At 39.4% G+C, this 121896-nt stretch overlaps 2 protein-coding genes across 3 annotated transcripts; both read left to right on the forward strand.

Moving 5' to 3' along the window:
* The first annotated feature begins 20896 nt into the window (after positions 1-20896).
* Positions 20897-61725, forward strand: pskh1 (protein serine kinase H1). 2 transcript variants are annotated; one of them, XM_063004120.1, is made up of 4 exons: positions 20897-20971; positions 26638-27743; positions 30071-30395; positions 61643-61725. In XM_063004120.1, the coding sequence occupies exons 2-3, from the start codon at positions 26796-26798 to the stop codon at positions 30386-30388; spliced, it is 1266 nt and encodes a 421-aa protein (XP_062860190.1). In that variant the 5' UTR covers positions 20897-20971; positions 26638-26795; the 3' UTR covers positions 30389-30395; positions 61643-61725. The 2 variants fall into 2 exon arrangements, with proteins under 2 accessions (XP_062860190.1, XP_062860189.1); XM_063004119.1 differs by lacking the exon at positions 61643-61725 and having other exon boundaries at positions 30071-30658.
* A 211-nt stretch (positions 61726-61936) lies between these two features.
* Positions 61937-121396, forward strand: mbtps1 (membrane-bound transcription factor peptidase, site 1). Its single transcript, XM_063004118.1, has 22 exons — positions 61937-62142; positions 78781-79038; positions 88458-88676; positions 91937-92047; positions 92179-92288; positions 94590-94706; positions 98931-98998; positions 99204-99306; positions 100894-101045; positions 105473-105634; positions 105821-105965; positions 107024-107212; positions 107334-107506; positions 107598-107713; positions 107827-107983; positions 109831-109955; positions 110225-110302; positions 110470-110610; positions 115378-115509; positions 115636-115762; positions 115849-115979; positions 120752-121396. Exons 1-22 carry the CDS (start codon positions 61959-61961, stop codon positions 120958-120960), a joined length of 3207 nt encoding a protein of 1068 aa, XP_062860188.1. The 5' UTR covers positions 61937-61958; the 3' UTR covers positions 120961-121396.
* Positions 121397-121896: the final 500 nt, after the last annotated feature.

Consider the following 121896-nt stretch of genomic DNA (forward strand, 5'->3'; position numbering starts at 1 on the left):
CAGCCATAACATTAAAACCACCTCCTTGTTTCTACACTCACTGTCCATTTTATCAGCTCTACTTACCATATAGAAGCACTTTGTAGTTCTACAATTACTGACTGTAGTCCATCTATTTCTCTACTTAACCTGCTTTCACCCTGTTCTTCACCCTGTTCTTCAATAGTCAGGACCACTACAGAGCAGGTATTATTTAGGTGGTGGATCATTCTCATCACTGCAGTGACAATGACATGGTGGTGGTGTGTTAGTGTGTGTCGTGCTGGTATGAGTGGATCAGACACAGCAGTGCTCTTGGAGTTTTTAAATACCGTGTCCACTCACTGTCCACTCTATCATACACTCCTACCTAGTTGGTTCACCTTATAGATGTAAAGTCAGAGACGATCGCTCATCTATTGCTGCTGTTTGAGTTGGTCATCTTCTAGACCTTCATCAGTGGTCACAGGACGCTGCCCACGGGGTGCTGTTGGCTGGATATTTTTGGTTGGTGGACTATTCTCAGTCCAGCAGTGACAGTGAGGTGTTTAAAAACTCCATCAGCGCTGCTGTGTCTGATCCACTCATACCAGCACAACACACACTAACACACCACCACCATGTCAGTGTCACTGCAGTGCTGAGAATGATCCACCACCCAAATAATACCTGCTCTGTGGTGGTCCTGGGAGAGTCCTGACCATAGACGAACAGCATGAAAGGGGAAGAAACTGCAGAGAAACTGATGGACTACAGTGAGTAATTGAGAAGAGAGAACTTTTCCCTATTTATAGGGTGCCAGCTCAAATCACAGACAACCTTCCATAAATAGCACATTGAAACTTTTTTCGCTAACTTACAGGGTCCAGAAATTTTGACCCTTATGAAGTGTGCCAACTATGCCCACTGAAAAGTTTCTGTTCTTATATAATGTGATGACCCACAGAACCCATGATGTTTTTCCCTTATGTCATGTTCTGTCTCTGCCAACAAGCACTCTTCTTTTAAATTCTTGAGCAGGAGTACATAATAAGTGACAAAGTCCACATCCACTAAACAGTTATTACAACACCAAATCAGAAAAAGTTGGGACAGTATAGAAAATGCAAATAAAATAAAAATGCAGTGTTCCTTACATTTACTTTGACTTTTATTTGTTTGCAGACAGTTTGAACCCAAGATATTTCATGTTTTGTCTGTTCATCTTCATTTCATTTGTTAATATACCTCCATACCTGAATTTCAGGCCTGCAACACATTCCAAAAAAAGTGGGGACAGGGGCAATTTAGGGCTAGTAATGAGGTGAAAAAACTAAATATTGATGTTACTCCAAACAAGTGATGTTAACAGGTGTAATTATGGTTTGGTACAAAAGCAGCATCCAGGAAAGGCTGAGTCTTTGATGAGTAAAGATGACCAGAGGATCTCCAGTTTGTCAACAAATGTGTGATAAAATTATTGAAATGTTTAAAAAACAATGTACCTCAAAGAAAGATTGGAAGGGATTTGCATATTTCTCCCTCTACAGTGCATAATATCATTAAACCATTCAAGGAATCGGAAGGAATTTCAGTGCGTAAAGGCCAAGGTTGCAAGCTTAAGCTGAATGCATGTGATCTTCAATCCGTCAGACAACACTGCATCAAGAACCGCCACTCAACAATAGCTGATATAATTACATGGGCAAGGGATTACTTTGGCAAACCTTTGTTAAGCACTACAATACAGAGTTACATGCACAAATGATAGACCATCACACAGTGGAAACGTGTATTGTGGTCAGATGAATCAGCATTCCAGTTCTTTTTTGGAAAAAATGGACGCCGTGTGCTCCGGACCAAAGACCATCCACCATCCAGACTGTTATCAGCAACAAGTCCAAAAGCCAGGGTCTGTCATGGTATGAAGCTGTCTAAGTGCCCTTGGCAAAGGTCATTTACACTTCTGTGATGGCAGCATTAATGCAGAAAAATACAATGAGATCTTAGAGCAACATATGCTGCCTTCAAGACGTCATCTTTTTCAGGGACGTCCATGCATTTTTCAACAAGACAATGCAAAACCACACGCTGCACACATTCCAAAGGCATGGCTGCGGAAAAAGAGGGTACGGGTACTGGACTGGTCTGCCTGCAGTCCTGACCTGTCCCCAATAGAGAATGTGTGGAGAATTTTGTAAAATGCGACAACAACAACCCTGTACTGTTGCACATCTTAAGACGTGTTTGCAGGAAGAATGAGACAAAATAAAAGCTGAAACACTAAATCACTTGGTATCCTCGGTGCCAAACTGTCTTTTAAGTATGGCAACTTTACAAAGTGGTAAATGCTGACAAGACAAAACCAGACAAAACATGAAATATCTCAGGTTCATCCTGTCTGCCATGAAATAAAAGTCAAAGTAAATGTAAGAAACTCTGTGTTTTTTTTTATTATTTGCATTTTCCATGCTGTCCTAACTTTTTCTGATGTGTTTGAGGAGGGGATATGTCAAACTGTGTATCCCTGTTCTAAAGCTTCTAAAATTGATTACATAAAAATTCTAAATGATAACATTTATATTCTACAAAACTAAACTACATTTGACTTATTATTACTAATACATTTTATTAGAAAATAAACATCACACATATATTATTACTGTAAACTTTAATGAACCAAACAAAAAACCCTGTGGAAAATGTAGATTTGTAAAAGCAGTCTTGTGGAATTCTAAATAAAGTAAGTTTTTCAATGGCAGACTTAAATGAAAACATGTTCTGAATCCATTTTGCTATGTAGTTACATCAAACACTTTTATGTTCACATACCCTAAATATTGATTTTTAACTCTCCTGCTGCCTTAGCAATAAGTAAAGCAACAGAGGAGAGATTTCAGTTCAGTTAAATTCATGTGGAGTGGATGAAGCAGAGCAGACCAGCAATCTTTTCCCACAGCGTTAACAATTTTCTAAGAGAAATGGGCAAATGCAGCTTAAGATACGTGCATCTTCAATTTCCAATAGACTTACTGCAGGAGTTCAGCTACAATATCCAAAGCATTAATGTGTTTTTCTGTAAATCCTGGCTGAGTACTTTTTCATTTACTGTATTGTTATAGAAATCAAGAGTTTATAATCCTTCAACCGAGTTTATGCTATGATGATCTACAGTGCCTCTCTGTTTTTGGAAAATAGCAATCTCCATGCATGGTTTGTGAATAATATATTTATATATCAATGGTGATACACAGTTTATGGTTGTAAGTTGTAAGTACAAGTTAGATTTTATGTAAGACATGCAATTCAACTACATTACCGACACATAGCTCTAGACCAATAAATTACCATGTGAATGTCTGGCAACATTTACTGGTTAAGCTTTGAAATTGCATCCAATTGCAGAGTATTACCTTGATTCACTGGCACCCAGGGTAAAGCCAGGCTGGCACAGAGAGGACATGCCAATCTCCACACAAATCATACCAAATGGCTAGAATCAAGCCATGGCTTCTGCTTTAGCTAGCACATTAGTACAATGGCACCTATTCATATTTCCAGTCAATTTATGAATACTGCAATCTAAATCAAACATAAACATTTCAAGAGAATACTGGTAGGCAGCTTTCTGAAAGAATGTAGGTGCCAGATGGGAATGATATGCTAGCCTTTTTGTTGATACATTTTTATCTTTAATAATAGACTATAGAGGATAGTCCATAATTTATAATCAAGTCTCTTCTGTGGATGGCATGGTGGTGCAGCAGGTCGTGTGTTTGGTGCATAGCTACAGAGTACTGAAAACATGTGTTTGCCTCCTGTTTGAATGGTTTCCTCTGAGTAATCCAGTTTCCTCTCACCTCCCAAAACATGCAGAAGGTAAAGCTCCTCTAAATTGACTCTAGATGTATATGAGTGCATGTAGTGTCCAGTAATGGATTGGTGCCCTGTCCAGGGTGTATTTTTGCCTTGGGCCCAGTAACTCAATAATCATTTTTAGGATAAAACATTTATTAAAAATATATAAACAAATACAAAGTTTCTCTTGCTTGTATAATAATCATAATATTATAATGTTTAGTTTACCTCATTGTCCAGAAAATGCATCTGAACATTTTCAAAATAAGTTGCACAAGTACATTTTTGCAAAATAAGTACTGCACATGCTTAAAGTAGTCTGAGCAGGTGCTACAATAGGATAAGAGTGTTAAAACTCTCTGTAGAAATCTGGCATTATGTCCTGTATGCAGTGAAGGTTGTGAGTGCAATGGGGAATTGCCTACAGTCTACCACTGTACTAAACGGAATAACAACTAAGTACACTATCAAACTATTAGTGATGCTGTTAATATTTTGAATTAACATGTAGTATGCTGTCTGGTCTGGATCAAACACATGTTTTGGTCACATGTGCAAGTTCAGTATCAGAGTCATTACATGAATAAAATTTTGTAAAATTATTGAAAGTGGGCATGGCCTGTAAGGCTGGGTAGGCAGATGTCCTCTAGCTTCTGAGCACTGGTGTTCCACAGTGCTGTGTGTTAAGTCCGTTGCTCTTTTCGCTGTTCATTGACGACTGTGTGCTGCACAATTATATACCATTAAGACCCAATGTATAGTTATTTTACATATCTATAATATTATTATAATTACTGTATTATTACACGTATCTAGCTATTCCCATTCTTAAGCTTATTATTATTATTGTGGTGAAAAAACCCTTAATGAAATACCTATGTGAGGATTATGAGTAAAAGAGTTTTATTTTTGTCTTCAGAGAAGGATCGCATGGTGGCTCGGTGGGTAGCACCACTGCCAAACAGCAACAAGGTCCTGGGTTTGATTCCCAGATGGAGTGGTCTGGGTCCTTTCTGTGTGTAGTTTGCATGTTCCCCCTGTGTCTGTGTGGGTTTTCGGGAGCTCCAGTTCCCTCCCACAGTCCAAAGACATGAAGTCAGGGATACAATCAGAGATACAAATTTGCCCTTAGTGTAAATGAGTGTGTTTGCTCTGTGATGGGGTGTTTCCTAACTTTCACCCAGAGTATTGTACCTGAATAGGATAAAGCAGTGGTAATAAATTAATTAATAAATTATTAATAAATGAATTAATAAATAAATTATTTAAAAGTATCCAAACATTTAAAAAAATTTACAATTTCTATAAATGTTACGCAGGTAAGATTAGCAGAGCGGGCATAATTAATATAAATTATTGTTTATATTAATTATGGTTGAAATGTAATGGCTTTATACATTTAACATTAACACACATATAGCAGGCTAGTTAGCTTACCAACCAGCTAGTTCACAGGTATAAATGTGACATTTCATTGGAATGGACATTGAAGTTTTTTCATCATTTGTATGTCACCTAACACCCTTATGTCACCTAACACATGGTATGGGTCACCTGCATATGTGTGAAGATACCATTTTCAAAACCTTTGGTATTAAAGGTCAATGCAGAAAGATTCACTAGTTGGTGTAAGAAGCACAAAAGCTGGACCACTGAACAATACAAAAAAGCACTGTGCACAGGTTTTTGTTCGAAGATAGCTTAAAGATGCTTTAAGCCCACAATCTCTACTACTGAGTGTTGACAATGGTTAAGTAACTGGTATATTACAGTCAACAAATAAGAAACACTTTACATGTGAAATGAGTGAAATGAAGTAAAGAGCCTTCTATGACCTCATCAGTTACCAAATTTAATTGAACCTTTATGAAAGATTCTGCAGACAGACTTTAAAGTTTCTTTTAATAGAGTCAATTCAATATCACTACCCATGCTAATATTAGAAAAAGAGCACAACAGTCAGTAAATTTGAATATAACAGATAACATTTTTGGGTAGATATGAGAAAGACAAGGCATGGGAGTGGGGAAAGACAAACAGGCAGTGACATATATGGTGTTGAGGCATCAGGGAAAAGTGCCTTCAAGACTAACCTATTTATTGTCCTGATACAGTTGATTTGATTTGATTTGCAGCTTGCAATGCAGCAGCTGTGCAACACCTACCAACCAACAGGCAGAATGAGAAATAATAAAAATCTAGGAATCTTAAATTAAGCCACATAAACCCACTGCATTGTATCTTCACCTTCAGCATCACCTAGTAAAAAAGATCAGATGATAGCTGTCCATTAAGTCTTTGTCCTCTAGCCATTTTTCTATTGTTCCCTCCTCTTGTCTCACTTATCATTTTACACCAACATGCTTTATGTAATCTACTTTATTCCCATCAGAGAGTTAGTGTCCTTTACAGGCTTGTCACTGAGTCTATAACTTAACATTTTATCTGGCATTTCCACTTTGCATTCAGAGCAGTGCTACATCATTCCACTGCCCTATTCAATTTTGAAGAGGTTGCTTTTTTCAGCAGTGTCGCCACTGATATATTCAGAGCTCCATTTGGGATGAAGCCATTGTTCAGCAGAGGGGAAAAGAACATTTGCAGTGCTGATTATAAAACCTGCAACACCACAAGGGACAACTGAAAAAGACAAATGTGTCTGCCAAATGTGTTCAGATGTCTGAAAGAATATATACACTAGATGTAAATGTCTTTCAATTATGTATAGCAAAAAAGAAGTTGTTCTTAGTGAATATTAGCATCTGTTTTTTTCTGTTTCACCTGGGAAAACCTTACCCAATACAGTGGTACCTTCTAACTCAATGTCCCCTAAACTCAAAATCTTTGAAACTCAACACCCTTCGTCGAGACATTTGTACCATTAAACTCAACGTTTCCCTTAAACTCAGCGTGTTCAGTTTCTTTAAAGAAAAATATTATTTAATGTGCGTATATGACACGAATCTGCATTTGTGTGGAGTAACAGTCAAATCCACTCTGAAAGCATCTACATGTATCTGTGTTTAGCTGTATTTTTCTCCTGTTTCACTTTTAAACTTGTGTTACAGCTCATGGTTCTGAGAAATGGTAAGAATCAGCTTTTTTCGAGAGAGAGTCTAAAACGCTTATCCTTTAAAAGCAGCGCAAAAGCTAATGTGCCGTTTCTCATGTTATTGCGCCTTTACTGAATGGAATACGATATTCCAAGATCAAGCATCTCCACGATTAAGATGAATAAGGAAACAATTAAGAAATAAAGGTAAAGTACAGGTTTTTATGCCGATCCCTGCTCTGACCGAGGAGATCGAAGCTAACCCACTCCCCCTCCGACATGTGGGCAGCAAGCCGTATGCATCTTATCACCCACACATTGACAAGTGTTGTGCCACCTAGCGTTGTGTACGGAGAGACACACCCTAAGAGCACTCTTTCCTCATCTCTGTGTAGGCACCTCTAATCAGACAGCAGAGGTCGTAATTGCACCAGTCTGACAGAGAGAGACCCATATCCACCTTAGTCCCACCCATCTGAACAACAGGCCAATCGTTGTTCATGTGGCCGCTCCGCCTCAGCTGGCAAGGCAGAGCTGAGATTCGATACGATTCGAACCAGTTGCAGCGTGTGTTTTTACCGCTGCGCCACCTGAGCGGCAATAGTGGTCAATTGTCATTGCTAGCTCAATATTTGAAGTTTGCCAGAGAGCATATGGATGATCCAGAAGAGGACTGGGAGAATATCATGTGGTCAGATGAAACCAAAATGGAACTTTTTGGTAAAAACTCAACTCGTCGTGTTTGGAGGAAGAAGAAGAACCCAAGAACACCATACCTACTGTGAAGCATGGGGGTGGAAACATCATGCTTTGGGGCTGTTTTTCTGCAAAGGGGACAGAACGACTGATCCGTGTTAAGGGAAGAATGAACGGGGCAATGTATCGTGAGATTTTAAGCCAAAACCTCCTTCCATCAGTGAGAGCATTGAAGATGAAACGTGGCTGGGTCTTCCAACATGACAATGATCCCAAACACACCGCTCGGGCAATTGACCAAATACTTATTTTCCACCATAATTTACAAATAAATTCTTTAAAAATCCTACAATGTGATTTTCTGGATTTTTTTTTCTCATTTTGTCTCTCATAGTTGAAGTGTACCTATGATAAAAATTACAGACCTCTCTCATCTTTCTAAGTAGAAGAACCTGCACAATCAGTGGCTGACTAAATACTTTTTGTATATACAGTGTATCACAAAAGTGAGTACACCCCTCACATTTCTGCAGATATTTAAGTATATCTTTTCATGGGACAACACTGACAAAATGACACTTTGACACAATGAAAAGTAGTCTGTGTGCAGCTTATATAACAGTGTAAATTTATTCTTCCCTCAAAATAACTCAATATACAGCCATTAATGTCTAAACCACCGGCAACAAAAGTGAGTACACCCCTAAGAGACTACACCCCTAAATGTCCAAATTGAGCACTGCTTGTCATTTTCCCTCCAAAATGTCATGTGACTCGTTAGTGTTACTAGGTCTCAGGTGTGCATAGGGAGCAGGTGTGTTCAATTTAGTAGTACAGCTCTCACACTCTCTCATACTGGTCACTGAAAGTTCCAACATGGCACCTCATGGCAAAGAACTCTCTGAGGATCTTGCGCTACATGAAGATGGCCAAGACTACAAGAAGATTGCCAACACCCTGAAACTGAGCTGCAGCACAGTGGCCAAGATCATCCAGCGTTTTAAAAGAGCAGGGTCCACTCAGAACAGACCTCGCGTTGGTCGTCCAAAGAAGCTGAGTGCACGTGCTCAGCGTCACATCCAACTGCTGTCTTTGAAAGATAGGCGCAGGAGTGCTGTCAGCATTGCTGCAGAGATTGAAAAGGTGGGGGGTCAGCCTGTCAGTGCTCAGACCATACGCCGCACACTACATCAAATTGGTCTGCATGGCAAGGAAGCCTCTTCTGAGGTCTCTACACAAGAAAGCCCGCAAACAGTTTGCTGAAGACATGTCAACAAAGGACATGGATTACTGGAACCATGTCCTATGGTCTGATGAGACCAAGATTAATTTGTTTGGTTCAGATGGTCTCAAGCATGTGTGGCGGCAATCAGGTGAGGAGTACAAAGATAAGTGTGTCATGCCTACAGTCAAGCATGGTGGTGGGAATGCCATGGTCTGGGGCTGCATGAGTGCAGCAGGTGTTGGGGAGTTACATTTCATTGAGGGACACATGAACTCCAATATGTACTGTGAAATACTGAAGCAGAGCATGATCCCCTCCCTCCGGAAACTGGGTCGCAGGGCAGTGTTCCAGCATGATAATGACCCCAAACACACCTCTAAGATGACCACTGCTTTATTGAAGAGGCTGAGGGTAAAGGTGATGGACTGGCCAAGCATGTCTTCAGACCTAAACCCAACAGAACATCTTTGGGGCATCTTCAAGCGGAAGGTGGAGGAGCGCAAAGTCTCGAATATCCGCCAGCTCCGTGATGTCGTCATGGAGGAGTGGAAAAGCATTCCAGTGGCAACCTGTGAAGCTCTGGTAAACTCCATGCCCAGGAGAGTTAAGGCAGTTCTGGGAAATAATGGTGGCCACACAAAATATTGACACTTCAGGAACTTTCACTAAGGGGTGTACTCACTTTTGTTGCCGGTGGTTTAGACATTAATGGCTGTATATTGAGTTATTTTGAGGGAAGAATAAATTTACACTGTTATATAAGCTGCACACAGACTACTTTTCATTGTGTCAAAGTGTCTTTTTGTCAGTGTTGTCCCATGAAAAGATATACTTAAATATCTGCAGAAATGTGAGGGGTGTACTCACTTTTGTGATACACTGTATATATATACACTCCTGATCAAAATCTTAAGACCAGTTAAAAAATTGCAAGAATTTGCATTTTGCACTATTGGATCTTAAGAAGGTTCCAAGTAGAGCTTCACAATGCTAAAAGAAGAAATGGGTGCAAGAGACAAAAACTTTTAAGCAGCCAATTTATTGAAAACTGCATTTACACTCAAACATGCTTTTTTCAGCTGATCAAAAGTTTAAGACCACAGCCTTTAAAAGCCAAAATGTGCACGGAAATTTGGATTCCATGTCATTTTCTGTCAAGTATTTACACTGTCAAGACCTCCTGATGGCAAAAGCAAAAAAGCTCACTGACTTTGAACGTGGTAGGATTGTTGAGCTTCATAAGCAAGGCCTCTCACAACGTGCCATCGCTGCTGAGATTGGATGCAGTAAGACAGTCATTTTGCATTTATTAAAAGACCCTTTGGGTTATGGAACAAAAAAGTCAAGTGGTAGACCCAAAAACATTTCACCAGCGCTGAGCCGCAGGATCCGATTGGCTGTCCGTCAAGACACGGGACAATCCTCGACCCAAATTAAGGCCATTACTGGTGCTGACTGCAGCTCAATAATCATCAGACGGCATCTGCGAGGGAAGGGCTTCAGAAACAAAAAACGTCTTCAAAGGCCACGTCTTCTTCAACGCCACAAAATTGCCCGTTTGGACTTTGCAAGGGAGCACCAAAGATGGGACATTGAAAGGTGGAAGAAAGTTTTATTCTCTGATGAGAAAAATGTTTACCTTGACGGTCCTGATGGCTTCCAACATTACTGGCATGACAAGGAGATCCCACCTGAGATGTTTTCTACGCGGCACAGTGGGGGGGGGGCGCCATCATGATTTGGGGTGCTTTTTCCTTCAATGGAACAATGGAGCTGCAGGTTGTGCAGGGGCATCAAACAGCAGCTGGCTTTGTGGAGATGTTGCAGCGGGCATCCCTCATGACTGAGGGCCCTCGTCTGTGTGGTAACGACTGGGTTTTTCAACAGGACAATGCTGTAGTTCACAATGCCCGCCTGACAAAGGACTTCTTCCAAGAGAATAACGTCACTCTTTTGGACCATCCTGCATGTTCCCCTGATCTAAATCTGAATGAGAACATTTGGGGATGGATGGCAAGGGAAGTTTACAAAAATGGACATCAGTTCCAGACAGTGGATGCCCTTTGTGAAGCAACGTTCCCACTAGCCTCCTGAAAACACTTGCATCAAGCATGCCTAAACGATTGTTTGAAGTGATCAACAAGAATGGTGGACCTACTCATTACTGAGTCCTTTTTTTGACACTTTGATTTCTGTTTTGAGGGGGTTTTCGGGTTTTTTTGAGCTATGGTCTTAAACTTTTGATCAGCTGATGAACAGCCTATTTCAGTTAAATTGTTGTTTTCAATAAATTGCCTGCTCAAAAGTTTTTGTCTCTTGCGCCCATTTCTTCTTTTAGCATTGTGAAGCTCTACTTAGAACCTTCTTAAGATCCAGTAGTGCAAAATGCAAATTCTTGCAATTTTTTAACTGGTCTTAAGATTTTGATCAGGAGTGTATATATATATATATATATATATATATATATATATATATATATATATATATATATATAATAATCAACCTATCATGTAATGTACACACAAGATTTAACTGTTAGCTGCAGCTATGCATAACTGTTTGGCTACAAAGTAATTGCTATTATGGTAGCAAAACATTAGCTGTCAATTTTAGCCTTTTAATGAGTGTTTTCAAACACAAATGTAGCAAAATAATGTGTTGATTGTAGATTTGTAAACCGGTGCTGCTATTAAATTAACAGTACAAATTGTAAATTTTTATTAAGTCAAGTCAATTTTATTTGTATAGCGCTTTTACGTTTACATGTTCGGCATTTAGCAGACGCTCTTATCCAGAGCGATGTACAGAAGTGCTTCCATAGTGAACATTACCTTACTCTAGTTTAAGTTTTTACAGTGGACATTGTCTCAAAACAACTTTAAAAAATCCAGAACCAAACTATAGGGGCAGTTTTAGCCTAGTGGTTAAAGTACTGGACTAGTAAGCATAAGGTTCAAACCCCACCACTACCAGGTTGCCACTGTTAGGCCCTTGAGCAAGGCCCTTAACCCTTAGTTGCTTAGACTGTATACTGTAAGTCGCTTTGGATAAAAAACAGCTGCTAAATGCCAAAAATGTAAATGTAAAATGTAGTTGATGAAAAGTTAGGCCATGTTGGAAAAAGAGTTTACAGATATCCCAAGTCTCCCGGAAGTTCCTGGAGTCTCCCGCATATACAGTGTATCACAAAAGTGAGTACACCCCTCACATTTCTGCAGATATTTAAGTATATCTTTTCATGGGACAACACTGACAAAAAGACACTTTGACACAATGAAAAGTAGTCTGTGTGCAGCTTATATAACAGTGTAAATTTATTCTTCCCTCAAAATAACTCAATATACAGCCATTAATGTCTAAACCACCGGCAACAAAAGTGAGTACACCCCTTAGTGAAAGTTCCTGAAGTGTCAATATTTTGTGTGGCCACCATTATTTCCCAGAACTGCCTTAACTCTCCTGGGCATGGAGTTTACCAGAGCTTCACAGGTTGCCACTGGAATGCTTTTCCACTCCTCCATGACGACATCACGGAGCTGGCGGATATTCGAGACTTTGCGCTCCTCCACCTTCCGCTTGAGGATGCCCCAAAGATGTTCTATTGGGTTTAGGTCTGGAGACATGCTTGGCCAGTCCATCACCTTTACCCTCAGCCTCTTCAATAAAGCAGTGGTCGTCTTAGAGGTGTGTTTGGGGTCATTATCATGCTGGAACACTGCCCTGCGACCCAGTTTCCGGAGGGAGGGGATCATGCTCTGCTTCAGTATTTCACAGTACATATTGGAGTTCATGTGTCCCTCAATTAAATGTAACTCCCCAACACCTGCTGCACTCATGCAGCCCCAGACCATGGCATTTCCACCACCATGCTTGACTGTAGGCATGACACACTTATCTTTGTACTCCTCACCTGATTGCCGCCACACATGCTTGAGACCATCTGAACCAAACAAATTAATCTTGGTCTCATCAGACCATAGGACATGGTTCCAGTAATCCATGTCCTTTGTTGACATGTCTTCAGCAAACTGTTTGCGGGCTTTCTTGTGTAGAGACTTCAGAAGAGGCTTCCTTCTGGGGTGACAGCCATGCAGACCAATTTGATGTAGTGTGCGGCGTATGGTCTGAGCACTGACAGGCTGAACCCTCACCTTTTCAATCTCTGCAGCAATGCTGACAGCACTCCTGCGCCTATCTTTCAAAGACAGCAGTTGGATGTGACGCTGAGCACGTGCACTCAGCTTCTTTGGACGACCAACGCGAGGTCTGTTCTGAGTGGACCCTGCTCTTTTAAAACGCTGGATGATCTTGGCCACTGTGCTGCAGCTCAGTTTCAGGGTGTTGGCAATCTTCTTGTAGCCTTGGCCATCTTCATGTAGCGCAACAATTCGTCTTTTAAGATCCTCAGAGAGTTCTTTGCCATGAGGTGCCATGTTGGAACTTTCAGTGACCAGTATGAGAGAGTGGGAGAGCTGTACTACTAAATTGAACACACCTGCTCCCTATGCACACCTGAGACCTAGTAACACTAACGAGTCACATGACATTTTGGAGGGAAAATGACAAGCAGTGCTCAATTTGGACATTTAGGGGTGTAGTCTCTTAGGGGTGTACTCACTTTTGTTGCCGGTGGTTTAGACATTAATGGCTGTATATTGAGTTATTTTGAGGGAAGAATAAATTTACACTGTTATATAAGCTGCACACAGACTACTTTTCATTGTGTCAAAGTGTCATTTTGTCAGTGTTATTCCATGAAAAGATATACTTAAATATCTGCAGAAATGTGAGGGGTGTACTCACTTCTGTGATACACTGTACATAGCGGCTCCCTGATGCCCGCAAGTCAGATAAAATCTCCCGGAATCTAGAACGAGCGACCAAGAGCGACACAAACGCGCACGCAGGTGACACAGACTTTATTCCTAATCGCGTATTAAATCCGTTATCTGATATATAATCTAGTGCACTATGTAGGGAACATAAATCCGTTATCTGATATACAATTTAGTGCACTATGTAGGGAACATAATTAATTATGTAATACTCTATCTAGTGCACTACGTAAGGAACACAAATCATCATCTAGTTATACTTTCTAGTGCACTATGTAGTGAACATAAATCCGTGATCTAATATACAATCTAGTGCACTGTGTAGGGAACATAAACCAATTGTCTAATTCACTATCTAGTGCACTATGTAGCGAACATAAATCCGTTATCTGATATACAATTTAGTGCACTATGTAGGGAACCTAAATCTGTTAACTAATACGCTACCTAAAGCATTATAAGTAAGAAACATAAGTCTATTATCTAGTACACTATCTAGTGCACTAAGTAAGGAACATAAATTATTTTCTAATATACAGTCTAGTGCACTATGTAGGAAACATAAATCTATTATCTTTCACAATATCTAGTGCACTATGTAGTACACATGTAGTACAGTAATGTGTTTGTGACGCGAACAGTTAGCTTAGCATCTCCTAAAAGTTCTGTTATCACCCATATTCTTTGGTGTGTGCGAGAGGTTTTTTTTTTTTTTTTTTTGGGGGGGTTGGGGGATCGGGGTCGAGGTCGGGGGTACCTCCCTGAAATGAGTTTTTGCAACTTGGGATGTCTGAGTTTACGTCACAACTCGGCCAGTTCGTGTTGCATCGTTTAGCTTTGGACTTTAGAGGGTGTTCATGTGATGCCTCCTGGTGGGAAACTCCAGTCAGCTATTTGGATGTTATTGAAATGTGGAAAAAAATGAAGTACCTTGAGAAAATCCACATGGACAGAACACTTTAGGAACCCGGATCGTTATACACTTGTGAGCAAGTAATGCCTAGTTCACACTACACGATTTTTGCCCTCCCGAGTGCAGGAGATTCAGTCGTATAGTGTGAACTGTACAGCGACCTGACGACTTGGAAATTCGTGTAGTGTGAACTTGGCATTACAGAAAGTATTGTGAATGGTGAACTGCTTGAAATAGTCCAGCACAAAAATAATAATTTTTCACCGGTGGTCCTTTTGCGGTATTTAAAGCACTGGTTATGTGTATATGAAGTGAAAGTCTAAGTAACTGCATTTTAAGCTCCTTTCACTAATGTGTTTCTCTGTAAATACACGACGTGCGAGAGGCTGAATTGCTTTTGACAGACGAACGGCGCCATCTAGGGGGTTTTCTTCCATACATGTAGTGAACATAAAATTGAAAAAATATAAAACTGTTTTTGGCGCAGTTAAATATAGCAAGAGCACATTCCAGAGACAAGTCACGAGTCTACACAAAACATATATTGGAAATATAGCGTAGAAATAAACAAATAATATTTAAGTTCAGATAAAAAACAAGTCAAGTCAAGTCAACTTTATTTATATAGCGCTTTTTACAATATACATTGTCTCAAAGCAACTTTACAAAATCCAGGACCAACAGATACAAAAACCCCTGTTGAGCAAGCCGAGATTACAACAAACAACAGATTAGCGACTGTATTTCGCTGTTTTACTTAGTGTCTTTACTTTCCTAGGTACCGGTTAAAAGCTTAAACTGATGTTTTGTTTTCATTGCAAACAAACGGGCAAACAGACGGGCAAAAAGAAATTAATTGTTGGGTGGTAGGCCATACTTTTCATAAGTTTTCAAAAGTGGTTCCTTAGCAGAGACCATTGTAAGCTTTAAAAGGTCACATGCAACGTGATTGCACTGCTTTCTTCCAAACTCCATCAGCTAGGCCCTATGGCTACATATTCATGCAGAGGTGTCTCGTCTCTTAATGCAAGTGTTGCTTGTGCTAGGTTGAAGTAGAATCACTGTTGGGGGTGATGTGGAGCACTCTTTGTGTTTCCATTATTTTTTCCCCCAGATTGACATCCTGGGCGAAGGCCAGTATTTGTAGTGCATTCAATCTTTCTTCTTTTAAGGTGCTTGTAGCTCCTGCTGAGATGCATTCATTCCATTTATCCTGATGCACCTGCCTGAATCTTTTTGCAGACTCTGCTAGGTTTTGGTTTCCACCAATTATGGCATTTGATTCTACAATACTGCAATTTTTAAAGTAAATGACCCAGTTTGAGTGCCAGTGGTGGAATGTGGTATGAGTTTTTCTGTTCATTGTATGCACAAACAGCTTTTACAGCTGATAAAACATGTGGAAAGTTGGCAGGGACAACAAAGTTTTCCATCCCTATCAGTGGGGTCTTCTTTCTTGCTTTATGGAGAAGTCTGGCAACTTCCCTTATTTTGCCAGATATAGTTTACGCTGATCTAATTCTATTTGCCTAAATAAAGGTTCAACTTTTTGCAACATGCATCTGTCATTCTTCACAATAAGAGATACTTCATCACAGGTCATGCAAAAAAGGGTGTCCTTTAAGCCTTTATTCAAGTCATCATGACCTACCTTTGTTGAAAAAGCACAGAGGGAATGTACTTGCCTTCTACCCGCTCCAGGACCTTGGTCATCAGTTAGAATCATTCTTTGGAATTTCCAGAGTGCATACTTGCCTTTACAACATCAGCTTCCTGTTTTTAAATGGTGACTGAAGGTCTTGAAATTTATGTTTATATGTTTAGTTTGTTTTGTTCCACACTACTAAGTTACAATTTTGTATAGATTACAGTGTTTAAAATACATTTCAGTGGAGTTTGAAAGCAGAAGGGGGGCTTGACAATATTCTTATCTACAAAAGGGGGGTGCTGCACAAATGGTTTGGAAACCACTGGTTTAACAACTGCTTTGATGTAGGGCAAAGTGTCATCTATGGGTGGGTTTGTAGCCATCTGCAAGAACCAGGGCATCATCAAAACCCCTGCCTGTCCAGGTGAAGCCCACATGCACCACCACTTTCAGCCAAAGCAGGGGTCTTACATAAACATCAATCTGGTACAACAGAGCCTATCTGACCTGGGGCATCATCAAAACCCCCGTCTGACCAGGTGGAGCCCGCATACACTGCCACCACCAGCCGGACCATGTCAATCTGGGGCCGTGGAAACTCCCATCATCCCAGGTGGAGCCCACATGCACCACATCAGGCATCAGCCTGAGCTTCTCTGGCAGTTAATTAAGAACAGGTGGCATTTCAATTAGGCACAATTCAATACAACGATAGGAGGATTTTATTATTATGATAAAATTGGCATTTACGATTGGGGACATGAGTGTTAGTCCTATTTGGTTATTTATTTATTTTTTTTCCCCCTTTTTCTCCCACTTTAGCACATCCAATTTCTGCCCGTCAATCATCTTCTCACTAATGCTGGTCCCTGCTCCTGATTGGGGAGGACGAGGCTGCTCCACGCCCCCTCCGACACGTGCACAGCAATCGAACATCTTATCACCTACACTTGACGAGTGCAGTGCAGTACAGCGCTGTGTACAGAGAGCCACACCCTTTACCGCACTCCTTTCCCATCTCCGTGCAGGCGCCACCAACTAGCCAGCAGAGGTCATAATCGCACTAGTCTGAGAGAGAGTCCCCATCCGGCTTAATCCCGCCCCTATCTGAACAACAGGCCAATCGTTGTTCATGTGGCTGCTCACCCTCAGCAGGCAGGTAGAGCCAAGATTCGATACGATGTATTCGAGATCTCAGCTCTGGTGAACAGTGTGTGTTTTTACCGCTGTGCCACCTGAGCGGCGTTAGTCCTATTTGTAAAGAGGCATACACACATACACACACACAGGCACACACAACTGTGTTAAAAAAAAAAAGGTCAGAAATATGAAATATGTGTGGTCTGTATTTTTTATTTTAGATGACTGGACTATATTAAACATTGAACAATAAAAACTTGGAATAAATATAACAATGTTAAAAAAATATCAATTAAAAGTGCAAAAGCTGTACCTACCTCTCATTTTAAATAATTCACTGTTGCACTTACTACTACAGCATTTACAAAATAATAATAATAATTAAAAAAAGAGTCCTAACAAGACTCATTTGAACTAAAATAATCTAATGGAAAGTGTCTAAAGCATGCAGTTCTTTAACATGGCTGAAGGACTAAAACTAGTTCTAGCCCAGCTGGCCACTCACATAACTACAACATTAAGTCCACTTGTTTAACACATTCAAAATGCACATGCAGTTTGTTTCGGGGCAAACTGAATGTTTGCATAGGCTGTTGACTATAGAAAAAATTAGTGATTCTAAAAGTATTGCTTTAGAGAAGTTTTCTTTTCATTGCTAGCAAGCATGGGTGTTGAAGCCAGAAACTGAGATCTATTTAATATATTATACTCTTTACAAAATAAAAGTGTTCCATGAAAATCTGATAAAAAACAAAGGTTGGAAAAAATATTTTCATAAAAATAGTAGCTCACAAGTTGTACACTCCAAGCTAAACTCAGTATTAAATATTAATACAATGAGAAAAAAGACTTAACAGACTCAGTCTTATTATTCTGAAAACTATTTTTTGCTTTATCATATTAAACAATCTTTTAATCGTAATGCATATATAATGCATTTAACATTTTAATATAACTTAATAAATAAAACAACTTAAAAAGAGATTTGACTCTAAATATTTAACAACGCAAACTTGTTTCTGTGCCACCAAACACACACACACACAGCGAGAGAGAGAGAGAACATGAAACACTAGGATCTAAATATGATATTTCACCACTATAACAATTTAGAACTAACCATTACAAAACTCCCTCCTATTACAAAATGAAAATGTATATAGTCTTTTTTCTCTCCTGTCTCTCATTTAAAGTTCTAATACAACAGCTATGGGTGGCTTGCTGTTACTTATTCAACACTTTGTTTAATCATTCACAGTCTAGCCTGGAATGAATATGTAAACTTCTGGGCCAACAACTAAAAGTCAGGTATTCTAATGTATATGATGAGATGTGTGGAATGTAAACCCTATAAAAAAATCACCCGAAGATAAAAAATCTGCTGTGGACCACACCCAGATCTAAGTACATTTCAAAAGAGAAATTTTAATTATGGAAGCTGAAAAAGAAATCAAAAACATTTATGAACATCTGGATATTCATTAGTTTACAAGACAGACTTTTTAAAAAATGAAGAAAATTCAGCACTGTTGATACTCTCCCTAAGAATGCGCAGCCTGGAAAATTCACATCAAGAGCAATGTGTACAATGCTGAAGGAGGTGAAAATAAACACAAGTGTAAAAGCAAATATTTCTGGGAAAACTTGTGGTACACAGACAAGACAGAGTTTTGGATTTTTGGAAGATGAAAGACACCCCACACCAACACAAAAGCCCAACTGTAAACCATAAAGAAGGTCATCATAGCTACTTTGTTGCCTCAGAGCCTGCACTGCTTGCATTTAATGGGGGAACAATTAACTGAAAATTTTACTTGAAATCCTAGTTATTTTAAGGGGTTTACAAATTGTTTGCCCTGACTGTTATTTTCTGTCAGCCCATTGCCTATGTTGTGTTTTCAGTTCAGATGATAATTAGCAAATAGAAACTTTTAATCCAAAGTAGACCTACACCACAAGAAAATAAATTCAATTTTTAACTGTACTTTTTTTAACCACTGCTTTATTCTTCTCAGAGTCACGGTGGGTCAGGTTTTCCTAGAATCACTTGATGCAGTATGCAGTAACATATTCCGGACATGACGCCAATCCATCGCGGGGCCTCAGCTATACCCACCTTAGACATAGCCAATCATGTCTGTATGTTGATGCCCGACCACCTGATAGAACTGGTGGGGATACTGGTGAGGAACCTGATAATTCTAGTCATAAAGTTTACAAAAATAGAAACTATTAACTGTAGCTTTTATTTAAATTTGAAAGTATTATGGCCCATGTAGAAAAAAAGTAAAACATAAAAATGTTCTGGTTTTTTTTTCTGTTTGCGGAAGAAGAGGGTACAAATCCTGACCTGTCCCCAATAGAGAATGTGTGGAGAATTTTGAAACGAAAAATGCGACAACGATGACCCCGTACTGTTACACAGTGTTTGCGGGAAGAACGGAAAATAAGACCTGAAACACTAAATCACTTGGTATCCTCAGTGCCACAACGTATTTTAAGTGTGGAGAAAAGGAATGGCAACATTAAAAAGTGGTAAATGCTTTACTGTCCCAACTTGTTTTTGGAATGGGTTGCGGGCCTGAAATGCAGGAATGGATGTTTATTAATAAATGAAATGAAGTTGACCAGACAAAACATGAAATATCTCAGGTTCATCCTATCTGCAGTGAAATAAAAGTCAAACTAAATGTAAATGTAAGTAAATGTTTTTTATTACAGTATTTGCATTTTCCATGCTGTCCCAACGTTTTCTGATTTGGGGTTGTACATGTGTTACAATTAAACTTTTTATATGCATTTTACAGCATCATTTTTAATGCTTTTTTAAAATAATGTATGTACATTTTAATGCATTGAATACTTTTTTAAAAATGTTTCTATTTTATTGTATTTTTAAATGCACTTTATATTCATTTTTACACTTATATTTACGTTTTTACACATATTCTTTACAGTATATTGGTTGTATTGTATTGTAATATTAAATACATTATATTGTATTTTAACATGTACTTTTTTGTAAATAGCTATTTAAGAAGGCCTACATTTAAATCCATTATGTGCTATAATTATTTTAGATTTGAGATGTTCCACTAGATATTGAAGATTTAAATTTTTAAACGTTTATTCTAGTTTTTACTATTTATAAAGCTGAAAATGTCTCATTATAGCTAAAGACAATCTAAGTAATGTCTCCCTGGAAGAAGTTTGAGTAAAGTTGGACCGTCCAGTAGAAGCCATGTTGTTACTGATTCTGGCTTCACTGTACTTGCTGCAGGGGTCGAACGAGCCGAACTTCCAAAAGAAAAAAACTGTACAGGATAAAGTAGCCCCGTCCTAACGCCGTTTGGAAGCGAACGACCGGACTCTATAGTGCTCGCCTAAAACTTTTCTCATGTAGTTATCGGGTTAGTATGTGGGTAGTATGGATTATAGAATTGTTATTTGAGTGTAAGAGATTATGCGGATTGAGTAAAGTTGGAGCAAAACAGCCGCTGTTGCTGTTAGCGTTGTTGCCGTGTTAATATGGAGAGAAGAGCTAAAAGTGGAGTACTATTGCTGCTGCTGAGGAGAATCCAGCCACTAAACACCACTGCAGTCCTGCACCGTTACTCTTCACCAATACTCTAACAAAAAACACAAGGTAATGTCTAAACTTCAGGTAAAAGAGTTATAAACCACAGTACAACTTGTAGCCTAACTTTCGTCAACTTTAAAGGCGCAGCGATAGAAGACATAACGGATTTAGCGCGTTTTGTTTTGGTCCAGGCCTCGGTTTTACAGCTGCTATTTGCGGGTGGAAAATTGTAGTTTTAGACAGTTTAAATGTACGCTTTATTTTCGAGTTGTTTTAGTTTGGACACAATTAATGTTTGGTGACTTGTTGGATATATTGTTTATTTACACAGAAACGTTAACATAACCGAGAGAATGTGTTTCCCCGTCGCTCGCTTTCAAAGTTATTGAGCAATTTTAGTGTTTCGTGTGTTTGATTCATCGTTGCTGCGTCTCCTCAGTATTGTTGTTCCTTCGAGTTGCATTTATTTTAAATGGGTTTGCATACATAATATTTCTACAAATAACTATTAAAGTTGTATTGTTTACCACCGCTGAGGGTATTTCTGCATTACTGAATAGAACAACCATAAATCAATAACTACTATCGTAAACTTTGCCATTATTTGTATCCTAAAACACAGTATACACAGTGTCATTCTAACTGAGGTGTAAAACTTCAGCTTCATCAGGTAGGGAATATTGTGTTAAGTCAGATGTGTCAGTCTTGAACAGATTTGTGTTTTCAATCTTCTGCACACCAGGCCTGGGTAATCCCACTAAATGGTCATTTTAAATACAATAAGTTTTGGTTGTGTTTGGTTTACATGAACAGATTTTATCCAGAACAGCACAGTTTGGTTTTACAGACTTTATTAATCTGTTCTTGCTTAAAAAACTTAACAAAATACTATATACTGCAATGTACCTTTTATAAATTTTTATTGCTGATTCTGGTCATTTTGTACAGCCCAAATAGCCAATTAATGATTTTGTTGGCTAATTTGTATCCTTGTTTTGTGGTGAGTGAAACCAATACATTAAACCCCTTAGTACATTCCCATATCTTAAATAACATTATTTGTTTGTTAGCAGGCCTGATAGAACTAATTCTGATCTTGGTCAGTTCCAGTCTTGGTTGATTTTGACCATGCATCTTTAACATGTTCTTTGGATCTTCATAAGGTTCAATAAATTACAGGTTTATCCCATGATGGGTTTACACTGCCACCCAGTGACTGAAAATGAATTCTGGATTTCTTTAACTAAGGCAAAAGGCTTTACCTTGCTGTGCTCCGAGTTCTGCTTTAGACTTTTTAAAAAAAGGCATGATCTGATATTGCGTATGAGTACTAGACAATACTAGACAAAGATCATGCACATTATCACGGGACAGTAATTATTTTCCTGCTGAACAACTGTGAGATTTGCATAAATTGTGTTTTATTGAGCTGATATATTTGATATATTTTCTCTACCTGGACACTGTTACAATGATGGCAATTTTGAGAAATATTATTCGTTGACCAAATAACTAAATTAATCAATTAAATCGTGTCCTACCTGTGGTTGTAATATACCATTAGATTGTTGTAATGTGGTTGCAGACATCCACAAGCTAGGAGTTAGTAGTCATGTCCCTCTACTTTGACGGGCAGTTTGGGGCAAGAGGTGCTATGGGGTGCAGTAGCATGTTGATCTTTCAAACTTTCCCAGTTGATCACCTGTGCCTTGTATCTCTCTGCACTGCCTAGTTTGACCAGCAGGGGAAAGAGGCTCAGTCGCATTTGATTTGTCAATTTCTTTTGACGGATAGTCAACAGTGCCTCATACGCGTTAAGCTGCTTCAGGTGAAAGGTTTCCTATTTATCGCAGTGTCTCTCAGTCTTCTTTGCCAGGGTGGAACAATACTGTAATTAAAAAGCCACTAACAAAAAGGGGACAGTGACAAATTTGTTGGTGGCTAAATTAATAAAAACAAGTACAGTAAAAAACACACAAGAAAACATCCACAACCCACAACAGAGAAAGTAGATAGAAAAGGGATAGTGCAAAAATAAGCACTGGATGTCAACGATACGACATGCTGCTCTGGCCGGCCATGACAAGATCATTTCAGGGAAAAAAAAACACAGGGAACAATACACTGGTGGAACTATTGTCACAGCAATTCATGCTCCCCTGCACATAACAGTGGCTTTACAGGCGAATTCAGTTTCAGAAAAGGGATGTCACCTTGCCTCTTGGGCAATTAGCTTTCCCAGGGTGGTTCCAACACTGTTGGATGTTGCAACACTGTGTCGAGTACCCAGGAATCAATAGCATGCTGACAACTCTAATTAACGGAAGACCAGACTAGGCCGAGCAGTCAGGCACCACAGCCTTGGAGAAATCCAAGTGTGCCAATGAAGGAGCTGTAAGAAGACTGAGAGACGCTGTGAGATATAGCAGAGCTTTTACCTGGAGCAGCTTAACGCGTATGAGGCACTGTTGACTATCAGTCAAAAGAGATTGACAAATCAAATGCAACTGAGCCTAAACTAGGCTCTTAATGCCTAGTTTACACTACATGATTTTTGCCCTGATTTTTGCCTCGACTAGTTGCCACTAGATGTGCCGGCTGGAGGAAACTCAGCGTTCTCTCGGGGCTCAAAACTCGGCTTTCAGTCGCTATGTGTGCACTATTTAATGACTCGAACCGAGCGGCAGAAAAATATCTAGCTTGTTAAATATATGGACCGATCGGCGACTTAAAATCCTGTAGTGTGAAAGACATTGCGAGTGCTATGTCGAACTACATCCAATGAGAACACAAGATACAGGGTGAGGGGAAACTCTGGGGAGGAGTTTAAAAACGTGGGACAGAGGCATAAAATAGTTTCTATCAGAATTCATCAGCACACACACAAGCTTTACAGTATTTTGTGATCTTATCGTTCACGCCAAACCATAATACCCACGCTGCATTGCAAAATATTTATTTACCTCCAACTCACTACAGAACAGACAATCCCTGCTGGTGGCGTAGCCCAATCCACACGGATTCATTAATTTTTCATACTTGCTTTAATGCTGCACATCAGAGCACAAACAACTTTGTTTGCTCGCTTATTGTTGACGTGAATATTTGGACATGATATCATATGATATTAAACCCCCCATCCCTTCTTGCGTGTGTTTTTCGTGACAAAACAGAGTTTGGGAGACCAGATAGACTCATCTGCGATTCCTCCTGATGGTAGATTGTGTAGTGTGTAATCCCATATCGCCGATCAGTCGTGTAGTGTGAAATCCACAACGACTTAAAAGACTTCCAATTGCAAGAGATCCAGTTGTGTAGTGTTAACTGTACAGCGATCTTGGAAAGAAGTGTAATGTGAACTTGGCATAACATGAACCAACTTATGAGTGTCTGCCACCACATTACAGTTGTTCAATGACATCATTGGAAATCTGTTGTTTGTACTTTTTATTTGTATTTGTACTTCGTATTTTCAGTTAAATGACAGAGAATTAACAAGTTACAGATTCTTGTTGTTATTGCATTTTACAACATGCCCCAATTTTAACAAAAAATTGTTAAAGGTTAGAAGTTAGTAGAGGTTAGTTTAAGGTTTGTGGTTCATTATAAATGGACTCTGACCAGGCGGGTATAAAGAGTATATAATGAACCTTGGCAATAACAGACTATACTAATCCATCAATGGGCGATTTTCACGATTAATTCGGTTAATTCGCATGAACGTTTTCACCCGATGTTAGAATGTGACAATCGCGATTGTTTACATACTTTATATTTTAATTAAAATACCAACATGTCACGAGTCAGAAACTGAGCAGACGCTCGCGGATTATAAATCAGGGAAAGTTTAATATAAAAAGGGCGAAAACTGTACAAAATCAGGTAGAGTCCAAAACCAGTGAAAACCAAGACAGTAAACGGAAGACAACAAGGATTATACACGGTAACGGTTAGATTCAGTAATAAGGAGCGCAAACACGATCGGCAAAACGAGACACAAACAGAAGAGTTTAATTAAGATTCACTGAATCAAACACCGCTGAACTGAATCAAAACACGGAGCCGATGAGCGCGATCAGGATTGGCTGGAAAGTAACGAATTACGTTTACTCGCGTTACTGTAATTAAGTAATTTTTTTGCGTACTTGTACTTTTTAAAGTAGATTTTACAACCTGTATTTTTACTTTTACTTAAGTAAGTTTTGTACTAAGAATTGTAATTTGCTACATTTTAAATCACATCCGTTACTGAGTAAAAAAATCGCGTCTGGGAAACTGCTGCAGTGAATTCTGCGATAGGGAGTCGGATCTTTTGTTTCGGTTCCTTTTAAAGAGCCGTATGTATGTAACGACTCCCAAATGCGAATCGGTTCCCTCTATTTTGGCTTAAAGGGCCGTTCAATAGAATCGAATCATTCTACGACACATAATAGTGGTTAATACAGTTTGAAAGTTTGGGACTAAAATGAGACATTACACATCCTTAAATGTTTAAAATGTTGTATCCCAGCCCCAAATCACAAGAGGATCAAAGCTGAGCTGAGTGATCACTTGATGCCCCCCCAATGTAGATACTGATACAGACTCACTCAGTGGTGGAAACAGCACAGTACAGGCTCGTGTTCCTTTTAAGAAACCTGTAAAGAACTTTTTGTAGTTTTTTTTCCTAATGTAAGGAGGTTCTGCTGAACATTATTTAAAATAAAAGTTGTTTGTGAGCTATTCTTAGATATAGATAGATAAGGATATAGATAATTTAGATCTATTTTGTTTTAATTATTGTTAATTATTGTGATATCGTTATTGTTATAAAGTTTGAGTCCCTTAAAAGGATAATTATAGGTGGTGCTGTTACTATTTTTGCACTTCTGCAGCCTTTAATTACAATGCAAAAAAAGAAATTTGAGTCTTATTTTAATTTTAATCGAAATCGTAATCGACAATCGGGTATAATTTTAAAATAATCGAGATTTTTTTTTTTTTTTGCAAAATCGCCCAGCCCTAATAAAATTATATACTTATTTTACATTGCTTGGCCACCGTTTCCTGTATTTACTCTGTCACATAGTAGCCAATCACAGTAGTCCTGGTTATTTGCCTATTGATGCTTATTAATAATGTAATAGTTTATCATTCTGTACACCGATCAGCCATTACATTAAAACCACCTCCGTGTTTCTACACTCACTGTCCATTTTATCAGCTCCACTTACCATATAGAAGCACTTCTACAGTTATTGACTGTAGTCTATCTGTTTCTCTGCATGCTATCTTAGCCCCCTTTCATGCTGTTGTTCAATGGTCAGGACCCCCAGCAGTGACAGTGAGCAGCGCTGCTGTGTCTGATCCACTCAAACCAGCACAACACACACTAACACACCACCACCATGTCAGTGTCACTGCAGTGCTGAGACTCATCCACCACCCAAATAATACCTGCTCTGTGGTGCTCCTGACCATTAAAGAACAGGGTGAAAGCAGGCTAAAAAGTATGTAGAGAAACAGATGGACTACAGTCAGTAATTGTAGAACTACACAGTGCTTCTATATGGTAAGTGGAGCTGATAAAATGGACAGTGTAGAAACAAGGTGGTTTTAATGTTATGGCTGATCGGTGTATGTTGTGATATGTAGTCTGAAAAAGCCTATACTATAACGTAGTTGTAAGACTGGGCAATATGCATATCTAATTTATGATTTCTGACACCAATTCTAAATCTGATGTTTTTCAGGCTGAAAATTGCATAATACCAAAGGAAGATCTTATTCTTTGCTGGAACTTGGAGACTGTCCTTCTTGATTGTGCCACTGGAAGCTTCTCTTAGTACCTTTGCTTGGCACAGGGGATGAGGATGTGCTGCCCGCATAGGGTGAGAAAGATCCTGACGTGATGGGGTGCAGGACGAGCAAAGTCGTCCCTGAAACACCGACAAATGTCCAGCTTGACCTTGTGAAGAAAGTTGAGGTGCAGCAAACCAATGTCGATAAGAACTTTTGTGCAAATGGAAGTGCTGAGAAAACTGGATCTCCTTCCTCTCGTAGTCAGAGCCAGGCTAGGGGCACTGCCACAATTTCCCCTACAGCGGGAAAAGGTCAGTCAGTGCCTCCTGACTCACGGCGAAACAAAGTGGCCAAGTGCCGGGTCAAGTTTGACCCTCGGGTGACAGCTAAGTATGAGATCAAGGCACTAATTGGGCGTGGCAGCTTTAGCCGTGTGGTGCGTGTGGAGCACAAAGGTACACGGCAGCCATTTGCCATAAAGATGATCGAAACTCGTTGCCGCGAGGGCCGTGAGGTGTGCGAGTCAGAGCTGCGAGTGTTGCGGCGTGTGCGCCACACTAACATCATCCAGCTGATGGAGGTCTTTGAGACGGCTGAGCGTGTGTACATGGTAATGGAGTTGGCCACAGGTGGTGAGCTCTTTGACCGTATTATTGCACGTGGCTCCTTTACAGAGCGAGATGCCACACGTGTTCTCCGAATGGTGCTTGATGGCGTACGCTACCTGCACATGCTTGGCATCACCCACCGGGATCTCAAGCCTGAGAACTTGCTCTACTACCATCCGGGTGCAGACTCCAAGATTATGATTACTGACTTTGGCCTGGCAAGCACACGCAAAAAGGGTGACGAGTGCATGATGAAAACTACATGTGGCACACCTGAGTACATAGCACCTGAAATCCTGGTGCGAAAACCCTACACTAATGCTGTGGACATGTGGGCACTGGGTGTCATTTCCTATATTCTTTTAAGTGGCACCATGCCATTTGAGGATGACAACCGGATGCGCCTTTACCGTCAGATCCTCAAGGGCAAATACAGCTTTTCAGGAGAGGTAAGAATCTGTTTTTTAGTATAATGCTAATAATACTAATAAATTGTTAGTACATTTACATTTAATTTTTTAATCTTATACTAGTTCTTTTCATGCTTAAAACATAAGTGATTACTAGATTGCATTTACTGATATTTTATTACTGCCACATGCAGGCTGTACATGATCATTTATTTGGTGGCACCCTTTTGTACAGTGTTTCTTGCACTAACATGTTCTTCTTTGTCAGACATTAAAAGCAAATTCTAATTCATGACCTCCTCACAAAAGTCAACATCTGAAGTGTGCAAAATGACCAAGAGAGCAGCTAGAGGCATTTTGGAATCAATTGTTGAAGTGAAAATAATGCAGTAATAATATACATTTATTTTTTGGCCACAATCACCAAAGGTCTGTTCAGAGCAAATAATGCCAAGTTCACACTACACGACTTTCCAAGTCATCAGGTCGCTGTACAGTTCACACTACACAACTGGATCTTTTGTTCTAATATAAACTATATTAAGCCCCTGTCCCACCTTTTTACAACACCTCCCCTGTGTTTTCCTTCACCCCGTGTCTTGCTTTCTCATTGGCTGTTCGACATAGCACTTATTGCCAGTCGGGCAACTCAGATCCAGATATTTGACAAGCTAGAAATCTCTCTTTGGAACGCCGAGTTGCTCCCGAGCTGGCAAATCTAGTGCCGACCAGTCGCTGAGCAAAAATCAGGGCAAAAATCGTGTAGTGTGAACTAGGCATAAGGGAGCAGCAAGTAAAGTAATACTCCGTTACTCTTAACTGTAATAACACAACTTTGTGTCACTCGGCTGGTGCAGCAGTCTGTGTACAAATGAATCTCAGCTGGTACCAGGATGGCCAATGCTCTGTGTTGGATTGGCGGCATGGTCAGGGTGTTTCTGTCTTGCACTAAGTTTCCTGGTGGAACTGGACCTGCTGTGACCCTACCCATGATAAAGCAGTTAACAAAAATGAAATTAACAAAATTATAATGACTGTATGCTATATTACATTATTTGATAAGACTTTGATACCCACTGTTGGCCCTTTAGTATTGTATTAAATGTTGCTAAATATACTAATATTGTTCTTTTTTATTGTCAGGGGGTATATATTTCAAGCCACTGGATTTAAACTAAAAGCATACCATACGGATCATTATTGGATCATTACATTACAATTACTAATTACTAATTGCTTTACTAACTTAAGTTACTTGCAACCAATAAAAATGACTGACAATGTGCTAGTATATTTCTGGATTTTTTTTTACACAGAAAAGAAAAAAAATCGCCATTGCCCAGTTTGGCTGCAATAAAAGGAAAATGACTCCATAAAATGTCTTTATTTGTATCTGACAATACTTAAAACAGTCTAAGTTGCCCAGTAATGTTAAACACATTGGTTGGACAAATTTACAAAGTTCTTACATAACTGTTCAATCAAAATATTTCAAAAACTACATTCTCAATAGGTTTTTACAGCTGTTTGAGTTTGTAGTCTTTCTAACCAACAGAGATGAAGCTGCATTTTTGGATGAACATGCAATATCTGTGATTTATCAACCAGACCAGTCTAGTGTCATGTAGGCTGTGTTCGAAAAGCTAGGGAGCTCTCTACATAGACAGAATTTTACGTCATCCTACACGCGCTCCCGAGAATGAGGCTGTTCGAAATCCTAGATACCTTAATAAGCTCTCTAGTTAGGCATCTTAACATTTCAACATTATTTTGACTCAAGAACGAGTGAGCATCGGAAGCGTCCTTAGAGATCAAGGCAATCCCAGCATTCAGTGCGGCAGCTCTTCTCTCACCGAAAAATTAAAAAACATGGCTGACGGTGTAGAGAGTTATTTTCAAACGTAAATAAATTATTATTGATTTTTAACTTGTATAAACTTGCACAAGTGTTTTTATTTGCTAGTTCGGACTTGTCAGTGAATTTAACCATTTTTGGTACACGAAGGGAGATGTTAGTTGACATGCTAGCGCGCTGTGCCACCCCATCCCATTGGTTTGAATGGCAAGATGCTAACTATGTTAGTAAGCGAAACCCGATGGAATCGCTGTCTAAGTAGCGCGTTCGAATAACCTGCCTTATAAGTCATTGACTTAATAGAATCATCTCTACCGAGGCAGCTGCCTATGTAGGCAGTAAGACAGCAAGGCAGCTCACTAGGTTTTCGAACACACCCCTAGTGTTGGAATTTTCCTTTTCTAATACAGATGTAAATCAGAAATCTGTCTAGCTGTTCCATCTTATTGCTTCTGGTCATAGCACCTGCATAAGGGGTCATTTTATTTACGTTGTTCTTTTTTCCCTCTAGCCATGGCCAAGTGTGTCCAACTTGGCAAAGGACTTTATTGACCGAGTGCTGACAGTGGACCCGAGTGAAAGACTGACGGCAGGCCAGGCACTTAAGCACCCCTGGATTGTTAGTATGGCTGCTTCATCCCCCTTGAAGAACCTACAGCGCTGCATCTCTCAGAACCTACTAAAGAGGGCATCGTCACGCTGCCACAGCACCAAGTCAGCACAGTCCGTACGCTCCAATCGCTCAAGCAAGTCAGGACGAGCACGTCGTGCCAGAGAGAAGGAGCTGAGGGAACTCAACCGCCGCTACCAGCAACAGTACACTGGCTGAAAATCAGGCATTACACTACACACTCTGTTACTAAAAAGATTTACTAGGCGTGTGCCGACAATTAGTTTTAGAATATTACATATTGTAATATTCATCTTGCACAAAATTGTGATTGGAGACAGTTGATCATCAGACCTGATATTTGTTCAGAGGGGAACATATAAAAAGCTGTCATTTAATGCTGCATTGGTTAGAATTTTGGGTCTAGCAGTTTTACTTCATAAATCCACCTTCAAAGGCTAATATGCCCAATACATTAAAAGAAATCCTTACCCAACATAATAAAGAAATAATCCTTAAATTTCTCAATTAAACTGAATATATATATATATATATATATATACACACACACACAGGGAGAGTCAAAAGTCGCAGGACACTCTTTTATTTCAGAAACGAAAGGGAAAATCATATCTGACATATCTGAATACCCCAGCAATCAAGTAATGGGTGAGGGGGCCTATCTATGTCCGGAACATGGCCGCCATCTTGAAAGCCGCCATATTGGATCAAGGGCAAGTTTTTCCAGTGGGAAGGTGGTCATGTAGCATATCAAAGAAGACCAGAATTTTCTCAAAAATCCATTGCCGCAATCAGATTTGCAATATCTTGTGGTTCAAAAGTTATCAACACAGAAAGTTGCAACAACAACCGGGAATGTTCCCTGTGACGCACAGCTATTTGACATGTTCAATGTGTTGTCCCTGGTGCTGAACACAGAGCTGAAGGCGCTGGATCCAATCGTTATGAACCCGCATGAGAATCTCTGGAGAAATGCTGTCACAAGCCTCCACGATGCGGTGCTGAAAGTGGTGTTTGTTGTGGATTTTCTCAGCATACACAATTTGTTTGAGATGACCCCAGAGATAAAAGTCAAGTGGTGTGAGGTAGGGTGATCTGGACGGCCATTCCACAGGACCACGACGGCCAATCCAATGACCAGGGAATTGAATATCCAGCCACTGACGAACACCTGCGTAGTATGGTGGAGCCCCATCCTGTTGGAAATAACAGGGGAAACGGCCATCTTCGGTCAGAATGGATGGGAACACTGTTTCCTGTAGCATTGTCAGGTAGCGCTGAGCATTTAGGGTCTGGTCGATGAAAAGGGGTCCGATTACACGGGTGCCCCATATTCCACACCACACCATAACCTTCACATCACCTACGACTTTGGTGTCTGCCGTCCAGTAAGGGTTTTCGTCACTCCAGTACCTCACGTTCTGGCGGTTGACCTCACCACTGACATTACAATTGGCCTCGTCACTGAACAGAATGCCCTGTGCGAATGTGGGATCCTGTTGATGTTGGTCTAACGCTCAGGTGCAGAACTCAACATGTCTATCAGGGTCATTCTCTGATAGTTTCTGCTGCAGCTGGATCTTGAAGGGGTGCCACTTATTGGTATGAAGAATCCATACAAGGGATGACTGGCTGACACCACATTCTGCTGCGAGACGTCGCGTGCTGCGTCGTGGACTTTTCGCAAAGGCTGCCAAAACAATTGTTGAGGTTTCTTCGTCGGTAGCGGTCTTCGGATGACCACTACGTGGCTTGTTGTCCACAGTCCCGGTTTCTCGGAATTTGGCTATGAGGGATGCAACAGTGCTGTGTGAAATTGGTGGTCTTTCTGGGTGTTGGTTGTTGAAGTCTGCGGATACGATATGGCAGCTGCGTTCCCCGGACATCAGAATCACCTCAATCCTCTCTTCTGTCGTCAATTCCATCTTCAGTTACCTGTAACGAACAACAAAAGTTTTGAACTTTCTGTGTTGATAACTTTTGAACCACAGAAGTTTTTTCTGAGAAAATTTTCATGTTTATATATACATGGCCATATACAGTGTATCACAAAAGTGAGTACACCCCTCACATTTCTGCAGATATTTAAGTATATCTTTTCATGGGACAACACTGACAAAATGACACTTTGACACAATGAAAAGTAGTCTGTGTGCAGCTTATATAACAGTGTAAATTTATTCTTCCCTCAAAATAACTAAATTTACAGCCATTAATGTCTAAACCACCGGCAACAAAAGTGAGTACACCCCTTAGTGAAAGTTCCTGAAGTGTCAATATTTTGTGTGGCCACCATTATTTCCCAGAACTGCCTTAACTCTCCTGGGCATGGAGTTTACCAGAGCTTCACAGGTTGCCACTGGAATGCTTTTCCACTCCTCCATGATGACATCACGGAGCTGGCGGATATTCTAGACTTTGCGCTCCTCCACCTTCCGCTTGAGGATGCCCCAAAGATGTTCTATTGGGTTTAGGTCTGGAGACATGCTTGGCCAGTCCATCACCTTTACCCTCAGCCTCTTCAATAAAGCAGTGGTCGTCTTAGAGGTGTGTTTGGGGTCATTATCATGCTGGAACACTGCCCTGCGACCCAGTTTCCGGAGGGAGGGGATCATGCTCTGCTTCAGTATTTCACAGTACATATTGGAGTTCATGTGTCCCTCAATGAAATGTAACTCCCCAACACCTGCTGCACTCATGCAGCCCCAGACCATGGCATTCCCACCACCATGCTTGACTGTAGGCATGACACACTTATCTTTGTACTCCTCACCTGATTGCCGCCACACATGCTTGAGACCATCTGAACCAAACAAATTAATCTTGGTCTCATCAGACCATAGGACATGGTTCCAGTAATCCATGTCCTTTGTTGACATGTCTTCAGCAAACTGTTTGCGGGCTTTCTTGTGTAGAGACTTCAGAAGAGGCTTCCTTCTGGGGTGACAGCCATGCAGACCAATTTGATGTAGTGTGCGGCGTATGGTCTGAGCACTGACAGGCTGACCCCCCACCTTTTCAATCTCTGCAGCAATGCTGACAGCACTCCTGCGCCTATCTTTCAAAGACAGCAGTTGGATGTGACGCTGAGCACGTGCACTCAGCTTCTTTGGACGACCAACGCGAGGTCTGTTCTGAGTGGACCCTGCTCTTTTAAAACGCTGGATGATCTTGGCCACTGTGCTGCAGCTCAGTTTCAGGGTGCTGGCAATCTTCTTGTAGCCTTGGCCATCTTCATGTAGCACGACAATTCGTCTTTTAAGATCCTCAGAGAGTTCTTTGCCATGACGTGCCATGTTGGAACTTTCAGTGACCAGTATGAGAGAGTGTGAGAGCTGTACTACTAAATTGAACACACCTGCTCCCTATGCACACCTGAGACCTAGTAACACTAACGAGTCACATGACATTTTGGAGGGAAAATGACAAGCAGTGCTCAATTTGGACATTTAGGGGTGTAGTCTCTTAGGGGTGTACTCACTTTTGTTGCCGGTGGTTTAGACATTAATGGCTGTATATTGAGTTATTTTGAGGGAAGAATAAATTTACACTGTTATATAAGCTGCACACAGACTACTTTTCATTGTGTCAAAGTGTCATTTTGTCAGTGTTGTCCCATGAAAAGATATACTTAAATATCTGCAGAAATGTGAGGGGTGTACTCACTTTTGTGATACACTGTATATATATACACTGCCTGGCCAAAATAAAGGTCACACACTCTAATATTTCATTGGACCGCCTTTAGCTTTGATTACGGCACGCATTCGCTGTGGCATTTATTTCTGTCCAGAGTTGCATTCATTTTTCCCCAAGATCTTGTATTGATAATGGGAGATTTGGACCACTGTGCAAAGTCTTCTCCAGCACATCCCAAAGATTCTCAATGGGATTCAGGTCTGGTCTGGATTGTGGTGGCCAATCCATGTGTGAAAATGATGTCTCATGCTCCCTGAACCACTCTTTCACAATTTGAGCGCGATGAATTCTGGCATTGTCATCTTGTAATATGCCCGTGCCATCAGGGAAGAAAAAATCCATTGATGGAATAACCTGGTCGTTCAGTATATTCAGGTAGTCAGCTGACCTCATTCTTTGGGCACATAACGTTGCTGAACCTAGACCTGACCAACTGCAGCAACCCCAGATCATAGCACTGCCCCCACAGGCTTGTACGGTAGGCACTAGGCATGATGGGTGCATCACTTCAGCCGCCTCTCTTCTTACCTTGATGTACCCATCACTCTGGAACAGGGTAAATCTGGACTCATCAGACCACATGACCTTCTTCCATTGCTCCAGAGTCCAATCTTTATGCTCCCTAGCAAATTGAAGCTGTTTTTGCCGGTTAGCCTCACTGATGGTTTTCTACACAGCTGTTTAGTCCCAATCCCTTGAGTTCCCTTCGCATTGTGCGTGTGGAAATGCTCTTACTTTCACTATTAAATATCTCCCTGAGTTCTACTGTAGTTTTTCTACCATTTGATTTCACCAAACATTTAAGTGATCGCCGATCACAATCATTCAAGATTTTTTTCCGACCACATTCCTTCCTCGAAGATGATGTTTCCCCACTGTCCTTCCACTTTTTAATAATGCTTTGGACAGTTCTTAACCCGATTTTACTAGTTTCAGCAATCTCCTTAGATGTTTTCTCTGCTTGATGCATACCATTAATTTGACCCTTCTGAAACAGATTAACATCTTTTCCACGACCACAGGATGTGTCTTTCGACATGGTTGTTTAACAAATGAGAAGCTACTCACTGCATCAGTTAGGGTTAAATAACTTGTTGCCAGCTGAAACAATCACCCATGCAGTAATTATCCAATGGGAGCTTACCTATTTGCTTAGTTAAATCCAGGTGGTGACCTTTTTTTTGGCCAGGTATATATAATACAAGTCCAATAAAACTAGCATAAATCACCAATTTCTGCTGTGAATATCATAAATATGATAGCATACCATTATAAAAACAAACTAAAAAAAACCACCTTCCATTTATTTACATAAACATGAAGCCCCATCTCCCAAAGAAGACATTCTTTTAAGTATTAGGTAAAATGTGATTTAGTTTGAGTGGCATTTACAAATTTTATTATACTGTACTGGGCATTTGGGTGGCACAGTGGTAAAATACTCTAACCCACTATGGGGGGTTTGAAGCTCAGTGGTGCCTCCACATTATTGGCTCTGCCTGGTGGGGCACGTGGGAAGGGGTGTTTGAACAGCCTAACCATTAGAAAATGCACTTGTCAATGCACTCTTATTGCAAGTCCAAAGCCCAGATAAAAATAAGGAGGGTTGTGTCAGAAAGGGCATGCGGTATAAAACTATGCAGATCAGGTGTGCAGACCAGTCAGCTACAAACACATGAAACACTGACAAGGCAAACAAGTAACAGATTTATTTATTCAAAGGTATAAAGATATCATTTCTCTCTAGGAGAAATGTGATCTCTGAACCACACAACTTCTCACCCTTATACACTGTAGATATTTTAAGTGCAGCCTTGGGTTTTCACATTGTTTTAATTCACTTGGTATTAGGGTCCACATTTCTTTTAACTGAGAACCAAATACTGCGTTTTATATCTACAGGCCTTTATACTTTATTGAGCTAAATCACAACATAGCAAACATAGCAGTATTGTAGAACTGTAGAGCACTGTGAGCACAACTAGTTGCAAGTTTATGATTTTAATATGTAATAGGAGGACCATTGTATCCAGAATGTAAACAATAGAAATATCAAAAAGTGTTGCTGTTTAGTTAGAAGTTAGAACGACAGCACCATTTTTGAAAGAGGGCTCACTCTGCACAAGATCATCAACAGCTTTTGGAAATTTTTAGAATGACATTTCCAACCAACATCATTTAAACAATGACTTGTTTGTCAGCTATTGGTTAATCATCTATTGCTGCTGTTTGAGTTGGTCATCTTCTAGACCTTCATCAGTGGTCACAGGACGCTGTTGGCTGAATATATTTTTGGTTGTGGACTATTCACATTCCAGCAGTTACAGTGAGGTGTTTAATAAGTACAGCAACGCTGCTGTGTCTTATCCACTCAAACCAGCACAACACACACTTACACACCACCACCATGTCATTGCAGTACTGAGAATGACCCACCACCCAAATGATACCTACTCTGTGGTGGTCCTGTGGGGGTCCTGACCATTGAAGAACAGAATAAAAGGGGGCTAACAAAGCATGCAGAGAAACAGATGGACTACAGTCAGTAATTGTAGAACTACAAAGTGCTCCTATATGGTAAGTGGAGCTGATAAAATGGACAGTGAGTGTAGAAACAAGGAGGTGGTCATAATTTTTGGCATAATTTTATGCCTGTACATGTTATTTGCAACAATTCTGTGTGGAGATTGTTGCTAGCAATTCAGAAGTTAGTCCACCATGTTTTTTGGTTTCAGAGTAAAGGACACTTTGGGGTACGTCTAACTGTGACTGACAGGGCGAATGTAAGAAAAGCCTTCCTGGTGCTGTACTTGCAGGTGCTGTTTTTTTTAGGAATAGTACACACTTGCTTTGATAGCATTGCTTAAACATTTGTGTTTGTTATACACTAAAACATAACATTGATCACAGTTCTTCCCAATGCAGCTTAAAGGTTCCTTAATTCGGTCAAACTAGGTGAGGGCAATACTGGAATCTTTTTGTAGTCTGAAAAACATGATGGACAGTAAAGTTGAAAGTTAAGTTTTTATAGCGGCACATGTCTAGGATTCACACTGTTGTGCCATCAGAAGTGGAGTGGCATGGAACAAGACCTGCCATATATGTGTCTGTGGAAAAAATGCTGAAATTGGACACCAGCTCTTTAGCCACCGAGACAATTTGCAATACCGTCTTGTAGTTCGTCTCTGTGCTGCTTTTTCATGTTTTCCTTATATGTGTTTTCCCTCCTATTTATTTATTGTTGATATTTTTATTGTTGTCTTTAAAAATAACTGTCTCGTTAAGCCTTTACCTGATTGTATCTGTTGAACAGAACCCTATGTGATTAAGTTGCTGGAAGGACTACTAAATCTGTGCTGACTGTTCAAAGACCTTCCTGATTTTTGCTGTGAATTTCCTGTGTTAAACGTAATTTTTGATATTGTAGGAGAGGTAGGATTTTTTTAGGATTTTTAAGAAGATTTTAGGATACTGTAGAAGTTGATACCAAAAGCATCATTTCATTATGAATGCATAACTATTCTTTTTGTTTCTGTAAATACCACTTTGATAAAGTCATACTGTGTTAAATTAAAGTACAAGTATTTGGGAGCTCTGTAATGACAATTAAAACAGATAAATGGAAATGGTCACACAGTCAAATAGTTTTGTTTTGAGTTGTTATGAATTTTTTACCACACTAAATAGATGTTTAGAAAATGATCACATGTGTTAGCCACTACATTGCATTACTCTTTACATTGTCCAGAGTTGGTAAATCATGCACCTCCTCATTGTCAATTTGAGTTTTGGAAATGGAGTTAACCCCCACTTATTAAAAATCACAAATTTGTAATTGATTAAGTGTAAGTATTTTCCCTAATTACGTAAAAGAGGATGTTTGCTAATGAAATGACCCAAATGTGACATTGTCTCTGTAAGTTATAAGCATGATAAGAAATATAGCTGAGAAGCTATAGAAATACACAATGGACTTTACAGTGCTTTGAAGATGTTTTATCCCTAAAACTTTTCCCCATTAATATTTGTCACCAACTTAATGCTTTATCAGTTTACCTTAGGAAAAATATTTTCTTAAAAATTAAGAAAACTAGTAGGTATATGGGTGGTGAAGCAGTAAATTACACTTAGCCCACTATTGCTGCATGGGATCCATGGTTTGAATTCCCAGCAGTACTTTTGGCTAGTTGGGTCGACATACTCATGATTGACTATGGCTTAGGTTGGTGGCTGAGGCCATCCTGTCCGGGATGTGCTACTGCATTGTGCCCAGTGATTCCTGATTCTGACCAGGATAAAGCAGTGGTATAACATAAAAGTGAAATGAAAACGAAATTCAATAAGAAACTAATTTTCTCAGAGAAAACCAAAAAAATAAAGAAAGCAATATCTAAATAAAAACAAAACAAAACTGGAATGTCAACAAGTAATATTGATGAGCCAGCTTTAGCAGCTACTACAAACCATAAGGTTTTTCTTGTTCCAGTTCTGCTGGGTAACTGTGCTGGTCACCAAAACTTCAGATATTGTGCAATATTCATTTTCAAACCAATTTTGACCAGACAGCCAGTATGTTGTGTTAAACAGTATGTCTGTAACATGATGCTACCACCACCATATTTTATAGTTATGGTGATGTTTTGGCTAATGTGCTTTTTTAGGATTTAACCAGACACATAGCTTAGAATAAGAAAAGACCTATTTTGCCTATTTTACCTATTCCTGCCATTTTGCTGGAGTATTTTAAGTAGAATTATTTTGTAAGAAAATTATGAGTCCTTTAAATGTAAAAGTAAGGATAGTAAGGATGAGAGCCATTTTTATTGAATCTCATGTGTAGGGTTGATCCATGAACATCACCTTCTGTTGGAGTCTCATTTTTACAGCTCAGATTGATATTAGTTTGTAGTTACTATTCTTAGCAATTGCATTTCTAGGTCATTGACTTAAGGGTGGCCTGACCCAGGTATTATATCTGTAATTCTATATTTTCTTTACTTCTTTATGATGTAATGAAATGATCTCTAAAGTCTGTAAGTCTGTTTGATCCTTCTACATGTCTCTCGAAATCTGTGTTTCTCTTATGATTAAATCCTGGACTTTTTTTGACATTTTTTGCCTATTTTCATTTCGGTGGAGAGTCTTCTATAACGACACATCTGACAAAGAGAAAAATAAAGTAGACATTTATTAATGAATTAAGTGAACTTAAAAGTGATGTCCAGCATGAAGCTAATTTGGCAAAAACAATGTGTATGAATACTTTTTAAATCCTGCTATTATATGTATTATTGTTAACAGGCTTTGACATTTTGATTTCACATAACGCACAATTTATTGACTTATTTTATTAAGACAATGAAAAAAGAATAAATGATAAAAAATGATAAAGGGGTTAAATATGTTTGTCAGTGTGTCTTAAATCTACATTTAGGTAAGTTTCAATTACTGCACATTTCATTATTTCAGTAGCAGAATATTTTGTCAGGTGGCATACAGTAAACTGCTCTAGCCAGGGAATCCAGGATTCGAATCCCCAGCAGTGCTGTTGGCTGGTTTTCATACAGATATGATTGGTGAAATCTTGAGTTAGGGTTACTGGCTAAGGCTTCGTGCTTTTAGGAAAACCGGCTTTGCTGTGACCCTGACCAGGATAAAGCATGGTAAACCATGGAAATCAAGTTTAAGAAGCTTCATTGTTGTTTCAGCTGTATACTACTTACTAAAACTAAACAACGTTCCTCCAGGACCATGGTGCAACACGGAGCACAAGTTCAAACAATTTACACAGTGTAGACGTGAACAATAAATATGATACGTGGGACATTTTCCGAACTTAAACAAGTGATGGATGGGACCAAAAGACCAAAAAGTGTGGTTTTGGAATAATACTTTTTTTTATTTATTTTTTTTATACAATTTTACAATGTTGATATGACGATAATTTAATTGTGTGAATATTTTTATGGCTGTACTTTTAGGACATTAAGCAAATTACATCCCATATTCCATGAAGCTTCAGTTTATTTCCAGCAGTGAGCTTCAGCGTTGTACTACTATTCCTGTTGGTGCCATTTGTCCATCTCTCACAGACACTGGTATGACTTTTTGTTTCTACTGAAACAATAAATGATTTTTTAGCTTTTGTGACTGATGTGAGTACAGTTCCACAGTCTATCATTGGGCCCTGTAAACATGTAATTGTCCCATGTTGCTGGGACGTGCTGTAATGTAAGGGTTAATATTTGCAGTAGAAACCTGTCGTTTCTGTACTTGTATTGAATGTCATGAGAACAAACAGCTCTCCATTTGGTTATGGACACAATATAGGCTTTTATATTGCTTCATATTTAAAAATACTTATCCATTTTCAATTAAAGCACTCATTGATGTCTCACTGTCCATTTTATCAGCTCCACTTACCATATAGAAGCACTTTGTAGTTCTACAATTACTGACTGCAGTCCATCTGTGTCTTTGCATGCTTTTTTAGCCTGCTTTTACCCTGTTTTTCAATGGTCAGGACTCTCCCTGGACCACTACAGAGTAGGTATTATTTGGGTGGTGGGTCAATCTCAGCACTGCAGTGACACTGACATGGTGGTGGTGTGTTAGTGTGTGTTGTGCTGGTATGAGTGGATAAGACAGCAATGCTGATAGAGTTTTTAAACACCTCACTGTCACTGCTGGACTGAGAATAGTCCACCAACCAAAAATATATCCAGCCAACAGCACCCTGTGGGCAGCGTCCTGTGACCACTGATAAAGGTCTAGAAGATGACCAACTCAAACAGCAGCAATAGATGTGTGATCGTCTCTGACTTTACATCTACAAGGTGGACCAACTAGGTGGGAGTGTCTAATACAGGGGTTTTCAACCTTTTTAGGCATGCTCCCCCCTTTGTGTGCCAAGCGCGACTTGCGACTGGGTAAAATGGGTTGTTCCAGACATTGTTCTGATGAACAGTAAAAAGTAAATTTTAGAGGGAAAAACATACACAGAAGTGCAGCAAATTATTGGCTGCTCATCTAAAATGATCTCAAATGCCTTGAAGTGAAAACCAAAACCTGAAAGACGCAGAAGGAAGTGTGGAACTATTGTACGAATGGATCGAAGAATTGCCAAAATGGCAAATACTCAGCCAATAATCACCTCCAAAAAGATCAAGGAACATCTGAAGTTACCAGTGAGTACAGATGATGATTAAGTGAAGCCAGTTTACCAGCAAGAACTCCTTGCAAAGTCCCGTTGTTAAGAAAAAGACGTGTCCTGAATGGGTTCAAATTTGCCATGGAACACATTGACTGGTCCAAAGAGAAACGGCTCAACATTTTGTGAACTGGTGAAAGCAAAATTGTTCTTATGGGGTCTAGTGGCCGTAGACAGTATGTCAGACGACCCCTGAGCACTGAATTCAAGCCAAAGTTCACTGTGAAGACAGTAAAGCATGGTGGTACAAAATTATGATATGGGATGTTTTTCATACCATGGTGTTATGTCTATTTATCACATACGAGGGTTCATGGATCAATTTAAATATATCAGAATACTTGAGGAGATCATGTTGCCCCATGTCGAAAAAGAAATGTGCTTAAAATGGGTGTTTCAACATGACAGTGACCCAAAACATCTTGGTTACAGACAAACAAGATTGAGGTAATAGAGTGGCCAGCCCAATCCCCTGACTTCAATTCCATAGAGAACTTGTGTTCTGACATCTGAAATGCGTTCTTTTGAGGCAAAACCCAAAATTACAGAAGAACTGCGGAATGTAGTCTAATCATTCTGGACAGGAATACCTGTTCTGAGGTGCCAGAAGTTGGTGGACTCCATGCAACACAGATCTCAGAAACAATTGTAATGCCACTAAATATTCGTTTAGTAATTTAAACTAAAGTGAAACCTCAAAGATTTTCAGTTTATACATACATTTTTTGAGTTTTTAAAGAAAAATGCTGGCACTGCTATTTTTTATAACAGCCTAATATTAATTTTTCTTAACTTTCTGTAAAGGATTAACACAAACTGGCTACATTTTGTTAATGTTCTGATTTAGAATTGAAAATGTGAAATGTTCAGTGCATTTGCATTTATGGAAATAAAAGTTATTATAATGATTTTGCGCTTTATTCACTGTTTTAAAATCACTGCTATATATATATATATACACTCCCCTCCAAAAGTATTGGAACAGTGAGGCCAATCCCTTTGTTTTTGCTGTAGACTGAAAACATTTGGGTTTGACATTAAAAGATGAATATGAGACAAAATATCAACATTTCAGCTTTTATTTCCAGGTATTTACATCTGGATCTGATACACAGTTCAGAAGATAGCACCTTTTGTCTGAACCTACCCATTTTTCTTGTGAGCAAAATTATTGGAACATGTGACTGTCAGGTGTGTTTTGTTGCCCAGGTTTGTCCTGTTACATTGATTATTCAAACAATAAATAGCGCTGAATGTCTACGCTCAGTTTCAGATTTGGGTTTTGCCTGTGCAGACTGCATTTATAGTTAGAGAAGTAACCAACATGAAAATCAGAGAGCTGTCTATGAATGAAAAACAAGCAATTGTGAAGCTGAGAGAAGATGGAAAATCAATCAGAGCCATTGCACAAATATTGGCCATAGCCGGTACAACCGTTTGGAATGTCCTGAAGAAGAAAGACGTCACTGGTGTACTAACAGATGTCGAACAGGTAGACCAAGGAAAACAACAGCAGCTGATGACAGAAACATTGTGCGTGCTGTAAAGAAAGACCCTAAAACAGCTGTTAGTGACATCAGCAACAACCTCCAGAGGGCAGGAGTGAAGGTATCACAATCTACTGTTCGCAGAAGACTTCATGAACAAAAGTACAGAGGCTTCACCAGAAGATGCAAACCACTAATTAGCAAGAAGAATAGGAAGGCCAGGCTAGAATTTGCCAAGAAGTACAGAGACAAGCCTCAGAAATTCTGGGACAAAGTTGTATGGACTGATGAGACAAAGATTAACCTTTACCAATGTGATGGAAAGGCTAAAGCTTGGAGAAAGAAATGATCCCAAACATACAAGCTCATCTGTGAAACACAGTGGAGGTAATGTCATGGCTTGGGCTTGCATGGCTTCTTCTGGGATGGGCTCATTAATCTTCATTGATGATGTCACACATGATGGCAGCAGTACTATGAACTCAGAAGTCTACAGAAACATTTTGTCTGTCAATTTAAAGAAAGATGAAACCAAACTGATTGGGAGATCCTTCATCATGCAGCAAGATAATGACCCAAAACACACTGCCAAAACTACAAAGGAGTTCATCAGGGGCAAGAAGTGGAAGGTTTTGGACTGGCCTAGTCAATCTCCAGACTTAAATCCTGTAGAGCAGGGTTATTCAACTAAAATTTAAAGAGGTCCAGTTAGAGAAAATTTCTTGAAGCAAAGGTCCGGAATGCTTAACTATATATACAGTGTATCACAAAAGTGAGTACACCCCTCACATTTCTGCAGATATTTAAGTATATCTTTTCATGGGACAACACTGACAAAATGACACTTTGACACAATGAAAAGTAGTCTGTGTGCAGCTTATATAACAGTGTAAATTTATTCTTCCCTCAAAATAACTCAATATACAGCCATTAATGTCTAAACCACCGGCAACAAAAGTGAGTACACCCCTAAGAGACTATACCCCTAAATGTCCAAATTGAGCACTGCTTGTCATTTTCCCTCCAAAATGTCATGTGATTTGTTAGTGTTACTAGGTCTCAGGTGTGCATAGGGAGCAGGTGTGTTCAATTTAGTAGTACAGCTCTCACACTCTCTCATACTGGTCACTGAAAGTTCCAACATGGCACCTCATGGCAAAGAACTCTCTGAGGATCTTAAAAGACGAATTGTTGCGCTACATGAAGATGGCCAAGGCTACAAGAAGATTGCCAACACCCTGAAACTGAGCTGCAGCACAGTGGCCAAGATCATCCAGCGTTTTAAAAGAGCAGGGTCCACTCAGAACAGACCTCGCGTTGGTCGTCCAAAGAAGCTGAGTGCACGTGCTCAGCGTCACATCCAACTGCTGTCTTTGAAAGATAGGCGCAGGAGTGCTGTCAGCATTGCTGCAGAGATTGAAAAGGTGGGGGGTCAGCCTGTCAGTGCTCAGACCATACGCCGCACACTACATCAAATTGGTCTGCATGGCTGTCACCCCAGAAGGAAGCCTCTTCTGAAGTCTCTACACAAGAAAGCCCGCAAACAGTTTGCTGAAGACATGTCAACAAAGGACATGGATTACTGGAACCATGTCCTATGGTCTGATGAGACCAAGATTAATTTGTTTGGTTCAGATGGTCTCAAGCATGTGTGGCGGCAATCAGGTGAGGAGTACAAAGATAAGTGTGTCATGCCTACAGTCAAGCATGGTGGTGGGAATGCCATGGTCTGGGGCTGCATGAGTGCAGCAGGTGTTGGGGAGTTACATTTCATTGAGGGACACATGAACTCCAATATGTACTGTGAAATACTGAAGCAGAGCATGATCCCCTCCCTCCGGAAACTGGGTCGCAGGGCAGTGTTCCAGCATGATAATGACCCCAAACACACCTCTAAGACGACCACTGCTTTATTGAAGAGGCTGAGGGTAAAGGTGATGGACTGGCCAAGCATGTCTCCAGACCTAAACCCAATAGAACATCTTTGGGGCACCCTCAAGCGGAAGGTGGAGGAGCGCAAAGTCTCGAATATCCGCCAGCTCCGTGATGTCGTCATGGAGGAGTGGAAAAGCATTCCAGTGGCAACCTGTGAAGCTCTGGTAAACTCCATGCCCAGGAGAGTTAAGGCAGTTCTGGGAAATAATGGTGGCCACACAAAATATTGACACTTCAGGAACTTTCACTAAGGGGTGTACTCACTTTTGTTGCTGGTGGTTTAGACATTAATGGCTGTATATTGAGTTATTTTGAGGGAAGAATAAATTTACACTGTTATATAAGCTGCACACAGACTACTTTTCATTGTGTCAAAGTGTCATTTTGTCAGTGTTGTCCCATGAAAAGATATACTTAAATATCTGCAGAAATGTGAGGGGTGTACTCACTTTTGTGATACACTGTATATATACAGTGTATCACAAAAGTGAGTACACCCCTCACATTTCTGCAAATATTTCATTATATCTTTTCATGGGACAACACTATAGACATGAAACTTGGATATAACTTAGAGTAGTCAGTGTACAGCTTGTATAGCAGTGTAGTTTTACTGTCTTCTGAAAATAACTCAACACACAGCCATTAATGTCTAAATAGCTGGCAACATAAGTGAGTACACCCCACAGTGAACATGTCTAAATTGTGTCCAAATTGTGCCCAAATGTGTCGTTGTCCCTCCCTGGTGTCATGTGTCAAGGTCCCAGGTGTAAATGGGGAGCAGGGCTGTTAAATTTGGTGTTTTGGGTACAATTCTCTCATACTGGCCACTGGATATTCAACATGGCACTTCATGGCAAAGAACTCTCTGAGGATGTGAGAAATAGAATTGTTGCTCTTCACAAAGATGGCCTGGGCTATAAGAAGCCCTGAAACTGAGCTACAGCATGGTGGCCAAGGTCATACAGCGGTTTTCCAGGACAGGTTCCACTCGGAACAGGCTTCGCCAGGGTCGACCAAAGAAGTTGAGTCCACGTGTTCGGCGTCATATCCAGAGGTTGGCTTTAAAAAATAGACACATGAGTGCTGCCAGCATTGCTGCAGAGGTTGAAGACGTGGGAGGTCAGCCTGTCAGTGCTCAGACCATACGCCGCACACTGCATCAACTCGGTCTGCATGGTCGTCATCCCAGAAGGAAGCTGACGCACAAGAAAGCCCGCAAACAGTTTGCTGAAAACAAGCAGTCCAAGAACATGGATTACTGGAATGCCCTGTGGTCTGATGAGACCAAGATAAACTTGTTTGGCTCAGATGGTGTCCAGCATGTGTGGCGGCGCCCTGGTGAGAAGTACTAAGACAACTGTATCTTGCCTACAGTCAAGCATGGTGGTGGTAGCATCATGGTCTTGGGCTGCATGAGTGTTGCTGGCACTGGGGAGCTGCGGTTCATTGAGGGAAACATGAATTCCAACATGTACTGTGACATTCTGAAACAGAGCATGATCCCCTCCCTTCGAAAACTGGGCCTCATGGCAGTTTTCCAACAGGATAACGACCCCAAACACAACCTCCAAGATGACAACTGCCTTGCTGAGGAAGCTGAAGGTAAAGGTGATGGACTAAACCCAATTGAGCACCTGTGGCGCATCCTCAAGTGGAAGGTGGAGGAGTTCAAGGTGTCTAACATCCACCAGCTCCATGATGTCATCATGGAGGAGTGGAAGTGGATTCCAGTAGCAACCTGTGCAGCTCTGGTGAATTCCATGCCCAGGAGGGTTAAGGCAGTGCTGGATAATAATGGTGGTCACATAAAATATTGACACTTTGGGCACAATTTGGACATGTTCACTGTGGGGTGTACTCACTTATGTTGCCAGCCATTTAGACATTAATGGCTGTGTGTTGAGTTATTTTCAGAAGACAGTAAATCTACACTGCTATACAAGTTGTACACTGACTACTCTAAGTTATATCCAAGTTTCATGTCTATAGTGTTGTCCCATGAAAAGATATAATGAAATATTTGCAGAAATGTGAGGGGTGTACTCACTTTTGTGATACACTGTATATAACCCGGATTGTATCCAAAAAACATAAAACCACGGCTGCCCAAATCACGGCAGAATTAAATGTGCACCTCAACTCTCCTGTTTCCACCAGAACTGTCCGTCGGGAGCTCCACAGGGTCAATATACACGGCCGGGCTGCTATAGCCAAACCTTTGGTCACTCGTGCCAATGCCAAACGTCGGTTTCAATGGTGCAAGGAGCGCAAATCTTGGGCTGTGGACAATGTGAAACATGTATTGTTCTCTGATGAGTCCACCTTTACTGTTTTCCCCACATCCGGGAGAGTTACGGTGTGGAGAAGCCCCAAAGAAGCGTACCACCCAGACTGTTGCATGCCCAGAGTGAAGCATGGGGGTGGATCAGTGATGGTTTGGGCTGCCATATCATGGCATTCCCTTGGCCCAATACTTGTGCTAGATGGGCGCGCCACTGCCAAGGACTACCGAACCATTCTGGAGGACCATGTGCATCCAATGGTTCAAACATTATATCCTGAAGGCGGTGCCGTGTATCAGGATGACAATGCACCAATACACACAGCAAGACTGGTGAAAGATTGGTTTGATGAACATGAAAGTGAAGTTGAACATCTCCCATGGCCTGCACTGTCACCAGATCTAAATATTATTGAGCCACTTTCAGGTGTTTTGGAGAAGCGAGTCAGGAAACGTTTTCCTCCACCAGCATCACGTAGTGACCTGGCCACTATCCTGCAAGAAGAATGGCTTAAATCCCTCTGACCACTGTGCAGGACTTGTATATGTCATTTCCAAGACGAATTGACGCTGTATTGGCCGCAAAAGGAGGCCCTACACCATACTAATAAATTATTGTGGTCTAAAACCAGGTGTTTCAGTTATTTTGTCCAACCCCTGTATATATATATATATATATATACATATATAGACTGTGTGTGTGTGTGTGTGTATATATATATATATTGATATTTACATTTTCAGCATTTAGCAGACGCTTTTGTCTAAAGCGACTTACACAATGAGCTGAACACAATGAGCAACTAAGGGTTAAGGGCCTTGCTGAGGGACCCAACAGTGGCAACTTGGTGGTGGTGGGGCTTGAACCGGCAACCTTCTGTTTACTAGTCCAGTACCTTAACCACTGAGCTATCACTGCTATATATATATATTATAACATATATATAACATATATATAAGGTATATATTGATATATATTATATATAAGTAGCCTAGTAGTTGTATCAACATCTGCATGTAATCAATAACTGACTGTCAAATCAGATGTCTGTTTATTTATTAGGGTTTTTAACGTCATGTTTTACACTTTGGTTACATTTATGACAGGATCAATAGTTACTCATTACACAAAATTCATCAGGTCACAAGGTTATATCGAACACAGTCATGGACAATTCAGTGTCTCCAATTCACCTCACTTGTATGTCTTTGGACTGTGGGAGGAAACCGGAGCACCGAAGTAAACCCATGCGGACACAGGGAGAACATGCAAACTCCACACAGAGAGGACCCGGACCGTCCCACCCTATCAAACCTTTCTCTTATCAAATTAAGAGAAAATAAAAATAAATTGTGCTGCAGTGGGAAGTAAGAACAGAAATGAGTCTCTCCATCACGGATTAAATGCTGTATTTTCGCTGTACACGTTTCTTTTTTGGAGAGCGTCATTTGTCTCCTGTCTCGCTCGTCTTTTTCTCAACTTTCTGCTGTACAGTCGTCTGTATCTCTCCCTTCGTTTTATCTACGTTCGCTATCTTTCTTTTTCTTTCCACCATCTTTTCACATGTAACTCGCCTCTAACTCTCTCATCTGTCTGCACTGTAGAGTCGCAGTGTTTACCGGCTGGAATGCACAGACTTGATTGGCTGAGTGGTGTCACGTGATTGGTCTGTGCGTTTTCTCATCCGCTAAACCGCTACCGTAAAGACTACAAAAGCTGCGCCGGTTACAATAGAAGTGCTCCGTCAGGTTTCAAATCATAACTTTCTGTTTTGGCTGTAGGTCCAGGTCCGTATGGGACAGCTTCTGGGTCCGGACCGCGGTCCGCCTGTTAGTGACCTCTGGTTTAGATCATAAACTGTCAACATGAATCAAGCATCCATTAAGATCCATTAAGTGTGATTTAAATTTTCCCAATTTTATTGAATAGAGTTTATAGTGCTTTTTTGAGTTTGCAGGGTTTATCAGGTTCTCTAGTTTTCTTCCACTTAATCAGAACTATGCAAAAGGTTGCATGCTTTTCCAAACCCCCACACCCCTGGGTGTGAGAGTGTTGATCTGAGATAGATTGAAATCGATCGGCCAAGACCAGTTTGAAGTAGATAGTGCAAAATAGGAATTAATGGCTTTTTGTGCTGCACTTAGTCACTGTGCTGGAAAGTCTAAAAGTCTGGGTAAAATCCAGACCTGTCAGGATGAGTTGTGTTTAAAATGATTTTTTAGACCCATACATCATTGTGTGTGCTTTAAATGTATTAGTAATTGGTGTCTGGATTAGTGGGATTCACTAAACATTCATTGTGGAGCCAAAACATTGGAACCCTAATAAAATCCTTTTGTCTTTTGTCAAATTTTTCCATTAAAATGAAAATAAATTAGGTCTAACCCTTTTCAGCTGTATTAACATCTTACCCCACAATGTCAAAGTGAGAATTACACATTTGAAAAAAATCTATAAATTATTGTAAATTAATTAGTAAAATATTTGGTATGAATAAGTAACCAGCCCTTTAGAGTAACCATTATATACTTGCTCAAGTACAACCAACCATGTTGTAGGTCACGCACCAGGCTAATTGACCCACAGCTGACGTCAATTGTAGTGGTTTAGATTACTTCAAATTTAAAACAGCTGTTCCTTGAGGATTTCACTACTAGTAGTGCATGCTAAAATTTACTATGGCAAGAAATTGGTCAGGATTGAAGGGAAAGTGGATGCTGCAAAGTACAGTATATTCAAATTTCAGAGGAGAACATGCAGCCCTCTGATGGTGAGTGGCAGGAGGTTCACCTTCCAGCATGACAACAATTCTAAACCCACTGCAAAAAAAAAAACAAAAAAAAAACTTAGGGATAGGAAGGTGAATTTATTTATTCATGCCAGGCCCTCACCTAAATCCAGGAGAAGATCTGTGGTTGAACTTGAAGTGAGCAGGGCATTGCCAGTCATCATAAAATCTGACTAAACTCAAACAATTCTGCAAGGAAGAATGGGCGAATAGTTTCTATTCTAGGTGTGCAAATCTGGTGAGATGAGACATATGGCTAATGGCTGTAAATAAAGCAAAATGTGGCTCTATATAGTACTAAATCACTGCACTGATCACTTTTACAAGCATTTTATTCTAGTTCTTCATTTTTTAAATTAATTAACATTTTTCTATATTCATTCAAAATACAGAAGTATTTTTCTGGTCATAATCGTCAGCTTTCCTGCACCAGACAAACCACTGATCCATATGGCCAAACAGTTCCATGTGTCTTGGTCAAGAGTGGCATGGTGAAGTCACTTGGTTGTTAGTGCTTGTTGTTAGGTGAGCCTACCACTGACACATTTGTCCCAGCCATCATCAGATCATTCTGTAAGTCTTTTGCACAAGGGTTTTTCTTCATTATTCTTCTCCCATGGCAGGCAGTTTTGCTGCTGCACTGTAAGTTTAGAACCTCTGGACAATACTTCCAGTGGTGTCTCTATTTTTAAGGTCTTGGAAAACTTCTTATACCCATTGTTGCAACACACCTTGAACACTTCTCTGAGTGGTGTTTGTATAAAACATTCCAGCTAAAGCAAATTAAGTTAACAATGGTTTAATAGCCAATCATCTGAGTAGACACCCAACTTAGCTAGCGAAACCTGACCACCTTTAAGGACTTAATTTAGAGCTAACCCCAACCCAACGTCTCCACTCTCTTAGCTTAATCCCACCAATACGGCAGGACGGGTCTGCAGTGCGCGCCGGCATACTGGCTGCGAATCGCTGGGGCCGCTTGTCGTAGTTGGTTACTTTTCCTATCCCTACATCCCTAACCCGTGGCTCGTTGTGTGACTATGTTATGTTCTTATGTTTACATGTGCTTGTGTGCTGTAAGGAGCTTTTTTTCGTGTTACCATAGTGTGCTCCTTAGGGAGCACAATGTGGTTGCTGGTTTTTTTATCTCCTACTCTCCCAATGTGTTACCATTTCTTGTTTAACGATGTGAATCTCCCCATTGTGGGACTAATAAAGGATTATCTTAAATCTAGCTCTGCAGAAAAGTAAACCAAATTACTAATAATAACACTGCTCCTGTTCAGTGTTGGTTTAATTATGCAGCATCTGTAACAGCAGCTAGGAGAAAGTTACTAGTTTTGTTGGTAATATTGCTACTAAGCAGTTATTTCTTATTTGGGTTATTTATTTTTGTCACCCTGTGTGTGTGTTCAATTAAATTGCATTGCTTCACACTGATTCGGCACACATTGATTCTGTTCGCTGAACTAGTACATACAACATACAACATACAGTGGGGCCAAAAAGTACTTAGTCAGCCACTGATTGTGCAAGTTCTCCTACTTAGAAAGATGAGAGAGGTCTGTAATTTTCATCATAGGTACACTTCAACTATGAGAGACAAAATGAGAAAAAAAAAATCCAGGAAATCACATTGTAGGATTTTTAAAGAATTTATTTGTAAATTGTGGTGGAAAATAAGTATTTGGTCACCCAAAAACAAGCAAGATTTCTGGCTCTCACAGACCTGTAACTTCTTCTTTAAGAAGCTCTTCTGTCCTCCACTCGTTACCTGTATTAATGGCACCAGTTTGACCTCATTATCTGTATAAAAGACACCTGTCCACAGCCTCAAACAGTCAGACTCCAAACTCAACCATGACCAAGACCAAAGAGCTGTCGAAGGACACCAGGAAGAAAATTGTAGACCTGCACCAGGCTGGGAAGAGTGAATCTACAATAGGCAAGCAGGTTGGTGTGAATAAATCAACTGTGGGAGCAATTGTAAGAAAATGGAAGACATACAAGACCATTGATAATCTCCCTCGATCTGGGGCCCCACGCAAGATCTCATCCCGTGGGGTCAAAATGATCATGAGGACAGTGAGCAAAAATCCCAGAACTACACGGAGCGACCTGATGAATGAAAAGGCTACCATCAGTAACACACTACGTCGAGAGGGACTCAAATCCTGCAGTGCCGGGCGTGTCCCCCTGCTTAAGCCAGTACATGTCCAGGCCCATCTGAAGTTTGCCAGAGAGCATATGGATGATCCAGAAGAGGATTGGGAGAATATCATGTGGTCAGATGAAACCAAAATGGAACTTTTTGGTAAAAACTCAACTCGTCGTGTTTGGAGGAAGAAGAATGCTGAGTTGCATCCCAAGAACACCATACCTACTGTGAAGCATGGGGGTGGAAACATCATGCTTTGGGGCTGTTTTTCTGCAAAGGGGACAGGACGACTGATCCGTGTTAAGGGAAGAATGAACGGGGCCATGTATTGTGAGATTTTAAGCCAAAACCTCCTTCCATCAGTGAGAGCATTGAAGATGGAATGTGGCTGGGTCTTCTAGCATAACAATGATCCCAAACACACCGCTCGGGCAATGAAGGAGTGGCTCCGTAAAAAACATTTAAAGGTCCTGGAGTGGCCTAGCCAGTCTCCAGACCTCAACCCCATAGAAAATTTGTGGAGGGAGTTGAAAGTCCATGTTGCCCCAAAATATCACTGCTCTAGAGGAGATCTGCATGGAGGAATGGGCCAAAATACCAGCTACAGTGTGTGCAAACCTGGTGAAGACTTACAGGAAACGTTTGACCTCTGTCATTGCCAACAAAGGTTATGTTACAAAGTATTGAGTTGAACTTTTGTTATTGACCAAATACTTATTTTCCACCATAATTTACAAATAAATTCTTTAAAAATCCCACAATGTGATTTCCTGGATTTTTTCTTTCTCATTTTGTCTCTCATAGTTGAAGTGTACCTATGATGAAAATTACAGACCTCTCTCATCTTTCTAAGTAGGAGAACTTGCACAATCAGTGGCTGACTAAATACTTTTTGGCCCCACTGTACTTCTGCACACCTAAAGACACCTAATGAAGTCCTGTGGTATCTGACACCAAAACATCACTAGCAGGTCCTTTAACTTCTGGAGGTTGCAAGGTGGATTGTTCTTTCCATTTAATATTTCCCAGAATATGACATCACAACTGTTATGAAATAAACTTTGGCATGCACATTTTTGAGAGGTGGTCTTAAAGTTTTAACTCATCCTTGTATAATAAAGTTCACAAGCGCTGGGCGCTCAGGTGACTTACAGTAGTCTATGTGCTAGCCCTTGACCAGGCATCTTATGGGCACAGTTGTTCATGCCTGAGGGGAAGAGGGCAACCGTGTTTCTCAATCCTGCTGCAAATGTAACCTCTGCTGGCTGATTGAGGCATCTGCACAAGCAGTGGATAATTCAGAAAAATCTGACAGGTAAAAAGAGGTGGCCAACAACTGTACAGTCAAAGAGGGGTTGATGCAGGGGCTGAGAAGTTGCACTTGGAAACTGACTAGATTGTGAAACATTGCACATTTTTGCGTATTTTAACATATTTCTGTCTTGAACTGTATTGTTATTTTGATTATTATTATTTCTATTTTTATTAACTGCTGTGAAGTCGAATTTGACTCCTGGTAACCATGGATAGTGTGTCTTCTAAACATCCTGCTTAGGAGGGTATACATACTGCATCTTTAACAAATTAATGTGCTATCAAACACTGAGAACATCTAATAACATCTGAAAATAGACAAAAAAACAGAAAGGAATAGCTTTTACTTAAAGCATTTAAATTTTATTATAATTAACATTTTGATATGGTAAACACATGGAACGCACTATGCGAGTCAGTTAGCACAGATTGATAAAAGCCTTGGTCTATTCAGTAGCCACATATGGATGTGAAGCCTGGACACTGAAGAAAGACGAAGAATGACACATTCAGGATTTGGGAAACAAGTGCATCACAAAACTGATGAAAATCTCATGGAGGAAGATGATGATCACTGAGCAAGTTTACAAAATGGCCAAAACAAAAACGCAACTACTGAACCACATTTTCTCACGCAGGTTACTGGATATAGTAAGTTATATGTGCACACACATGACAACATTGAAGGCAGTGTTATAGCAGGACTTGTGGAAGTACTCAGAAGACGAGGAAGACCAAGAATAAGCTGGACTGACATCACAACGTGGATTGTATTATCACGGGTCGCTCTGCTACAAGCGACAGAGGGCATTAGAGAAAGTTGTGTAGTCAACCATCGTGACGTGAATGAGCTCAAGAAAACGAGCCCATACATAAGCAATAAGTCATTCCTGCTTCTCTGAACAGCATGAATGCTCTGATTAGTTTTAAAGCATTTATTGTTTACAGCGACACCTGGTGGTCATAGTTTAAAAAAAATAACCAATGAACAATCTCAGATTGTACAAAATACCAGCATCGCTGGCGCCCGGAGCTTTAGGGTTTTAGCCCCTGATACTTTGCTTTAAGACCCTGGTCTTTCAACTATTTTTGTGTTCACCCTTATTTTAATTTCTACAAAAGTGTTATTGTTCTCACATGGAATTCTACAGATCTACTATTATTACTGTTAAGTAGTAGCGTCGCATACCGGAGACAGTTAAAACAAGAGTCGGTTCTTGGAATACATGTTATTATAAGAGTTGACTCCAAATTCATTTAGATCAAGATATTTCAAGATATAGATGAATATAATGTGAATAAACATAAAAGATGTACAGTGCGGCCAAAAAGTATTTAGTCAGCCACTGATTGTGCAAGTTCTCCTACTTAGAAAGATGAAAGAGGTCTGTAATTTTCATCATAGGTACACTTCAACTATGAGAGACAAAATGAGAAAAAAAAAATCCAGGAAATCACATTGTAGGATTTTTTAAGAATTTATTTGTAAATTATGGTGGAAAATAAGTATTTGGTCAATAACAAAAGTTCAACTCAATACTTTGTAACATAACCTTTGTTGGCAATGACAGAGGTCAAACGTTTCCTGTAAGTCTTCACCAGGTTTGCACACACTGTTGCTGGTATTTTGGCCCATTCCTCCATGCAGATCTCCTCTAGAGCAGTGATGTTTTGGGGCTGTCGCTGGGCAACACGGACTTTCAACTCCCTCCACAAATTTTCTATGGGGTTGAGGTCTGGAGACTGGCTAGGCCACTCCAGGACCTTGAAATGCTTTTTACGGAGCCACTCCTTCGTTGCCCGAGCGGTGTGTTTGGGATCATTGTCATGCTGGAAGACCCAGCCACGTTCCATCTTCAATGCTCTCACTGATGGAAGGAGGTTTTGGCTTAAAATCTCACAATACATGGCCCCGTTCATTCTTCCCTTAACACGGATCAGTCGTCCTGTCCCCTTTGCAGAAAAACAGCCCCAAAGCATGATGTTTCCACCCCCATGCTTCACAGTAGGTATGGTGTTCTTGGGATGCAATTCAGCATTCTTCTTCCTCCAAACACGACGAGTTGAGTTTTTACCAAAAAGTTCCATTTTGCTTTCATCTGACCACATGATATTCTCCCAATCCTCTTCTGGATCATCCATATGCTCTCTGGCAAACCTCAGACGGGCCTGGACATGTACTGGCTTAAGCAGGGGGACACGCCTGGCACTGCAGGATTTGAGTCCCTCGCGGCGTAGTGTGTTACTGATGGTAGCCTTTGTTACTTTGGTCCCAGCTCTCTGCAGGTCATTCATCAGGTCCCTCCGTGTAGTTCTGGGATTTTTGCTCACCGTTCTCATGATCATTTTGACCCCACGGGATGAGATCTTGTGTGGGGCCCCAGATCGAGGGAGATTATCAATGGTCTTGTATGTCTTCCATTTTCTTACAATTGCTGTCTTCCCAGCCTGGAGCAGATCTACAATTTTCTTCCTGGTGTCCTTCGACAGCTCTTTGGTCTTGGCCATGGTTGAGTTTGGAGTCTGACTGTTTGAGGCTGTGGACAGGTGTCTTTTATACAGATAACGAGGTCAAACTGGTGCCATTAATACAGGTAACGAGTGGAGGACAGAAGAGCTTCTTAAAGAAGAAGTTACAGGTCTGTGAAAGCCAGAAATCTTGCTTGTTTGTGGGTGACCAAATACTTATTTTCCACCATAATTTACAAATAAATTCTTTAAAAATCCTACAATGTGATTTCCTGGATTTTTTTTTCTCATTTTGTCTCTCATAGTTGAAGTGTACCTATGATGAAAATTACAGACCTCTCTCATCTTTCTAAGTAGGAGAACTTGCACAATCAGTGGCTGACTAAATACTTTTTGGCCCCACTGTATTTAATGAAGGTCTTTGTATTTATTACACTGTTTTTGTCTGCACTTTGTATATTGTATTGCTTACACTTGTGTTTTGTTTTGCACCCTGGTCCTGAAGGAACGTTGTGTAGTTTTAATATGTAGTTATAAATAGCTGAAATGACAATGAAGCCTCTTGAACTTGAGCACATACAGTACACCGATCAGCCATAACATTAAAACCACCTCCTTGTTTCTACACTCACTGTCCATTTTATCAGCTCCACTTACCATATAGGAGCACTTTGTAGTTCTACAGTTACTAACTGTAGTCCATCTGTTTCTCTACATGCTTTGTTAGCCCCCTTGCATGATGTTCTTTAATGGTCAGGACTCTCCCAGGACCACCACAGAGCAGGTATTATTTGGGTGGTGTAGCACTGCAGTGACAATGACATGGTGGTGGTGTGTTAGTGTGTGTTGTGCTGGTATGAATGGATCAGACACAACAGCGCTGATGGAGTTTTTAAACACCTCACTGTCACTGCTGGACTGAGAGTAGTCCACCAGCCAAAAATATCCAGCCAACAGCGCCCCATGGGCAGCATCCTGTGACCACTGATGAAGATTTCAAAGATGACCAACTCAAACAGCAGCAATAGATGAGCGACCGTCTCTGACTTTACATCTACAAGGTGGACCAACTAGGTAGGAGTGTCTAATAGAGTGGACAGTGAGTGGACACGGTATTTAAAAACTCCAGCAGCGCTGCTGTGTCTGATCCACTCAAACCAGCACAACACACACTAACACACCACCACCATGTCAGTGTCACTGCAGTGCTGAGAATTATCCACCACCTACTCTGTGGTGGTCCTGTGGGGGTAGTGTGTGTAGAAACAAGGAGGTGGTTTTAATGTTATGGCTGATTGGTGTATATGAACAATAAAGGCTCTTGAATGTACAAAACTTACATGTAAAGACAGATTTAACATACTTAGAATGCTGTTTGTGTTTGGCATATATACGTAAAAATAAGTATACAATAAACATTCTTTTTCAGAAAAAAATCATTAGCAATTTCTACCAGTCTTTCTATTTGCTAACATTACCATACTGGGAAAAATAAAACAAAATAATAAAAGTGCCAAACCATTAGTAACAGCTTTATACGGTGTCTTGCAGCCCCCTCTCAAAAAAAGTTAGTGTCATTGTATTGTACTTGTTTGGGTGCCATACATTTTACACAACTGTTTAAAACATTTATTCATCCCTGTCCGTGCTCTACTGCAGGGAAACTGAGGAGAGGAGGCTCAGGACTCCTGTGATTGGCTAACGGTCGTGTCTCTCTGCACGTTTCTTGGCGTATCTGTTGATGATTGGCTGCTCTGCTTTTACACTGAATCTCAAGTTACAGTAGCAAAACCAAACATCCTTGATAGTTTAGCTTAAACTGCTATATCCAGCTGCAAACTGGACCTTAGCGTAACAGTTAATAAAGAAGATCTATTTTAATAGGTGTTATTCAGTTATTTTACACTCTCAGCGGTGTTGGTCCGATTATCAGAGTGAGTATTTTTCTAATTGCGCTGTAGCTTGTATTGTCCATGCTGTTATTATAGCTGAGATGCATTTTCAGTGTGCTAGCTATTGTTAGCTAGACTAGTTTTGTAGCAGTGATGGCAGCACGGCATGAATCCGCGTGTGTTTTGATCAGTTACATAGTTAACTCCCAATGTCGTTCGATTAAGTTATAAAATATGTATTAAATATTTTTATTTAGAAGTGTATGCATTGTCAACGCTAATTACTGCCTATATTGGAAAATAGTGGGCTAGCTAAGGCTCCATCCCAAATTCCCCCTACTTTACTTAATAGTATGTCAAATTAGTACACAAATGATAGTATCTCTGCGAACGTGTTTACCATACTTCTAGTACGTAGTATGTAGTGTGTCAGTGACATAGCTTTGTGTAGAGTTGGTTTGGGGCACTTTAAAACGCATGGCAATTTGCTGTCTATAAATGATAACAGCTGCATACAGATCTTGGAGCTAGTGGTATGTGACTGGTACTGTAATAAGATGATATATTTTAATGTAGGTTAATAAACTAACGTTAGCTGCTCTTCGTGGCAGCAGCATGCTAGTTAGCTGAAAAGCGTATTGTTACCTGGGTTTGTTTGTACAGGTCTGACTAGTGGAATGCAGTACAAAAGCGTCTGCATGTGAAGCTGTCATGTCTGTCTGTGTTCAAGTTAATTCAGTTTAGTTGCCATTACCGTAAGCACGCTGACTATAGGCATGTGTTTTCAGCCCAACATGCTTCGTTTGAAGCTAGCACATAGTTTGTTGATTAATATTACAATATTGACCTTTGTAATACTGATGTAATAAAGGATACAAAAATACAAATGAGCCCTTGAACCAGTCATTGTATTATGTTTACATGCGGCTTCAAAGTGTAGCACAGTAAAAAAAAGTCTATACAAATCTATATAAATGTTTTGTTTGGTTTTTGGTTTGATTTACACTGCCTAAGACATTAGTAAAACGATGATTGAGTGCTACTTCAAATTTCTCAGATATAAAACAAATCCGATTGAGTGTGTAAAACTCCTAAACACAAACAGTACTACATGTTTGTTTACAATATGGATAATTTTACCATTAATACTTGAGCACCCAAGGTAAGGCAAGTAAACAGGTCTATAAAAATAAGGAATGCATTAAATGCCTTTATTTATATGTTTGTTTGTGTTACAGAAGGCTAGTTTATTTGTATGACCTTCACACATCCACTTCTACATGATCCAAATTATGAAACGGCATGTTCTCCTTTATATTCAATGCTTTTTTTATAGTCTCCAGATATATCCAGATTTTCTGTTTATTCTGTATTGTTGTCAGATTGATCTATTAAAATGTTTTCTTTTATGAATTTCTTTTAAGCCAAAATGTTAAGAAACTATAAAAAACTTAATTTTTAGCGTTTTTATTAAGTGTAAACAAACTCATGCAGCAAATATGGTGAATTCACACCATTCTTAAGCCTTGTATTCAACTAAGTCTTCTAATTAATCCTGGTATTGTTGTATTTAGAGTGTCCTGACCAACTCCAGATGCTATATAAGTATTGTTGTTTAGAATAATAACATAATATATCTGATTTTACAAATATAGAGTAAGGTTAGTGTTCCATGCATTTTTTTGCAACCAAACTTAGATGTATAATCAGTTAAACCAGTGGTCTCAAACAGTGTGAAGGGCTGCATTTTATTAAATTTAAAGCATATTTAAATGACATTTTCATTACATTACATTTTCAGCATTTAGCAGACGCCTTTATCCAAAGTGACTTACATTACAGTTACAGTATACAGTCTGAGCAATTGAGGGTTAAGGGCCTTGCTCAAGGGCCCAACAGCAGCAACCTGGCAGTGGTGGGGCTTGAACCAGCGACCCTCTGATCACTGGTCCAGTACCTTAACCACTAGGCTACAGCTGGCCTTTATCTACTTTTTGACTTGCAGTATGGAACAAATTTATAACCATAATGCATAATGAGTACTGACATGATCTTTACTTACCTTGTACTCTGCCAACAATACAACTTTAACTGAAAACCCTGCTACTATTTTTACACAATTTCCATGTTAACATCTCTTTTTTATTGCTAAATTCTTGATGTGCTTTTCATTTGTATTCCATAGCATACCTAAAAAAGAGTGACACATTCAGAATACATTTATAATGCTGTTTTTGTAAGACAAATATAAACCATATATTATCATTAATTATTGTTTTATAGCAAAGGCAGATTTTAGGTGTCCAAAAATAAAACAGGACGTGTTTAATGTTAGTTATGTTGGCATCTGTCTGGCACCCCTGGTAAAGAGGTCATAAGAAATTTAACTTTTGTTAAATTAGCTCAATCTCACACTGGAAAAAGCCAACTTTAATAGAAGTGAATTCATTCAGAAAAAAAACCCTACATTTAGTAGTTTGGACAACATAATTTTGCCATAATTACTCTTTCCTATGACATCTTACAAGGTTGGGGAGTACAGAGCAGGGAATTTGAGATCCTTACAGAATCTATCCAGGTCATCCACAGTCCTGGGTCCTCTCTTCAGCCCAACAACAGGTTTTCTGTGGGGTTCAGCTCAGGTAACTAGGATGGCTGTGGCAGAAGCTTGAATTGTGTTCAGTAAATCATTTTGTGATGAAGTGGACATGTGCTTTGGATCACTGTCCTGCTGGAAGATCCAATGACAACTAATTTTAAGTTCTTGGCAGAGGCAGACAGATTTTAATTTAAAATGTCCATGAAACATGTTTCTGGTCATAGTCCCAGTAGTGTTTAGCGCACTTTTTCCTGGCTTGCCTTTTAAATAATCTACTTACTTAGAAGTTGCGTTTTATGGTAGTTTTAGAGACTTTGTAGAGTTTTTGTGACAATATTAAATTTTTATCTGAAACTCCAACAGTGATCCAGTGAATTCTCTATTGGGGACAGGTCAGGACTGCGGCAGGCCAGTCCAGTACCCGTACCCTTATCCTCTTCTTCTGTAGCCATGCCTTTGTAATGTGTGCAGCATGTGGTTTTACATTGTCTTGTTGAAAAATGCATGAACGTCCCTGGAAAAGATGACGTCTTGAAGGCAGCATATGTTGCTCTAAGATCTCAATGTACTTTTCTGCATTAATGCTGCCATTACAGAAGTGTAAATGACCTTTGCCAAGGGCACTGACACAGTCCCATACCATGACAGACCCTGGCTTTTGGACCATCTTTTCCAAAAAAGACCTGGAATGCTAATTTATGACCACAATACATGTTTCCTCTGTGTGATGGTCCATCCTAGATGCCTCCAAGCCCAGAGAAGTCGACGCCACTTCTGGACATGGTTAACATAAGGCTTCTTTTTTGCACAGTAAAGTTTTAAGTGGCATTTGTGCATGTAACTCCGTATTGTAGTGCTTAACAAAGGTTTGCCAAAGTAATCCCTTGCTGACGTGGTTATATCAGCTAATGTTGAGTGGCGGTTCTTGATGCAGAATTGGCTTCAGCTTGCGCCTTTGGCCTTTACGCACTGAAATTCCTCCTGATTCCTTGAATGGTTTAATGATATTATGCACTGTAGAGGGAAAAACATGCAAATCCCTTCCAATCTTTCTTTGAGGTACGTTGTTTTTAAACATTTCAATCATTTTCTCACACATTTGTTGACAAACTGGGGCTCCTCTGATCATCTTTCCTCATCAAAGACTCTTTCCTGGATGCTGCTTTTGTACCAAACCATGATTACAATCACCTGTTGACATCACCTGTTTAAAATCGCATCATTATTCAGTTTTTCACCTCATTACTAGCCCTGAATTGCCCCCGTTCCAACCTTTTTTGGAATGTGTTGCAGGCCTGAAATGCAGGAATGAAGGTTTATTAATAAATGAAATGAAGTTGAGCAGATAAAACATGAAATATCTCAGATTCATCCCGTCTGCAATCAAATAAAAGTTAAAGTAAATGTAAGGGACACTGCATTTTTATTTTATTTGAATTCTCCATACTATCCCAACTTTTTCTGATTTGGGGTTGTAAAATCTAACTGTAAAATACTTCAGTTTGGGATGTCAGTAATTAACATATGTTTGTATATGAGTGTGTGTGCATGTGACATTTCTATTGTCATTCCGTAAGTGCATTTCATTTTAATTTATTTTTTATTCTTTTTTACAGGGGGAGGCAAAGGCTTGCAGTTTTGAAGCTAACAACTGAACTTACCTTGCTACTTGCTTTAATCTGCTTGCAGTGTTTTGAGCAATGGACCTTCTTACTGTCTTCATGCTTTGCTGCTACTGATTGCTGTCTATGGAACTCAAAAATGGAGAGAAAACGTAAAAAGAAATAAAAATGTAAGCCGTGCATCGTCCAGGCTTCTCAACGTTTTAGTAGTTTCTTTATAACCTTTGCTTCCATTCAGTCACATTAATGCAGCAACTTAAACTTTCAAACTCATTTGGACGGTAATAAACTGAACCAGAGTTCAGACACCATGACCCAAGCAGCGATTGGAGTCATCCTGGTAATAGCTCTGCTGGAGGCGTACTTGCCCCTGGCGGGCACTGAGGAAAGAAAAGGAACTTCCAGTTCTTTCTCCGCCTTTGATGAGATTTTGAACTCTAATCACACTCAGCTTACCCTCAAAATAGACTTCTCTTCAAAAGTAGTCGAGCACGGTAAGTATATGCTTCTATATATATTATCACACATTGTAAACCAAAATATGGCCGAAACGAATGTGACAGAATGGGACTGCCACTCCCTTTTGCATCTGTAACAGTGTATAAAAGTTTGTCTGTGGGACATGAGGCCATTAATTGGAAAAAATATTTGTAAGCCTAGGCACTGATGTTCGTAAAGAAGTCTTGGCTTTCAGTTGATATTCTAATAAATCCAAAATATATTTGGCTTTAAAATGATGAAATCTTGTCTTTATAAACATAATATAGTTCGGAGGGCACTTTCATGCTTAGTTAGAAAATGACCATCTTCAAACTGTTGCCACAAAGTTGGAATCATATAATTTTTATATAACAGATTTTATATATATATCAGTATTTTATTGGTTAATCTAAAGAAGTAAACTTAATAATTAGGAGCGGTGTTCACTTTTGACCTATAAGTTATTTGGAAACCTGACCATGAGCTTGTTGTACATCCTATTTTAATATCAAAGACAGCAGTGAGAAGGCCTCTCACAAGACTTTGAAGTATGTCTGGAGGAATTTGTGCCCATTTAGTCAAAAGAGCATTTGTATGACTGGGCACTGTATGGCTGTTGGTCAAGAAATTGATGTTCCAATTCAAATATGTTTGAGATTGTAAGGTTTAGAGAGTGTTCACAGCTTGCTCTTGAGTTCAATTTTGGAAATCGATCTACTAGTGTGCAGTGCCCCAAAAACATAACAAAAGGTTAACTTGTGCTATATTAATATGTAATGCACCATCAAGTAAAGGTATATTTAATAATTTCTAATCATTTAAAAAGCAGTGATATTCTAGACCAGAGGTGGGCAATTAAATTTTCCAAGGGGCCACATAAGAAACTGGGACTGTTGTGGAGGGCCGGACCAATAGAGTGAACTTAATTCTGCTCAATATTAGCTGTATCTCTTTATTAAAAGCAGTAAATTGTACAGCTCTGATAAGCTGTTACTGTTAAGAGTAGATGTTACAATCAGGCAATTAAAACATCAACATTATTTCACTATTTAATCAACTTTCTCAAAAACAGGTGTGAACAAAATTTGGAGGTTTTTAAATTAATTATTTTGTTTGGAGTCTAATAACCTCATTTGCTGTTTTACAGTCCTTAGTTATTGTTAAATATTCTTTTTTGGATATTACAAAGCTGATCTTGACTGCTTCTTGTTGCTTTTGCAGTTTAGCTAGCAAAGCTTCAGATGTGACGCTCTGCATCATTCAAGTTCTTGTGTTTCTCTGTGTGTTTAGTACCGTAATGGCGATTTAAACCCTAAATTTAAATTGTGATCCTTTAACAGCTTTTCATCTGACTTCAGTAAATAAATACTTTAAAGTTCATGTCTTGTTAAAACTTTACCATCTCTATTAATTGCACTCAGTTCTGTTCACCAACACATTAGGATAAAACTGGATACACTCGCACACACGTAAATTGAAACGTATGTAAATTTAAAGAAAAAGCTCTCCCTTCAAAATAAAAACAATCCTATATGCATTTATTTACGTCTGATTTTTAATTGCCACTGACCTCATGCGGGCCAGGCGTGTTCTAGACTATTGTTTTTGTTGTGTTCTTGTGCTGATTTTTCATTACCTTGAGAAAATAGTCTCCATTTGTTGCCATTTGGAGCTTGTTTTAGGAAAAATCTTAAAATATTGTTTGCAACAGTGCAGTTTTTAATCTTAGGGGAAATGTATTGCCTAATTTGTGTCTCATGAACGATTTGCAACACACAGGTGCACCACTGTAAAATATGCGTACACATATGACATTTTCTGGCACCACCCAAAACACAAACTGCAGGGTATAAAAAAATAAAAGCAGTGGCTGCTCATAAACTGTTAACATAAAACATAAAGTGTTAAAATCCACTGGCAGTAAAAAAACAATTGTTGTAGTTCTTGTTGTTCTGGTGAGATCAGATAAACATTTGTTTTTGTGTCAGTGTCAAGTCAAGTCAAGTCAACTTTATTTATATAGCGCTTTTTACAATATACATTGTCTCAAAGCAACTTTACAAAATCCAGGACCAACAGATACAAAAACCCCTGTTGAGCAAGCCGAGGGCGACTGTGGCAAGGAAAAACTCCCTGAAAATTACAGGAAGAAACCTTGAGAGGAACCAGACTCAGCAGGGCCCATCCTTCTTGGGTGGTCTGGAGGATACTTTAAATAAATACACGATTTACACAAATCATACAAACACAGAATTGAATGATCTAAAAGTCATAACTGGTAATAAATAGATAAATAAACAATTAAATAATAATAGAGTTGTTATCCGCTCTAGTCTTCAATAAAGTCTGTAGTGATTTCTTGTCGTTGCAATTACTCCAGACCCGTCACATCTGACAGGAGAAGCATCGTTGTCCCGGCAGTCTCGACTTTAATCCTTAACCTCGGCGGGTAAACAGGTTTCCATCAGAATGCCCTCGGGGTAAAACAACAGAGAATGTAGTTAATAATGTACAATGCTAGTTGACAAACAGTTTTACAGAGAGTTTTAGACTCCGGCAGCCCTAATTATTACAGCATAACTAAAAGGGAGAGCGAGCAGGTAACAAGGTCATGAAGGCTTTCACAGGACATCAGCGCCCACCTCTCCTACCCAAACCAGAGTGATTGGACAAGAGAGGCAGAACGACAGCGACCCAACATCCCTGATCACCACAAGTTTCTATGACCAAGAACCCCCAAGCTCTGCGCCTTTGTCTATATTAATCAAAAGCCTGAGAAAATAAATATGTTTTCAGTTTAGACTTAAACATTGAGACTGTGTCCGAATACCGAACAGAGGCAGGAAGATTATTCCAAAGTTGTGGAGCTTTGTAAGAAAACGCTCTTCCACCAGCTGTGGTCTTTTTAATTTTAGGAACTATAAGTAACCCTGCATCTTGTGAACGAAGTGGCCGCGCTGGGTTGTAGTAATTAATAAGCTCACTCAGATACTGTGGAGCCAGACCATGTAGCGCTTTATAGGTTAGTAAAAGTATTTTGTAATCAATGCGAAATTTAACTGGCAGCCAGTGTAGAGATGATAGAACAGGAGTGATATGATCAAATTTTTTAGTTCTAGTTAGCACTCGAGCTGCTGCATTTTGAACTAACTGGAGTTTGTTTAAGGATCTACCAGAGCATCCAGTTAGAAGAGCATTACAATAATCTAACCGAAAAGTTATAAACGCATGGATCAGTTTTTCGGCGTCATTAACAGATAGTATATTTCTTATTTTAGAGATATTACGCAAATGATAGAAAGCAACTCTAGTAATATTATTAATGTGTGTATCAAAGGAGAGATCTGAATCTATTGTGACACCTAAGTTTTTTACATCTGGGCTGGGAGTAACAGAGAACGTGTTTAGGTTTAGCACCAGGTTAGACAACTTGTCTCTTGCAGCTTTAGAGCCAACAAGTAAAACCTCAGTTTTATCTGAATTAAGTAAAAGAAAATTACACGACATCCAGTTTTTTATGTCGTTTACACAATCTTCTATCTTACTGATTGTGTCAATATCATTTGGTTTGGCTGATATATACAGCTGTGTGTCATCTGCATAGCAGTGAAAGTTTATGCCATGTTTATGAATAATTTCACCTAGTGGAAGCATATAGAGTGTAAATAATAGCGGTCCAAGTACCGACCCCTGTGGAACACCACACTTTACTTTTGTAGTTTCTGAGCATTTATTATTTACATAAACGAATTGAGAGCGGTCAGTCAGATATGATTTAAACCAAGAGAGTGCGAGTCCTTTAACACCTACTGTATTTTCTAGCCTCTCCAGTAAAATGTTATGATCGACCGTATCAAACGCTGCACTAAGATCTAATAGAACAAGAAAAGAGACACATCCATTATCAGAAGACATTAACAACTCGTTAACTACTCTAATTAATGCGGTTTCGGTACTATGGTTGGGTCTAAATCCTGATTGAAATTTTTCATGAATACAATTTTCATTCAAATAAGAACATAATTGTTTGGAAACGACTTTTTCTAATATCTTTGAGACAAAAGGAAGGTTTGAAATTGGCCTATAATTAGATAAAACATGTGGATCAAGATTAGGTTTTTTAATCAGGGGTTTAATAACAGCACTTTTAAACAATTTAGGTACATACCCAAGGCTAAGGGATGCATTGATTAATGTAAGCAGGGGCTCTACAATAGCTGGGAGTAAATCTTTAAGTAAACGAGTTGGAACAGGATCGAGTATACACGATGATGACTTCGATGATTTAATCAACACAGTTAGTTCATTTTGGGAGATTGGATTAAAGGAATTTAGTTGGATTAACTCGTTACTATTATCACCAATGCTGCTCGGAGTGAGTCCATACTTAACATTGGCAAGTGACACACTCTGACTCTGAAGTCGTATTTTTTCTATCTTGTCATTAAAGAATTTTAAAAAATCATCGCTGGTACAGTCAGGCGGTATATTAGATTCAGTTTCATTGACGTTTTTAGTTAATTTGGACACTGTCTCAAAAAGGAATCTAGGATTGTTTTTATTTTTCTCTATTAGGGATGAATAATATACAGATTTAGCTTTTATAAGTGCATGTTTATACTCAGTTAGAGCATCTTTCCAAGCAATCTTATACACCTCCAGTGTAGTGTGACGCCACTTACGTTCTAATTTCCGTGCTGCTTGTTTAAGTGCGCATGTGTGGTCATTGTACCATGGAGCAAGTTTTTTCTCCCTAATCAGTTTAGTTTTGAGTGGGGCTACGTTATCTAAGGTTGTGCGCAGTACGGTCTCTAGGTTTTGAGTTGCCTGATCTAGTTCTTTAGGTTCTGATGCTGATATATTTGGTAATTCTGGTAGGCAGTTTATGAACGCTGCTGCAGTTGCAGATGTAATAGTGCGCTTACATTTAAAACGATTTGGTTGCTGTATATTATTGGACAGGGACACTTCATATATTAGTAGGGAGTGATCAGAGATTAAGTCATTCTGTGGTATAATTTCCAGGTTGTCTATGTTTATACCATAAGTAAGTATTAAATCTAAGGTATGTTTACAGCAGTGAGTGGGTCCTGTTACATTTTGGGTGATGCCTAAGGATTCTAAAATAGAATCAAACGCAATTTTGAGTGGATTACACTTATCCTCATAATGAATATTAAAGTCACCAACAATTAGAGCTTTCTTAGTTGATAAGACTAATTTAGAAAGAAAATCGGCAAATTCGTTAAGAAATTCTGAGTAAGGACCAGGGGGTCGATAAACAGTAACCAGTTTAAACATACTAGTTTTATCAGATGAACATTTATTGGTTATGTCAGAGATAAGAACTTCAAACGAGTTTGTTATGGGAGTTGATTTTATGTCTTTATCATAAATTGCGGCTATTCCTCCACCACGACCGCTAAGACGTGGCTTATGTTCATAACTGTAACCCGGAGGAGATGCTTCATTTAAACCTAGATACTCATCAGGTCTAGCCCAGGTCTCGGTTAAACAAAGTGCACTAAGACTATTATCTGTAATTATTTCATTTACAATTACTGTTTTGCATGCAAGTGACCTGATGTTTAGAAGTCCTAACTTTAGTTTAACTTTACTAGGGTTTTCATGATGCTCATTTAGATTAATTTTAATTAAGTTATTATGACATACTTTTTGATTTTGTTTTGGCTTACACCTGCCACGGTAAACAGACACAGTCTCAATGGTTTGTGACCTAAGGATTCCAGGTGACGTCCGATGGCGACTCGCAGACAGTCGGTTAGGCCTGTTAGTCTGCTGCCTGGTCTTGGCTCTGGATAGTCATTTAACACTATCTGCCGCTACACTAACGCGGCGGTAAAGCCTGTCACCTATGCTGCAAGAAATGCGAGCAGCACCCTCCCACGTGGGGTGGACACCATCCCGCTTCAAAAGACCAGGCCTTCCCTCAAAGGTGGACCAGTTATCTACAAAATCAATGCAGTTTTCTGAGCACCATTTAGACATCCAGCGGTTCAGCGACAACAACCTGCTGTAGGTTTCGCCACTGGGTCGAATCGGTAAGGGGCCAGAGCACACTACTGCCTCAGACATCGACCTAGCTAACTCACACACCTCTTTAACATTATTCTTAGTAACCTCAGACTGCCGTAAGCGAACATCATTAGTGCCGACGTGGATAACAATCTTCGAAAATCTACGATTAGCATTAGCCAGCACTTTCAGGTTTGCTCTGATGTCAGGCGCCCTGGCCCCCGGAATACAAGTGACTATGGTTGCTGGTGTCTCTATGGGGGTTGCAATACGCACGTGTCGGAGCTGAGAATCTCCTATAACCAGAGCACTTACATTAACAGGCTGCTCAGCGGGTGGCTCACTGAGTGGGGAAAACCTGTTGGACACGTGCAACTGAGATGGTCGGTGCTTTTCCCTACGACTATGTCGCCGAGACGTCACCCAGTCGCCCCGCTGTGAGGGCTCTAATGCCGGAGTCTGGGGTTCTGTACCTGAACTGCTGGCATTCGGGACTGCTACAGCTGAATCTAAACCCTCACTAGTAGTAGTCTGTTCTAACGCCCGAATGCGCCCTTCTAACACTGAGATCTTCTCCGTTAGACTAACCACTAATCTACACTTATCACATGTAAAGTTATCACTAAACACGGAGAAGGAATAACTGAACATATTACACTCAGAACATGGATATAAAGCTCCTGCTGGGGCCATAGTAACAAAGAAATATACTTAGCTTTACAAGATGAGTTGGAGATGATGTTTATGTTGGATTCACCGGCGCTTCTGCTGGTAGTCACAGAAGAACTGCTTTAATTCCGGATGAAACAGGCGATGATGAGCTGGAATACAAAAACCACCAACCAAAGCAACACAAACGCGCTTCGTTCGGACAAAAGTGGCTGTAATTCTAAAGTAAAACGGTGTTATGCGCTGGTGTAAAAAACAAATAAACGCGCTTCCTACGAACAGAAACGGTTATAACTCCCCACAAAACAGAGGTGTTTTAAGAGCTGAAATACAGAACACAACCAAACACAAACGCGCTTCGTGCGGACCGAAAACGGTTTTAATTCTGGATAATTATGATGTTTATGCGCTGAAGTACAAAAACAAACAAAACCGGCTTCGTTCGGATGCCGGTAGCAGAAGTTTCCTAGTTTCCAACACAGCACGAATTTACGTTAGTAAACACAAGCGCTTTTTTACGATAAACAAAATAAAACTAAATCAACAACACACGGAAGATTAACGTATAAATTATATGTTTAAAACATACGTATATAAAAAGTTATTTAGCTAAAGGCTACAAACAAACAACTAGGCTAGCGTCTCAGCGTGCGTACCACCGGAAGTGACGTTCCGGACAGTTAGACAGCGATGATGACTGTCAGTGTGACAGCCATAACATCAAAACCACCTCCTTGTTTCTACACTCACTGTCCATTTTATCAGCTCCACTTACCTTATAGGAGCACTTTGTAGTTCTACAATTACTGACTGTAATCCATCTGTTTCTCTGCATGCTTTGTTAGCCGCCTTGCATGCTGTTCTTCAATGGTCAGGACTCTCCCAAGACCACTACAGAGCAGGTATTATTTGGGTGGTGCATCATTCTCAGCACTGCAGTGACACTGACATGGTGGTGGTGTGTTAGTGTGTGTTGTGCTGGTATGAGTGGATAAGACACAGCAGCGCTAATAGAGTTTTTAAACACCTCACTGTCACTGCTGACCTGAGAATAGTCCACCAACCAAAAATATCCAGCCAACAGTGCCCTGTGGGCAGCATCCTGTGACCACTGATGAAAGTCTAGAATATGAACAACTCAAACAGCAGCAATAGATGAGCGATCGTCTCTGACTTTACATCTACAGTGTGAACCAACTAGGTAGGAGTGTCTTATATAGTGGACAGTGAGTGGACACGGTATTTAAAAACTCCAGCAGCACTGCTGTGTCTGATCCACTCATACCAGCACAACACACACTAACACACCACCACCATGTCATTGTTGCTGAGAATGATCCACCACCTTAATAATACCTGCTCTGTGGTGGTCCTGTGGGGGTCCTGACCATTGAAGAAAGGAGGCTAAAAAGATATGTATGGAAATAGATGGACCATCTAATTGTAGAACTACAAAGTGCTTTTAAATGGTAAGTGGAGCTGATAAATGGACAGTGAGTGTAGAAACAAGGAGGTGGTTTTAATGTTATAGCTCATCAGTGTATAATTTTATAAAAACTTTTAGGAACAGTTGTTTGCCACTGTACAGGAAACAAAAATTAAACAGTTTGTTCTTGTTTAATATGTTTGGATTACAAATTCTTGTATGATTTTAAAGTAAATAGTAGCCCATCTCAGGGCTCTGAGACTCTGTGTCCAGAAAGATTGTGAATAGCACCTCTTTAGATTGTGAATGTGCTGATCTGAGCTGCAGTTCATTTTTGGGTTTTTGATTTGCTTAATGTGTGACTAAGGGGGTACATCCTATGATAGTGATTCCCAAAGAGGGCATCTGGAGGTCAGTCCATGGGTGACACAGAATCTGCTATGAACTGAATACATTTTGAAAACTAATAAAATTACCATAAGAATTCTCAGTTTATTAATATTTGACAGGGAGGGATATTTGCATTGCCACCCTGAAAAAAACGAGAACTGCTGGGCTACATTTTATCCACCGGAAGTAGTAACTGCTGTGTTATAAGCAAAGTAAATGGCAAGAGTTTATATAACCGACCATTAAAGTATTTTATTGCACAATTAAAGAAGTTATTATTTTTTATTGGCACAGTAGTACATGTTTTCTGTTTCTTTGGATCTGAGAGAAAGAAACTAAAATAGACTAAAGGCTTGATTGCTGACAGTTAAACTAATATAAAATATATTGTCCTCAGGGTGCTCAGTTTTATTGGCTGGGTCTTTTTGTGCAGTTTAGATGATATGACTGTATGTTGCCCTAAGGCTCAGTATGTACACATTTCTAAAATCTGAAAAGCCCAGTTGAGTGTGTGATACATTTAATTTAAAATAATTTTATATTTATATTCCCTTTTTGTGTAAAAAAAACTGAAATACAATTTGAAAACAAATCCCACATTATATAAATAAATAAATAATAAAAATAAAGAAAGTATCCTCACATAAAGGATTTTAAGGAATATTAGAATATCTACATTTTCAGGCGTTTCATTAACAATGTCCCCTCCTGTTGAAAAAACCACCCCGCAACCTTCACCCATTTTGAATTAAGCCCAATTTGGCTGGAAAACCCTAAAACCTGGCATCTCTGTGTAGTGACGTCAACCAGGCGAGGTGGATAGCGCCAGTGCACTTTGCTGTTTAAAGTGAATATCGATTCATTTTACATCTCAATTGATTTGTGTTGTGGCATATTTGCATTGATTATTAACTGTCTTGTGGTGCTTCGTTACATCCCTAGTTTAAACCCTGTAACCTTGTGTATACAGAATAGGGCATAATGGTGTGATCAATGGGCCTATGTCATTGTGAGGGCAGCAGTTTAAAAAATGACAGTGGCTGTATTCATGAGTCTCTAAGGAAGCTTGTGTTAGCCCTTGTTAGCCTACTTAGTTCAGAAAATGCACTTTTCTTTTTTTCTCAAAAACAGTCCAAATTGTAAGGCTGTGTACTGGTTTGAGTATTTTGAGTATTTTTCCATATTCCCAAAAGCATTATTGCCTGAAATCCAAGATTGCTGTTTACTCTTGGTCTGTTTAGTCATTCTTGTGTACTGGGTAGTTTCCAATGCCAAGCTTGCTGGAAATCTTTTTTTTTTTTTTTACCCACTTAATGATGTCCAGGATGGTGCTCATTCTGCCAGGCATTTTAAAAATGTGTAATATTGTGTATTGAGTTGCATGAACATGGCTAGTAAAAGAGCATGGGTGTTTCTTATAACCCAGCCAGACATATCAGCTTGCTCATTAATAACTGGGCACTATTTACTCTGGAACCAGTTGGTTGCAGTGTGTTCACTGCAGAAAGAATGGGTTGAAACATTAGCCAACGTTTTACTGTTCTATCTCTGCCCTCTTAGTCTCCCGAGAAAAGGCTTTATATCCTAAGAAAGAAGTGGCTAATGCAGCTGTATCATGTTATGGATCAGGAAACAGTATTTTTTTTACCAATAAAATTTAATAGAAGCGTTTGCTGCGTATTTGTGCTACTGTGTGTTTGTCTAAAAAAAAGAATTAATGAAAACTCTTTTTTTCTTTAAAATCTGTTTAAAATAAGCAGCATGGTTTTGTATCCGTTTACAGAATAACCCATGGTTACTGCTGTATAAACAGTTGGGCAGATTCTCTACCGTTAGACACATTGTCATCAGACAAATCATGTCCTTTAGGTCATGATAAGGATTAGAGATGGGACGATCGATCGGCTATGAATCGGTATCGGCCGATTTTTAATCAAAATATGCTATCGGCGATCGGCGATATTTCCTAAAAGTAGCCGATCCGATCGTGTGATATATAAAGATCATGTTAAGTTAACAGCTCAGTGGATTGATCCAGACTTTGAGCTACGAAGCGCCAACCATCACATCACCATTCATCAACCATCGTACAGAAACCACAGTGAAAGCTCTTCATGACCTAAAATAACATCATTAACGTTGTGCATCATACATACGATGTAATTTTGCTGATTGTAATATTTACTTAAAAAAGATAATTCAATCCGGTCACATCTGAGTCGTTTCTATCAGCACGTTATATAAACTCCTGGTTCACTTTGGTAAATCGTAAGCGGTTCTTACTTGTGATGTAGATGAGAACAGAAAACGTTACAGAGCCAATCAGAGGCAAAAGTTTATTCATTAGCAAATTCGTTAGTTCAGGATCATCTGCTGAACTTTTAGCTCCTTAGACGGAACGAGTCTGACGGTCGGTTACAGATCTGTGGTAATAGCAGTTTAATTAAGCTTTTTAATGAAGCTTTTTAATGTAAGAGAGTCACACAGAATGTTCTGTAGTAGTTGGTGTTTATTTAAAACCACGACATTTAATTAATAACAGTAAACACGGAGAGATAACTGAGAAGAGAAACTTACGCTTCGCGAAAAATGACTCGTGAATCAATGAATCACTTATAGCGATACAGTGAACAAAGCGTCTCTTCTAAAGGCGCACACACACACACACGCGCGCGCGCTGCTCCGGTTTATCTTCACTGTGAGGCTCTTTTTAAGTTTATTTATTTTATTTACTGCTACCCCCCCGATCGCAATCGCCTATCGGCCGATGTCCCTGAAAGGAGATCGCAGATCGGAATCGGTGCCAAAAACCCCGATCGAAGGATATGTTTTTTGTTTTTTTTATCTAAGCAAATCTGTGTAAACCTCCATAGATCAGTGACTGATCATGCTTTGATGGTTTTTTTTGTCTTCCATCTAGTTACAATTTAAATTTTAAGCAACAGCTTATACAACCCCAAATCAAAAAAGAAATTGGTATGGTATGGAAAATGTACGAAAAAAAAGACATAATGAAAGTGAAAAAAAAAAAATCATTTGTTTTGACTCATTGAGGGCATACATACTTTACTTTAAGTTAGGACTGCAGGCAGACCAGTCCAGCACCCATACCCTATTCTTCTGCAGCCATGCCTTTGTAATGTGTGCAGCATGACTGTCTTGAAGGCAGCATATGTTGCTCTGAAATCTCAATGTCATTTTACTGCATTAATGCTGCCATCACAAAGGAGATGGTGGTGGACTTTCGTAGGTCACACAGCCAGTTTCAATCAAGGGGAGTGACGTGGAGGTGGTCAATCAGTGGCGATTTCTCTAAGACTGCAAGGGAAGCTCAGCTCCCCCTAAAATGTAAAAAATTAAATGGTCAAATATGTACAGTTGTGTTAACATTTCATTGACTACAAATGCATTAGAACACGTTCATCTCGAAGACGAGTTCGTTCAGAATCAGCTACTTATCACAAATCGACTGACTCGAACTTCTCATACATTCCCGTAGCGTCAATGCATTTGCCCGTAGAAGCTGAGCGTCTATTCACTTCAATGGGACTGCATGGAAAGGTTTTTTTCATTGCTTCGAATCTCGCCGGTCATTGGATAAATGCCACGATTTTGTCCCACCCCCGGACGCTGAGCGTCTCTGGGGGTGAATGGAGCTGTGGCCGGGTCTGGACTCTGAGCTTCTGCAAGATGATTGGAGGATCAGTCGAAAGGCTGAATCCCGTTTTGATTGACAGCTATTTTGAGATCTACACCTTCAATTAATTAATTTTATGATGTAAGCCAACAATGAGCTTCCCCTCTTTGAAAGACCAGCAGCCGCCACTGTGGTCAATACCTACAAATTCCTTGGGATGCATCTGGATGACAAACTGGACTGGTCAGCTAATACATCCTTTTTTTTACAGTAAGGAGCAAAGCTGGCTTAACCTTTTAAGAAGGTTGAGGTCCTTCAACATATGCAAAAAACTCCTGCATATGTTTTATCAGTCTGTGGTCGCCAGCCTTCTCTTTTATGCTGTGCTGTGTTGGGGAGGCAGCATTAGGAAGAGGGATGAAACGTGGCTGAACAAACTGATCAGGCGAGCTGGGGCAGTGGTTGGCATCGAGCTGGAATCACTGGTTACAGTGGCAGAAAAAAGAACCCTGAGCAAACTGCACTTTATAACGGACAATGACAATCACCCACTACACACAGTTCTTTTAAAACAGAGGAGAATGTTTAGTGATAGGCTCTTGTCTCAGAGCTACTCCACTGATCGACTGTAAAGATCCTTATATCAGCTGTTGTTGAATGACTGTTCTTAATAAAGTGCCATCTGACGGATTAGAGATTATGGGTGTTGAGCTTAGGCTTGTGCCCATGCCCTTTATGCACTAAAATTCCTCCAGATTTCTTGAATCGTTTAGTGATGATATGCACTATAGAGAAAGAAATATGCAAATTGCTTTAAACATTTCAGTAATTGTCTTACAAATTTGTTGACAAACTATAGATCGTCTTCCAATCTTTGCCCCTCAAATACTTTTTTGTTCCAAATCATGATTACAGGCACCTGTTTTAAATTACATCATTATTTAGTTGTGTTACCTTATTACTAACCCTAAATTGCCCCATCTGTTTTTGAAATGTGTTGTAAGCAAATGTAAGAAACTGTTTTTTTATTTGCATTTTCTATACTGACCCAACTTTTTCTGATTTGGGGTAAAAAGACAGTAGGAGAAAACTTAGGAAAGATGTTTAAAAGAAAAAAAAGCAAGTGTAGGTTCAAGTCAGCTTATAGAACTCAACTTACTGGGCTTGTTTTTCAAACTGCATAGTTAAGTTTTGCCTTGAGGTGCTGTGCTTTGCTATAAAAACAGACCATTCTTGTTTCTTTGCATTTTCATGGCCTCTCCTCTTTATTTATTTACATTTCTTAACTGAAGGAATCGGTGCAGCAATTTGTTTAATCACTTACGTGTTTTTTGCTGGGACTTTGTAAGGTATTTTTGTTGCATATTCTTTTGTCAGTTTGGCTACAGACATTTATACCATGCAATCAGGAGTTTTACTTGATATAAGTGATCAGTCATTTAAAAACCAATACCAACTGCTTTAATAAGTGGACTAAGTTCCTGTCTGGTTGGTATTAAAGCATGTAACCACACTGACCATTTGTGGATAAGATAGCATGAACCCCTTGTGATTTCTAGAAAACTATGTGTATTGTAAGCCACACATTTCAGTTGTCTTAGTTGATTATTTCAGTTGTCCAATAGTGTGCACTAGGCTGAAATCACTGCGTTCATATCACACTATATACACCGATCAGCCATAACATTAAAACCATCTCCTTGTTTCTACACTCACTGTCCATTTTATCAGCTCCACTTAGCATATAGAAACACTTTGTAGTTCTACAATTACTGACTGCAGTTCATCTATTTCTCTACATACTTTTTTAGCCTGCTTTCACCCTGTTCTTCAATGGTCAGGACCCCCACGGAGTAGGTATTATTTAGGTGGTGGATCATTCTCAGCACTGCAGTGACAATGACATGGTGGTGGTGTGTTAGTGTGTGTTGTGCTGGTATGAGTGGATCAGACACAGCAGCGCTGCTGCAGTTTTTCAATACCGTGTCCACTCACTGTCCACTCTATAAGACACTCTTACCAAGTTGGTCCACCTTGTAGATGTAAAGTCAGAGATGATCGCTCATCTATTGCTCCTTCATCAGTGGTCACAGGACGCTGCCCACGGGGCACTGTTGGCTGGATATTGGTTAGGTTGGTGGACTATTCCCAGTCCAGCAGTGACAGTGAGGTGTTTAAAAACTCCATCAGCACTGCTTTGTCTTATTCACTTATACTATCACAACACACACTAACACACCACCACCATGTCAGTGTCACTGCAGTGCTGAGAATGATCCAACACTCAAATAATACCTACTCTGTAGTTGTATTGGGAGAGTCCTGACCATTGAAGAACAGCTTGAAAGGGGGTAACAAAGCATGCAGAGAAACAGATGGACTACAGTCAGTAATTGTAGAACTACGAAGTGCACCTATAGGGTAAGTGGAGTTGATAAAATGGACAGTGAGTGTAGAAACAAGGAGGTGGTTTTAATGTTATGGCTGATCAGTGTATTTTGAATCATATTGTTTAGCAACACATTATTACAATCCATAACTTGATTTCTTTACATTAGGCTTTACATTTGGTTTTCCTTAATTGTTTGGTGTGTTTTTGTTTGCTTGTTTATTAATTTTTATTTTTAAGGGAGTGACTTTCACACCAGATTAAATTATAGTCTCTTGTTTTGTACAAGATTTTTTTGCTTGGCTGGTGCAGCATCTAATACACCAGCCCACTAGAGACTAGATTCTCAACAAACACCTGTGTAGCGTATTAAATATGCAATATGCAATATGAGCGGTTCTAGCAATCATACGGCAATTACGTTAGTATAAGAGACTTTTCTGTGGTGTGGTGTGCTGACAATGTTTGATGTATGGAGTGCGTTTTGTATGTTTGGGGATTCCATAAAGTGTCGCTTCTCTACACGTGATCATCTCTCTTTAGTTTTTGCTCAAAAGAATGAACCAGTAAAGTATTACGCTTCCGATAGTTTGTCTATGTACAGTTTATTTCTTTCTTTATAAACTCAGCAAACTCTAAAGACACTCGGTTACACTAGCAATCGGTTAGACAAAATGTCCAATGTCTAAGTGTAAAGCAGCTAAAAACACAACTCGGGTAACTGAGTTTGGAAAACTTCCATTCTGTGGACGCAGAGGATGGAGTGTCAAAACACGGACGAGTATTTTGGTCTTTGAGAGGGAGCTATTAAGGTAGACTTTGCTGTGTATTGTAGCTTCCATTGATTCTATCATTTAGTTTATGAGTGTTATTAAATGACTGCCGTGGAATGTGGCACTTTTCTTTAAAAATCTGTGTAGTCTGTGATTATTAAAAAATAAGTTCCATGAAATTAAGCACATTTTCCCATGAATTTGGTAGGGCCCTACAAATAACCTAAAAATGTCTGAAGAGCATGAAAAAAACTAAACCTAAAAAAGAAATGTAATCAAAGCACAAAAAAAGTATATGAAAATTTTTTATTGCCACTCACTCTTGATGACATCATTGACATGTGCCACTGATCTACAACTCGTCTGTCACAGCCATTCAGAAATTAAAACACACTGATCTACTTCAACTTTTAGCATTTTAAAAATCATCTACTACTGCCACATCTAAAACACTGTTAACACAATAAAAATCATCTACGACTACCACATCTAAAACACTTATCACAATAAAAACCATTTACTACTGCCACATCTAAAAACACTGTTAACACAGTAAAAATCATTTACTACTGCCACATCTAAAAACACTGTTTAAACACAATAAAAATCATTTTATAAATGATAAATCGCTCACCTGAGATAATAAAAAAATCTTGTCCGACTTTGAGATCTCTCACATCCTCAACGACTGATCCGTTAGTGTTATAAAATAAAACAAACTACACCAGTTCCCGTTTAGCGACAGACATCCTCTTCAAAATCCAGCAGGGTTTAATAATAAGCACTTTGGTTTTTAATAATCTAAAAACTTGACAGCACTTTAACGAAAAATCTCAACTCAATTCTAATTAGTTCATTGCGTTTGATTGACATCCACATCTTCTAATCGTTGACACTTTTGTTAAACAAGCCAAAAATGCTGCTAAATGTTCTGTGTGTAAAAGCTAAAATAAAAACAGCAGTTTTGCATAAGTGTGATGTTGTAGGTTCTGTATTTATTTCTTTAAAATATTTGTTTCACAGTCTGAGCATTGTTATTTAGATAGCTAGTTTAACCATGGTGCATTGAGACATGTATTATTACTGCTTAGTTGTTTGAGAGGAGAAATGACAGTATCGGCTTGGTATCGGTATCGGCAGATACTCAATTTGCAGTATCATATCGGACATAAAAAGTGGTATTGAGCCAGCCCTAGTTTGCACCTTTAATCATATGGAAAAAGTAATATATTTGTCTGAAAACCTGCAGACAATAAAACAAGCTCATGTTCATTGTAATTAAAAGTAATTTTATTTAAATGTGTATTAAAAACTTTTTGTTTCTTTTTACAGAGTATATAGTAGCCTTTAATGGCTATTTTACAGCAAAGGCACGCAGTCACTTCATCAGCAGTGCCTTGCGGAGTGCTGACACAGTAAACTGGCACATTTTGCAGCGTGAAAACCCAGCCAGCGACTACCCCAGCGACTTTGAGGTGGTGCAGATCAGGCACGATGCCCGCAAAAGCCTGCTTACGCTGCAGGACCATCCTTACATCAAGCGAGTCACCCCTCAGCGCAAGGTCTTCCGTACTCTCAAACTGCTCAGTGGTAGGTACACAGGAGTGTGTGTGTGTGTGTGTGTGTGTGGGTGTGTGTGTGTGTGTGTGTGTGTGTGTGTGTGTGTGTGTGTGTGTGTGTGTGTGTGAGAGAGAGGGTACAAGCGATTGAGTTATTATATACAGTGGTACCTTGAAACGTCAGTTGGTTCCACGAGTGGCATTGAGTTTTAAGGTATTTTTTCCCATAAGGATGTATAGGAAACCTGTTAATGCATTCCATGGTCCCGTGGAACTGCATATATTTTAGGCTAATGTATAAAAATAGGGTTGTTTTTGACACTTATACACTGAAAATAACACAAGTATAATATAAAAATGCTGAAATACAAATAAAAAACAGTTAAAAATCAATCAAAAATACAATAAAACCTGCACTTTACCTTTCTCGTTCTTTTAATATATTGTTACATTCTTTTTTTTAATGATGAGCGTTTTAGACTCTCAAAAAAGCTGATTCTTACCATTTCTCAGAACCCGGCGCTATAACACAAGTTTAAAAGTGAAACAGGAGAAAAATCCATCTAAACACAGATACATGTGGAGCTTTCAGAGTGGATTTGACAGTTATTACACACAAATGCAGTTTTGTCTAATATTCGCATGACGTTTTACCACACCGCTCAAGCTAAGCGCTGAAAAAAGCAGCAGTTTAAAGGTACAAACTTCTCGAGTTTCAAAGATTTTGAGTTTAGGGGTTTAAGTTACAAGGTACCACTGTATTACTTTTTATGCACAGAGATAAAGGATTCAACATCTTGACATTTGTTATTTTATTGCAATCATCTCAAATTTGACCTTTTAACTAAGAGTAGTGATTTGTTTTGCACACCTGCATTTCTGTGATGGGGATAAAGAACAGTATTGCGACACCTAATTGTGTAATTTATGATCATAATATCCTCTGTAAGCATGTACTTGCAGATATCAAGTTGTCTACAGCCTACTGATCAGGACAAATGTCCAGGATATTATATTGATTTAGAAATTAAGTCACTGTCTTGCTTAAATCAGATTATGAGGAATTATTTGTTAATGAATCACTTTGATAGTGAATCGTAAAACAGAGTAAAGAGTTCCTCGATAAGAAATTAAATTGTGTGAAAGGTTGCTTCCTGGTAAATTGCTGTGTTAAGTGTTGTGTTCTTTTATGAAAGAAAAGACTCAGATCACCAACTAACAGTTACTCATTTATTCAATATGATAAGATCAAAAGTGTGTTCCCAGCTGGGGGCTTTCTATCTACAATGGCTCTCTATCTACAACCACCATTAACACACAAGCATCAGGGAAAGTTGAGAAGAGCTGCCCCGAACCTTCCTGACTGGAGTTTAAGTATTCTTAACCACACCCACAGTCCATTTGTCCATTTCTTTGTTTCAGTCCATTTCTTCTCGTCACCTCTTCCATGGGCCCGCTGCCAGTTTCAGAATTGTTGTCTTTGTTTACACAATATCCTCTGGTATATTGTCAATTCATTATTTTACACAATGTTGTCCGACTCCGCTTATCCTATACTGTACATTCTGACCTAGCACATCAAGGGCCTCTCAGCTGAGAATGGTTTATCGTAACAGCTTTACGATTTATCATAACAACTTTCGTGTCATAATAACTTTAATGAACACACACACCCCTGTGAAAAAGTTGAATCCCCACGGTTGATAGTGGCCTTTTAGGGTGATGGTAGCCTTCCAAAACCGTAACTGTCCCCCCTTTCACACCATTTATGGTGTGAAAAATAAATCCCGAATTACATAGTGAAAGGTAACTTAGATGTTCTGAATAACAAAATAAATCTTATCATTCTAACTTTATGTTTACTGTGCATGTGCATGTACGAGCTGGGTGCTTCTCTCAAGGACATAGGAGGCGAAGGTTTTCGGTAACAGTCCTTTTCTCTCTTAAACCTCAGAAAGGTGTGATACTTTGGCAATTCACCGATCCCCCAGCCCCCAATGTGAGATACTCCACCCTCAGGATTCATGATTCATGATTTACTGCAAAGTTAAGCATAAACTATTATGAAAAACAACTATTTTACCTGATGTCTTAGACATCCTCCGGATCAACCTCGTACATTTCAAATCCCTCATTGGTTAATATTGTCACTTTACTGGCTTACAGGGTAATTTTTGTTTTATTGTCACCCCCCTTAATCAATACAGTTTTTAATAAACCTGGTCACCAGAGTCCTAATGCACGGTAAGGCCACACTTATGGTGATGGAAGTCTAAACACCCAGGATCAATGACTTGTACTGTCCAAAAGTCTTTGTCAACATCATGTTAGAAGGATTTTCAATGCCACTATTTTCAGCCAACTCATTGCTCAGAGAAATCAACCCCTCCGTTGCTGATGGAACCTTCGGGGACAGTGTTGTTTGGAATAAAGGTGCAACAGGTATGCCCAAACATTTTACAAACACCCCCCTTTTCGGCTAAAATGAGATCTAAAGCTATCCTGTTTTTCCAATTCATTAAACTAGTTTTTTCCAATTGCTCATGAATGCCTATTACTGCATCTCTAGTGTAATTTACAAACCTTTGCTGATTTTAATAAATATAATTAATCCAATCTACATTTTTATTCATTATGGACCACCAAAACAGCATACTCTCAAACCCATCGGCAATCTGATCTCTTTACACTGGCTTTACACTCGTCTGGCACACCCCTGGGTACCCCAATCTTACCTATATAAATTTTTTTGATCAAAAGCGCCACCTGTGGTCTTGATTGACCTTTTTTCCTATCTAGATTATCACTAGTCAACATTACTGTCCCCATTGGTAGCACGTACAGCGGTAGGATCGGCTGGACCAAGGCACAGGTACCCCTCCCGTCCTAGGCAATATGGACCTCAGTAGTTTAGAAGCGCACACCCACCAAATATCAGCCCATCCCACAGTTTGTCTAGTGAACCAATCTGCCGAGAAGCCATCAGTGTCTTTGCCAACATTCGTAGTGTCTCCACACCATGGAAGTCAACTCACTTCTGTCTCCCCCGTGGTTCTGGTGAAACACGTATAGTTACCTTTTTATTGGGTGTATACAGGTGGGATGGACTTTCCCCAACACCACTGGGAACAGGTAATGCTCACTGGTGCAGTCGCCCTCTGGTGCTGCAGTTCTACTGAATGGGGACACAACACATTTTAAACCCTCAGGGTCATTAAATCTGTTAAACGAGAGAGGCACGGTTCCCAGATGGGGTCTGTCAGAGGAGCATGCGTAGCAATTGCTCAGGTTGGCCTGCTTAGTGGTATACATTATCCAATTTAGTCACTCATTGCGATCCTCTAACCCAGTTTCTATAGCAAAGGTTACTGTTAAAGCAGTTACACTAAATACCTTAATAATTTTGGGGCCAGATTCAGTAGTAATGGCTGGCACACTGTTACCAAATGATTCGGTGGGCCCCATATTAGGTTTAGATATTACATTTAATCGGAAAACCCAGATATTGTCAGAGCCTGATTGGTGGCTGAAAATATGATGGCCAGTATAATTCCTGCTAATATGGAAAAGACACACAGAGTTGCCTAGATTTCATTTAGGCAAAACCCAGGGGCCTACAAGCCTGTTCAGTTACGTCACTATGGGGATTAAAAGGCATTTCTAAGGTTAAGAGGGAGATTAATTAACAACAGTAAACAATTATATTAATGAGGTGTTCAAATCACACAGATCTTGGCCACACAGGCTCTCCGTAAATAATACAAATATATTGATAAACCACACAGGTTTCAAATCACACAGATTTTGGCCACACAGGCTCTCCGTAAATAATTACACAGCATCACCTTTTCTAGTACAGACGGTCAGACGGTATCACACAGCATCATCTGATTCCCATCGGGGTGGAACACACAGCATCACCTAGTACTGATACAACACACTAGTTGACCTTCTCACCCACCTATTCTATGTTTTGAAGTAAGAAGAAAATTTTAGCAGACTTACCGCGGTACTTATCATCAAACCCTCCTCTAATTGTTTTCACCTATTCTAGCAGAAATTTGAAAAAACAGGCTTCTGCTTACCTTTTTCAGTTTGGGTGCCCGGTGTGAGTGTCTGAGAATTACCCCCACGGTTGTCATCTGCACTGTTGTCCAATTTCTTTCATCATGTCCGGGGTCACCATAAGCTAGAATGTGTCAATGACACAAAGCTATGTAATTACTGATTAAGGCAATCCTGTATTTACACTGATGCTTAGTTGTCTTGGAAAGTTTTCTGCTCAGCTGGTTTGAGATAACCAACATTGTTTTGGGATGGTGTACAGCCAAGCTTTAATGATTAAACTATACAGTGTTTTAATGGCGAAGCTAAATTCCATACAGTAGATGTTTTTCTTTATTAATATTGTCATTTTGTCCATATTTTCTGGGAGATCTGGTCTGTTGGCATGGGCAAACTAATACTATCCATATAGATTTGCACCCAGAAACACACAAACATGTCTGTTGTTAGTTTACTCAAAATGTAGTGACTGAGTAAGAAGAGTACTTCCAGCTGTGCCTCCAGGATAAGAAAACAGCAGGGGACAGACAGAACAGCCATTTATGCCTGTCTTGGGCTGAAGTAAATACCCCCCACAGCAGTAAAAGACTGCTGTGTTTTAGAACCCCCACAGAACTACCCAGACTAGTCACACCAACATGTTGGTCTGCAAACACGTTTAAAAGCCTTTGAGCCTGACTAATATATAATTATTCTTTTCGAGTACCCACCAACACCCACCCTCACATTCATATAATGGAACATATGTAGAAAAGGTTTGTAGTTTGCTGTTTGTTTAAAAAGAAAATGTCTGTAACCAGGGAACATAGCTTACAAAAAGTGGAAATGTCACTTTCACCATGATTTAGTCGCATCAATCTGAGGTGCACTCCTACAAAGCTTGCAATTTCATTATCGAGGGTGTGCAAACTCTGTCAGGAACCAGCTGATTAGCAGGCAAATGTGCCTTTGGTACTAACATGTTCACATACTTTTGACCATTTATTGAAAAAAGTAGTCATTATAATTTACCTATTTTAGGGCTCAGTCCCAGTGAGCATGGGCAAGATAAAATGAATTCAATTGCAGTCTATAAGGAAACAAACCTGCGCACAACAATAAAAAATATTAAGTGTTCAAAATTAGTGGAAAATGATTATCATGGTAGTTAAGTCTTGCTTAATGCCAAATCTTACTTTCTGCACCTAATTAAAACATTTCAAGAACATACAGTCAAGCCGGAAAGTCTGCACACCCCTTTCACTTTCTACGTTTTATTACGTTACAGACTCATTCTATAATAGATTGAGTTCTTTTTTACCTTTAAACATCTACACACAATCACCAATAATTATGAAGTGAAAAACAGGGTTTAGAAAATATGCAATTTTATTTTACTGACAAAAATGGTTTATTTAGGAGTTACATCTCTGTACACACCCTTAGCCTAATACTTGGTTGATGCACCTTTGGCAGCAAATACGACATCAAGGCGTCTTGGAAAAGAAGCTACAAGCTTGGCATGCTTGTTTCAGGACATTTTTGCCCATTCCTCCTTTCATATCCTTGCAAGCTCCGTCAGGTTGGATGGGGAGCGTCGGTACACAGCCATTTTCAGCTCTTTCCACAGATGTTCTATTGGATTCAGGTCTGGGCTTTGGCTGGGCCACTCAAGGACATTCACAGACTTTCTCCAAAGCCACTCCTTTGTTCTCTTGGTTGTGTGCTTCGGGTTGTCATGTTGGAAGGTAAACCTTCTCCTGAGGTCCAGAGCGCTCTGGAGCAGGTTTTCTTCAAGGATCTCGGTGTACTTAACTGCAATCATCTTTCCCTCTTATCAGGACTAGTCACCCCGGCCCACTGCTGAAAAACATCCCCACATCATGATGCTGCCACCGCCATGCTTTACTGTAGGGATGGCATAAGCAAGGTGATGAGCGGTGCCTGGTTTCCTCCAGATGTGGCCAAGGCCCGTCTTTCCCGATTGCTTAATTTGGCTGGGCGGCCAGCTCTAGGAAGATTTTTGGTGGTTCCAAACTTCTCCCATTTATGAATGATGGTGGCCACTGTGCCCTTCTCCAGATCTATGTCTTGACACAATCCTGTTTCTGAGGTCTGCAGATAATTTCTTTGACCCCATGGCTTGGAGTTTGCTCTGATATGCACTGTCAACTGTGGGACCTTATATAGGCAGGTGTTGGCAATCCCCAATCATGTCAAATCAATTGAATTTACCACAGGTGGACTCCAATTAAATTGTAGAAACATCTCAAGCAGTATCAGTTAAACCAAATGCATCTCAGCTCACTTTTGGGTGTCATATCAAAGGGTGTGCAGACTTGTGTACATATGATATTTTATATTTAGATTTTTAATAAATTAGCACAAATGTCTAAAAACCTGCTTTCATTTTGTCATTGTGGCTATTTTGTGTAGAATTTTGTGACAAAAAATAAACTTAATATATTTATAGAATAATATAATATATATATAATATATATAATTATAGAATGAGTCTGTAATGTAATAAAATGTGGAGAAGGTGAAAGGGGTGTGCAGACTTTCCGGCTTGACTGTACAACCCCAAATCAGAAATAGTTGGGACAGAATGGAAAATGTATGTTTAAAAAAAATGCAATGTTTTTTTAATGTTTAGATTGACTTTTACTTAATTGCAGACAATATAAACTAAACATATTTCATGTTTTAGCCTGTGTCAACCTTAAATTGCCCCTGTCCCAACTTTTTTTGCAATGTATTGCTGGCCTGAAATGCAGGAAAGGATGTATATTAACAAATGAAATTAAGTTGACCAGACAGAATATGAAATGTCTTGGGTTCATCCTGTCTGCAATTAAATAAAGGTCAAAGTAAATATTAGAAACGCCATGTTTTTGATTAGTATGTACATTTTGCATACTTACTGCTTTATTTACTGCTGCCCACTGTCTATATGAGCTTTAAATTAGGCCTCAGCATTGGGTTACTGTTGTTTTAGCTTTCAATAGGGGCAGTAGCCCTTGGGGAAAAAAAACAGTTGAGAACAGCTCCACACATCACTTTACTGTCTTCGTAAGTAGCAGCCGGGAAAAATATTTGTCATAGATATTCAATATTAAAAGGGAAAAAATAATGATGCCAAGCTGTGATTGCAGAAAAGAGTTTTTTTTAACAAGAAAAATAACAGATTCAACATCTTGACATTTGTTATTTTAGTGCAATCATCTTAAATTCATTCTGAGTTTGACCTTTTAACAAAGAGAAGTGATTTGTTTTGCACACCTGCATTTCTGTAATGGGGTTGATTGCACAGAGCTCTTAAATATGAATAAACCCAGACCGTTTGTACAATGAGATTTTAGAGCCAATGTGCAATTAGTTTCAATTATTAAAATAAATGTCAAATTAGAAATATTCATTTGTTATTTACTGTTTGGTTGAGCGATCTTGGTCAGTGATTACAGCCAGCAGTCTTTGGATAAGTCTTTAATTTAGCATGTGATTGAACAGTTGTGACATTTTGCAAATTATTTTAGTTAATCTTCCCTGGAACTGTTGCGTAAGGGCTTTTTTGTGTAGCAGCTTGGAAAAGGTCAATCCATAAACATATTTGTCAGTTGCAGCCACTAATATTTCCAGCTCAGTGAGAGTTAGTTCCAGAGGAACCACAATAACCAGTTTTCATTTGGTTCATTTACTGAAGTCTGGACTGAATAGCAATGTGACTATAGATTGTTTTTTTTTAATCTTATATTGAACTGAACTGAGCTCTAAGGTACAGTGTCCTTGTACGCTCATGTCCTTTTACAGATCCCTTCTTTAGGATAAGGTCCGATTAGATCCATTGTTTTGGACACTTTTAAAACTAGCTTTTCATGTGTGTGATACCTATCAGGAATTTGTAGTAGTTGACAAAGTAATGCATTGCATGAAAACAAAGCTAGTCTAATTATAACCTTGAGAAATTACTACTTTACAAATCACTGTTTTATTATTTTATTAACCTGTTGGTGTGGTTTTAGCCTTTTTTAATTGACATTGACATTGTAAAATTTTCATTGATCAACTGGAATTTGTATTTTACTATACATTGATAAGGCATAACGTTATAACCACCTTCCTAATATTGTGTTGGTCCCCCTTTGCTGCCAAAACAGCCCTGACATGCCGAGGCATGGACTCCACTAGACCCCTGAAGGTGTGCTGTTGTTTCTGGCACCAAGTTGTTAACAGCAGATCCTTTAACTCCTGTAAGTTGCAAGGTGGGGCCTCCATGGATGGGACTTGTCCAGCACATCCCACAGATGCTTGACTGGATTGAGATCTGGGGAATTTGGAGGCCTTGTTGTTGCTCCTCAAACCATTCCTGAACCATTTTTGCTTTGTGGCAGGGCACATTATCCTGCTGAAAGAGGCCAGTGTTATTAATTTTTCCTAATGTTCATAATGTTATGCCTGGTTGGTGTATTTGAAATTTGCAGAGAGGGTGCTCAGGTAGAACATGGCCTTTATATGATGGCCTATAAAAAGGTTTCTCATTACCAAGGTGTCACACAAGAAGCATCTTGTGATGGGTAAAAGCAAAGAGCTCTCTCAAGACCTTTACAACCTTATTGTTGCAAAACATACTGATGGTATTTGTTACAGACGTATTTCTAAACTTCTAAATGTTCCAGTGAGCATTGTTGGGGCCATTATCCGGAAGTGGAAAAAACATCATTTCACCATAAACCGGCCACGACCAGGTGCTCCTCGCAGAAGGTGCTCCCTGAAGAAAGGATGAATGGAGAAATGTATCGAGACATTCTTGATAAGAATCTGCTGCCATCTACCAGAATGCTGAAGATGAAACAAGGGTGGACATTTCAGCAAGACAATGATCCCAAACACACCAGGAAAACTCTCAAGTGGTTTCAGAGAAAGAAAATAAAGCTGCTAGAATGGCCCAGTCAATCACCCGACTTGAATCCAATTGAAAATCTATGGAAAGAACTGAAGATCAGAGTTCATAGAAGAGGCCCCCGGAACCTTCAAGATTTGAAGACAGTTTGTGTGGAAGAATGGGCCAAAATCACACCTGTACAATGCATGTGACTAGTTTCTCCATACAGAAGACGTCTTAAAGCTGTCATTATCAACAAAGCCTTTTCTACTAAATATTAAATAAATTTCAGTAAGCGTGTTCAATACTTTTTCCCTGTGTCATTCACCTTTATTACACATGACTGCATTTATGGACTTATTTGTTAAAATTTCTTTGTATGTGTGGATTACTAAGGTTGTTTCCAACATCTGGTAAAAATGTCATGACAAAAGCCCCATCAGAAATATATTTACTGAGAAAAATGTTGATGCGTTCAATACTTAAGAAGGCTTAAAGTTATTTTCAATAAATTTTTTTGACAGCGGGAGGTGATGTCAGCTCGACCTGTAACGACACACGTTGGACGCAAAAGTGGCAGTCATGGCAGACATCTCGACCACTGAGGAGGACCAGTCTGTCTTTGGGCTCAGGGTTCTGGCACGCCACAGGCCGCCACTCTAGCCGCCGTCTGCTCAGGGCCATTCCACGCCATGTGGCACAGATCCTACAGGCTGATGTGCTCTGGCAAATGGGCCATACCGGTAAGTGGTTATGTCACGAAATCTGAAAGTAATGTATTCAGGTTGATTTAAAAATAAAAGACCTTAATGTTTTAGTTTTAGTTTTTTGTATTATTAGTGATACAGATTTAAAACTGGATACACATTTCTGTATGACTGCAATCATCAAAAAACTTGCCTGCCCAGGAATTCATTGTAAAATGGTCTTCACACAATGTACAATAGGCTAGAAAGTAGTAACTTAGGCTTACATCATTTACACCTCTACAAACATTACACCTCTTAATGTTTAAGCTAACGTGGAAAAACGTAGATGCCTTCATTAGACTTGTCTTTAGTGTGCTTTGTCTAAAAAGCTCCTGAATATATTTATTTACATGTGACAAGCAATAACTGAATCTGTATGTTGATTAATCTGAAGTAAATCTCAAGTAAAATTATACTTTTTATTGTTGATTGTGTGTCCAACTAAGTGAAGGTTTCTGGAAATCGTCCAAGGTTTCCTAGTAGACATTCCCAGTTGATGGGTATTTTTCTTAATTTTTTACTAGTCGGAAAATGAAAATCCAGAGTTCCAACCTTAAGGCAAACACATCAGTAATATTGCTGCCTTAGTTCTACGTAGCCTTTAAACAGGAAATACAATGAGTACATTTTTCTTTGCTCACTGGCGATTTGGCAGATGTCAAGGAGATGGCAGTATTGCAAATCTAGTGTGTATCATATATGTTGTTATAGCACTCGGGTGTGGTAATGTAACAGTAGAATAACAGAGCTAAATGCATAGACAGATCCTTCATCCAGTCTGAACTGTCTAAAAAGCATGCAAAAATACATGCTGAGACTGTAGGTGTTCTCTGTAAGGAGCAACAGGTAGAGTTGGATGTAATTATCATACCAATAGAATGTGAAGAGTCAAACTCTGTCTAGTACTCTATAAAATGTAAACTTTGCTATTCTGGCATGTCTGTATTGACATTGTTAACATTTTAAGGCTGAATTCTAAATCAAAGCTTAAGCTTAATAGTATGAATAAGTAGTATTTATAGCAGTATTATATGGACCAGAGGTATTGCATGCTTTTGCATCCAGGTGGGCTAAATGAGTTCTTAATATAAATGGTTTTAAGTGAAATTATGATTTTCCTTATTTTTCCTAAAAAAAAAACAATCTACCATCAAAAAAATAATGAAATTATGGATGTCCAGTACAATAAAACCAAACAATGTTTCTGGAAATGTTTATGTGCTCAGCTGTGTAAAAGAAAATCTCAAACCCAGGATAAACTCTCAAATTTTTTTTTTCAACTGTTTTCTTGAAAGCTTTTTAAACCATGTTAGGAGTCTTGAGCTATGGCTGCTTTGCTTATAACAACATGAATGTGTACCTAACCATTATAAGACAAGATGTCTAATCTGCCTATTAACACCCAGATTGTTAAATTGCTTTTAAAAGATTTAAAGGCTATTTGAAATTTGTTTGAATGCTGTTGATTGTCTGATGTGAAACATTTATCTGATTCATATTTGACTCAGAATGCTGAAAGACATGCCTTTTCAGGGCTGTTTGACTAGAAAACACTTTTTTCTGCATTCATATAAAATGATACAGCCAAAGCCCTGTGATTAGCATTCAGTCCAGGTTATTCCTGCCTTGTGCTCAGTGTTTCCTGGTAAAACCGGTCTTGCTCCAACCCTGACCAGGATTAAGTGGTGGATAAAAATGAAATAAAATTTAACACTAAAAATGTTTTTAAAGAAATCATTACAACTGATGGGCAACCTAGTTGTCCAAAGTATTAAAATCATTTAATGATTGTATTATCTTTAGCTTTTGAAAGGTGTGTATTAGGGCTGGTTCGATACCACTTTTTTTATGTCCGATACCGTTATTGTAAATTGAGTATCTGCCGATACTGATACTAATCTAATACCGTCATTTCTCCTCTTAAACAACTAAGCAGTAATAATACATGTCTCAATGCACCATGGTTAAGCTAGCTATCTAAATAACAATGCTCAGACTGTGAAACAAATATTCTAAAGGAATAAATACATAAACTACAACATCGCACGTATGCAAAACGGCTGTTTTTATTTTAACTTTTACACACACAACATTTAGCAGCATTTTTGGCTTGTTTAACAGCACCATACAAACATTTAAAATAAAATTTCAAGTGCAACTTTATCTGTATTTAACAAATAAATTATAGATTATAGAACTCTCAAGTCTACACCTTGAAGAGGCAGCGAAAAAATTATAAAATTAATAATAAAAAAATATTATTTATAAACAATAAAAATGAAACAAATAAATAATAAAAAATAAACAAATGTACGTATCTTGTACGTATGGCCTTATTTACATTTAGCAACAGTATCAGATCAGATTACATGTTTTTTTCCTTCTAATATCTGATCCAGTGATTTGGGCAAATATCAGACCGATACCGATACAGAGTATCGGATCGGTGCCAGCCCTAGTGTGTATATAACAAAGGGATTGTTACAGTTACTGTAGTGCTTAAAAGTGGCAGTTCTTACTCCATTTACATTTTCAGCATTTAGCAGACGCTTTTATCCAAAGCGACTTACAGTTATGATTGAACACAATTTTGAGCAATTGAGGGTTAAGGGCCTTGCTCAGGGCCCCAACAGTTGCAACTTGACGGTTGTGGGGCTTGAACCGGCAACCTTTTGATTACTAGTCCAGTACCTTAACCACTAAGCTATCACTGCCCTCATGAACAAGAGCTACTCCATAAACAAGAGCTTGTCAGCTATTATCGTTATCTAAGGCAACTAGCGCATTTGCGGTCATTTTTAAAAAGTGCACTAAGACAGTAGAGCAAAAGAAAACATTTCCTTTGTTTTAGCCAGTGATGCTGCTGGTTTGATGTGATTCTTAACCTAACCACCCACTCTACTGTGTTAGTCTGCCCAACATGTGTGCTAACTGGCTATAATTAGCATTCTGGCTGACACAGGGGGAAATCATTTTGTTTAAAATATCTTCCGCTACCTCCTTGTTGTTTGTGAAGGACCTTGTTTTTCGGTTGTCTGCTCTGTGATGTTATGGGCCAAAGACAATGAGAATAATATTTTTTATAGTGTAAGCTTTAAGTCAGTGGAGATGAGCTAGTTGTCATCATTTCTCTCTAGCTAAACAGGATAACTTCACTCGGAAGTGCTGTGTTCCATACTCCTATCCAGTAATTATTTAAATTTGGAGTGAATTCCCTAGACTCATTTTTACAGTAACTTGTGGCATTTTTGTAGGATCGGGAGTGAAGGTGGCTGTATTTGACACTGGACTTAGTGAAAAGCATCCACACTTTAAGAATGTTAAAGAGAGGACCAACTGGACCAATGAGAAGACGCTGGATGATGGTAAATCCCACTATTAGTTTTTTTGTCACAGATATGCAGGCATTACCTAAATTGAACATTACCTTCTTACATCTGTAAACAAATGTTGTATCTCTGCTTTGTGCAATTTTGAAATAATGTGTTTATTTCAGGTTTGGGTCATGGTACCTTTGTAGCTGGCGTTATAGCCAGCATGAGGGAGTGCCAGGGCTTTGCCCCCGACTCTGAACTGCACATCTTTAGAGTTTTCACCAACAATCAGGTAACTACATGCACTGTAAATGCATAATAAAGATAATTATTTTTAAATGATTAGTGATTCAATCAATAATGTCAACTCTTTTATACACAGTCGAGTCACATTATTATGACCACCAGCTAATATCCAGAGTAACCGTCATGTGCAGCATGCACAGCAGCTAGACTAGTTGGGAGTGACTCAGTAAGGTCCTGTTAGGTTGTCACAGGTATCTGGAGCCATGCTGACTGCAGTGCATCCCACAGCTCCTGGAAGGTGCATGGGGTGGTTTCCATAGAGCGAATGCAACGATCAAGGTGCTCCCACAGATGCTCAACTGAGTTCAAGTCTTGGGAATTAGGGGGCCAGGGTAGTACTTGGAAGTCTTGGTCATGCTCTTCTATGGACATTTTTTTACCCATGACAGCAACAAAGGATATACAGTGTATCACAAAAGTGAGTACACCCCTCACATTTCTGCAGATATTTAAGTATATCTTTTCATGGGACAACACTGACAAAATGACACTTTGACACAATGAAAAGTAGTCTGTGTGCAGCTTATATAACAGTGTAAATTTATTCTTCCCTCAAAATAACTCAATATACAGCCATTAATGTCTAAACCACCGGCAACAAAAGTGAGTACACCCCTTAGTGAAAGTTCCTGAAGTGTCAATATTTTGTGTGGCCACCATTATTTCCCAGAACTGCCTTAACTCTCCTGGGCATGGAGTTTACCAGAGCTTCACAGGTTGCCAGTGGAATGCTTTTCCACTCCTCCATGACGACATCACGGAGCTGGCGGATATTCGAGACTTTGCGCTCCTCCACCTTCCGCTTGAGGATGCCCCAAAGATGTTCTATTGGGTTTAGGTCTGGAGACATGCTTGGCCAGTCCATCACCTTTACCCTCAGCCTCTTTAATAAAGCAGTGGTCGTCTTAGAGGTGTGTTTGGGGTCATTATCATGCTGGAACACTGCCCTGCGACCCAGTTTCCGGAGGGAGGGGATCATGCTCTGCTTCAGTATTTCACAGTACATATTGGAGTTCATGTGTCCCTCAATGAAATGTAACTCCCCAACACCTGCTGCACTCATGCAGCCCCAGACCATGGCATTCCCACCACCATGCTTGACTGTAGGCATGACACACTTATCTTTGTACTCCTCACCTGATTGCCGCCACACATGCTTGAGACCATCTGAACCAAACAAATTAATCTTTGTCTCATCAGACCATAGGACATGGTTCCAGTAATCCATGTCCTTTGTTGACATGTCTTCAGCAAACTGTTTGCGGGCTTTCTTGTGTAGAGACTTCAGAAGAGGCTTCCTTCTGGGGTGACAGCCATGCAGACCAATTTGATGTAGTGTGCGGCGTATGGTCTGAGCACTGACAGGCTGACCCCCCACCTTTTCATTCTCTGCAGCAATGCTGACAGCACTCCTGCGCCTATCTTTCAAAGACAGCAGTTGGATGTGACGCTGAGCACGTGCACTCAGCTTCTTTGGACGACCAACGCGAGGTCTGTTCTGAGTGCTCTTTTAAAACGCTGGATGATCTTGGCCACTGTGCTGCAGCTCAGTTTCAGGGTGTTGGCAATCTTCTTGTAGCCTTGGCCATCTTCATGTAGCGCAACAATTCGTCTTTTAAGATCCTCAGACAGTTCTTTGCCATGAGGTGCCATGTTGGAACTTTCAGTGACCAGTATGAGAGAGTGTGAGAGCTGTACTACTAAATTGAACACACCTGCTCCCTATGCACACCTGAGACCTAGTAACACTAACGAGTCACATTTTGGAGGGAAAATGACAAGCAGTGCTCAATTTGGACATTTAGGGGTGTAGTCTCTTAGGGGTGTACTCACTTTTGTTGCCGGTGGTTTAGACATTAATGGCTGTATATTGAGTTATTTTGAGGGAAGAATAAATTTACACTGTTATATAAGCTGCACACAGACTACTTTTCATTGTGTCAAAGTGTCATTTTGTCAGTGTTGTCCCATGAAAAGATATACTTAAATATCTGCAGAAATGTGAGGGGTGTACTCACTTTTGTGATACACTGTATGTGCAGACAGCCTATTGCACACCTTATATACACTCTACGAAACAGGACTTAATGAGCTACGCTCTGCCACCATTGAAAGTAGGAAGTGGTCATAATAATGGTGTAAAAAGTTATATCATTTGTTAAATGTTTAATTTCCCTTTGTCATCATATGAGGATATAAGGAGGTTACTGTAAATTTAATATGGTAAAAAGCTTCCTTAATGATGAAAGAAAGAATATACGTAAAATTGATCTTTTATTTCTTTTAGGTCTCTTACACTTCTTGGTTCCTGGATGCCTTTAACTATGCCATCCTAAAGAAGATTGATGTCTTAAACCTTAGCATTGGAGGACCAGATTTCATGGACCATCCATTTGTGGATAAGGTGCATTCCCTATTAGTGTTCCAGGATTTAATTTATTCTTTTAAAAACCAATATTTAAATATGCTGGTACCAAAATGATGTCAATTTCAGAATATTAAAATATTGTTAACTTAATTTGATGGCTGGTTATTCTAAAAGAAATTAAACATCAAACATAATCATATTCATTGTGAATAAGCTATGCATATTAGATCTGCTAGAGGTTAACTTTTACAGCCTAACCAAGTTTCAGTACTATCATCATGACCCCAGGGCCAATATGACATTTTATTTCCCATACATATTTAAAGAACTTTTACTAATTAATAATAAAAGCAAAAACAGTATAAACATAAATAAATAATGTAAATAAAATGTTATGAAATAGATCACATAAAATGTCTTTTGTTTCACTGTTGTGCAGATAAAATGCAGCTAGTTTCTTAACATGAGACGTTAGAGCACTGCTATGAAGACAAGACATGTCACATACTAATTAACATTAAGAAAAATGTGGATAAACATAAAATAAATTATTCAATACCTTGTTGTTAAGATGTCTACTGAGAAGTCATGCATAGAAAATAAAATTTTAAAAAGCCATCTTTAATATTAAACATTTAATATCCTTGTTGTATATAAAATGGTTTACAAAATGCTTTAATTTATTAGTGGTTTATTTCTTTGGTGTAATGACTAGCCATGCCAGCTCATAAACATCCCAGAGAACAATAAGGTTATAGATGCCTAATGGCCATGCCGACAAAGGATTTTCTGAGTCTGTCCATAGAGCATCTCTGTGACAGTAGTCTACTACTGAACACACCTCTCTGTTTCAGAAAAGTTGTGTGCAGTGGGTGATTATGATTGTCCATAATGGAATGCACTTTGCACAGACTCCTTTTCTCTGTCACAGTTGCTAGTGATTCCAACTCTATTCCGACCACCACTCCGGTTTATGTTAGAACGTTCTAATGACGGCTAATTTGCTTTAACTTACAGCCCAAACCCTTTCCATCTTTATGTTTGATTATGTTTTCTCAAGTCTTATTTTTAGAAATACACATTTGTGGAACATTAATGGTGATATCATTCAACGACATATTGGTCAGTCTCGTCTCTGCTTTACAACACACTTGTTGTTATCAGTGAAAACTAAAATTTGAAAACGAAGACATTTAGTGAAATAAAACAGTACTAAAGTTACAATCACAGCTAGATGGAAGCTATTACCTTGTGTAATAGCAGAGACACTGATGTTTCACAGTATGTGGTGTGTATAAATGCACTTCATGATATCTGTACCTAGGACTGTATCTACATATATTTAACTATGTCAGAGTCAGAGAGGTTTTATTGTCATTTCAGCTACATACAAGTACATATTGAAACGAAACAGCGTTCCTCTAGGATCACGGTGTAACACGGTACAAAAAGTGCAAGACAATACAAAACACTGTAAATACAACAATAAATACAAAAAATCCTATAATAAATAACTACAAAAGATATTCCTAATTATCCCTAATATAAACAAGTAATTAGAAGACAGGACTAAAGACAAGTGTTAGTACATGATGGTGAATAGATGGTACAATGGTTCATGAGGTAGTGACATGTTGTACATTAGCAGCGTAAAAATTGGCAATGCCGATAAGGTGCCTATAAAGTAAATAAGGTGCAAAAATACAAGTAAGGTGCAGAAATTACTTGTGCAGTTCCAGGAGGTGTGCAAAAAATGCAAGTAACATAGTCAATACAGTTCAGTGTGTGGCAGCAGAAAATTGAAATTGTTACAGTACTGAGTTGAGGAGTCTGATTGCCTGAGGGATAAAACTGTTACACAGTCTGGTTGTGTTGGTCCGGATGCTGCGGTATCGTCTCCCAGACGGGAGCAGAGTAAAAAGTCCATGTGATGGATGGGTTGGATCGTCTACAATGCTGAGAGCTTTGCGGATACAGCGGGTGTTAAAAATGTCCGTGAGAGATGGAAGAGTGACCCCGATGATCTTTTCAGCTGTCCTCACTACTCGCTGTAGAGTCCTGCGGTCCGACGCAGTACAATTTCCGAACCAGACAGTGATGCAGCCGCTCAGGATGCTCTCGATTGTTCCTCTGTAGAACGTGGTGAGAATGGGGGGTGGCAGATGAGCTTTCCTCAGTCTTCTCAAAAAGTAGAGACACTGCTGGGCTTTCTTGCTGATGGAACTGGTGTTGAGGGTCCAGGTGAGATTCTCCTCCAGATGAACACCGAGAAATTTGGTGCTCTTGACGATCTCAACAGATGAGCCGTCGATGTGCAGTGGGGAGTGGTCCCTTAGTGTCTTTCTAAAGTCAATGACCATCTCTTTGGTTTTATCCACATTCAGAGACAGGTTGTTGACTTGGCACCAGTCTGTTAGATGTTGTATCTCCTCTCTGTACGCTGACTCATCGTTGTTGCTGATGAGTCCCACCACAGTTGTGTCATCTGCAAACTTAACGATGGAATTCGAGCTGTGCATTGCTGTACAGTCGTGCGTAAGCAGAGTAAACAGCAGTGGACTGAGCACACAGCCTTGGGGAGCGCCGGTGCTCAGTGTGGTGGTGCTGGAGGTATTCTTACCGATCCGGACGGACTGAGGTCTCTCAGTCAAGAAATCCAGGATCCAGTTGCAGAGAGAGGTGTTCAGGCCCAGCGTGCTCAGCTTTCCAATTAGATGCTGAGGAATGATGGTGTTGAATGCTGAGCTAAAGTCTATGAACAGCATCCTGACGTAAGTGTTCTTTCTGTCCAGGTGTGCAGAAGCCAGGTGAAGTGTAGTGGATATGGCGTCGTCCGTTGAGCGGTTAGGACGGTACGCAAACTGCAGTGGGTCCATGGTGGGAGGCAGTAGGGTCTTAATATGCCTCATGACTAGTTTCTCGAAGCACTTCATGATGATAGGCGTGAGTGCTACGGGACGATAGTCATTGAAGCATGACACAGATGACTTCTTTGGCACGGGTACGATGGTGGTCGTCTTGAGGCACGTTGGAACGATGGCGCTGCTCAGGGAGATGTTGAAGATGTCAGTGAATACATCTGCCAGCTGGTCTGCACATCCTTTGAGCACTCGGCCAGGAATGTTGTCTGGTCCAGAAGCTTTCCGTGGGTTGACTCTGTGCAGAGTTCTCCTCACGTCCGCTGTGGTGAGACGAAGCACCTGGTCGTCACAAGGTGGGATCATCTTCCTCGCCAACATGTTGTTCTGCGCCTCGAACCGAGCGTAGAAGTCATTCAGCGCATCTGGAAGGGAGGCATCACTTCACAGACGGGTGGAGTCGTCCTGTAGTTGGTGATGGCCTGGATGCCCTGCCACAAGCGCCGTGTGTCACCGCTGTTCTGGAAGTGGCTGTGGATGTTCTGGCCATGTGCGCGCTTTGCTTCCCGTATTGCCCGGGACAGTCTGGCTCTCGCTGTTCTCAGAGCCGGCTGGTCACCTGCTTTAAAAGCGGAGTCTGGGGCCCTCAGCAGTGCACGCACCTCTGGAGTCATCCACGGCTTCTGGTTGGGTCTGGAAGTGATGGTTCTAGTGGTAGTGACGTCCTCAATGCATTTGCTGATGTAGCAGGTCACTGAAGTCGTGTACTCCTCTAGATCAGTGTAATCGCCGTATGTTGCAGCCTCCCTAAACATGTCCCAGTCAGTGCACTCAAAACAGTCCTGAAGAGCAGAGATGGATCCTTCTGGCCAGGTTTTCACCTGTTTCTGTACAGGTCTGGAGCGCCTGACGAGTGCTCTGTATGCTGGAATTAGCATTACAGAGATGTGGTCTGAGTATCCGAGGTGGGGGCGGGGCTCCGCCCGGTACGCACCGGCAATGTTCGTGTAAACATTATCCAGCGTGTTCGCTCCTCTCGTAGCAAAGTCCACATGCTGATGGAATTTAGGGAGAACAGACTTGAGATTTGCATGATTAAAATCCCCAGCGATAATAAACTGTCCGTCTGGATGAGTGTTCTGCAGGTCGCTGATGGCTCTGTAAAGTTCGCTAGAATATATGTAGAAAAATGTAAGTAGGTACAAACATACAAAATAAAATGTAAATAGAAAAAAAAAACTCTATCTTTCACTGATGTAAACAAATGCATTCAATTATTCTGTTTAAACACATTACCAGACCAAAAGCTGTAGAGAATGAAACACAGTCATTAACATTTACAAACATGCATTTAATGCATAAACAAATGCTAACATTTCATTGCTATTTGATTTTGCCCCAGGTTTGGGAGCTTACGGCAAACAGGGTTATCATGGTATCTGCAATTGGAAATGATGGTCCACTTTATGGGTAAGTAGTGTTTTTTGTATCTGTTGGTCCTGGATTTTGTAAAGTTGCTTTGAGACAATGTCTATTGTAAAAAGCGCTATATAAATAAAGTTGACTTGACTTGACTTGACTTGACTTGACTAGTGATGAAATCTTATATACATGATCTAAACGTCGTCTGTATCTTTGTGTAGTGAGATAATTTACATTTACATTATTGTTACAGCACTCTGAACAATCCAGCTGATCAGATGGATGTGATTGGTGTTGGAGGAATCGATTTTGAGGACAACATTGCTAGGTTCTCTTCCCGGGGCATGACAACATGGGTAATTCCTGTTTTTTGGTTGGTGGCCTATTTGGGCAAGAAAGCATTAAAGATTTCTGTTTTCATAAAATTATATTTAATTAATCTTTATATTTAATACTATGATGTATGGTGTCATGAAAAAGTATTTATGTATATTAGCAATACATGACAGTAAGAACCTGATGAAACAAAATGTGGAAATAAAGAAAATACTTATTAGTCTTTATAACACACCCTTGTGGGAAAACATTTGTTTTGTTGTGCAACCTTTAGCATCGACAAATTTAAACAAACTAAATGGCTTCAACTGATAAGCAATAATTTTTTATTTATGTTAAACAATTAACTGACAGCACATCAAAAATATTAATCAATTCACTGATTTTCAGGTCGACACAGCATTGTTTTTTTTTAAGTAAAATCATCTTATTGTGGCGTTAATGTTGAACTGTAACATGAGTGTAAACATCAAGACGAGAACTAGCTTAGCATTTAAAATAGATATTTTACACAAAAGATCTTCTATAACACCAATATAATTTAGATTACACATACTATGCATGCACATTAAGGACGTTAAATTTCATTACCAGAGCAGCAAATTTCCTCTAATGATGCTGCTGAGGTGTGTGTAAGATCTGCAGCTCTGCTCTTAATACAAGCTAACCATTAGCTTTTAAAAAAGGAATTAAATGACCCTTTTAACCAACAACACTTATTGAACAATGTGTTCTCTGTCAGTTATTGTAAATCATTATTTATCATTATTTCACATAGCTGTGGAGGAACTTTGGAACACTTTAACACTACACTTTGCAGAGTTGATATATTTAACCATATCATAGAGCTTTCAAGCATAAACTGCTACAGTATTTCAATTAAGTTTTTTTTTTTTAATTATGTTTAAGTCATGACTTAGGCCAATCCAAAACATTATATAAAAATCTTTTGAGCCACACAGAGGTAGACATCCTTTTGTGCTTTGGATTATTGTTTGCTTTTATTTTAATACTCAGTTGCATCCCCCTCCTTTTTTAACAACTAATGCTAATTCTTATGTATATTTTCTATGATGCTGACAAACTTTGACCAAGGGGAAAATAAAGTGTATCCACCCATCAAGACTGTTAACCAAAAAATGACCATGGCTTATTACATAGCTAGCCTACAATATGCTGGCACACCATATAAGAATATTCAAGAATGTTCTCTAATGGGCTTATTCATGTGGCAAAAAGGGATACAATTTTTTTTAAGGATTTCACCTGCATACAGCTGTTTTTTTTTTTTTTTTATTAAAATTTTCAAACAAGATCAACAATGAACAAAAAAAATCCACACTACATAGATAATGCATTTAGAAAAAGAAAAAAAAATTTGTTTATAAATATGAAAGCATACAGCTGTTTTGATGTATAATTTATCTTGTCTATATAGAAAAGACCTAAATTAGGTTATATGCCAATATTGTCTTAAAAGAATTGATTTTAAAGGGTATTGTGGATTTATGTGTTATGATGGGGTGGGGTTTTGTGTTTTTCCATAATTTGTTACAATGTTTGTTACACTGTAAAATGTTACAATAACTTATGTTTGTCTTCTACAGGAACTGCCTGGTGGCTATGGCAGAGTAAAGCCTGACATTGTGACATATGGCTCTGGAGTACGTGGTTCTGGGATGAAAGAGGGTTGTCGCTCTCTGTCTGGCACCAGCGTGGCCTCTCCTGTGGTGGCTGGTGCTGTCACTCTTCTTGCCAGGTGGGACACGCCAACAATTTATACTTCACTTTTTGCTCTTCTGTTTTAATCCAGTACAGTAAAATCTGGTTCAAACATTCAGTAGATAATACAGCTGGCAAGCAGAACAGTGGTTAAAAGAAATTGGAAGATCTCATACAAAATCATATTCCACTCCTATTTCCGGTCTAAGAAGCATTGTGCTGACAGCAAGTTCATGGTTTGTTATGACTGGATTTAGTCCTAATTCCTGCTATATTATCATCCTGGCATTAAGGCATTCAGACATTCCGCCTGCATTTCTTTTCTTGTCTAGAAATAACCACCTAGTGTGCTTGGGGCAAATGGCACATGTAAACTGTTGGGTTTTTTGTGTTTACATTTTAAAAAGCCTTTGGTGGCAGCTAATGGTGCAGCTTATATTAAGAAAATAATGTGTAAGTATATAACTGGCGATTTATATTTATTGTGTTTATTTTTACCATCTGTTGATGGAGAAATAATATTGTAATTGTAATTTTATTTACTATTCAAAATTCTTTTAAGTCTGTCAGTATTTTTCTATAGTTTGTTCCAAAATATTTTAAAAATTCTAATGATTTCTTTTTAATGCACCTCTGCAGGTCTGTACTGCAAGCAGGTTAGTCTAACGCAGGGGTCACCAACCTTTTTGAAACTGAGAGCTACTTCAATACGTACTTCCTGAATAACAAAGTTGCATGGTTCACCTTTCATGATATTATTAATTAATGTATGTGAAGAGACTGTCTGATCACGTTAATGATAATGATTCATCACAATAATTATTAACAATGATTTACCATTGTAGGAAATACAGATATATTTAAACATGAAACATTATTTATTTATCTTAATCTCAATCTGTTTCAGTATTTAAAAGTCAGAGTTCTCACATCTCTATATTAAAATATATAAAATCATGAACTCTGTCCCATGTTTGTACAAATTATCAGTAAAAAAAAAAAAAAAGAAAAAAAAAAAAGCTGTGATGTACTGCTGCTGTCCATGGACTCTGGAGCCATGGAGCACTGGATGCTAAACCACCTGCACATAACCAGATCCTGGTCCAACTGCTTTGTCAAGCAGTCGTACATACCCGACACTATTTTAACCATCGTACTTGCCCCCACTCATTGCTCCTTCCTGACTGAAAAGTCTTTCTTATTCTTTATCAAAAAACCAATTCTCGCTCACCATCATAGCTGCGCTTGCTTGCTTGTCTCAGCAAAGAGTGAGATGGATGTTTGTCCTGCACACAATATTGAACAGACAAGGTCAGATTTCATATATACATAAATCATTATTGTTTTTAAGTTTTATACTCAGTATTGTTGTTGTCAAATCTACGTCAATGAAAGTGTTATTGATTAAAAAAGAACAGCAACACATACAATTTTTATACAGAGCTCTGTGGTCACTAGTGCTATTTTTAGAACATGCCCTGCAGGCGACTCACATGGTCTCTTGGGCGACCAGGTGCCAGCGGGCACTGTGTTGGAGACTAAGTGGGTAGCACTGTCGCCTCACAGCAAGAAGGTCATGGGTTCGGTGCAGGTCCTTTCTGTGTAGATTTTGCATGTTCTCCCCATGTCCGCGTGGGTTTCCTCCGGGTGCTCCGGTTTCCTCCCACAGTCCAAAGACATGCAAGTGAGGTGAATTGGAGATACAAAATTGTCCATGACTGTGTTCGATATAACCTGTAATGAGTAACTACCGTTCCTGTCATGAATGTAACCAAAGGGTAACAAACAAACAAACACATATACAAGTTACCCATGCCACTAGGCAACACACCCCTATATTATTAAAGACGCTGATTTTTGAACTTGGGATGGTCCTTGTTTTGTCATAGGGAACAAAATGTTCTGTTTATCTAACCTTTATCTATCTAATGACTGTTAAATATTTAAAGGCCACAAGTCAATGTTTATTCTTTATATGTGCACTTTAAATAGTAGTTTTTTTAATGTAAACTATGAGTATAAGCACCCTTTCACTTTAGCCACACCCATTGCAAACATGTATAAAATCTCACTCTCTCTTTCTCTCTATAGTTATGTGAAGTTACAGCTACAAATGGGAACAGCTTCATATGACCATGGTTTTAGAAAGGGATGTTTAACAAACTCATGGTCAGGTGTCCACATACATCTGACCATATAGTGTATTAAACTACAAATTTAAGTTTTTGTGGTATCAAATGAATACAGAAAATTGTGATATACTACACCGTGTTCCAAATGATTATGCAAATGATATTTTTCTCAGATTTTTCTAAATGGTTGATGCAAATGACAGTCAGTATAATTTAAGTCATCAACCTTTAGAGTATAAATCGAATTTTATTGAACAAACCTCCTAATGATAACAGTATATTCTTCAAAAATAAAAAAACTTAAAATGCACTGTTCCAAATTATTATGCACAACAGAGTTTCAAAACATTTTATAGGTTGTAAAGAACTGAAAATGGTCATTTGTTGAATTTGCAGCATTAAGAGGTCACATGCACTGAAATCAAAAACATCTTAACAGACCAAGTTACATGTTAACATAGGACCCCTTCTTTGATATCACCTTCACAATTCTTGCATCCATTGAACTTGTGTGTTTTTGGAGAGTTTCTGCTTGAATTTCTTTGCAGGATGTCAGAATAGCCTCCCAGAGCTGCTGTTTTGATGTGAACTGCCTCCCACCCTCATAGATCTTTTGCTTGAGAATACTCCAAAGGTTCTCAATAGGGTTGAGGTCAGGGGAAGATAGTGGCCACACCATGAGTTTCTCTCCTTTTATGCCCATAGCAGCCAATGGCACAGAGGTATTCCTTGCAGCATGAGATGGTGCATTGTCATGCATGAAGATGATTTTGCTACGGAAGGCACGGTTCTTCTTTTTGTACCATGGAAGAAAGTGGTCAGTCAGAAACTCTATATACTTTGCCAAGGTCATTTTCACACCTTCAGGGACCCTAAAGGGGCCTACCAGCTCTCTCCCCATGATTCCACCACCTCCTTGCTGACGTCGCAGCCTTGTTGGGACATGGTGGCCATCCACCAACCATCCACTACTCCATCCATCTGGACCATCCAGGGTTGCACAGCGCTCATCAGTAAACAAGACTGTTTGAAAATTAGTCTGCATGTATGTCTGGTCCCATTCCAACCATTTCTGCTTGTGAGCACTGGTTAGGGGTGGCCGAATAGTAGGTTTATGCACAACTGCAAGCCTTTGAAGGATCCTACACCTTGAGGTTCGCATGACTCCAGAGGCACCAGCAGCTTCAAATACCTGTTTGCTGGTTTGTAATGGCATTTTAGCAGCTGCTCTTGTAATCCGATGAATTTGTCTGGCAGAAACCTTCCTCATTATGCCTTTGTCTGCACGAACCCGCCTGTGCTCTGAATCAGCCACAAATCTCTTCACAGTACGATGATCATGCTTAAGTTTTCGTGAAATATCTAATGTTGTCATACATTGTACAAGGCATTTCACTATCTGACACTTTTCGGCAGCAGAGAGATCCTTTTTCTTTCCCATATTGCTTGAAACCTGTGGTCTGCTTAATAATGTGGAATATCCTTCTTAAGTAGTTTTCCTTTAATTGGGCTCACCTGGCAAACTAGTTATCACAGGTGTCTGAAATTGATTTCAGTGATCCAAAGAGCCCTGAGACACAATACCATCCATGAGTTTAATTGAGAAACAAAAAATTAAATCTTTATGACACTTAAATCCAATTTGCATAATAATTTGGAATGTGGTGTATGTAGTAACAAAATGTTTGCTCAAACATTCCAGTTAATTCATAAATTATGAATATCTGAATCAAAGACAAAGGAATATGTTTGTACTTGTGGGGTGGTGATGTTCTTAGTAGTAAAATGCTGATTGGCTGCTTAACTTGTAAATTGCCACAGTTGCTGGTGAGCTGTTTTGAAAGAAACCTGTAATGGTGAAAAGATGATATCAAGACTGCAATGATTACTTTCTATTAGGTTATTTATTTTAAATAAAATCTTAAAACTCTTGTAATTTACATACACTTCATCCTTATCTAATGAGCAGATAATCTTTGAGGTGGATCATTGATTAAAGCTAATGCAGAATTGAAGTTACTGCAGAGGGCCTGATAAATTGCCAAGTAAAAAAATAATCATAGTCACAATAATCACACAGAAAAACAAAACTTGTAAATAAGAAACTAAGGCGAGAGGCAGTCCATCACAGAACAGACACACATGTACGCATTCCCATACACACTTACACCTCAGGCAGTTTTTAGTAGTTCCAACTGGCTCCAACTGACTGTGGACGCCTGACCAGAGAATCGAACCCAGGCCCTTTTCTTGCCCTTGGCTAAATAATTCAAGTGTCAACTGACATTAATATTGATAGATAATTTTTCACTTTTCTATTTTTATTCTTCAGTACGGTGTTAAATAGAGACCTTGTAAATCCAGCCAGTATGAAACAGGCACTAATTGCCTCAGCTCGCAGACTGCCAGGAGTCAACATGTTTGAACAGGGTCATGGGAAACTGGATTTGCTCCGAGCTTACCAGATCCTCAACAGCTACAGGCCCCAGGCGAGGTTAGTTATGCATACATCTTTACTTTTTGTCATTTTGAATTGTGCATTCTTTTATTATTATATTTATATATGAACTCGGTAAACTTTAAACATTGCATTAACAGAGTAATGATTGATTGCATCAATGAATGCATGATTTCACAACCTTAGTCTTTAACAGTGTCCTCCAATGGTCTTTCATTGTAGTCTCAGTCCCAGCTATATAGACCTGACTGAATGCCCTTACATGTGGCCATACTGCTCCCAGCCCATCTACTATGGTGGCATGCCAACCATAATCAATGTAACCATCCTGAATGGAATGGGTGTGACTGGAACGATTGTGAACAAGGTAAAGCACAGTTTTTATTATTCCTGTAGAAAATCGTCATGCCCCTTTGAACCCCTTTTTGCTTTACAACTTTCAAGTCATTAGAAAAAAGAAAAAAGTTTTGAAATGATTAAAAATAACATGGTTGGAAAAGTGATCCGTCCTCTGATTTTGTACTTACTCTATCCACCTTTTGCTTTAATTACAGCCATCAGTCTGTTCAGATATGTCCCTACCACCTTTAAATACCTTCGATATTTGCCTATTCTTCCAACAAATTTTGTGATGACTTTCTGTGAGATTTTGGTGGTGTACTGCTTGGAGTTCAGTCCAAAAAGTTAAATCTTCGTCTTATTAGACCATAAAACCTGCCACATGGCCTTAAGTGTTTTTGGCTAAGCCCAAATGAGACTCAGCATGCCACTTTTCCAGGAGCGGCTTCTTTCTTGCAATCCTGCAATATAGGTCACCTTTGTGTAAAGCTTGTGAGATTGTTGTCACATGCACAGACTGACCAATCTCTGCCATACAGACTTCAAAGTTGCTATTGGCCTCTTGGTAGTGTCTCTGATCAATTTTTCCCTGGCTTGGTCATGAGGGACAGCCCGATATTGGCAAGGTATTGGTGGTGCCATATAATTTCTAATTATTGATGATGCTCTGAATGATACTCAGAGGAATAGTTAAACCTGCTAAAATCTTTATGTATCATTCTACTAACTTGTGCATTTCCACAATGCACTACAGGTACTAGAATCCTCTGTCTGTCTGCCTGTCCGTACATCAAATCTCATCCCATTTCAATTAAGAAAATGTGATTTTTGAAGCCAAAACAAATACTGATTTTCCTGTAATTCCATTTTCCTGTAATTAAGGAACAGAAACCAGCATAAAAATATGAATCAGTTTTAATTATAACTGCTATAATTGCATTATTTCTCACACCAAATTTTTTGACTGCTCACCTGTTAAATAAATGTATGCACATTCTATATGTTCATTCTTCTTCTTAATATTGTTATTGTTGTTTGTCTTGACATCTTGTAACTGAAGTAACTAACATTAGCTTCTGTCACCAGCCAATTTGGCAGCCATATCTGCCCCAGAATGGAGACCATATTGATGTTGCTGTATCCTATTCACCCGAGCTGTGGCCGTGGGCTGGCTACCTGGCGGTCTATATTTCTGTGGCCAAGAAAGCTGCATCCTGGGAGGGGATTGCTCAGGGTCATGTGATGCTCACTGTGGCTTCACCCGCAGAGAATAATGTATGTTATGACAATTACAATTTCCTTATATGTTAGAGTGGAAGGTGGTTGTTCTATCTATGGGATGTGTTTTAAAGCAGAATATGCCTGTGTGTGTGTGTGTGTGTGTGTGTGTGTGTAGTCTGCAGTTGGTGGGAATATAACCTCCACAGTTAAGCTTCCAATAAAGGTGAAGATTGTGCCCACACCTCCCCGCAGCAAGAGGGTGCTATGGGACCAGTACCACAACTTGCGCTACCCGCCAGGCTATTTCCCACGAGACAACCTGCGCATGAAAAATGACCCACTTGACTGGTAGCAACCGTTGTTGTTAACAAAATGTTGCATTTGCTATTTTCCCTTCCATTTTTTTCATTTTTGTTAAAAACTGTTACTTGTTTTAAAGGAATGGCGACCATATCCATACCAACTTCAGAGACATGTACCAGCACCTTAGGAGTATGGGATATTTTGTTGAAGTCTTGGGTTCACCCATCACATGTTTTGATGCCAGTCAGTATGGTAAGGTTAAAGATTAGACCTTGGCATGAGAGTACCTCATTAAAAACTCAATAAGGCAATAAAGTTTTCTGGCATGTTTTAGCTTAATACAGTGTCACGTGTTTAAAATGTAGGAACTCTGTTGATGGTGGACAGCGAGGAGGAGTACTTTCCAGAAGAGATCACTAAACTTCGGAGAGACATTGATAATGGTCTGTCGCTTATTATCTTTAGCGACTGGTACAACACTTCAGTAATGAGAAAAGTCAAGTTCTACGATGAGAACACCAGGTAACAGTGCCCGTCTTTGATCCAGATATCAGTATTTTTGATATTAGATACTGATCTCTATAAATGTGTAGAGTCATTTATTTATTATTTGAATCAGTGCCTTAGGATCATTGTTTACATAGTTACAGTAACCTGGTCTGTAGTGAATAACACATCAAATACCGTATTATTGAGTTCGAATCTCAGCAATGCTATTGACCTGGCCCAGCATTTAACAGGCACAAATGCCCATGCCTGTGGAAATATTTTAAATATTAAATTTTGGACAAATTATGTTAACTTTGCGTTGTTGCCATGTTACATCTTGAAACAGGCATGCAACAATTTTAGCAGCAAGTTAATTAGCTCTGATACAGAATAATTATATTGTTTTCGTTATTTAATAATAGTTCATTCATCATGCAGGCCTACAGAATGACTGAATTGTGCACATGCCGTATTATACTGTTTTATTGATGTTTTACTCTTTTTTTTTGGTCTTATGCCTCAGTGAAATAAGGGCTTTGTTGCCCCTAATCTTCTCTGCATTTGATTATTGTATACTGTAAGACTCTTTGGGTGTGTTCGAAAATCTAGGGAGCTGCCTTGCTGTCTTACTGACTACATAATCAGCTGCCTCAGTAGAGAGGATTCTAATTAGTCAATGACTTATAAGTCAGGTTATTCGAACGTGCTACTTAGACAGCGATTCCATCGGGTTTCGCATTTAGCATTTAGTCATTCAAACCCATGGGATGGGGTAGCACAACACGCTAGCATGTCAACTAACTCTATTCTCCCTATCTCCCTCCGTGTACCAAAAACGGTTTGATTCGCTGACAAGCCCGAACTTGCAAATAAAAACACATGTACAAGTTTATACAAGTTAAAAATCAGTAATAATATATTTATGTTTGAAAATAACTCGTTCGTTTCTCCGCCCCGTCAGCCATGTTTTTATTATTTTTCTGTGAGAGAAGAGCTGCCGCACTGAATTCTGGGATTGCCTCGATCACTAAGGATGCTTCCGATGCTCACTCGTTCTTGGGTCAAAATAACATTAAAATGTTAAGATGCCTCAGTAGTGAGGATATTAAGGCATCTAGGATTTCGAACAGCCTCCTTTTCGGGAGCGCGCATAGGATGACGTAAAATGCTGTCTATGTAGAGAGCTCCCTAGCTTTTCGAACACACCCATAATCTCTATATGGCACCAAAGAACTCTAAATTACATTACACTGAATTGTAGGCTTGTGCTATGCTTTACATAGTTTACATTTACATTTTCAGCATTTAGCAGACGCTTTTATCCAAAGCAACTTACACAATGAGCAGAACACGATGAGCAATTGAGGGTTAAGGGCCTTGCTCAGGGACCCAACAGTGGCAACTTGATGGTGGCGGGGCTTGAACCGGCAACCTTCTGTTTACCAGTCCAGTACCTTAACCACTGAGCTATCACTGGCCCCTAGTCAGTCCCCTAGTCAGTCCCCTAGTCAGTCCCCTAGTCAGTCCCCTAGTTTAACATCATTGGTATTTGCATTCAGTATAAGGCATGACCTTCTAACCTGTTCATAAATCATTACAGTTTACCCATACATTTTCCTTTGCTGGTTAAAGGTGACAAACTATCTTGTTAACAGAACAATCCATGTGTTGGATGCTAGAAAAATGTTTAATGTCTTTAGATTCATGTATCTAGACAAAGTTGATACATTTTTGTCTGTTGAGAGGAACCAGTTTTTAAAACAAACAAATTGTAAATTGGTCTATTGTAACCAAGCCAAAACGGGAGTGTTTTGTATTGCATTGAGTAAAGAACCATGCACATAACGTTTAGTGTGCTAAAGCTGTTTTTGGGTTTGCAGGCAATGGTGGATGCCAGACACAGGGGGCGCCAATGTACCAGCCTTAAACGACCTGATCTCTGTATGGGGGATGGCCTTTAGTGATGGTCTGTATGAGGGAGACTTCACAATGGCAGATCATGACAGTAAGATTTTACTCTATGCACATATTTCTGTTATTTTAGATTTATTGGTTTGACTGAATAATTTGAAGATATTGATACCCGCATTTAGCGGTTTTCAGAGAAGCAGCTGGTGAAAGCGTATGAAAAGCATACCCTTCCATCACTCATCCTGAGTAACTGTCACATTGTACCAAGTTGTAATGAGCCACTAGTGGGTGCCAGATGTACATTTAGGTGCTGTTTTTTTAACACATAATGTTTCCTCTTTCTGTTTCTCACTCTCTTATTAGTGTACTATGCCTCAGGCTGTAGCATCTCTCGCTTTCCAGAGGATGGGATTGTTATTGCACAGACCTTAAAGGATCAAGGTATCCAGCAGCTGTTCTTCCTGCACATTCCTGTCAAAGCCTCACTCTTGTTGCCATGGATACCACTAATTTGCTTTCTCTTTCTCTCATTCTTTCTCTCCTTCTCTCACACACAAATTGCACAGATAAACCCAAACCTAGTTTTTCACTCATGTGTTCTTTTTTAGGACTTGAAGTCTTAAAACAAGAAACAGCAGTGGTGGAAAATGTTCCTGTGCTTGGTTTGTACCAAACACCTTCAGAAGGAGGAGGACGGATTGCACTGTATGGAGACTCCAACTGCATAGATGACAGTCACAGACAGAAAGGTAGTGTGTGTTACAACATGCAGGTTACTACTTGAGTAACTAAGCAAGTGAACACTGTTGGTAGATGCAGCACAAACTATATTTTTTCTCTTTGTATGTGAAACAAAGAGAATGCATTTACATTTTTCGTACTGTACCAACCGTTTTTTTATTTGGGGTTGTAATTTCTAATGTGGTATTTAAAGGCCTCCGCATACTTCCTGCGAAACTAAGTTCGCGAGCATTGCACGAAGCTGAACGCACCTTCACAAGCTTAGAATCTGGTTAGATTAGGTTTCGTTTTGCCTGTCGCGTCTGCTCCACAACTGCAGGTGACGCTGTGACATTTGTGACACAAACAATGCTGCCCAAGCAGTAGATTATCTTGGTACTATGTATTCTGACACACTACCCGCTCCTGCTTACTGTTGCTTACAGAATGAAAGTAACGATTTCGGATGCAGCCGATGATCACAGTTGAGACGCTCCACAAAATCCCTGTTTGTTTTCATGGCACGCTGACCAATCACAGGTGTTGTTGTGGAGTGACGTTGTCTGCTGTGTTTGCTTTGTTTGCTTGTTCGGTTTCTCCGCAAGTTCAATATTTGATGATGCTTTGCTATGATTGCGAAATGAAAATGCACTGTAAACAGCAGCACCGTGACCGAAATCAGCCATACGGCAGCATAAAATCATAACCGCTGCTTACCTAAGCTTCTCTTCTTCAAATTAAGACCAAATTTATATCCGTGCGTTGTTCCATTAGGGATATAATCCACTTGTTTTTGTTCTTAGCAGCCATCTTGTATGTTTCCAGAATATTTCTAGAATATATAAACCCATATCCAACTGTGTCCGTCCACCTGTCTTAGTGGGATAATTTATTTTCGCAAATCTGAAACTGGTAATTTGTTAACTAAGCTGTCACTTATTTGTTACTGAACCACGACTGAATCACTGGAACAGATGCACTGATCCATGGAGTTATTTACACACAACACCGTAATGAAATAGAGGGAGCAAAACGAATGAATATTTACCATAGAGAATGAAAAATTTGCTTGATGTTTTTTCTCAGACTAATGTGAAGAAATGGGGAGGGGTACATAGTTATGCAGATGACACACAGATATATCTGGCTCTCTCACCAGATGATTATAGCCCAATAGATTCACTGTGTCAGTGTCTGGAGGACATCAATAACTGGATGAGCCAGAATTTTTTACAGTTAAATAAGGACAAAACAGAGATTGTGGTGTTTGGCAGCAAAGAAAAGAGGTCTAGTGTCAGTGAGCACCTCAGTTCCCGGGCTCTAAAAACCAAAGACCAAGTCCGAAATCTTGGCGTTCTAATAGACTCAGATCTTACATTCACCAGCCATATTAAAACCATCACCAAAACAGCCTTCTACCATCTTAGAAATATAGCCAAAATCAAGGGTCTAGTGTGCCAACAAGACCTAGAGAAGCTGATCCATGCTTTTATCTCCAGTAGGGTGGACTATTGTAATGGTCTCTTAACTGGACTTCCCAAAAAGACCATTAAACAGTTACAGCTCATTCAGAACGCTGCTGCTAGAGTTTTAACTAAGACGAAGAGAACTGAGCACATCACTCCAGTTCTAAAATCTCTACACTGGCTTCCGGTTAGTTACAGAATAGAATTTAAAGTGCTGCTACTGGTCTATAAATCACTGAATGGGTTCGGCCCAGAATACATCTCAGATATGTTTAGGGAATATAAACCTAGTAGATCTCTTTGATCCATGGACTCAGATCAGCTAGTTGAGCTCAGAGTCCAAACTAAACATGGTGAAGCAGCATTTAGCTGTTGGGCTGCATATAACTGGAACAGACTGCCAGGATATTAGATGTTCTGCAAATGTAGAAATGTTTAAATCCAGGTTAAAAACTTTTCTTTTTTCTTGTGCCTATGATTGAGCTCGAAATTTTTGCTATTACCCTCATTTTACCATATTTCTTTTAGTTTTTCATGCTCTTAATAATTCTTTTTATAGAGTAGTGTACATTCTAAATTGTAGTGTATATTTTACTATATTTTCTTTTAGTTTTCATGTTTTAATTGCTTATCTCTCTTGTTTTAATTTCGTATTTCCCAAATTGTAGGGTATATTTTACAATATCTTCTTTTAATTTTTCATGTTCTTAATTTTTATCTCTCTTGTTTGAATTTCATGTTGTCTTAATTGTAACTAAATGTTTGCAAGAAGTCTTTCTGAGGTTCTAGATCTCAGGAATGTTTTAATGCTTTAAATTTTTCCTTATGTAAAGCACTTTGAATTGCCACTGTGTATGAAAGGTGCTATACAAATAAACTTGCCTTGCCTTGCCTTGCCTTACATTTCAGAGCCAGGGCTTTTTTTTGTTGGAAAGCTTTGGAGACTCCAACTTCAATAACTCCTGATCAGAATTAGTAAGAAGCTAAAAATTTAGTATGGTAATTGTAAACAACATTTGCCACAGGAATACATTGTTGGTAATGAAATATAATATTATTAGTAGTATATATAATATTAATATAATGAAATATATGCAGTTCCATGGGACCATGGAATACATTAACAGGTTTCCCATACATCCTTATATTTCCAGTGCAGTTTATTGCTTTATATTTACTGTGCAAAAATATCTTGAGAGCACATTGTGAGTTTTGGTGTGGCACATTTGTCCAGGGACAATTTATGCTTTTGGTGACATATTTTACAGTTTGATGCTAAAAATACTTCTAGTAACGTCTTTGAATAGTTCTAAGTTTTGCCAGAAATAGCTTTTTTTATTAGAGTTACTTCTGCCATTACAGTGACATTTGTAGTTGGGAAACATAAAAGTGTAAAAGCAACAGCTTGCTTTTGTTAACCCATCACGGTTTATTTCATTAAGAAACCTGAAGGTTAATGCTTATTGACTCATTTTCTCTTGTTCCTTAAATACATTCACTTATGCAGGGATAACATGTTGACATTTTAAAGTTCTTTTTTTACCTACTGTAAGGCAGACACTATATTTTACAGTGCTGCTTGAAAGTTTGTGAACCCCTTGAGTAGTTTAGATTTTTCTGTTGTTTTAACATGATTTTCTTATTTTATCATCACCAGTTTTTGTATATGAAATGTCAGGTTTATGTTCATCAATTCCATTTACTTGTTTTGAGGGAAATGTGTGAGTTGCCAGCAGACTACATGAAACATGGAATCAGAGCATGTGCAAAAGTAAATGAACCACAGCTGCACTGGTAAAGTCAATTAGGTAAAAGACACGCATGTGGGTGCTCAAGTAATCAATTAAGCAGACCAATCAAATGAGACATCCTTGGGAAAAGTTTTGAGCTGCACTGATTAAAAGGGAGAGGAAACCAACCAAACCACTGTCGTGCCAAAGCGTAAAGCACACAGATCAACAATGTCGAGAGACATCCGAGGACATCTTGAAGAAGGTGGTGACAGCCCATCAGTCTGGGGAAAGCTACAAGACCATCTCCAAAAGATTCCAGCTCCATCCATCCACTGTAAGACAAATCATTTACAAATGGAGGGCACTCAGCATCACCGCAACTCTGCCAAGAAGTGGACAGCCATCAAAACTTCCACCAAGAAGCACCAGAAAAATAATAATTCAGGTAAAGGCTAACCCACACATCACCTCCAGAGAGTTGCAGACCTCTCTGGCAGCATCTGGGATGAATGTACGTACATGCGTCTACGATCAGGCGAAAAATCAATAGACATGGCATTCATGGGAGAGTTGCTAGAAGGAAGCTTCTGCTCTCAAGAAAGAACAAAGTTGCCCATTTAAATTTTGCCAGAGAGCACTTGGACAAACCAGAGGCCTTCTGGAAGTCCATTCTCTGGACAGATGAGTCCAAAATTGAATTATTTGGCCACAATCACGGGCGCCATGTTTGGAGAAAAGTCAACACTGCATATAAAGAGAAGAACCTCCTCTCAACAGTGAAGCATGGTGGTGGAAATGTGAGGGTCTGGGCCTGCTTTTCTCCCTCCAGACCTGGACGACTGCATGTTATCCAGGGAACCATCAATTCCCAGGCCTATCAACTAATTCTTGACCAGAATCTCCTGCCATCAGTCAGGGAGTTGAAACTGGGACAGAAATGGATTATGCAACAAGACAACGACCCAAAGCATTCCAGCAAAACTACCAAGGAATGGCTTAAGAGAAAGAAGATTCGCACTCTGGATTGGCCTGGTCAAAGTCCGGACCTCAATCCCATAGAAATGCTGTGACTAGATCTGAAGCTGGCGGTCAATGCCAGATGTACCTCCAACCTCTCTCAGCTGGCGGAGTTCTGCAAGGAGGAGTGGGCAAAAATCCCAAAAAGCAGATGTGAGACACTCGTTTGTGGTTACAGAAGACGTTTGGTTGAAGTAATGGCTGCAAAAGGAGGTGCCACAAGCTACTAACTAAAAGAGTTCACATACTTTTGCACTTGGCAGATTTTCTGTTTTTTGAGAGATAAATTACTTCTGTTGAATAAATAATGAAAATGTATATCTTTTTTCTGTGTCCCTTATTTGGAAGGTCTGCTTTACAAATTGAGATTCGGATGGTCATTTCATAAGATTATTTAAAAAAATTTATAGAATGTTTGGGTGGTTCACAAACTTTCAAGCAGCACTGTAACTCAGAATTGTGAATACTGCAAACAGATGTTTGTTGTTTTTTGTTTGAATGTAATTGGTACCAAACTATTGATGTCCTTTATACTCAGTTTTATGCTAATTTTCTGGGATTACATTTTTTGTGTCTGTAGACTGTTTCTGGCTGCTGGATTCCCTGCTTCACTACACATCGTATGGTGTGACTCCACCCAGCCTCTTTCACTCACAGAACAAAGTGCCACCTCCTACAGGCACTGACAGGCCACTGCCAGAAAGACTGGAGGGTAAGAATGACACCATTATTCTTTATGTATTTGTCAAACATTCACTTTCAAATATTTACTTCAGTCATTTATCATCTGGGCACAACATTGCTCAAGGCCCTTCCTTATTCTATATATTTGTTGCAGGTAATCACCTCTACCGTTACTCTAAGGTGCTAGAGGCCCACCTGGGTGATCCAAAGCCACGACCACTGCCAGCCTGCCCTCATTTATCCTGGACCAAACCTCAGCCACTTAATGAATATGGTCCCAGGTCAGTCCCCATGTCAACTACTTTCTATATACTAGTGTCTAACAGATAAAATCGGGCTGAAGTGATCTACTTGTTTTTTCTTGCAGTAACTTATGGAAACACCAAAAGCTGCTGTCTGTGGACATTGACAAAGTAGCGCTACCAAATGTGAGACCATATCGGCCCCAGGTCAGACCTCTGTCTCCAGGAGAAAGTGGAGCTTGGGATATACCTGGAGGTGAGCTTGGCTTGCTAATGATACAGGTTTGGTCAGGTGTTCAACGGGCATGATTGACTATGCCTAAGGGGTGAAATGTCACATAAGATTACCATGTCGCCATTACAAAAGTAATTTTTACTGTCTGAGGCACCAACACAAGTGAATGAAGAATATACACTATATTGCCAAAGGTATTCACTCACCATCTAAATCATTTAATTCTTGTGTTCCAATCACTTCCATGGTCACAGGTGTATAAAACCAAGCACCTAGTCATGCAGACTGCTTCTTCAAACATTAGTGAAAAGAATGGGTTGCTCTCGGGACCTCAGTGAATTCCAGTGTGGTACCGTGATAGGATGCCACCTGTGCAACAAGTCTAGTCGTGAAATTTCCTCGCTACTAAATATTCCACAGTCAACTGTCTGTGGTATTATAACAAAGTGGAAGCAATTGGGACTCAGCCATGAAGTGGTAGACCACGTAAAATGACAGAGCAGTGGAGACGTGTTCTCTGGAGTGATGACTCACACTTATCCATCCGGCAATCCGATGGACAAGTCTGGGTTTGGCGGTTGCCAGGAGAACGGTACTTGTCTGACTGCATTGTGCCAAGTGTAAAGTTTGGTGGAGGGGGGATTATGGTGTGGGGTTTTTTTTCAGGAGTTGGGCTCGTCCCCTTAGTTCCAGTGAAAGGAACTCTTAATGTTTCAGCATACCAAGAGATTTTGGACAATTTCATGCTCCCAACTTTGTGAGAACAGTTTGGGGAAGGCCCCTTCCTGTTCCAACACTAGTGCACAAAGCAAGGTCCATAAAGACATGGATGAGCGAGTTTGGTGTGGAAGAACTTGACTGGCCTGACCTCAACCCGACAGAACACCTTTGGGATGAATTAGAGTGGAGACTGTGAGCCAGACCTTCTCGTCCAACATCAGTGTCTGACCTCACAAATGCGCTTCTGGAAGAATGGTAAAAAATTCCCATAAACACACTCCTAAACCTTGTGGAAAGCCTTCCCAAAAGAGTTGAAGCTGTTATGGGTGCAAAGAGTGGGCCGACATCATATTAAACCCTATGGATTAAGAATGGGACGTCACTCAAGTTCATATGCGTGTGAAGGCAGACAATCGAATACTTTTGGCAATATAGTGTAGTGTACTTTACAATGTATTGTATGTATAATGTAGTGTATGTCTTTACACATGTTGGGGGAGGTGTGTGCTTGCATGTGACCCACTATAAGTGTAGAGTTTGCGGCAGAGAAATTGCTATTGGAAATTGGACTTTGCTAAATAAACTTGCTAAAAAGGGAATGGGGTGGTATTGAAATGTACAATTTGATATTTTTAATTTTAAGACGCTTGATATTAAAAAAAAAAAATAGAGGGCAACAAGGTTTCAAGTATGTGGAGGTAATTACGGTGGCCGAGAAGTGCAAAACAAATTAACATTCTATAAAACAAAATTACCAAAAAAAAACAACAACAAATTTACAACAAAAACAAAAATACATTTACAAGAGCTGAGACACTTTTACCAATGCCGAAACACATATACAAGAGCTGAGACACTTTAACCAATGCCGAAACAAATTTACAAGAGCTGAAACACTTTTACCAATGCCGAAACAAATTTACAAGAGCTGAAATACTTTTACCAATGCCGAAACAAATTTACAAGAGCTGAAATACTTTTACCAATGCCGAAACAAATTTACAAGAGCTGAAACACTTTGACCAATGCCGAAACAAATTTACAAGAGCTGAAACACTTTGACCAATGCCGAAACAAATTTACAAGAGCTGAAACACTTTAACCAATGCCAAAACAAATTTACAAGAGCTGAAACACTTTGACCAATGCCGAAACAAATTTACAAGAGCTGAAATACTTTTACCAATGCCGAAACACATATACAAGAGCTGAAACACTTACCAATGCCGAAACACATATACAAGAGCTGAGACACTTTAACCAATGCCGAAACAAATTTACAAGAGCTGAAACACTTTTACCAATGCCGAAACACATATACAAGAGCTGAAACACTTTTACCAATGCCGAAACACATATACAAGAGCTGAGACACTTTAACCAATGCCGAAACAAATTTACAAGAGCTAAAACACTTTTACCAATGCCGAAACACATATACAAGAGCTGAAACACGTTTACCAATGCCGAAATACATTTACAAACGGTGGATCAGACGGAAAGGGTAGGTACAATACACAGGAAGTGCTCGTTGCTTACCTGCTGTCAATCAAACTGTTTCGCAAGGGTGAAGTGAACGGAGTTTGTGATGGTAACGCTAAACAATAGTGATGTGCAGATGAAGCCTCATTAAAGCTTTTGAAGCTTTTTCCTGATTGTGCTGAAAATACCTGAGCGGGGGAGCCCCCCTCCCCCGCTCAGGTATTCTCAGGGGGGTGGTTAGGATTGCACCTATAAAAAATATAACGGGTCTTACACCGTCTTACACAGCAGGTAAGCAACAAGCACTTCCTGTGTATTGTACCTACCCTTTCCGTCTGATCCGCCGTTTGTAAATTTGTTTCGGCATTGGTAAAAGTGTTTCAGCTCTTGTAAATTTGTTTCGGCATTGGTAAAAGTGTTTCAGCTCTTGTAAATTTGTTTTTGTTGTAAATTTGTTGTTGTTTTTTTTGTAATTTTGTTTTCTAAAATGTTAATTTGTTTTGCACTTCTCGGCCACCGTAGGTAATACCCATATTTCTGCATTAAGTTACTAAAATATGGTCTATAATCCTTTTACTTTAGTAAAACAAAAGTAAGGTGTATTGTCTTGTTTCAACAGTAATTACTAGGAGCCCCTTTTTTTAAATAATAGTGATATTTATTTTGAGTAGAAATTAAATATTCGTTACAAAACTGAATTCTCTGAGATCTCTGTGCCTTCAGCCCTCTAGAAGCTCAAAAATATAAACATGCTCCATTTCTGTACCACAATCTGCTAAAAGAAGAAAAACAATTATGGGTGGTAGAGAATTTAATTATTTACTTTCTTTTTGGCTTGTACACAAAAAATAAAAGGCTAACTTACAAAATACAGTAAAAATAAAACTACAAATTAAAAACAGGATAAATTAATTAATATTATCCATGGATCATTCAAGTGTAATTTGTCAAATTAAAAACAAGTTACAGGGTTTTTTTTCTACTTATTTTCAACAACTTTTTGTATAATTTTAAATCGTTGCACCATAAGGTAAACCACTTTTGAAGAGGTTATCAAGCTGTAAAAATTTTTTACTGTAAACACTCCAAGATGAGACTGGTTAAAACAAACTGAAATTATCGCTATAGTTTTAGAAAAGCGGTTTGAAATCTAGATTTTAACTCTATGGCTATGGTGTAAGATAAGAAAGCCCAAGATGATCTACGTATAATTCCTCCTTACTATGCTATTGTAAGTTATTATAACACTATTGTAAGTTTAATCAGTTACTATGAAATGTTATATCTGCAAAAGTAAGTTATTATCAATAATTAAATACAACCTTAAAACCACCTCCTTGTTTCTACACTTACTGTCCATTTTATCAGCTCCACTTACCATATAGAAGCACTTTGTAGTTCTACAATTACTGACTGTAGTCCATCTGTTTCTCTACATACCTTTTTAACCTGCTTTCACCCTGTTCTTTAATAGTCAGGATCCCTACTGGACCCCCACAGAGCAGGTATGATTTAGGTGGTGGTCAGCACTGCAGTGGTGGTATGTTAGTGTGTGTTGTGCTGGTATAAGGGGATCAGACACAGCCGCACTGCTGGAGTTTTTAAATACTGTGTCCACTAACTGTCCACTCTATTAGTCTCCTACCTAGTTGGTCCACCTTGTAGATGTAAAGTCAGAGATGATCGCTCATCTATTGTTGCTGTTTGATTTGGTCATCTTCTAGACCTTCATCAGGGGTCACAGGATGCTGCCCACAGGGTGCTGTATATTTTTGGTTGGTGGACTATTCTCAGCCCAGCAGTGACAGTGAGGTGTTTAAAAACTCCAGCAGCGCTGCTGTGTCTTATCCACTCATACCAGCACAACACACACTAACGCACCACCACCATGTCAGTGTCACTGCAGTGCTGAGAATGATCCACCACCCAAGTAATACCTACTTTGTAGTGGTCATGTGGTGGTCCTGACCATTGAAGAACAGGGTAAAAGCAGGCAAAAAATTTATGTAGAGAAACAGATAAACTAGAGTCAGTAATTGTAGAACTACAAAGTGCCTCTATATGGTAAGTGGAGCTGATAAAATGGACAGTTAGTGTAAAAACAAGGAGGTGGTTATAATGTTATGCCTGATCGGTGTATATAAAGAAAGTGTTAAAAAAATTTTCATAGTCACATTATTATGACCACTTGTGGGACCACGTTAATCGTCATGTTTGCTCTATGGATCCTCCCCCACGCACCCTCCAGCAGCTGTGGGATGCACTGCTGTCAGCATGCCTCCAGATACCTGTGACAATCTACCAGAACACAGCGGTTATTCTGGATATTAGCCAGTGGTCATAATAATGTGACTCAACTGTGTAAAAAGTAGAATTATGTTTGCGTGATATCTGTTTAGGCAGAATGTACAGAGGTTGTGTATTATTATTTAAATCAGATCCACATTATTAATAATTTATACAGAATTCCAGGTTATTTTACAGAGTTTACAAACCTCCATTTGAAAATATTTAAAACATAACAATAAAATAATTTAAATACATATTAACAAAGTCAGAATGTAATGTTAACCTCTGTATTCTGTTTTCAGGTATAATGCCAGGACGTTATAATCAAGAAGTTGGTCAGACAATCCCTATGTTTGCCTTCCTGGGTGCTATGGTGGTTCTGTCGTTCTTTGTGGTGCAGCTGACCAAGTCCAGAAACAAGCCCAAACGAAGAAAGCCACGCGTCAAACGGCCAGTCTACTTTCAGCAGACTCAGCAGATCCCTCACACAGTAAAAAGCCCTACAGTGTGACACTGCCCCTCACTAAAGCCTTAACGCACTTTCAAGACTTTCAAACAGTGTGTTCATCAGTGTGTCACTGACTGAAGTCATCAAAACTGCCACCCTCACTTCTGTTAGTGAGGTTTATGGTCATTGATTTTCCCCTTGGAAAGAGCTTTTCATTCCAATGACCAAAATCATGAACTTTTTTAATTTATTGACCATGCTCGATTAATGATTCAGCAATGATTGATTTGTATTAAACAGACAACCATGATGATACATAGTACACAAAAGTGTAGAAATCCTGGCTGTTTTTAAAACAATTTTTCACACCACAATATTTTCATAGTTCCAGTTTACTTTTGTCATTTGCAAACTGTTTTTATAAAAATGAGCTTTTTTCCTTGTAAATAGCCATCATGATTTTTCATTTTTGTTGGTGGAGTAGCATTAAAATATTTAATCTGCAATAAAGCAGCACACCTGTCTTTGCCTGTTATTTTACCAAGAACAAATGTCAGAATAGCTGATGTTAAATACACACTCCAAAACACATTGTCACAAGTTTGTGGACACAAAATTCAAACGCTGCATACAGAACCATAGGCAGTCATATGGAGTTGCTAAAGCTTTTGCTGCTGTAACCCAAATACATTTGCCACAAATTTGAAAGCATGCAATTCCTCATTGTAATGTTGTTTGCTTAATAATTATAAAAGATTTTCCTTATTGGAACTAAGAACAGATAACTATTGGAGTGGGTGTTGCACATGTCCTTTACTCCAAACATTCATGAATTGTGCATGTTTTTCCATGTTCCATGAGCTAAAGTTATTGATAGTATAGCTACAAAATAGTGTATGGTGTACTTTAAGTACACTGATCAGCCGTAACATTAAAACCACCTCCTTGTTTCTACACTCACTGTCCATTTTATCAGCTCTACTTACCATATAGAAGCAC

This window comes from Trichomycterus rosablanca, chromosome 11, assembly GCF_030014385.1.
Source record: "Trichomycterus rosablanca isolate fTriRos1 chromosome 11, fTriRos1.hap1, whole genome shotgun sequence".
NCBI lineage: Eukaryota > Metazoa > Chordata > Actinopteri > Siluriformes > Trichomycteridae > Trichomycterus > Trichomycterus rosablanca.

Excerpts from the sequence above, each read along its gene's own strand:
- pskh1 (XM_063004120.1), top strand. The coding sequence starts at position 26,796 with ATGGGGTGCAGGACGAGCAAAGTCGTCCCTGAAACACCGACAAATGTC. Across the intron at positions 27,744-30,070 it reads AATACAGCTTTTCAGGAGAG|CCATGGCCAAGTGTGTCCAA; the intron begins GTAAGAATCTGT and ends TTTTCCCTCTAG.
- mbtps1 (XM_063004118.1), top strand. The coding sequence starts at position 61,959 with ATGACCCAAGCAGCGATTGGAGTCATCCTGGTAATAGCTCTGCTGGAG. Across the intron at positions 107,507-107,597 it reads AAAAATGACCCACTTGACTG|GAATGGCGACCATATCCATA; the intron begins GTAGCAACCGTT and ends CTTGTTTTAAAG. Across the intron at positions 107,714-107,826 it reads TTTTGATGCCAGTCAGTATG|GAACTCTGTTGATGGTGGAC; the intron begins GTAAGGTTAAAG and ends TTTAAAATGTAG.